General features: G+C 41.0%; 3 protein-coding genes and 3 long non-coding RNA genes across 13 annotated transcripts; 3 read left to right on the top strand and 3 right to left on the bottom strand.

The window, feature by feature from the left end:
• Window positions 1-1,086: 1,086 nt before the first annotated feature.
• On the bottom strand, window positions 1,087-11,244 carry SPATA4 (spermatogenesis associated 4). Of its 3 annotated transcripts, none has more exons than XM_083631309.1 (6): window positions 10,189-11,244; window positions 7,497-7,573; window positions 6,882-7,000; window positions 5,135-5,355; window positions 4,411-4,524; window positions 1,087-2,861 (listed from the first exon to the last, which is right to left on the bottom strand). In XM_083631309.1, exons 1-6 carry the CDS (start codon window positions 10,652-10,654, stop codon window positions 2,734-2,736), a joined length of 1,125 nt encoding a protein of 374 aa, XP_083487435.1. In that variant the 5' UTR covers window positions 10,655-11,244; the 3' UTR covers window positions 1,087-2,733. The 3 variants fall into 3 exon arrangements, with proteins under 3 accessions (XP_083487435.1, XP_083487436.1, XP_083487437.1); XM_083631310.1 differs by having other exon boundaries at window positions 7,497-7,626; window positions 10,189-10,414; XM_083631311.1 differs by having other exon boundaries at window positions 10,193-10,386.
• Window positions 7,613-18,145, top strand: LOC310770523. 3 transcript variants are annotated; one of them, XR_014552217.1, is made up of 5 exons: window positions 7,613-9,747; window positions 11,494-11,606; window positions 11,712-11,855; window positions 13,384-13,498; window positions 17,090-18,145. It is a non-coding gene; the product is annotated as an uncharacterized lncRNA (long non-coding RNA). The 3 variants fall into 3 exon arrangements; XR_014552216.1 differs by lacking the exon at window positions 11,712-11,855; XR_014552218.1 differs by lacking the exons at window positions 11,494-11,606; window positions 11,712-11,855 and having other exon boundaries at window positions 17,090-18,144.
• ASB5 (ankyrin repeat and SOCS box containing 5) lies at window positions 12,569-45,840 on the bottom strand. Of its 4 annotated transcripts, XM_083631330.1 has the most exons (10): window positions 45,509-45,840; window positions 45,183-45,409; window positions 42,280-42,507; window positions 40,406-40,699; window positions 22,675-22,754; window positions 21,383-21,490; window positions 18,394-18,544; window positions 18,162-18,296; window positions 14,561-14,752; window positions 12,569-13,496 (listed from the first exon to the last, which is right to left on the bottom strand). In XM_083631330.1, exons 4-10 carry the CDS (start codon window positions 40,599-40,601, stop codon window positions 13,369-13,371), a joined length of 990 nt encoding a protein of 329 aa, XP_083487456.1. In that variant the 5' UTR covers window positions 40,602-40,699; window positions 42,280-42,507; window positions 45,183-45,409; window positions 45,509-45,840; the 3' UTR covers window positions 12,569-13,368. The 4 variants fall into 4 exon arrangements, with proteins under 4 accessions (XP_083487456.1, XP_083487459.1, XP_083487457.1 ...); XM_083631333.1 differs by lacking the exons at window positions 40,406-40,699; window positions 42,280-42,507; window positions 45,183-45,409; window positions 45,509-45,840 and adding an exon at window positions 34,244-34,442; XM_083631331.1 differs by lacking the exons at window positions 40,406-40,699; window positions 42,280-42,507; window positions 45,183-45,409; window positions 45,509-45,840 and adding an exon at window positions 31,656-32,106.
• Window positions 18,617-41,063, top strand: LOC310770524. The gene is made up of 3 exons (XR_014552219.1): window positions 18,617-18,710; window positions 37,907-37,989; window positions 40,992-41,063. It is a non-coding gene; the product is annotated as an uncharacterized lncRNA (long non-coding RNA).
• Window positions 45,841-46,117: 277 nt separating the features above from the next.
• SPCS3 (signal peptidase complex subunit 3) lies at window positions 46,118-53,507 on the top strand (the record flags this gene model as incomplete). The annotated part of the gene is made up of 5 exons (XM_083631411.1): window positions 46,118-46,260; window positions 48,388-48,463; window positions 50,176-50,250; window positions 52,370-52,485; window positions 53,361-53,507. 5 exons carry the CDS (start codon window positions 46,118-46,120, stop codon window positions 53,491-53,493), a joined length of 543 nt encoding a protein of 180 aa, XP_083487537.1. The 3' UTR covers window positions 53,494-53,507.
• A 4,191-nt stretch (window positions 53,508-57,698) lies between these two features.
• On the bottom strand, window positions 57,699-74,807 carry LOC310770543. The gene is made up of 3 exons (XR_014552253.1): window positions 74,676-74,807; window positions 61,952-62,031; window positions 57,699-57,843 (listed from the first exon to the last, which is right to left on the bottom strand). It is a non-coding gene; the product is annotated as an uncharacterized lncRNA (long non-coding RNA).
• Window positions 74,808-101,901: the final 27,094 nt, after the last annotated feature.

Here is a 101,901-nt window from a genome sequence, read left to right as displayed (position 1 = left end):
ATTCCTGGTTCAGATATTGTGGACATAGTTAAGTGTGTCCTATGTGATTCAGATGTCTGGAGGTTGTGGCACTGGGAAGGTAGAAAGACATTTGATGAGGACAGGAGTTTTACGAAAAAGGGGTGGATTGGGGATGGGAAAGATTTCATTTACTCTGGACCAAATTGACTAAGAATATGAATTCTTTTGTTAAGGAATCACAATGCCTCAGCAGTACAGCACATGCTTTGCATGCAGAAGGTACCAGGCCCAATCTCCAGGTAGGGCTGGGAGAGATACTGTCTGAAATCCTGGAGAGCTGCAGCAGCCAGTCACTGTAGACAATATTGAGTCAGTGGTCTTAACTTTGTATAAGGCAGCTTCCTGTGTTAATAAAACAAGAGTTTTATCTGAAGGCAGGGAGTGAACGAGAGTACTTGAATTTTTCACTTGTTCCTACCAGGGAAGGGTACACTTTTCTACTAGGACCCAGGCTGCAACCCCAGTATCGTGAGGTGAACAAAGTGATGAATAAAATGTTGGCCAAGCTTGAATAAATTTATGGAACTAGATTTCCCTCTGTAGCTATTCTCCAGATTTTATGAAATTTTCTGAAGCCAATCAGTAACAATGTTAGAGCAGAACAAGCAGTGAGATGCTGTCCCAAAGCCCTGCTCTGGAACAGGAAGTATGTATTTCTGCAGTTAAACTAGAACTTTAAGAGTGTAAGAAATAAAAACTTGTGCTTGCTTGTGTGGCAGTTTCAAAAACTATCAGTCCCAAAATTTGTCTAGGCAAGGAAGATGGACAAAGCATCATAAAGAACTCAAGGCCAATGGAAGCCCGCGTTGGTGGTAGGATGTATAGGTCTAGAATATATGATAGTGAATGTCCAGTGCACAGACAATAATTCCATGTCTGGCTATAAATACAGATCAAGCAGCCAGAACTGTAAGAAGGTTAAAAAGAGAAGCTAAGCTAAATGAAAGAGCCAATCCTTCAGTTCAAAACAGACAAGAACTTTCTATAGCCTGGTTTGGGTAATATACCAACTAGGGAAGTAAATAAACACAACAAAGATGGAAATGATTTCAATATAGAGACCGGTCACTTCTAGATAATCTATTTATTACATATTCATCCTTATTTGTTCACAAGGTTAGACATTGTGTCACACAAACATTATTGTACACTGTCTAGTGCATTTCCCCATCGCTAAAGTCTGATTTTGGGGGCAAAGTTGGTCTGTTGTACAAGACCTCCCAACCAGCTTTAATTGTGCAACCTAAATTTGTAACCTAAATTTATTGGTTTGTGATGGAACCCTGCCTTAAGCTAGTGACTACCTGATTAAGAAAAACTGTCAGATGCATATGGTCATGTCATTAACACTACTATATTCAGTATGTTGTTTACAAAAAAATAGCTATAGCAGAACTCCTATCTTTCATGTTTGTTGAAATGTCTGAGCTTGTAGACTAAAGATATAACAGGTAATTCATGATTTTGCAATGAAAGAGGCCAGAAAAACCAAAGCTGTAAAGTGTGTGGGCACACACAGCTAACTCAACTGCTTGTTACCCCTCACCATCCGGCCAGCCAGCTCAGAATAAACTCCAGTTTGTCAATGTCCTAAAAATGTGGAACCAAAGACTAAAAAAAAAAATCATCTTATTCACGTCAAGCTATAAAAGAATAGGTAGTATTTTGTCAAAACAATAGTTAAATTTTACTTTTTTTCTACTTCTGTCCTGTCCCAGCACTGAAGTTAGGAGCACCAACAGGTAGCAAAATGCATTATATCTTCTTAATAATACATGCATATGAGATACATTTAGTTATCACTGTGTTGGACTGAATGGCCCTTCTGCAAATAGAGGCTTTTGGCAGAAGGGTTTGCGATCCAACAGAAGTTCTCACTGAAAAATGCAGGGAGGCTATTTCAACCAGTTTCCCCTTTCTGCTATAGGTCCCCATGCAACCTCTCATATTATTCAACAGAGTCTCTCAAACTCCTTAAAGAACCTTTTCAGCGGGCTGTAAGGGTGAGACAAACTCAGCAAAAAAGCAGTCTCTACGCCCTCACAGAGGGGTATCCCATGAAAAGGGTTTCTGCTCACAGAAATTCAGTATCCATATCAATAAACAGAAAATGTTTTCATTACTGCAGTCAGAAAGACCACACAGAAGGAAACTTTTACATTAGAACAAAGTATAGGTGTTCTAAGGAGACACACCAAAGTTAGAGTGCAAAAAATATGTTAAGTACTTAAAATGCTATTGGGAGAAATTCCTTACAGTTAGCGAGGTTGGCTGATTTTAACATTTAATTATGTATGACATTACTTTCTACCAAGCTTTGCTCAAACGCTTGCTCAGGATTATAGATTTCACCAAAATAAAACATTTTAGATTGTTTTATTTTTAATGCTAGGAAAAATGTTTGAAAATATAAACCCAGCTTGCCCTAATAATCATGTTTTATTAAACTTGCACCATTACCTATGAATACAAGGGTAGATACACCAGCATTAGAAGAAGTCACTTTTGAGAGTCCAATAAAGTGTAAAAAGCATTGATAATCTGCTTTTCATGTAGCTTATATCTGTGCACCTACCAGCTTCCAAGTTTGTATTTACCTCAGCACAAATGCTTTATTGAGCATAGTAGTAAGGCACATGTTCTCCAATATGGTAGCAAAGACTTCATAAGACTTCTGTTGTGTTAAAAAAGAGCTCTCTCAAACTTCTCTAGTTACAATTCTTTAAGATGGTTTAAGGTGCCAGAATTTAATTCATATCTAAAGGGCATCTCAGCTTGTTTCACTTGGACGGTTTTGAAATGAACACCCGTTTTGCCTCTGATTTCTGTGGATGCTACACCTAAGCAGAAAAAAAGGTCAGTACTTTTACATCCCAACAAATGCAGTTACAAAACAAAGCACTTTTTAAGTGGCATCTTTTAAGAATCCTTTATAAAGGCTCTCCTCCCTGGAAGAGAGGGGAGTGGTTGTGGGCGGGAGCCCGAGCTCCGCCTCCCCCACTCACCTGGCTGGCGCCCACCCCCATCGGCAGGCACCCAACCAGGTGCCTCCGAGGGGGCGTGGACAGCATCCTAAATGCTGCGGCGCCAGCCCCTCCTCGGCCTCATTCTCCTTCGTCCCGTCGCGAGTCACCCACCCTCCACTCCCTTTGAGCTCAGGGTCTTAAATTTTCCTTGGCCTTGCTATGGACCTTAGGTTGGTCGCCCTGGTTGTCCGGGGGGCCTGGTAGGAATTTTTCCATTTGGCATTAGGCTTTTTGGTTTTTTCGCCTACCTCGTAGCAATCGTCACAACTTTCGTGGTATTGGTGGGTAGGTTAGGCATTGGAAAAAATGTGTCGTGGTGTTGAAGGGCTAGGTGTGGCCATTGCCTATGCCTTCAGTTTTTGGGTATTCCGTTAAAGGAATCTGGCGGTCGTGTATTCTGTCCGATGCCTGCTTGGCGGGAGGCCATGGCACGACCCTCGGTGACATCAGGGGAGAGCCTATAGTTGGATGAGCATCAACAGGCTCCACCTACTGGTGAATAAACTCCCTTGTTTTAGACATCCAATGCCTAAGCCAATACCTTTTCACTGCTGTAATCAATAAAGTTGTGGCCTTTTCTTGCCCATTAACCTTATATCTCGTGTCCTTGTGTATTCATTTCACATTGCGGGCATCGGGTCCTCGAACCACAAGGCAGGCTTTATCAATCTAAGCTATTCTAAATCTGCTACTGGATCATCTCTGAACTTCACAAAGCTGGCACGATCACAGTTTATTTTTAATTAAATTGACATTGTTTATTAAACTAAGTTATTTTGCACTTCTTTTATCTCATCACGGTATGAAGATTTTGAGTAATTAATAGACACATTTATCTAAATTTCAACAACAGATTAAGACAGCCAATTAAGTATTTTAATTGGTTGAAAACTTCAGATCAGGGAATCCAATCTGGTGCCCTCTAGTTGTTGGACTCCAACTCTCATCAGCTCCAGCCAAAAGGGCGAGAGGTAGGGATGACTGGAGCTATATTCCAGCAATATCTGGAGGGCACCATATTGTGATCACCTTCTTGGATTTATATTTAATAGTGTATATTTGCAGGAAATAGATTTAGAATAGATTTATAACATGAAGCTTAATTTAAAAGAAACCAATAGCCTTCTCCACAATGAAGTTACATTAAAGAGGGAGGGTTATACATTTGAGCAACATAGACATTTGTTTAAACATGCAATCTGGTGTTAAGTTACATTTACTCAAAAGTCCCAATGATTTATTCTCAATTAAATGTTCATAAGATTGCCTTCATGAAAAAAGTAATGTACATTTAAATTTGATCAATGGTAATGACATTCAAGTAGTAAGTGTGAGACTTTCAAAAGAGAAAAATAATGCTTACTTGGCACAGGAATAGATTTCTCCTTCTGAATCTTCACTGTACTCACGGAAGGAACTATCATGGAAGGACGACGAATGGCACGCTCCCCCAGCGTTTTTTTAATACCAAACCGTTCTTAAAAACAAAGCAATTTGTTGTGCAAGTACCGTGATTTACACATCACATTTTCAAGATCATTGTCTTTTCAACACGACTTAATACTGATGAAAGGTAAAACCATCCTTCATTAAGGATAAAGAACTACCACCAGAAGATTAATCTGTGTGTGCCACATCAGAATGTGTGGAATAATTTGACGGGGGAAAAGCTTCTATCCCTCAGTGTGGCAAGAAGTGTAGCTACACACTGGCAATATTTCGTATCCCACCTTTCCACTGAACAGTGCTCAAGGCAGCTAACAGAAAACAATGAAAAAACAATCCATTGAAGCAATCTAATACAATGCAATAATTATAAAGTAATAAAAAGGAAAGAAAATTTGCAGAAAGCAACCCAAGGGATGCAAAGAAATAATCAGGTAGCCAAAATTAAATACTCCCTCAATAAAAAGATCATTACAAGGCAGAAAAAATAAATCATAGATGGATCTAGAGTTCCTTAGCCTTCCACAGAGGAAGCCCTCTCTTGATGTACCCTGAATAAAGGCAAAACTTGCAGTTCATTATTCTTGCATGTAATACAGAGAAGACATTCAAGAAACATTTTGTCCTCCCAAGCTACTCACCTGGAACTTGCTCCCTCTCAAGCTGCCGTCGCTGCATATGCATATTGATAATGGCATTTACTTTTTGTCTGTTTTTTTGAATATTGGGCTCCACCATTATTTCTGTTAGCTTAATGTTGGTCTTAATAGCCCTTGAAGCAGTTGATCTCGCAACCATTGGTAATTTATCTTGATAATTACTGTCTGTAAAGTCAATCTCTTCATCCTGAATATGTTTTATCCTAATGGGAGAAATTATAATTATTTAGGTATTTGTGTTTGGAATGAAAAAAAAGTTTTGTGACCTCTGTGACAGTTTGAGGCCCTGTGCTGTTACAATGTTGCAAGCCTATGTAGCAGTAGTTTTTGGTGACAAATTCTGATGCAAGAGAAAGAGACTATCACTTTAAGGTTTTGTTAGACAGGCCTGGATCACGTGCATTCAGTCTGATAGGTTTGTGGAATTTCAGGCTCTGATTGACAGGAGGTACCAGTTCAGTGGGGAGTTAACTGTCAGTGAGAGAGACAATTGGGATTTTGGACAGTTGTTGGATTGGGAGAGATAAAGGGGTTTTTGAGGAAAGATGGGACGCGGGTGGTGCTGTGGGTTAAACCACAGAGCCTAGGACTTGCTGATCAGAAGGTCAGCGGTTCAAATCCCCACAATGGGGTGAGCTTCCGTTGCTCAGTCCCTGCTCCTGCCAACCTAGCAGTTTGAAAGCACCTCAGAGTGCAAGTAGATAAATAGGTACCGCTCCGGCGGGAAGGTAAACGGCGTTTCCGTGCGCTGCTCTGGTTCGCCAGAAGCGGCTTAGTCATGCTGGCCACATGACCCGGAAGTTGTACGCCGGCTCCCTCGGCCAATAAAGCGAGATGAGCGGCGCAACCCCAGAGTCGGCCACAACTGGACCTAATGGTCAGGGGTTTCTTTACCTTTGCCTATGAAGAATAAGACCAGAGAATAGCAGAGGGGGAAATTGAAGCCTTTATATTAAAACCCAGTGTGTGTAATTAATACTTCTTTGGTGGAGATCAGGGAAAGGAAGTGGTGCCTGAGTTCATCTAAGAGGCCACCCTGTGTAATGTCTTGTAAAGATATACTACAGTATATTATACATATGGATTAATGAGCTCACCTCCCTCCATTAAGGAGCTCCTGAGGAGGAGAAAAGAAAAAAAGGCAAATGTGCAAGAGGCCTGTAAAAGGCATTTATGTTACAAAATGACCAAATTGATATACCAATTTATGTTTATGACATGAGTTATTTTTTCATCGTCAGGTATCTAATGATATTAAAATAAGCTATATTCCATTGATCATTGCTGGTATTCCGTTATCTTATACGGAATCTGTTTATAGCTTTATTTTATTTATAGGCAGGTACCAGGGCTTTCATATATTTTTAGCCTTACTTCTAAAACACAGCATGTGCACTTTGAGGAATAAGGTATTTTAAATGCATTTTATTATTACAATTATATTATGCATCAAACCACCAACTAGAATTGCATTATATGTAGTTGTAAATGCTATTGAGGGCAATTGCCCCTTTTAATTTCCCCCTTTAGTAAGGAGGAATAAAGATTTTTGGGGGGAATTTATGTTCCACTAATTCTGGAAAAAGTCTAAGAAAGACTAGTGCTATTTAATAGCTGTTTGATAGAAATAATAAGTTTGTTGATACCAAACCAGATAGTACAGGTATCATCAATCTTTAGGCATCAACTTGCAACATTCAAATATAATGTTGTTACAAATATAACTCACCGCCTGTTTGTCAGCATTGTATAAATGTCTTGTAGAAATATTTCTGCAGCTCCTGGTTTACAATGAATTGTTCCATCAATTAGCTCTCGGATGGGATGCAGATTTCTTTTTGCAAAGAACTTTAATAAAGGAGGAAGAATTTGTTTCAGATACATTAATTCATTTGAAATCTGCTCTTCCTGAAGGACATGAAAACTGTTTTTTATTCTTATCTGAAATACAATGTAGACTCCAAAATTTTAGCCTCACAGTTTGTATAACATAGTCATGGCAGGTATAAATATGCAAAGTTTCACTGGGGCCATAACAAATAAAGAAACATACATCAAAAGTATTTTCTATTTTAAAACCAGCACAAGTAGTTGTGCATTTGAAATACCATTATCATTACATCTTAATATACATGTATGTACATAAGCATGATGCATACCAAAATAATTGCAGATTAGGTTGCAATCCTATATCAGTTTACCTGGGAGTAAACCCCACTGAACTGAATGAGACTTGCATCTTAGACATGTATAGCACTGCACTATAAAAATGTGTGAGACAATAAAGAAGTTCTCATCCTTTTCTCTTTAACATATATTTGAAATTCACTACTACATTAAATACCTTTCCAAGCTGTGACCAGTTGCTGAGTTTCACAGGTAGGGACGTGCCATTTTCAAAAGAACGCATTTGAATGTCTTCTGGGTAATACCAAGAGAATATCTCAGCGATGAGATAGCCATTTGAAAAATCCCTATTCAAAATGTATAAATAAATAAAAGTTCACTATTAGTTACATGCCTTAATTAAGAAGTGCCATTCCCTGGATGGGAAGCCTCTGTTTCATTACCAAATCAATTTTGGAGCTTTCAACCATTACAGTACTTTCTTGTGGAAAGAAAAAATCCCTACCCACTCCCCTTCTCATATCCACAAGTCAACAAAACAGCTGTAAGTTCCTCTGCCAGCTGTACAGGTTACATAAATAAAGAAGAAGGGAGAGGGAAGTCTTCCTGGAAACCAGAGAGAGGTTCTGCTGTAAGGAGTAAACAGCATTAAACAGAAATCAAGAGAATATATTCCTAAACTATCAATAGGTGAAGATACTGAATAAACATGTATTTCTGCAACATAGGAATTTTTTTAAAAAAACAAACAAACTTCTGTTGCTTATGGCCAATGGAATGCCCAATAATAACCAAAAGAATCATATGTGACTTCACAACACTGAAATGCAGGCACAAGAATGTATAATACACAAGAATACAGTGTATACACATTGTTCGCTTGTTAGTATACTAGGGGCTCTACTCACCAATCCTTCCCCCCTTCCGCACATTAACCCCTAGAGCTTCCCTTTTCAACCCCACATATCTACTAAGCTAGCTTTTCACCTTCGCAACCCCATGTCTGAAGTCACCACTATTTGGTCTGTAGGCCCACTTTGTGCCTGTTTTCACCGTCACTTTTATGCCCATGCTCTCTCCTTTTCTACAACCCCTCTTGCGCACAAAACATCGCCCTCTCACTTTAGCAACCGCTTTTGTACCCCCATTTTCACTGTCACCTTTTTCCTACTCTTATCTTTAAGATGAATTTAATCCTAAGAGCAAGCCTGTCAATTAGCTCACTCAGAAAAAGCTTAGTTCAGCTGATGGATGGGCATTTATTAATAAAGCACCTTCCAAATTACTGCACTGAATCTGGAACTTATTGAAGACAACACATGGAATGAAATACATTGTGGGAAGATACTATTGGAATATTTGAAGGCTCTTCGTCCTTTATCGTTCTTACGTGAGACAGAAGACGAATGGAAAAGTGGAAAGTTTAGAACAGACATTCCCCCCCCCCTTTCAGTTTGTCTTCTTGGTGTACTAAAACAATAGAAGTTTGTATAAAGAAGAGGTGTTGGGACACTGAGGTGTTTTTTAAAACAGTTTTAACAAGGAGAAATAGCAGATGGGTACAACACAGAAGTTAACACCCAAAATTAACAGAGCCCTTCCTAAGTCCTTGCTGTACTCAAACCTTATTTTAACTGCCATGCTCCTTTCACCCAGTGTAACCCCTGCTAACACTATTCCAGAGCTTTTTAGACATGCATCATTTTGCTACACAGTAATTCAGTTTTACTAGCAAATAGGCAGTTAAACTAACCCCTTTCCAGCATTGGAAGGAATGCAGGGAACGTATGTGTGTGAAACACCTACACACTGCAGCCGACACACTTGTGTCGTGACAAGTTAGGAAAGCTCTGCTCAACTCAAATCTATCATTGTTTAAAATTGTCTCTTTCCCTGTTTTCTTCCACCTCTGCTTTATTTAAGCCTCTGTGTTAAGGCCAGTTTTCCCGTGTCACCCCACCCTTGCTTTACTCAAACTTCTGTAAGTTTAAAACTGCCACTCTCCTCCCTTTCACATCTCTCCCTTCTCACTGTAACCAAACTACTCCCTCTTCCATTCCTCAGCTGCCTCATGAGAGCTCTCAAATATTCCACAGTACAGTACTTTACTCAAACCTCTTATCATTGTTTAAAACTGCCAGTTCCCCCCTCCCCTCCGCCTTTCAGTGTTTCTCCCTTCTCACTGTCATGCCATGCTCACTACTCTTGTGCAACCTGACTTCACTTTTGCTTGCTGCCTTTATGCAAATCCAGGATTGTGATGCAGCCACTACAAATCCTCCCGTGGGGGCTGCCACCATGAAAGCCTTTCTTCCTAGGGAAAGAAAGGTATCTTGTGGACCATAATTCTGGACTAAACTTCGCAAGCCCACAAGTTTAATTTTTAAGGAAACCTATTCTCAACGGATAAAGGGGAGACTGGTGCTATCTTACCAGGCGTTGCCAGCAGTGATGACAACAGAACACAGGTGCTTTCCCCCCCCCTCCCTAAAAGGGCCTCTCTCTCTAGCTCACCGGTTCGCCCAGCCTTCGGTCTGAAAACATTTGATGTACACATAGCAAAAACCCCTCCTTCCCCAATGACGGCCTTTGCCACCCGACCCCTCCCCTCCCCCAGAGCCTCCCGTGTTTTCTAGCAAGCGCCCTCACGGCCGGTCTGGCCTTAAGGGGGATTCGTGTGAACAACGGGCTTCAGTTCAAGCTCCCTCAGAGCTCCGTGGGAGATTTGCAGTCGCTTCTCGCGGGAGGGGAGGCGCCCACACGGGCAAGAGAGACACAGCCGAGGGAGCCAAAAGCAAACCAGGCCCCTCCTTCCCGCTGACCCCGAGGCGCGTCTTCAGCCTCCGAGGCGCCCAGGTACGGCGGGAAGTGTCATGGCGGCCAACGTGTGGGAAGGGGGGCGGCCTCACCTACGGAAATGCGTAGGCGAGAAGCTGAGGTCGAGGCTCTGCAGCCAGCGCAGCACCGTCCGAGGCAGTCCCGCGCGCCTCGGGCTGGTGGAGTAGGACATGAGGAGCGGCAGCTTCCCTTCGCGAGCGCCTTCGAGCACCATAACGGCAGTTGCCACGGCAACCGTCGCCGCCGCTCTGGCCGGTTGTTTTTAAAAAGGAGCACTGCCGCTGCGCATGCGTCGGAACGCCTGGGCGCCGTGCTGTTTGTTGCTAGGAAACGCGCGTTCTGCGTCAGAGAAGGGGGGGTTGTTTTGAAATCAACCAAATACACATACACACAAAAACAAAACAAAACCGCAGTACACAAACAACACGCACATACAACCCAACGTTGGTGGTGAAAGACTTGGGATTCTGCTTTTAGAGAAGCTGTTATTCTACCAGAAGCTGTTACTCCAGTTCCTATAAGCCCAGTAGCCAACATGGCCTGTGGAATCAGAGACTTTACATATACCAGCAAGTTTTGGGCAATTTTTTTTTTGTATGCAGCCCTTCATCTGAACAGTGTAGTTCACAACATAAACATACAAAATGCAAACACTAACACATTGCGCCACTGAGGGCTAGTCTGTAATTTTAATATATGTGTTTATGTAAATTCAAATCTCCTTTGACTGGAGTTTGTGCTGATTTGGTGGGAGGGGGGGCAGGCCTCCACAAGTAACAGAAAAAAGACAAACAAGCACCACGAACTAATAAACGTTTAAATTATGAGTGATAACCTATTCAGGATTTCCTGATAGACATAGTTGCCTTGGTCCCAGGAAAGGGAAATTTTCTGTGCCAGATTTGCTGGTAAATGATCCCAAAATTTCCATGAAACTTAGTTCCAAGTGAGTTAAACTCATGGATTGCTGACTATGAACACACCAGAAACCTAAGGATGCTTGTTTATTTGCTTTGGCATTTGGTTGGTTGAAAATCCTGGTAACTTCCTAGTCCGTGTGCATACTTTTAAGATTGTATTGTATGTCCTAGCACATGGTGTTTTTGACACTTGACAACAGCTTACATGCAAATCCTCGTAAGTATAACATTTATTACTTTCATAATAATAAAACCTCTAAAGAATATGCTAGTTCCACATTCAGATTGCTAGCATCTGTCCCCAGTGGATGCTATCTGTCAAGATTTTATGTCAATTTTACCACCATTGAGTTCCCCTCCCTCCTGATTTCTGCCTTACTGCCCCTTGTGTCTGAGATAACTCCTGGTACAGTACCAATTTACTATCTTCCCCTCAAAATATCTCCTCAAAACCAGCTTCTTCAACTCTGAATAAATGATTGTGGGGATCCCCCTTAATTCTGGCTGACGGAGGCTTTGTATCTTTGCCTGAGCATGTGAAAATGAGCTGTAGCAGCCAATTAGAGAAGGTATCTCTAGTAAAATGTACTCAATAGCAGTTTCTAAAATGTCATGTTAGTATTAAAAACAAAATTTGTATATTTATTTATTTATTTATTTTTATTAATTAATAGGAAGGGGGAAAACAGGTTTCCATGGTCTGTGTCATCTGACTGACATTTAGGAAGGCATTCAGAGTTTGTTTTGGCTTTTCCCCAAGTCTTTGTTGCAGAGAAAGAGTCCTCTTATCTTGCAATGCCTGAATATTGAACTGTGGCGTTTGTATTGTTTCCAAATTACCTCACCAGCTTAATATATCTGACGGCTATGGGGCTATCTGTTTAGCCCATTTTAGTGTTGGCTAAGTTCTAAAATCTTCCTGGATGTTTTAACTGTGTATTGACAAATGTACTTTTTTCTGACTGACGGTCGAATAAAAGGATGATGATGATAATATATCTGATGGCAAGATTATTATGTAGAATTTTGTTTTTTTACACTGGATGATAAACAACAGAGGGAGTTTATCACCCTTACTCATTAAGAGTAGCATAAAAATTATAGTACCTGCACACCCATTTTTAAATGGTAAATATACAAGCAAAAAAAATGTGAGTTCTACTTTCATCCCACACTCACGTTCTGATTGCTTAGCAACAGATTGGGCTTTAAAAATAAGTGCCTAGTCTCATGTTTGCAAAATAATATTATTATTTTTTACAGTTAAATAATGAATGCCATCGTTAGGTATAAGTCCTTCACTGCCCCTCAACAACACCCTATGTGTCTGTGAGAGAGGGAGAATTTACACAAAATGAGTTTTAAATACCAGTCAATGTGATGAAACTTGTGCTGGAGTAGAAAGATTTGTATATTAAATAGTTCATGGTACAGTGCCTCATGTAACCAACAGAAAAGAAAGGGAACTTAATTCATAGTAGGTGTTCCTTATGAAGTGCTTAAGCAGGGACAGCAGAAAAAAAGACACCTGTTTTATTGTCTTTCAATATGTATATATATTTATAGAGTGCATCTAACACCCCATTGTTCTAGATACACACAGAACAAGACACCTTGAACCAGAATATAACAAAACCAAATAATAATTCATCTGTGCCAGTGAACAAAAGATCTTAAACACATGTACAGGTCTTGAGCATTGCACAACACTCACTTACACAACATTCTGTGAGTGTTTTTGGATTACAGTACACCTTCATTGCCACTCCAGCCTCCAGTCCACTGAAAAGGCTGTTGCTCCTGACAACTGCAGCTCCCATCTTCTTCTCTAGCTTCATCCCCCCTCCTCCAATGAATGAAGAGTACAGCAGATTCTGAGAGAGCAACAGCATTTAAATGGACAAACTCCCTTAGCAATAATACACAGGGGGCTGGGAAATACTGTAACTGACAAAATAGCTGGATGACCCTGGAATCCCTGCATATTCCTGCACATCCGCTGTGTGAGGAACAGTTCCCACAAAAGCCCCTAAAGAAAGGTAGTATTAAATGAAGTGGCTGATCAGTGAACACTACATTAAAGTGTACAGCAAATTTCAAGAGTATTAGCAAATTCTATTTTATTTAATTATATTAGCCCCTCTCCATCAGGTTGCTCAAGGAATCCCAAATATCACTGGATTATAATGTAGCTTCAGTTGTGAGATATATATTAGTAAGTAAATGTTGGTTTATGCCCTCCCTTCCCCATCTCAACAGTTTTTCACATGAAACATATAGTAAAATACTTGGCTGCTTTTTTTTTCAAGTTTTGAAAAATTAGTCACTACTTTATCTATACTGCAGGAACTCTTTCAACATGGTTGGCAACTGGAGCTGCGGTATAAGATGCAACCTGGCTTTTCCTATGTAGTTTCGGATACGTAGCCGACACAGTTGGCAAAGAGAACATGGAGTAGCTGTAAGTAGATAAAAAGAAAAAGAAATTGTGGCAATTCACTACTTCAATAATTTGCAATGTGTTAATTATATTACAACCTACAATGGAAGCCTTTGGGAACCTGGTACCCTCCAGATATTTTAACTTAAATTTCTCAACAGCCCCAGGCTGGGGATGATGGGAGCTGCAATCCAAAAATCTGGAGGTCACCAGGTTGACAAAAGTTGTTCTATGGTATGCCCAAACTCACAGTTGACTAGCATAACATTAAAAAACATAAATATTTCATGTGTTACTACAAACCACGAGGGCACTGTTACTTGCTAGTAGACCCTAAGATAACTTCCCCTCTAAAAGCTGAGCCATTTTGCTTCTCTCCCGACTTGTTGAGACAATATGTCTGCGCTCTCTCTCTCTGTCATCTCTACTTCCTGCATAAATAAAGCCTTTGAACTCCAGAAACGGTAAGTGATCTTTCCAATCTAATTCCCCAAGCTCCTAACATATCTTACTTACAGAGGAGGTATTGAGGGTCTTTTGTTAAAACTGTATAAAAGAAGCTATGGTCAGCAGCCAAGTGCACCTCTCTAACCCCCGCAGCAGTTCTCAGTATATCAGCAGCTACTTGACTCAGAATAGGAGAGAACTTCAATTTGGTTCACATTTAAAGGCAAACCTTTCACAGGTGCCATAGGAGGTACTGGTGGGCACCTCCCACTTGCGGGTGCTACATTGGCAATGCCTGTCTTACATATGTGAAGATGTTTTATTATGGATGCAATTATTCAGGAGGAGCTTATCACTTTCCTCCTCATCCTTGATTAGAATGGAAATGCCCCCCCCCCAATGCAGGTATACCTTTTCAATGGCTGTGGGGGTGGGATTTCTGTTCTAATCATGTTTTCCAAAATGGGGGATATCACTGTCCCTTCAAATTTATGGCAATTAGTTTTATTCGGTTGTTGCTGTCATTTGCTCTGGTACTCACTGTTTCCAGAAATTATACATAGCTCTCCCCTAAAAGTGCCAAATCCAAATTTTCAAGTCATGGTTACTACTCTGCTATAAACATATCCCCTTTACCTTCTTGTAGAAGCAATACTGTTTCCACCAGACTCCGTGGAGTAGCTACATCTACAGGTCGTTCAAATTCTGTATTTTTGGCATTTATGTCTGCCCCAAACTCAAGAAGTACATTTGCTATTTCAGCACTAGACTGCTTTGCAGCTGCATGTAGTGGAGTTTCCAAAAACTTTCCTTTCTGTACATTAGCACCTATAGATTTAGAACAGGAAAAATAGGAATATATATTAATTAATGAGGAATTTATATTAATTAAATCAAAGCCAAATCACAAGGTCTAAATTATTGTTCTCAAAAATTAGATTCTTATTCTAAACACTGGAACCAAATACTTTATATAAAAGTATTGCTAAGGCTGTCAACAATGTTCTTAATTTTGTTGTATATTCCCTATATCTGTTAAGGATAATGGATTGTAGTATATACTTAGCTAGGGATGAGTAAAACCCTCCAGAAATTATTTGGGAGTAATCATGAAGATTAATGACTGGCAAAAGGTGCTCCAAGTAAGTAGCATAGCAGATATATTTTGTGCTAACTGTGGTTTTGGAATTGTCTTCAAGTTTAGATCCTTGTATAACACATGACAGTAATCCAATACTGGCACAAATAATTCTGGATTATTTTGGACAGGCCATAGCTGGTGCACCAGCTTTAGCTGTCTAAAGCAGGCATAGGCAACCTCGGCCCTCCAGATGTTTTGGGACTACAATTCCCATCATCCCTGACCACTGGTCCTGTTAGCTAGGGATCATGGGAGTTGTAGTCCCAAAACATCTGGGGGGGCCGAGGTTGCTTATGCCTTGTCTAAAGGTGCTTTGTGCCACCAAGGCTATTTACATTTGCATAGAAAGCACCAGATCTAATAGCATTCTCATATTTTGAAACTAATGCTTCAGAAGGGAGTATGAGCCTACCCAGAACAAGCCAAACACCCTCACCAAGTCTTTGTCCTATCAGGACTGAATTTCAGTTTATTGGCAGTCATCCAATCCATTACCATTCCCAGGCACCCTTTCACATGAAATCAGATTATATCAGAAGTTGGCAGGGATATCAACTGCTTGAGACAATAGGCTATGGAATTAAAATGCTATTTTATTTGTGTTAAGAGAAAATTATTTCCAAGGCTCAGTAAACAATAACATTACTCTAAACAGTGCTTAGTCCTCATTTTTTTATAGTCTCTTCCGGTTTTATGCCCCAAATTGAAGACAAGTTGGCAATGACCTGGGAGTGGGCTACAAGAATAATTAAGAGTCTGGAAGACAAGGTGAGAAAGGGGATACCACAGGCTTACTTTCAGCTATGTGATGTGGATGCTGATGTTGTCATCCTCACATTATAAAAGATCAGTGTGACTTCTGAGATTTGTTGAAGATGTAACTCAATCTTTAAATGAATGCAAAGCTGAATTGTCATCATTTGAAATATCCTATATAGTTCATATAATGCAGGCTAGTTATGGATATTGTCTATTCCTATTCCTAGAGAATTTTAAATTAATTGGCTCTAGATTAACATCTTCATCTTAAAACCAGGTTGGTTAAAAGAAATACAATGTAAGTACGGTAAGTGAGAAGAAGGCGTAAATGACACTTAATGTAATTATTGTGGGTGCTTCATAATTTTGGCTAAACAAATTTTTACTAATCGTCTTGGTTCAGTTGGAATTCTATACATGACCCAAAATTATATGTATAATTTGACTCTGCTCTAGACCATAAGCGTATCCTTGTGATGGACAAGGAAAGGCCCTGTCTGTGTATGAGTCAACAATAATTCCAGCACATGCTAGTCATAAGCAAGAGGTTGCGCCATGACCCAATTAATTCCAGAATCCAGGATCTAATCTAATGCAACATACCCTTAATTCAGCAAAAAAACAAACAAAACCCACTGAGAATAAATGATTATCAGCTGGAAAGCATAACATGTCCTAATTAAATTAGCTAATCCTTTTGCCCATCTGGAGAAATCCAAGTCCATTCTCTTTTTTGCAAGGTGGAGGCACATTGTTAACAAACTGAGATCATTGCAGCCAGAATATTCCATTTACATATCTTAGGAATGTCAACGCTCACCCCCCCCCCTTTTGTCAACAGGAAATGTAGCCTTGAATGGATGTCCTAAGAATTGTTCACTCATGTATTTTGCTACTAAACGGTAGTCAACAAGTCCAGGCCCTATGTGAAAACCTCCTTTTGCATTCAGGGTTTGGCAGTAATAATATTTCTCCCCCCCCATAACTGGGTGCACATGGCATCCCCCAACTTGTTCATTTTATTGGGAGGCTGCTCCACATCAATATTTTCTAAAATGCACTACTCCTGTCCTGGTATGTGGAAGTGTGCTGTTTCTTTCATTCATTTAGGCTTTAACTAGGTTGTGTCCTTACCTCTACCTGCTCCATGCTTCCTTGTCTCCAATCCATGTTTGTTAGTTTGTTTTTGGAATTAGTCAGGACCCTTTACAGAGAGGTACCAGCCACTATCTTACTAAAGGGGAATGTTTTGCTATCTTTAACAGGGTTCCTTCTTGTCATAACAAGAATTCCAGAAGCTGGAGCATTACCATCTTATTCCTTTCTCACTGGGACAGGCAACAACAACAATCTCAACCTTAGCACTCTTCTCTGTGACTTGTATTTCCTCCAGTCTATCTCCAACCTGGCTCTCATGAGACAAAAAAACTGCTATTTTACATATGCAGTTGTACCTTGGTTTTCAAACAGCTTAGTTCTCGAACGTTTTGGCTCCCGAACGCCGCAAACCCGGAAGTGACTGTTCCTCTTTGCAAACTATTTTTGGAAGCTGAATGTCTGACGGGGCTACTGCGGCTTCTGATTGGCTGCAAGAGCTTTCTGCAGCCAATCAGAAGGCACAATTTAGTTTTCGAACGTTTTGTAATTCAAACAGATTTCCAGAATGGATTCCGTTTGAGTTCCAAGGTATGATTGTAACCTTTTCTAATCCCTGGGACTTTCTCTTTCCGCATAGCAAGGCTGTGTCTTTAAACACTGTTAGATGAATCTCTATTCCTTTCCTTCTGTCTCTGTAACATCAATTAAGTAAATGTTCCAGGCAACATATGGCTGGGCTCACATGTTTATGCATTATTAACCTATTATTTTCTGTACTTTTCTGTAGTGGCATTTCAAGTCACAAAGCTGCTTTTGCTGCTATTTATTTGTTTTACATTGGCATGTTGTCATCTTTAAACCTTTACTCATTTTAAAATAAACCGTGGTGTGCCTATTGTTGGCTCCTCAGAGCGAGCAGACTAGGATGGTCCATACTAAATCCCTCAAATTTTACAAGGTTATAAAAGTCAATGTAATTCTGTCTATGCACACACAGTCATCTCCAATAATATCTCAAGATAGATGACCTCAAGATTATCCTTTTAGGAAAATGCATGTGTTAGGATATGTGTACATTTGAATGTTTACACTTGCACCCTAGCAGATAAGTTAGCAAAACAAGGTGGTCAGATCAAATGTACTAGTTCATTCATAGCAATACAATACACTATGCATTACAATGAAACTCTGGTCCAGTTTAAGAAGCAAAGTAAAAATATATTAATTAACCTTATGTACCTGAATGCAGAAGCTTGTGTACACATTGTTTCTGCTGTGAAATGCAAGCCACATATAGAGGTGTTCCCAGGTGAGGAATATCTTGGTCAACATCTATGCCCCGAGAGATCAGCAGTTCTAGACAGTCACTATGACCTAGTGAAAAGAGAGTGCAATTCATCTCTCAAACTAAGAATTGGATTTATAATGCCTGATGTAGTTTTTGATTCATTCAGCTAGTCTCTTTTCTTACCTCTGCTAGCTGCTTCGTGAGTTGGAGAAGGGAGGCATGTCTCCCACTGAGCTTTGGCACCATACTCCAGTAGAAGCTCTACACAAGATGCACTTCCTCTTGAACATGCATTGAATAAGGGTGTCACTCCATCAATTGTTGTAGCATTCACCTAAAGTATTGGATATTGCTATGAGTAGAACTAAAATACTTGTTTACATATTATATTTCTGCTTTGGGAATATAGGTTGTCTCCCCCCGTCCTCCCCCTCTCAGTCGATGAAAAATCAGGAGAATGAAAGAGCTGGCAACATGCAGATGATAAGAAAGGAACAGAGGTAGGAAACTTGTATACCACCTTTGTTATGTACTGAGTTGAATAGGATCCAAACTGCAGCAGTCTGATTGGTCCTAGAACAATAGGATCCAAAAGGCAGCAGTCTGATTGGTCCTAGAACAATAGGATTCAGAATGCAGCAGTCTGATTGGTCCTAGAACAATGCAGCAGTATGATTGGTTGGCAGGAACCACCCAATCATGCTCCAGATAGAAGTGAATCCACAACCTGATTGGCTTACAGTAGAATTCCGGAATTAGCCAATCATGTGCAGCCCATTGTGTAAATAATGTATATAAAGCAGATACTTTGAGGGGACATTCATTCATTCCTCCTCACCACTATGAGCTGAATAAAGAGCATGAAAACACTTTGCGACTCTGAGTATATTTCAACCTTGTAACGATGTTTAGTAAAATTTGCCATTGAAAGCATTGAATGCCACCTGAGAGTCTTTCAGCCACAATTTATTTATTTTTTTTGTGGTCTTGTGTTAAATTTGTTTTATTTATTTATTATAAGATTCCCTGCTTGCCTTTCCCCATAAGATCCCAGGGTTACAACGATACAGTGGTACCTCAGGTTACATACGCTTCAGGTTACACACTCCACTAAGCCAGAAATAGGGCTTCAGGTTAAGAACTTTGCTTCAGGATAAGAACAGAAATTGTGCTCCAGCGGCGCAGCGACAGCAGGAGGCCCCATTAGCTAAAGTGGTGCTTCAGGTTAAGAACAGTTTCAGGTTAAGTACGGACCTCCAGAACGAATTAAGTACTTAACCCGAGGTACCACTGTATGGGCATTTTTATTTTTTATTTTTTATATAAATTTTTATTAATTTTCCAACATATATTAAGACACAATACAACTGACAATACATAAACAAACAAACATATAAACATGTATAATTTCATAACCTCTTTTTCTTAAACCTTATTTCAACGACTTCCCCATACCTCCCTTTTCTGCATCCCTGTTTTAAACTTTTCCAGCAACCCCTAGTTTCAATTACTTATAATTCACTTTCTTTAATCCTTTTTCTCTTACCCAATTATTTGTCACTGCAATTCTGTTTTACATTACCCATGACATTTTAGCACTCATTAATTTTACAACAGTTCTTAAGATAAACTTTAAATTTCTTCCAATCTTCTTCCACCGTCTCTTTTCCTTGGTCGCGGATTCTGCCAGTCATCTCGGCCAGTCCCATATAGTCTATCACCTTCGTCTGCCACTCTTCCAGCGTGGGTAGTTCTTGTGTCTTCCAATACTTTGCTAAAAGAACTCTTGCTGCTGTTGTAGCATACATAAAGAACGTCCTATCTTTCCTTGACACCAGTTGGCCTACCATGCCCAGGAGAAAGGCCTCTGGTTTCTTATGAAAGGTACACTTAAGGACCTTCTTAATTTCATTATAGATCATTTCCCAGAAGGCCTTGATCCTTGGGCACGTCCACCAAAGGTGGTAGAAAGTACCTTCAGTTTCATTACATTTCCAGCATTTATTATTGGGCGTATGATAGATTTTTGCAAGCTTGACTGGGGTCATGTACCACCTATAAATCATTTTCATAATGTTCTCTCTTAAGGCATTACATGCCGTAAACTTTATACCGGTAGTCCATAACTGTTCCCAGTCAGCAAACATAATGTCATGACCAATGTCTTGTGCCCATTTAATCATAGCTGATTTAACCATCTCATCCTGTGTATTCCATTTCAACAGCAAGTTATACATTCTTGACAAATTCTTAGTATTGGGTTCCAACAATTCTGTTTCTAATTTTGATCTCTCCACCTGGAAGCCAATTTTCCTGTCCTGTTTGAAAACTTCATTTATCTGGTAATAATGAAGCCAGTCTCTTACTTTAGACTTCAATTTCTCATAGCTCTGCAATTTCACTTTTCCCTCCTCTTGTTCTATAATTTCCCAGTATTTTGGCCATTTAGATTCCATATTAAGTTTTTTCACTTCCTTAGCTTCCATTGGTGACAACCACCTAGGGGTTTTGTTTTCCAACAAATCTTTATACCGAATCCAAACATTATATAGTGCTTTCCTAACAATATGGTTTTTGAAACCTTGGTGAATTTTAACCTTGTCATACCATATATATGCATGCCAGCCAAACCTATTATTGAACCCTTCCAGATCCAAAATGTCTGTGTTTTCAAGAAGCAGCCAATTTTTCAGCCAGCAAAAAGCCGCTGAGTCATAATACAATTTTAAGTCCGGCAGGGCAAACCCCCCTCTTTCTTTTGCATCAGTTAATATCTTAAATATTATTCTGGGGTTTTTGCCCTGCCAGACAAATCTAGATATATCTTTCTGCCACCTCTTGAAACAATCCATTTTATCCACAATCTGCAATGTTTGAAACAAAAACAACATTCTCGGCAAAACATTCATCTTAATAACAGCAATTCGGCCTAACAAGGAAAGTCTCAAATTTGACCATATTTCTAAATCTTTCTTAACTTCTGTCCAACATTTCTCATAATTGTCTTTAAATAAGTTCACATTCTTAGATGTCAAATTAATCCCCAGGTATTTCACTTTCTTTGCTCAGCCACAATTTATAGTACATTGATATCAGTGCAAGGTCTACAGCAGGCTATTCTTATGTTCTTACATACAGAAGAAAATTATTTTATTTAGAAAGTAATACTTGCATTTGCTCCTGCTTCAAGAAGAATTCTTGCACATCCTACATGATCTCCTAGGCATGCTTCATGTAGTGGAGTCACTTGATCAATGGTCAGAGCATTTACATTGTATCCCTAAACAGGAAAAGAACTAACAGCTGTAAGCCAGTTTGTCCAAGTGACAGAATATTATACGCAAAATATACTTTACTTAGCCAGCATAAGGTCTAAAATCAAAGGGTGAAATCTAATTGGTGCCCCCTCGTGCTCACAGAAGGGTTTTTGACCCAGCAGACACTTCCATTAGTAATTTTTACCACCTCCCACCCAGCTCTGGGGTTCAACAGCTCCTAATTTTGGGTGGATTCTGGGGTCTGCAAATATTGCCTCCCCTCTCCTTCCATTCGTAAAGCCCACCCAAAATATTTTTAAAGTTTTTAAATTGTTAATCCAAACAAATGTTTTAGAGAAAACAGTGTTATAAACTGACTGGAGTAGTTACAGTAACTTTCCTGGCTTGGGATGACTTGGGAAGCTGCAAGCTATGAAGTTTAAAAAGTTCCCTCACTACTTTATACAGAGAGAAGGAAAGGAGGGGAAAAGATACTGTTCATTTTTTACATTTTCTAGAATGCCTCTCCCTGATATATAGCTATAAAATGCTACAGTTAGGGCTGGTACTAGCTCCAAACCTGATTCCTAGGGCCTCTCCACCTAGTTTTTCATATTAGAAGATGCAGTTGTAAATACAGGAAGTTTTGATTTCCCAGGTCCTAATTTATACATTAAGGCATGCCTTCTTAGCTCATACAAGCTATTGGCAAGCCTCTTTTTCTGGCATATACCCCTACATGCGTAATCATGAAGGTGATTGTGGAATACAACCTAAATCCCACACAGATTAATCATTCATTTCAGTGGATATATTCTGAGTAGGACTAGCGGTAAATACCACCTGATATAGTTGGCACTCCATGTGGATTGATGGCATTAGGATCTATGTATATAAAAAGGGAAGGATTATTTCCACCTGCAATCTCAGCAGCTGGGAGATGTGGTTTATGCCTTGTTATACTTTGACCCATATGCTCATGCTAAATTAATTCTACTGGTGGAAGAAGTGGGTTGATAGTGGGATTTATACATTAGAGCAGTTAATAAGATTGGATGGAGATTTTTTGTCATTTACAATTTTGCTGTTTAGCTATCTCTTACCTGCTAGTGCTGAATGTCAGTAATTTTCATATTAAAACACTGGATTGTAACAAAGAGTGGGGGAGGGGAAACGTACTGTGATTGAAATACTTTAACATTTTTACCTGTGCAATTAAAGTTTTCAGAGAAAGGAGGCGTCCCTGACTTGCTGCATCATGCAGTGGTGAGCGATCTGCCCAAGAACCTGTGAATAATAAATACCACCATATAGTTTAAATAAAAAAATGGATATGTTTTAATTCATATAAAATAATAAACTGATGATCAATTTTACGTTTAGACTACCCCAATCCTACATAATTCCTATTTAAATATAAACCCCATACCTCAGTTTAAATATTAAATTAATTATTTTGTAAATGTAGAAAAAGATGATAAAGTAAAAAATAAATAAATGACACAATCCCACCTGAAAATAGGGAACAGGATCTGGCCACTTCCTTCACCACCAACCCACAGGCCACTTTGATCATGATGCTGGGTGACCCAGCTTCAAAAGGAAAGAAATGGGAGTGCACTCCCAGAATGCAAAAGAAGATCCCTTCCAAAAGGCGCTTGCAGTCAGCACAACTCCTGTTGGGATCAGCTGCACTTGGGACTTCTGGGGTTTGCAAACCCATTTTTGGCAGAGTTCTCAAGTGAGATATCCTGAGTGGAAGCAATCCTAGGGGTTTGCAATTGGTGCCAAATGTAAAAGGCACCAGATGCAAGCTTCACTTGCAAAGGAAGCTAAATCTAATTTCCCCCATCCCTAGCACACAGTTAATTGAGAACAAGTCTTATTGAGATTAATGGGACTTTATTGAGTGTTATCACATTAGAATGGAAATGCAAGTTGACTAGTCAGAAGGTGGCTTGAAATATCTATATTCCAGTGTTGCTTCCAGATGGAGAACTCTTTGCTCTGCCTTGCAGAAATAGTGCTTTGTTTTGCACTACTAGGATGCTGCAGAAAGTAAGCAATTTCAACAGCAAAATGTAGGGTCCACCTTAATATAGGACCCAAATATGGTATTCCTATGATGATAACAAAAAAGTTGCCAAAAGTTAACATGAGAACTCTGGTGACCCCCCATTGCATTGAACAGGTCTCTTCTGAGGTACATGGGTGTCCTGGTACAATTTATGAAAGTTATCCTAAATCCACCTTTAGTTTATGCTAGAAAAGCAATCAGCACTTTAAAAATCCTAATCAATATGTATATCCAACAATCACAAAGCAAGAAGAAAATGTTGCACTTCTTGCAACAAATTATTAGCGGCTGCTGTTTACAACCACACTGACGCATCCTCACTGCAGAGAATTCCTCTCTCTCTTGTGCCAATTTGTTTTACTGCCAAACTGAGCTGCCGCCCTAAGACTTTGTTAAGAGCTGCTGCACTGGTAGCAAGCATATAAAGTACCTTATTAACATCTCTCTAGCATTTTGAACTTTGGATAAGGAAAAGATCCCAGATGCTAACTTCACAGATTTTTTAAAAAATCTGAATCCAGCATTGCAGCTCCAGTTCTACAAATCATATTTATCCTTATCTATGCTGCATCTACTATCTAATCCTGTGCCTCTTTTTACATGTGTTCACTTGTGCTATGCAGAAAAATGCCTGCACATTTCATTGCCGCAGTGACACGATTTTATTTTTCCCATGGTGCTGGAAAATAACCCAAGTCCTGCTTTGCACCAAGCATTCAGGGTATCTCTGCCCACTACTGTTCACATTAGGGTGTACATTACAACATTCCATGGGTGAAAATGGAAACACACTTCTGTACATGTTAACTTCCCTATTTCTGTTTAAGAGGGTGTTTTGTCTTAAACTGGATCTAGTTCTTAAAGAACAGTGGAAGGAAATCAGTGGCCCCCCAAAGGTTATTGGAGTGCCTACTTCCAAAATTTCCAGACAGCGTGATCAGTGATTAGGGTTGACGTCCTGCAACATGTTGAGAGCCACTGGTTCCCCATCCCTGTTATTATCTGTTCGGGTGGTTTGAAAGGAAGTAGTCCACTGGAGTTTTGCATCTCTGTGTATACATATGTATAAATGCACTAGTCAAGAAGCATCTCCCTCCCTCCAAGACAGCTAACTTCTAAAGATTATTATGGAAATGATAATGAAACCTGAAGTGCTCTTGAGCACACTAATAACATTTTTAAAAGCCACTCTCAAAGGGAAAAATAGGGTCATTGGGTTTCCTTCCTGGCTAAGTTGGAGTGTATGAAACTCAGCAACTTGTCTTGGCTGTTAGTGACTTTTTGTGATTGGTTCTACTGCAGACAGACTTGTAGATTGTAATAAGACTACTGGTATACACTACGTATATTTATTTTAGAGAATTGTTGCATGTTTTTTCAGTGATCTTCTGTTCTCATAGCTTTCCCATTTTTTGTAATGGAGATGGGATTGGGTACCCAGCTGTCTAAAAAATATACCTTTTAGAAAGGCAGTTGCAAAAATACTCTTTATTCAAAAACAATCTCCCTATGATTCTTTTCTCTCTGACTGAAGTGCAAACTACTTCAAGTTATATTTAGACTCTGCATTCCAAGCCAGCTGGTATCTAATTTACTGGAGTATACAGTTGTGTAATACTGCAGAGATAAGGCTAAGAATTATAACGAACAGTCAAGTACAAAGAATGATTTAGAAATGTATACAGTACCTAAATCTCCATCTCCCCATGGCATTTCCAGCCAATCGCAATTATAAATCCGGCTCATGTTAAACAAGGAAATAAAACTCTTCCTTTTGCTGCTGCCTATTAATACACTTCAGCCATTTTAGAAGGAGCTCTGCACTCATTATAATATGAACTTTCACCTGTAAAGCCTCTGCAGTAAACAGATATCCAAAGCCCTGAGTTTAGGAATAAGCCAGCTTTCGTTGCTCCATAGAAACACAGTACATGAAATAATTCATAGTTTAAATATAATAATGCATAGTTTAAATAAAGTATAATTGTTGTTTCATTTTATAATAGATAATGTGATGTAGAATTGGGTCTGGATTCAAATCAAAACATCCACTATAAATTGGTCAGGTGGTTTTCAGGAAGACCATTTCTTAGCTTCAGCTCAATAGGAAGAATTGTATTCTGCCTCACAGGATTGTTGTGGGAGCAAATGTCATAAAAGCTGCAAGTCATTTTACAAGTTAAACGTGTAATAAAAAAATATCATTTTCATTATGAATATGGATTGTTTCCAGTGGGTCTGAATCAAAAATCAAATGAAGCTTTGTCTAATAAATTATGCCAAACATAGTCTATATGAGCTGTTTCCTGTCATATACATAGATATTTATATATAATAAAAAGTTTATCTACATGACCCCTATATTTAAAGTTATAAGACAATTAGTTTTATGCACACATTTGGCAAAAGCAGGTATTGTGGAAGACCTAATACTATAGGGTTATATGGTTCTCTTTCATTAGCCATGCTAGAAGGGAAGCCCAACATGTAAGATCAGCTTTTATTTATTTTATTTATTTCATATTTATATGAAATTTATATAGTTTGATTGTAAAAAAATCTCAAAGTGGTTTACAAAAAAACAACAATGAAAAAAATCAATAAGAAGAATTAACAACAATAAATCAATACTTTAGAAAGGTTAAAGTAACAATAAACTAAAAACAGATTAAAACCTGCAACAACTTTCTAAATAACTCGGTTGGCTCAACCAAACAAAAATATTTTTAGAGTGCCCTTCTCGAAGGCGCCTGCCTGATTTCAATAGGCATGGAGTTCCAAAGTGTAGGTGCTGCCACACTAAAAGACTGAGTTCTTACAAATGTGAAAATCGGTATTATGTGGCACTTGTAACAGTGCCAGTTCTGCTGATCGAAGCAGTCGAGTAGGTGTATATGGGATCTTGTTGATAGAGACATTCCATCTCCAATTACACTGATACAAGATGGGATTTTGTAGGCATGGCCTGTTTATCCCCATGCTGCAGTTGTCCTCAGAAATGTGGGTGAATGATTGGCGGCCCAGCAGGAACTGTGTGAGGATGTTGATGCTTCCTTAAGGAAAGGGTGAGAGGGCTGCTAAGCTTAATGGACCCAGAAGTGATGGGTAAGGAATTTGTAAGGGAAGGCTATGGGGACAACAATACCTAAGATTTGAGAGAAACAGAAATAATTTTTCCTCGTTAGCAAGCATTTGCCCATATGCAGCAGGGAGAGCAGGGGCTGTATTAATTCAGTGGTAGAGTCCTTGCTTTGTGGACAGAAAGTCTCAAATTCAGTCCCTGGCATTTTCAAGCAGGACTGGGAAGGACTCCAGTCTGATACCCTGGAGAGCTACTGCCTTTGAGTGTATGTAGTAGACTATCTAGAACTAGATGGAAGACTGCAAGGCTGTTTCCTGTTCCCATACACCTTTCTCCCATTCAGGAGCCATGTTAAAGTTATTGCACAATGCTCATTATAATCTCAGCATGTGAAATTCTAATCAAAATGTCCAAAATTAAAGATATACCACATGTTTATGAATATCTCCTCTCAATTTCCTTTTCACCATGACAACAGACATGATCTAGCAAAGAGAAGTACTTTTAAAACCAATTTATTTCTGTTGGAGAGAGACAAGCACATGCTTGCCTTTTCCAACAAAATCAGTAGGAATTGGCGTCGTATATATCTGATACAGAGCTTTAAAAAGTACCCTAATTAGTTTGAAGGCGAAAGGAGCTTGAGAGATCTAGAAAATGTAAAATATATTGTACAAGATAATATAGTGCATAAAAGTGTACAGGTCTATTCAGAAGCCAGGCCTAATGGGACTTATTTCTAGAAACTGCAGCATAAATGTGCATTGCAAGTAATCAGATAAATAGCACCATTACTATTTTAATATTTATTATGTATGATTATAATAGATAATTGGTTCTATGAATATCCTAATGCTCACATGCCAATCTTTCCACTGACACATGCCAATCCATTTAGGTTTTTTGGATCTGCCACCTTAACCATGAGCAATAAAGCCAAGCTCCACAGGATGTGACAGATCTGTAGTCATATCTCCCATTGTTTCTATTCTTAACTTAAATTACTGGCTGAGGGCTCGAATTTGAATTTGAGCAATGGTACTGAAGGAGTGATGCTTAAACTTTCTGCACAGTTTTCTCAACCTAAATTGCACCCCATTGAGTGGCTATTAGTTTTGTTGCAAAAGAAAAATGCAGGGACCTCTATCTGCCACCCTGTGAAGTTTTGGGAGATGTTTTTGATCAGGAAATCCAGACTAGGAGGATGATTGAATCCTGTTTTCTCAACGCTGCTGCTCCAGGACATCAGCTAGTGTTTAAAGATTTGTTGGGAGATATGATGGCCATGAATCTCTGTCTCATGTATTTTGACCCACTGAAGTGGGCTGGTTAATGGATTTATACAGAAACAAACTTGTAATCTGTCTCCAATCAAATTCAAAGCTATAATAATGTTTTCTAAAGATTCAAATTCTACCCTTTAACAAAATGGCAGTTATATTAATAGCAAATGATATCTGCAACGCTCCTTGTTTAAACTGACAAGTTTTAAGTGACATACCTGTATCATTCCTCTTCCTCTGACTAGAAGTATTAGCTTGATCTACTCCGTGAAGCACTGAAAAGCTAAGTATGTTCAATTGAGATTTATTTACATTGGAGGGATTAAAGCATGTGTTTAAGTGAACAGTTTAAGTCGATGGTGCTTAAAAGTAATTTGTGTCATATAACCATATAAATGCTGTATGTTAGTACAGTCCCATGGACTGCAAGAAGATCAAACCTCTCCATTCTGAAGGAAATCAGCCCTGAGTGCTCACTGGAAGGACAGATCCTGAAGCTGAGGCTCCAATACTTTGGCCACCTCATGAGAAGAGAAGACTCCCTGGAAAAGACCCTGAGGTTGGGAAAGATGGAGGGCACAAGGAGAAGGGGACGGCAGAAGACGAGATGGTTGGACAGTGTTCCCGAAGCTACCAGCATGAGTTTGTCCAAACTGCGGGAGGCAGTGGAAGGCAGAAGTGCCTGGCGTGCTCTGGTCCATGGGGTCACGAAGAGTCGGACACGACTAAATGACTAAACAACAACAACGTTAGTACAAACAGGTATAGAGGTTGGATCGACTTAAAAGGGCGTGGACTACTGAAAAGAGACCAAATTTTCAGCAAGAACGATGTTCATCTGTGCCTGCTGATACAACAGACTCACGGGGAAAGTGAATGGCATGGGAGGGTTAGGGGGAGGGGAAAAATATCACGAGAGAAAGGGTTAAATTGCCCCTTCTACAGTACTGCAGGGACGCGGGTGGCGCTGTGGTCTAAACCACTGAGCACTGGTGGAGGAAGAGGAGTGCGGGGGGCACCCCGCCCCTGGCAGCGTGATCCCGGCAGGGTGCCATCGTGGCTGCCCCCCCACCCGTGCTGGGCGCCACGCCCCCGCAGGCAGTGCACCCAGCCCCCAGGACATGTGCCACGCCCCTACAGGCAGTGTGCCCTGCCCCCAGGATGCGCTCCAGCCCCGCCCCGCCTGCTCTCCGACCCCCCGGTGCTGGAGCATGAAGCTCCACCACTTCCACTGAGCCTCTTGGGCTTGCCGATCAGAAGGTTGGCGGTTTGAATCCCCGGGACAGGGTGAGCTCCTGTTGCTCGGTCCCAGCTCCCGCCAACCTAGCAGTTCGAAAGCATGCCAAAAAAGAGGGGTGCAAGTAGATAAATAGGTACCGCTCCGGCGGGAAGGTAAACGGCGTTTCCGTGCACTGCTCTGGTTTCAGTGTTCCATTGCGTCAGAAGCGGCTTAGTCATGCTGGCCACATGACCCAGAAAAACTATCTGCGGACAAACGCTGGCTCCCTCGGCCTGCGACTGGACTTAACTGTCAGGGGTCCTTTACCTTTTTCTTACAGTACTGCTGTTTAGGTCTATTTCCTACTCCTCCTACATAATTTCTTTCAAAAGGAGTCTAACACCAAGGTATTCCGACAGCATTCATATGTCACATGCTCTGATCCCACAGTCTATGTGGTTTGGATCAGGATTTTGTTCTGTGCACACAACTCCCTCCCCCTCTAACACATCCAGCCTAATGTAGCACATTCTAGCTTGTCAAAACAGATTCTTATTGATGTATGAACCAGCAAACTAGAGGTGATTCCTCCAAACGAAGATTGTCAATTGTATTTTGCAAACTTGGCTTGGTGAGGAAATGGGAATGAAGCAGGCATGTTCTTCTTCCCAGTGCTCCAGACAACAACTGGAGGGTTGAAGTATGTGGTATCTGAAAGCAGCCACAGTGCATTACATACCAAAGGGTCTGCTCTGAGTGTGACTAACATTGGATTTTGCCTGGTGCCTTAAAATGATTATCTTAATATGAGTTTCAGATTATTAAACTCCAGAATGCAAAATGTTATTGAATCTGACCTTTTGAATCTGGTAATGCATAAACTACAAGAATTAGGCTTGTTTGTTTATTTTAAGCCTATATTATCTTACATAGATATCCTCTTATAGATAATATATCCCATCTGTTGGAAAAGGCTTGGCACTCACTGGATGTTTGTAGAGCACTAAAGGCGTATATTGCTAGGATAAAATACATAAACACCCTGTTTATATCTACGCAAGGGGAAAGTCTCATCCACTTTGCCTAGATGGATCAGAGTGTGTATCAATATGATACTTAAATTACCCCATCCAGTTAATTTAACATCCCATTCTACCACGTCTGCAGCAACCACAGCCGCCTTTTCTACAAATTGCTCCATTGTTAGAAAAATGTAGGGCAGCTACCTGGGCTTCTCCTAACACGTTCACGAGGCATTGCAAAATGGACTTATTTGCCTCTGTGGAGGCTGCCTTTGGCAGTTTTCCAACAGGCGTTTATGCCTTAATTTGCTGCAGTTGAGACCTGCTCCAATTGGGAAAGCTGCGGTATGTCCCAGCCTAGTGGCCTCATGATAAATAGTATGACTGGGACTTCCCTTTACCTGTGGATAGTAGTGCCACAAGTCGTGGGGGCATTGCAATGTTAGAGGATGGAAAGCTACCACTGGTGGTAAAAAGCAGAATGCACCCACTGGATCCAAAGACCCATAGATCCCTGACGTGCCTGATCCTAGGCTGGTGAATGGGGAAATTGTGAAGTTACCTGCTCCCCACATTCCACCATGGTTTGCACAATCTGATGGGGCTTCGGATGTGGTGATAGATCTGTCACAACATTCCTCCCTTCCCCTCAGACTCCAGGTAGGATTGTTCTGCCCAAGACTAGTAACACCTGGAGGCAGGGAAAATGGCATGGAGGAAATGGGTAAAAACCTTCTCCTATGTGCCACAATCCAAATCTGAATCAGAGCCTCCATGACAGCTGGTTTTTTTAAAGGGGGGGATTCCAAGCCCAGAATTCTGGGTTGTGGTTAGTTAGTATCACATCTAGTTTGACCCTAAGCTGGAACCAAGTCTCGAATAAATGAATCTATATGTTTCAATAATGATTCCAAAGTGGAACCCAATCCAGAAATAAACTGATACTCAGGTGGAGGGGACCCAGGTTTATTGATTTTTGGTAGCATATAAATGACAGGAACTTATAACAAATTTCACAGCTGCTTTCATAGTTATTGTAAACTTATTTTGTATGCATCACAGTGCTTCTGAATGCAGGCACACACAGACAGATTATATAATATTAACTAATATCTGCAGTATTTGCATGTCACATGTAGTTCTTACAAAGTATCCTGCCTTGTTTACCTCCCCATGTATATTTACAATTTACATATAAGGTCGCTCCAGCCCTTCAGATCTGTAAACAGTCCCTGGTACTTAGCAACACTGGCATTTGGTTTGCTGTATATTGAATGTGACTTCAACATCTGCAAAAGCATACCTGAGACAAAACATGCTGTAGCTAATTTCACACTAAAAGAAAACTAGATTAAAGCTGTGTCTATCTTTCTATTATCATACAATAACATTGAAATATTTAATTTAGGAAAACAGTCACGATATAAAATTGATGTTGCAAAAATGGTTCACATTAGAAAATTCTGGAGCCTCCATCGGCTTGTTGAAATGATTGTTGTACTGACCTTGACTGGTGAGAATACCCCAGCTAGCTTTTCGTTTCGCAGAACACTCCCCTATGCATTCTAGGCTTCTCTTTGAGAGATTCTGTTTAGTGCAGCTCCTCTGAACCGCAGTGTTTGTGGACATGATTTTAACGTTCTCTTCCCTCCTGCCAAAGCCTGCGTGTCATTAATGCAGATGCTCTTCCCTCTGGAATGTCCACAAAGTGCTAACTGCTCTCGGCCCTCCTTGTCATTTTCTCACAAGCTGTCTGGTTGTACTTGCAGTAAAATAGCTACTACACCATCCTGCAATATTTACTAGCCGGACGGGCAGCTAGAGTGAGGGAAGGAAAGGATTGCATTGGCATGTTCTATTTATAAAACAAGAAAGAATCAGCTTAGCTGCAGCCTGGGTCTGTTTACACGAGTTAAAATGGAAGAGGGTGTTTGATTCCTCCCCCTCGCTTACACTTGTCCTAGAAAGACAGACTTCCCTTGTTATGTTGGTTCTCCATTTGTAAAGGGGGCGGGGAGGGCACAGTAGGGATCTGTCACCCAGAAATGTTTTGAAAGCAAGCATAATAACAATTGTAAAGCATTTTGCAAATTAATTTATAAAGCAATTTTTGGCCATTTTGCAATGGGCAGAGTATTTTCAAGTTTCTACTGCAAAACTGAAATATTAATATTGTAATGGGCAAGGTTCTTGAGCAGGTGATTGTAACCAGATCTAGGTGCTTTTGGAAGAAACAGATTTTCTAGATCCTTCAATCGGGGTTTCAGCCTGGTTTCGGCACAGAAACTGCTTTGGTCACCCTATATGATAATCACTGCTGGGAGAGAGACAGGGGAAATGTGTCCCTATTAATTTTTCTCGACCTCTCAGTGGCTTTTCATACCATTGACCATGTTATCCTTGTGGAGTTGCTGTCTGAGTTAGGGGTGAGTACCATCGCTTTGCGGTGGTTCTGGTCCTACTTGGATGGTTGTTTCCAGAGAGTGATGCTTGGGGAGTGCTCCTCAGCTCTGTGGAGCCTTCAATGTGGGGTTCCTTGGGGTTCAGTTTTATCCCCTATGCTCTTCAACATCTACATGAAACCGCTAAGTAAGCTTATCTCATGTGTTGGAGTACATTGTCAGCAATATGCTGACACGTAGTTCTATTTCTCCTTTCCATCTGCAGGTGTAGCAGTGGATGTGCTAGACCTTTTCTTGCCTTGGTAATGGACTGGATGAAAGCCAACAAACTGAAGTTCAATTCACATAACACTGAGGCACTGTTAGTGGGCAGTTCCCTAGACTGGATGGAAAGGAGGTTGCGTGCTCTAGAGGGGGTTACACTCCCTCTGAAGGAGTGAAGCTTAGGGGTACTCCTGGATCCTTTGCTGTCTTTCGAGGTTCAGGTGGCCTCAGTGGCACAGAGCTTAAGAAGGTGGCCCAGTTGTGACCCTATCTGAACTGGGGCAGCCTAACTTCTGTCATCTATGCTCTGGTAACCTCTAAGTTATAACGCATATACGTGGAGCTACCTCTGAAGATTCTTCAGAAACTTCAGCTGGTGCAGAATTTGGTGGTCAGGTTGCTGATTAATATTTTGGCCTTTTAAACGTGTTGGGGAGCGTTATTGGTTTGCTTTTATTTTTGTTTTATTATGTATTTCGTGTTCTTTTTTGGGGTTGTGAGCCACCCTGTGATCTTCAGATGAAGGGCAGTATACACATTTAATAAATAATATTAATAACAACATTGTGAGATATAATAATGTTGATGATTTTATTATTTATACTCTGCCCATCTGGCTGGGTTTCCCCAGCCACAATTTATGGGGGAAAGGACTAAGCATTAGTAACAGTTGTAAAGAGCTATTAAACTACCTTCTCGTGCGTTGACCCAAACAGGAGCATAAACTGTAAATGTTAGTAAACCAGAGCAAATACTCTTTTGGCATGGCACTAAATAACCCCCTTGTAGTGCTAGAAGAAAATCTTCATGAACAAGCAAACAGAAGAGACTAATCTGGGATAAAGTTACAACACAGATTAACCAGAGTAATGATCTTATTACAGTAGTGGTATCCCCAGTAAAAGAAGCTTACTTATCTTGTGGTCCTGTTTAACTAACTTAAGCTTTTCTAGGTGCCAATGCATTTATGATTCCGGCCATAAATGTTAGCAAATCTAGTGTTGTCTAAAGGATGGATTAATGTGGGGAGTGGGACGCTTGCACCTGGGGGCCAAATCACATATCTTGAACCTTTACATCAGGCATAGGCAAACTTGGCCCTCCAGATGTTTTGGGGACTACAACACCCATCATCCCTGACCACTGGTCCTTTTCGCTAGGGATGATGGGAGTTGTAGTCCCAAAACATCTGGCGGACCAAGTTTGCCTATGCCTGCTTTACATCTTCTCCCCTTTCTAGCCCCTCTCACAGCCCCCCTTTTCTCTGGCCTCATTCTCCTTGCTGCTTTTTTCAACCAGATTTTCTTTTAATGGCGTATTTTTTTCATTCATTTTAAATTCTGCATACGTGTGCAGGAACATCCTTATTCTGGGAGACAGAAAAACTGGAAGTATTTGATGAGAAAGGCATTCAAAAGTCCACTTACCTTTTCTGGTGGGTGGCATTTCAGCCAGGCATCGGGCTCTGCAGTGATCCGGCTGGGGGCAGAGATCGGCCCCCTCATTGTCACTGCCCAGCTATGACGCCAGCGCTGGGTGGGGCTCTGCCCGGGGCAGCCCCGCTGACGAATCAGTGCTAGCTGTAGGCGTGACCACAGGAAATTTAAACCGCGGCACAGCCAGGGGCCATTCAAGTCATAGGACTCCCCCTATTGGTGCTTTACCCTTAGCTGGTCTCCCGGCAGATGGGCAGGAGTCAATATATAGTCTGGCTTCACCCATTGCCTAAGGCCAAACCGCTCACATCTATAACTGATAAAGTTGTGGCCTATTCAAACCCATAAACCAAAATCCACTTGTCTGTGTGTTTATTTATCCACTAGGGAACTGCGGGTCATGGGGCCTTGGCACGCAATCACTGATATGGCTCATGCCATACTTTAGACCACTCTCCTTCCCTGTTGTGAGTGGTGGTGACTGACAGGTTGATTGTTTTACTACTCATTCGCTCTGGATTTTATTGGGGAGGGGGAGGATAAAAATGATGGACAGTAAAGGCCAGAAGGAACAACTGGGCTAGCCCATTCAGCTTCACTGAACCAGTCAACCTCTTGCCACATGCCTGCTCTCTGTCTTAGTTGGATGGTTTAGCAGATCCAGCCCCAATCTTAGCACACAGATCCTCAGACCTCCTACATGAATGAAAGGAGCCATCTCACACAACTACTGCTGAACAAAGCAGCAACAGCTACCAGATACAGACTATGGGGAAGGGTGTGTGTGTGTGTGTGTGTGTGTGTGTGTACACATGTACATGTGAAAGAGAGATTATGGTCTGTCTGTGAGACAGAATGGATGAATGAGCATATATGAAAGGGAGGATGCAAACCTGCATGGGAAAAAGAAGGAAAGAGATCTGCTTTGCATAGATTTTGAGTTCTTTGCCATAATCTGAAAAAAGACCAGAAAGTATCTCAGCTTCTGTGTTTTCTAGAAGGCAATTAATTAATTTTTAATAATTTGTTGCATGCAAGTGCACTGTGGGTGAGGTTTAATGTGAACATTAGATTCATCTGCTTGAGTTATAAATGGAATTTTAGTTTTTCCTTTGTGACACCGTTGGAATCTGGATTGTGTAGGAATGATATGTGATGATGGCTTGATATCATGGATGAATGTATTGTTTGGTGGCAGGGAACAAGTAAACACATGGAACAGGTCTATACCTAGATTACACAGTGTTTTCACTTGTCTTCTGCCCATGAGTACAGGGCTCTACCCCAGCTACTGTCCTTTGAGACTGCCAGCAGGAATGTGACTTGCATATTGCCAAAAAGAGGAAATATATCACCTGAAAAAGGACAATAGTAAATATTTGCTTGTGTTTTTCATATGCTAATTTGTATTTAAAGATGCAGATTCAGAATTACTTAATATAATTTAAAAAGAAATACAATTCATCTCACTATAATGAGAAAGACTGACTAGGTGGCCTATCTGTTCAGTCTGCTGTCCAGGTGCTAATTGTTGATAGGGAACTTCAGGGTTCCTGCTTTCCCTTATGGTTATTTACTGTTAAACTGGTCTTGGACCAGAAAACCCTTCAAAGAGAGGACTGCCCTCTGTAAAGTATGGCGCATGGCTGCTTTACCTGTCAGGCTTTGCCCCTAGGACCCTCCCAGGTACTAAAACGTTGTCTTTCAGGAATTGGTGGCCCTAGACACTACACAGTGAGAAGGCCTTGACCCTCTATGCAGCATATGCAATAGAATCCATGCCTACAAAAATGCCCAGTGAGTCAGAGTAAGGAAGGGAGAAAGCAGCCCTGTATGAATACTATATTAGGGATGCACATATTAAGAAAGAGATTTTATGGCTTTATCCATGAGTTCAAGATCTTGACAAGGGAAAGTCCACTTCAAATGGGGAAAGTGATAACCCCAATCATCTATATGAATGCAACTAACTCATTATACCTGAACAAATCTCTTTTTTAAAAGATATTTTATTGAAATATTCAGTTATACATTTTTCACCATTAAATACCCACCATTATAATAATACATTCATTGACTTCTGTTCTTCTCTTTCCATGGTTCTTTTCTTTTCTTTTCATGGTTAATTTCCCCATTATTACGCATATTCTATTACAACCATTACAACCATTTAATCCCATCCCCCTTTTCATATTACCTCATCTTTTTATACTGTTGAATTTACCTTAATCCTGCTAGCGTTTTCACTTGTTTACAATTATTTCCCAAATATTCTACCAAGATTTTCCATTCCTCTTTGTAGACTCGATCTTCTTGTTCTCTTATTCTGCTGGTTAAGTATGCTAACCCTGCTTATTCCATCATTTTAAGTTGCCATTCCTCCTTCTTAGGGACCTCTCCCACCCTCCATTTTTGGGCTAACAAAATCTGCTGTAGTTGCATACATAATTTTTTTCCTCCTGACTTCTGGGAACCTCCATCTGCACCATTCCTAAAAGGAATGCTTCTGGGTTTGGGGGGATGTTATTTTAAACCATTTTTTCATCTCATTATACTATCTCAACAAATCTCTGCATATTAATCATTTGGTGGACATGTTTTTTAAGAAAAAAGCTCATGTAAAACCACAGTGCTCAACTGCTGACTACACAGCTTAAGAAAAATAAAATGCTAAATCCTGCTGTTTTTATGTGTTGGGTACTATGTGCCATATTCCTTTCATGACCACTAGAGCTCTATTATACCTAGAAAGCTAGGATGTTCCTATATAGTTTTTATTAATAGAACTATGATCTATCTGGAATGTGAGCTGAGAAAACATCTTGTACTATTTTTCCTCGCCCAACAACTGTTGTTGAGTGACATTATCAGTTGCAATTGTTAAACAGGGTAGTAGGAAAACATTACTTATCATTCCTGACTGTATGAATGCCATCAACCTCTTCAGATAACACATCAAGAAATATGAGCTTCTATGGAATTTCCAGAGCTTATGGGGACAATTCATAGGTATGACTAATAAAGGAGATGAGTGATGTAGGTTGCAACCCTGTGTACCTGGGTATAAGTCTTATTAAACTCAATGAGGTTTACCTTACTTCTGAGGAAATCAACCTTGGCTTAGGAAGGGGGGGGGTCCCTGCCATTAACCCACAATTTCTAGTGTGGGTTTATGTCACAGTAATTATACGTTACTCAGAAGTAACCCCTGCTAAATTCCATGGGGATGGCTCCTTTGATACATTCACATAATGTTGTGGAGAGTCATCAGCCACTGTATTATGGGAGTTCTATCTCCACTCTGCACAAAAGGTATATATTTTGACATGCAGTAGTACATGGCCATTTTGAGCACGTTCAAAGCACATATGACCATGCACATGCGCACCGCTGCGAACTCGGAAGTGGCAGGAAAAGTGTGCGTAATAGGGTAGGCTTAAACACGCTCTGCCACCACGCATGATGATCTGGAATACAACCCCTGTGCAAACCAGGGATTGCCTATATATGCAGACACCCAACTTCCAGCCTAGGGAGCCATTCCAGGAGAATGCCCAGTGCAGAGGTTCCCCATGCATGTACTAGAAAGAGGAAAATAACATAACACTTTTCTCCCTACCACGCAAATCATAATATCTATAATCTTAATTGCAGCTGGAATGTTGTTTGGAAGAACTGCACTTAGATCCTTGCAACAATTCAATCAACTTAGCCTCTTTTGTGTCCAAAGCAATGTTGTAAGTATTGCCTAAAATAAGGATGATTCATTCTGTTGAGGGTGTATTTTGAACCACAAGGGAGACAGAAACCTTCAGAATAACCTGGGGGAAAATTCCTTCCTGATTTGATAATGCTGTTGGGAATGTATCTAACTTCTAGCCATTCATTTCTATCAAAGGAAATACTCTTAGCACTTTAACACATACCCATCCCATCTAATTTCCTAATGCTAGTTGTTGCTATATTTTATGTCTAGAATCTCTTCCAGTCGCTCCAAGCGAGTGTTTTTGGAATGATTCCCATGAAGACATGCATTAGAATTAGCCATTGTGTCAGCCATTCCCATAGGCTGGCACTGGAAAACGCTTTTCCATAAAACTAAACTTGGATGACCAGCTTCCATACAGTATGTACTCTTAATAGGATGCATTTCAGAAGCACTCCATTGGAAGCAAACATGTGGCAATGTCACCTCACAGAAAGAGAAAATACTCAATAACAGGGAAATGAAGTATAATATATCTCATTAAATAGTATCCCATCTGCATTCAGCTCAGTTTTAAAACAGTATGAGGCTTATGTTCTGGGTTGTTGTTTTTCTGATATCTTACTTATTTGATAATTACACTGTTTTATGATATACGACACCTTAAAATCTGTTACGATGAAGGGTGGTATAAAAATATTTTAAATAAATAAATGGGAAACTTTCTTCAAATCTCTAGCTGTCATTTCCTGTTAAGAGCATTTTTAAACATTTGATATTTAAATTGACTTATATTTACCTTAGTTTATATTGCAAACCTATTTTTAGTAGAACTACATTGCATTTAAATACATTGCATTAACAATATTTACACATGGAACAAATACAAGAGAGGCTCATGGATGTATTAGTGTCATGGATGGAGACATTCTGCACCCCTGCATATAGTCATGAGGAAATACACCACATTGAAAATTAACTTCTTTCTTTAAACATAGTATTTGGGATCATGATAGCTGGGACAACAACCGGTGAGTTGGCATTAAACCATTCCCAATTGATAATTAAACATCACAAGCAGTTTGTAGGGAGGAGGCAGTTGCAGGCACTGGCAGAGGAAGAGGGGTGTGGGGGGAGCGCACCGCCCCCAGCAGCGTGATCCCGGTGGGGTGCCATAGTGGCTGCCCCCCCCCGCCTGCGCTGGGCGCCATGCCCCCAAAGGCGGTGTGCCACACCCCCAGGACGCATGCCATGCCCCTGGGATGCGCACCAGCCCCGCCCCACCTGCTCTCCGCCCCCTGGTGCCAGAGCATGAAGCTCCGCCACTGGTTGCAGGATTGTGTTAATAATTTGCTGGGTCAAGGGATGCCAAATGATTACTTCAGGCCTTGCCGCCAGATAAGAATCCTTCCTGGACTTGGACAATCCTTGGCACCAGCAACACCTCCGGCTCCTGCAATATCATGGGCAGAACTCGAAATCTTTAAACCTGGCTGCACCAAAGAATCAAGTGATCATAAATCTCATAATGTAAAATCCCGTACCCATTTGTTTAGAACTGATGGCCTCCTTTGACACACATACTTCTGGGATTTTGAGTATAAAGAACTCAAAGCTGACTAACAACACACAAAAGCTGCAGTGCAGCCTCTGCTTACTCATATAGACCACAATTGCATATTACTTAGGAGTGAATTGCTGAATGCCGAGGCCTAAGAAAAGCGAGCTCTTTATATGCTTAGCTTGTGACATATATATACTTTTTTGAACACATTTACAAAAAATATCGCATCTTCATAATATAAATGCTTGAAATTTTATAAACCAGATGAAAAATGGATTCTACTACTATCTTCAAAAATATTAAGAATCAGGTTCCACTCTATATTATAGTTTTGCATTAAAAGTTGGATAGTGTTATGGCACAAATAAGCTTGGTAAACAAGGAGCTGTAGTTACCCTATGCAAGCATTATGAATGTCAGCCAATACTTTATAGGCATTTTCCTTCCTCCATTTGATAAAAAGAGAACCATAGCAAACGAAGATTAATTTCACAATTTTAATTTACTAATTTACTAATTTACCATTTTACTCATGTTAGATTGAATCTGCTTTAAAAGTAATCATAAGACAACCTATAGCTCAGTTTGTAGAACATGAAACTTTTAATCTCAGGGTAATGGGTTTCAAGCCCCATGTTGAGCGACAGATTCCTGCATTGCAGGGGGCTGGACTAGATGACTCTCATGGCCCCTTCCAACTTTACAATTCTGATTCTATGAAATACTATTCAATGTGAAAATAAAGTGGGAAAATCTGGTCAGTAACAGGTTGCCTAAAGATTATGGAAAATTACAATTAGTTTGCTTAAAAGAAAATACTTTTTATAAGTTAGCAGTTCAATAACAAGAAATGACAAAGGTGATAAAGGAAACAAAAGCGTACCTTGTTCTTGAGGAAGTCCATAAAACTCAGCAGCTATTCTTGCTGCCTCTTTACGGTTCCCTTTTACAATATAGAAATGGCTGAGTATTGCGAGGCTGATTTTCACAAAAAGCTTAAAGCAGAAAAGTGAAAGTATCGTAAAGTAGACATTGGATAGTTGTTGGGCAAAAGGACGATTTTCCTCTACGACAGTCATTGCTGCACAAGAGGCTTTGTCAGTGTTTAGATACAGCTCCGAAATATGTCAGTAAGATAGTATGGCTCCAGCCAGACACTCCTAGGGAACAGCTGGTGCTGAGGAAAGAAAATATCAGCTGGTCATGATGCTTGCAGCTCAAAATATGGGGATTATTTATACTGTACATAGCACTGAGTTCACTTGAGCTCCTGCTAGTGTGATGGTATTTCAGCTGGAGAAGAACACATATAAACAGTTTCAAACACTTTGAATATGACACTCCATACTAAAACAGTAGCTTCGTTCCACAGCTCACATATCTATTGTGCATAATCACATCAGTTTTGCATCTGAAGAATAGTTGTCAAACGGTATGATTTACAACTTGTTCCTTGTTTTACTCCACAGTTTTAATCACCTGCTGTCAATCTAAAAGAAGATTGTCACCCTCCCTCAAAACGTGATAAACACACATACACAGTTTTGTTGGATCTTTTATTATAGCAATGTTCTTACATTTTCTCAACATATTTATTTTAAAAGGATGAGTTCTGTTTAATTAGAATGAAATCGAAAGGCAAGCCAGGAAAAAGGGCTTGGTGTGTTAACTAGGCTATGCCTAAGACAGATCCCTGAAAGGGAAGGAAGCTGATGCAATTTTGGAGACATTTGTCTATGCCTGTTATAATGAATGTTGTTTAACAATTTGGATGTATGTTTAAACACCAGTGGCTTTGCTTGAAATACCATTTAAGATGAGCTTGTGCAACTAAGGCTGTGTTTCAGATTTCTACTAATGGACACATTCTCAAATACTAATATGGTCTTGAAAGCAGAGGTGTCACCAAGTTCTTTGACACAAACGCATGATACAAATTTGTATATGCAGATGTGTGTGTGTGTGTGTGTGTATGTGTGTGTATATATATGTGTGTGTGTGTGTGTGTGTGTGTGTGTGTGTGTGTGTGTGCAAATTTAAGCAGACTTTCAAAGAGAAAGCTGCCCTGCAGGGAAATTGATTGTGTGTTTGTTTTTTGTTTTTTAAAGGGGATTGAGAAACTAAGGCGTGATGCAAAAGACTAGACTCTCTCCTCCACCAGGTCACCCCTGCTTAAAAGAAACATAGTCTTGTTTGCCTGATAGCTATTCCAACTTTCTAGGGTTTGAAGCTTTGGGGTTTAGACAGGATGGCCCTGGCAAGTATCTCCTTTGTTAGGGATATTACAGATAAATGGCCTAGGAAGTAACTGGAGAATCATTTGGATTCTGTGCAAGAAATAGCCAGCTTGTGAAGACAAACTATGGTTTGGGGGGAAACAGGGATACTGTACCCAATTTCTTGGACTCTGAATTAACAGCATTTTGTGGTGCTGGGTGTATCCTTAAAGATCTGATGTGGAAACAGTGAATTCTGATTGTCTGTTGGAATGTTTAAGCTGTACCTCCACCTACCTTCAACCTGTATATTTGTGTAAAAAAACACAAAAAATCCCACCCTCAAACATAAAATGCCAATAACCCTGCAGTGGCCTTCTAAATCTTGGTAAGTGCTGTGCTCCTACATCTCAGTGCTTGGAGAAGTGGAGTGTGCAACACTAATGTGAGCCTGTCCTCTTCAGTAGTGTGCGCAGAAGTAGTGTTGCTTGTTTAAAAGCTTTAGGAAATATAAATAATATTCCGTGTTTGAGTAATCTACAACCATTGACCCCTTTCATATCTCTTTCTCCAGGAATTGCAGCTAGGGTGAGCCACTTCAGAGCCGCAGAGGTGGGTGGCAACTTCAGTGCCTTTGTGATATCGCCAGCCAGTACACCAATCCATCTCTTATCTGACAGCTGTTTGCAGAATTCCATCCCAAAGCAGTAGCTGTGACAGGCATGCCGCTGCTGCCAGATCAAAAGGGGAAGTAACCAACAGAGCTTACCTACATATGGTGAAGCAAAAGGCACTCTGAGATATGCAAGGTCACAGGGAGAACAAACGCAGGCTAATTATGCTACCCATTCTCAAAACATCCCACCTGGCCTGTTTACAACACTTGAGATTAACAGTGAGAAGTCAGGGAGAACGAAACGGGGAAACAATCGTGCATGGAAAGGCTCTAGGCAGAAGGAAAAAACTGCCACATGAACTAGTCACGAGGTTAGAAATGTCTGGCAGCACAAAACAAACACAAAGCCCAGCACAGCTGCTGCTTGGTAACATGATTGGCAGTGCATGAGCAGGAAAAGGAGTGCATGAGCGGGAAAACGTTCTCCAAGACAGGGTCAGGGAAGAGCCAGCCTCCAGTGAAAGAGTCGCTACAGACTAAACGGCAGGTAAAAAGACCAGGGGGCTGTTGGAGATCCAACTTTTGGAGAGAGATCCAACTTTTGAGCTTATGAGGAAAGGCCACTAAATAATGGAGGAGAGGAGGCCTAACTTGTCTTGGCTTCTGATGGCCCTAGGGAGGAGACAGGCAGCATGATGACCTCAGGGGCAGTGGGCTCTCTACTTTTGCTCACTCAGGTAGGCCTCTCAAGGTGCACAGGTGGGTGGATGGTGCCATCAGGGTCTATGAGACAGTTGGCTAAGAATAAGGGGAGCATCAATGAAGCTTACGAAGATGTTTCCTAGCAGGGCTGGCCTATCAGAAAAGTGGGAGGAGTTATGTGGGATGCAAGATAGTAGACCAAAAGCTGGTTGGGCCATGCAGGCGTCAGGTGAATGGCTTCAGTGCCATTCAAAACCCTATACTTTTTCCTAGGGTATCCTGGATTCAAACTAGGGATGTCTTGTATGTGAAACGTAAAAAAAAGCCCTGTTGCAACAAACCATGCTCCTCCTACAGACCCTGTGTTTCTCCCTGATGCTTGTCTGATGCTGCTGGAGCTGAATGGCAAAGAAACTGATCTGTGATGTTTCAGCATGGGTTTGAGTCTTGGGTCCTTCCTCTCTTTTGCCCCTGGCTTTCCTTTTTTGTTAGCTTAGCAAAAGAAATGTTAAAAATGAAGACCAATTCTAACAGTTCATAATAAATCATGGCAAGTTAATAAATAAAATATTACTACAAAAAGAACACAAATAGTCCTAATTAAGAAACCAAGCCCACATAAATAAAATAGTAATAATAGGTGGTAAATAATCATTAAAGTTGTCAAGAAAAAAACACCAAATCCATAAACAATTACTTAAGGAAGTAAAACACATATTATTTAAGAAATTATACACAGCTCAGGATCATCGTAATTTGTGGAAGCTCTATGATCACATATTCTCTTAAACAGAAAGGTGAACATCTCATCTTCCACTATTTACTATTTCAAAAATTATTGCATACTACCTATTCAGATCTCTGCCTCTTTTGCCTGCCATGTTGTACCCATAAAATCCAGGGGATTTTGCTATCCTTGATGTAACTTCTCTTAAATGGGAGCTATTTCCCCTGCCTCTGCTTTTTGCATAAATAATCCTTACTGGTTGCTAATGATATAGATGAGCCATTTCCCTGTATCTTTAGGAACCACATATTGCAGATTAGTTAGTAAAAATATTCTAGGATCTATGGTAATTGAATTCAGTGGACTGAATTCAGTAACTTCACCTCTTTGAAAAGTTCCTCCTCCAAACCAAATTACTTTGAAACTCTTAATTAAAACAAAACCCAAACCCGCTTGATTTGCAGCATGGGGAGTTGGTGTTTATAGCAAACAGATTTTGCACGGGCTTATTAAACTAGTTCCTGCTTTTCTTAGATCCTAGCCAGGATGTCAAAATATACTGAATTAAAACACACACTCCCCACGTGAGAGCTTTCAGGCACCCATAAGCCTTGTCACTTGAACAGCTTGTTAAGGGGCAAGGCACTGCATTGCATTTCCGTGTGTAGAAGCTTGACTTCCCTCCATACAGATCAGTTCATAGGTGGATTCTAAAAGCTGCTTTTTTAGCAGACAGCCGTAAGGCGGCACTCGCTGCCTGCGGCGACTAGCAGCGGGTTATATAGAACAGGAGACAACCATAAGGGAGTTTAGACTGTTCCTTTGCCTGCAGACCGGATTTCCTGGCTATTTTTGACGCCTTGACTATTTACCTTCAGAGTGGTAACAAGGCAGTTGCTCATAAGGCAGCAACAAGGGAGATGTTCCGGTTTTTTTCGGTGCAGTGATTTGGGAACAACGCGCGTCCTCCTCTAGAAGGAAGGACTAAGTTTAAGTTTCTCCAACGTCAAGTCTTCTTTGGGTTATTTTATTTTAAAGGGTTTTTTAAATGCCCTACAAAAGTCCATTGCTCATTGCCCCCCTCCCTGAAGATGGGGTAGCTGAGAGCTATAGTGAGAGTTTACTATAGTCCGTTCTCACGGTGCTGATTTGGACTCTCTTTATCACCTTGCCACAATTCATTCAACTTCGGAGTAGCTGCAAGTGAGTGGATTGTACCTGAAAGTGATTATATCATAATCCTGAGCAAACCTCACGATCTCCACAGTGCAGGCGGTGACTGAAGTTAATAATGACTTAAAATAACTCTCTAACAAAGGTTTGTTTAAAAAACCGATCCAGTCTTTTTTTAACAAAAACAAAACAAAACACAGTCTTTATTAGCGAAATGAAACCTCACCAGCAAAGGTTTCCATCGCGGTACTACACAGATGAGGCATGTCATCAAGATGCAGGCAGAACGATTACAGTACAAACCAGGATATGTAGATAAGCTTATGTCGCTAATATGCATATAACTAGGACTTGCGATCTCTAAACGCACAAGCCCTATTGAGCTGACTTCTGGGTAGACATTCACCTTGCATGGCAAATGCCACGAAAGAGGCGCCCCAATACCACCCCCCACTCGGGCTCATAGCTGTCAACTTTTCCCTTTTCTTGCGAAGAATCCTATTTGGAATAAGGGAATTTCCCTTAAAAAAAGGTAAACGTTGACAGCCATGCTCGGGCTGCAGCGGAGGCGAAGGTAGCCGCTTTCCTGCCCTTCCGCCCCCAAATGCCGCTGCTGCTGCTGCCGCCGCCGCTATTCTCCGTTCACTCGCCCACGGACACGCCGTGAAGCTCCGACTCTTCTATAGGGATCCCCATTCCATGCCAGAAGGTGGTTCCCTTACTATCACTCTAACCTTTTTTATCTCTTTTTTTCTTGCGGCGGGCGGGCGGGCGGAAGCGACTCTTCGGGGCCGATGAGACTTCCGGGCAGGCCGAGCTAGGGCGGAGGGAGGCGGGCAGGGAGGCAGGGACGCTGGCTGGGCTCCTCCTCGCGCGGGCGACTGGGCGGGCTCGGCTTTTCGGCGGCCGTTTCGGGCCTCCTTTCCCTTTCAGCCACGCAGCGCGGCGGTAGCGGCAGCGGCAGCGGCAGCAGCTCCCCCCCCTCCTCCCGCGTCCGCTTCCCCGCCACCCGAGGCTCGCTCGCTGGTCCTGCCTGCGCGCTTGAGACGGCGGAGGCGGGTGGCGCGACCGGCAGGCAGGCAGGCAGGCAGGCGAAGAGGGCCGGAGCGAGCGTGCGTGTTTGTGTGTGTGTGGTGAAGGCCGGAGCGGCCGGCGGGGGAGATGAACACCGTCCTGACCCGCGCCAACTCTCTCTTCGCCTTCTCGCTGAGCGTGATGGCGGCGCTGACCTTCGGCTGCTTCATCACCACCGCCTTCAAAGAGCGCACGGTGCCCGTCAGCATCGCCGTCTCGCGGGTCATGCTGTGAGTGAGGGACGAGGGGAGGGTTGGGGTCCTCTCTTCTTCTTCCTCCTCCTCCTCCTCCTCCTCCTCCTGGGGGCTGAGCCTCTTCGAAGTCTTTCGAGTAGTGGGCGGAAAAGGTTCTCCTTCTCACCCCTTTCTCAGCAAGGATGTGGGGCGAGGAGATTGGGGTGCAGAAGGAGGCGAAGCCTGACTTGCTTCAAAGTATTCTCCCTTCACCCCCCCCAAAAAAAAATCCTCCACCCCCCCTTGTGGAGCATCTCTCATGTGCAAAACGTTAGTTTTGCAACGAGCCATCTCCCTTCGCTCCATTAATATTCACCTGTGGTCCTCGAAGTGATTTGGGGCGGGGGCATAACTTATCAGGATGTCTTTGTGTGCGCCCATGGCAGTGGCTGATGTGTTACCCCACCTCCCTGCAATTATTATTATTTCCCCACCACATCAGTCCCATGCCTGCTGCAAATAAGTCGCACAATGGAATGTTCGTGTTAAATGGGGTTGTCTTTGAAGAGGGATAAAAGTGTGTATTATTGATCCTGCAATAATCGCCCGTTGTTCTCTGTGTTATCACCTAAGTTTGGATTCCCTTCTCTCTTTGTCGATTATGGGTCTCAGAACAGTAGACCTTTCCTTCCTGTTCTCTCATTTCCCCTTTGTGCGAGCCAATGAGCGAGCACCACGAACTCTCTGGTGCTGTAGTGTCCGCCCTCTGGCAGGCTCCCTCCAGGGTGTACATAGAAAGGCAACTCGGCTATTGGGTTTAGCACACGTCAGTGGCTGTTGCCCTGGCAGCATATTGCCAAGCATATGTCTGTTTCCATGCAGTTGGGGTGGGGGGGCAGTGTTGTTTTACAGCAAATTCCCGTGCTGTTCTGACAAACACAAGTCCTACTCTCAGCATTGCTGACTGGTGTTGCTCTGAATGGTTTCATAGACTGCCGTGCATCGTTTGTGGTGCTTGCATACTGATTTTATGTTCCTTGGTGCATTTGGAGCGAAGTAGGAACATTTCAGCTGAATGTGTTAAATTATGGGCTTCAAACATCATACTCTATGCTATTAAAATGTGCTAAATGTGACTGCTCTTCATGAATAAAAGCATGGCAGTGCATGGAGAATTAGATTTGTTCTGGTGTTCTCTCGTATTGTGCCTCTTGGCAAGAACATTAACATTAGTTGCCAAATGTCATCATCACATAATGGCTATGATAACTATAACTTGTAAGGTAAAGGAAATTAAATTATGTAGCCTATACATTATTGAAATCACAGGTGACATTCACTTGGCTCACTTTTGCCTAAATTTCTTGCCCAACTCTTAAGTTTCCTTCTGCTGCCCTGCATAATGTTGCACGCCACCCCAATGTCCGAGCAGTGTGAGTGTTCCAGGCTCTTACCTAGGGTTTGGTTTCCTCATTCCTAGGGACAGTAGAGAGTGACTGATGTCTTTAGGATGTATGGTTTATCTACACACACACACACACACCCTATGATGGAGGGACTCACAGCATTAACATCCCAGAAGGTCTTGCTTCTCCCATATTCACAGCCTTGGATTCCAGCAGAAATCAGGCTTGACTCTCACTCTCTGACTTCTGCTTGCTTCTAGCACAGCTCTCACTCTCTCACTATGGCTTTTGTCTTCTCACTACCAGCCAGGTGAGGGAAGGGGGTCCTCCTATTTGGTCTCTGGCACAAAGTAACTTCCTTATAACAAATAAGCTGGCCTTGCTACTTCAACAGTGGAATCCTCCAAACACAACCCTGTAAACATTTGTGTAGCCATAATACTTTATTTATGACTTACAGAACATTTGCATTCTCTAATGAAATATTTGTTTAAAACTTTTAATTTTTCCAAATTTTGGAGAATGTTTAGATATGCATGTTTAAAATATCCAAGTTAAGTTATTGGCTTGGATTCTAAGATAAGTCAACTTCAGGAAGTATATTTAAACTGTAATTATTGTTCATTCTACATTCTGTTACAAGGGACCAGCCTCAGCACTGCCTACGTTTCCCATTTTTTCCCCACTGAATAAGAGTATCCTTTCTCTGAAGAAACTAATATTATCTTGTGCCAGCTGCAAAGAAGTTTGAATAATGTGTTTTTTTGTGTGTTTTTAGGAAAAATGTAGAAGACTTCACTGGACCTGGAGAAAGAAGTGACCTTGGAATCATTACTTTTGACATTACTGCAGATATCCTTCATAAAAATTTGTAGAGCTTCAGAATAAATCCTGTTTTTAAGTACTGATTACTAAGGGTGAGAAAACAAAAAATCTATACATCTTTGAAGCTACTTCTAACAAAAGCTGGGAATGGAGAATACATTATACAAATATTAAAGGCTAGAATTTCTGGTTTATATTTGAGTGTTTTCTCAACTACAGCATTGTTATTAATGTCATAATGATACCTGATTCTTTAGCGTGGTGCTGATGTAACACACCTGATTACTTAACCATGGTTGAGTGGGCTACCAGCTTGCACACTTCTCTTATCTCAGTGGTAAATTCCCCTTCCTTCCCTTTTAGCGCTATGGTGTTGCATTACTGAAGGTTGCCAAGTATTTGCAAACCAATTTATAAATCTGGTGTTAAATGATGGTTAAAGCTAACCATGGGTAATCTGAACACAAATGTTTACATTAAAAAACGAAACAAAAACAGAAGGGGACCATGCCACAAAGTTATTCATGGAAAACAATACCACATTTTGTTAACCCTTATTTTCTTGCCCATTATTTTTGCTTTGCTTTCTCTCTGTCACAACTCTCCCTGTTCTCTCTCCTCACCAAATTGTGTGTCCCCCCTCTTCCTCTCTTTTCACCCATATCCTTTCCCTCCAGTCTTGCTTTTTGCTCTGCTGCTGGTCCTACCCCCTCTCATTGCCTAGTATGGCTGCCTGGTTGAAACAGGACAGGCAAACTGGCACAAACTCAGCCATGCAGCCCTGAGTCCAGGAAGCAGCTGAGTGCCCACCCTTGCTATTTTCAGGCACCTGCAATCTGCAGGTGTTTCCATAAAGAGTGAAAACAGTGGACACGTGTTTCAGTTAGAAGTTTCCCCAGGGAACTGCAATTTGCACACAGACCCTACGTTATGCAGGCCTGCCCTAAGTGTTTTCATTATCCCAGTGGGATTTCTTGTCTTGAAACTGCATACTCAGTGTCATATTAGAAACTCCCTTCAGCTTCATCTGTAGTTTGCTATGTAGAATAAGAAACTGCTGTTTGGGTTACACAAGTCTGAAAACTGAACTAGTTGTACTAGTCATTGGATACTGGCCTAGAACTCTAGTAAATAAGAGACTTCGGCTCTGCTTCTTCAAAATCCCAAATTCCTCAGTCCTATAACTGGAATAAACAGGACTGGCATGCATATACAGTATTCTATTACCTGTTTAATACCAATATCTGATAGTATTGCTTTTATTGATTGTAAGCAGCATCTGAGGTAATGTGGAATAAAAATGTTTTAAAATAAGCAAAAATGGTTTATTTGAAACAATATGAATAATCCATTTCCTTTTGAAGATTTTTTTTTTAATAAAATAAGAATTGGGACACATGGCAGAATGCAGGGGAGTTAAATAGATTTGGACATGTTGAGTGATCACCCCTTCCTTTCTGCCTCTTATTCCCCCAACAACCCTTCAACACAAAGATAAGAACCTGTAGCAGTTTTCTTTTTTTACAAAAGTAAAGCTGCTGGTCTTAATCTACAAAAATTAAAATGTCATGAATCCTCAGTTAATATGTTGTTTCTCACAGAGAAAAGCCTTAAGTTGAGAAATGCCTTCTGAAGAGAACATTTCTGCTTTAAAATGCTTGGATAGTTGATCTGCACTGAATGAGTGTTTTTGAAAATATTCAAAATTTGAAACAGTATATGTTCCTTAACGTTCACACATCTGCACAGTATATTTGACTGGAATGTGAAACAATTATTTCTGTATTTATCAGCAGAATATTCAACAAAGAACAATGTAAGTATACATTTTAAAGTGGTTAAATGAAAATGCATACTAATTATATAGTTATTTCTGTCGACTCACGAAGGGGGAGCAGGAAAAAACTTAAACACGTAGCAGAGTCCCCCCGCCCCCCAAAAAATAGACCAGAGGCAATTGTACTTCATTCAGCAGATCTTTTACTGCTACTGAGGCACGTGAGCATAATGATCACAAATCCAATACATTCAGGATTGGCACAGTTCATAAAAATCCAGTAGCAGCACTTAGAATAAAACTTGCAATACTTATAATAAGACTAAACCTTAACACTACAGTGGTACCTCGATTTTCGAACATCTCGGAAGTTGAACGTTTCAGTTTTTGAACGCTGAAAACCCGGAAGTAACTGCTTCGGTTTTCAAACACGCCTTGGAAATTGAACAGGAAACGCGGCTTCCATTTTGAGTTTTCTGTAAGTAAATGCTTCCGGAAGTAAATGCTTCAGGTTTCAGAAGTCAAATGGTCTTCCGGAATGGATTAAGTTTGAAAACCGAGGTACCACTGTGTAGCATACACAAACAAAACACTAGAACAAAGAGAGATAGAAAGAAAAAGTGAGTGAGAGCTAGGCTCCTTCTGGCCTGACTATCATAGTCAGCTTGACCTTGACAGAAAGGACAACAAAACCAGTTTAAACCAGCTGTACTCAGCTTCCCAGCAGAAATAACCCAAACAAATCTAATGTTTGGCAAAAGTTGGAAAGTTTTTCTATATTCTGAAAGTTTGCAGGTAATTGATATCTCCAGCTTAGATGCAGATCTGAAATCTGTTTCGCAAAGTTGTCTTTGTAGAAAGGGGAACACTTTGGTTTTCAAACGTTTAGTGTTGTAAAGTTCCCAGCACCTTCTAATGTCTGCTTCTACGAATGTACTCATGGCTGTTTTATCCTGATACAACAACTGTGCCACTGATGTTTTAGAATATTTAAGTGGGCACTACATTGAAATTGGTATGTTACCACTCTTTAATTCCTCAGTCCTTGCCTAAAAAACTTCGAAAACATGCCTGTGTATTCATGATAGTGCTAGTTAAACATGGATGGAATAGTGATGCTCTGGCTTCTTGGATCATTGCACAATCTATAATTATCTGCTGCTTGTTATATTCGTCTGATTGTTTCATCAGTCTCTGGCCTGGTTCACGCATCATGCAAAACCATAGAAAACCAGCTACGGCCTAATGTGAATGAGGAGCTTGCTAGTGCACTCTACTGAAAAATTCTCACTTTGCTTCTCCCCTGTTATTGCTGCTGCAATGCCTCTAGGAAACAAGTCAGATTTTGACTTGTCATGATGGGCAAATCTGTGTTTGCAGTTTCTCTCCAAACAAACCATGAGCAGTACTCAAGCTCCTTGGCTTATTGCTTGTGGTGGAAGGGTGATCCATGAGCCCAGATTCATGTTATAACAAGGTGAATTGTCTTGTTTCCCAGCAGCGCAGCATGAGTGGTAGAAGAGGAGCAGAGCAAAACTTTTCAGCGCACAAGTGCAAATGTATATTTACATTAAAGCATAGTTTGTTTCCATCTGTGGTTTAATGTGGTGTGATAACAGGGTCTCTGTAAACTGAAAGAAGGCAAACAGTGAAACATTGCCACAAATATTTTGTGATTCTTGCTAGAGAGATCCACCAAGTCCTCTGCAGAAAACATGTAAATAGGCTGGAAATACTGGTTTATTCCAATTTCCATTTATTTTAGTAACACCTTATGTGAGATTGGCATTTTGGGGAAGTGGGCTGCAGTTCTCAATCTCTCTGGTGCACAGTCATAGCTCTGAATTACTAGTCAGCTATGTACACATACAAATCTTGATAACAGTAACAAAGTCTGTTTTATTACATGTTAATTTTTCCAAAAGCAGTTCATTAACTGTTTACTTCTTTTTATCGTAATGCTACAATGTTTTTTCAGGAAGGATTTTTTTTGCCGATGCTTTACTATGTAGTTTACTTTTGAGCCTATAACGCTTACAATATCACTGAAAGAAAGCCCTCAAGCTCTGGGTGAATGGCTATCTCCATATTCAGCTTCCTTGAGAAATTTTTGCCATTTTCTATTCCTTTTAGTGATTAATGGCAACTTTAATTGCAGGCTTTGAACCAGGTTGTCCTCTGGGACAAAATTATTTTAAGAGGGGATAACCCAAAGCTGCTGTTGAAAGACATGAAATCAAAATACTTCTTCTTTGATGATGGAAATGGTCTCAAGTGAGTAAATTCCCTTCCTGTATTCATTTTGATTATGTATTTGTGATATGTATGCAGTGATGTAGCTGAGAGAACTCGTCAGCAGAGAGAATGTTTACTTTCAGGAATGCGCTCACATTGTCATCTACGTTCTTTTAGTGGAATAACATAAACATTTTCTTATCACAGGCTTTCTATCAATATAACACATTTGCAAACAGCCATAGTTCACATAACTTACTGTGTGCAAAATCCGAGTTCCCCTTGTGTCTTTTGCAGCCACATTTAATGTTGTGGTTGTGCCAGCTGGAAGCTGTCAAAACTTTGGAGTAGTCGCCTCATTACCTGCAAGCACAATCTAACCTACAGCAGCTAAGCAGATGAAACGAATTAGCACAATGGGTGAGACAATGAGCAGGGTGGGGATGGGGAGCAAGATGCACAGGGAACAGTTATATTAGGAGAGGGTTTATATATAAGAAATGATGGAAGTAAAGCAGCAACCAGAAAGAGGGTTTACAAGGGCTCACAGAGTTTCTACTTTTTATAGTGCTTCTGTTTCTGGATTTAGGGTTCAATACATTAGTTTTCTCAAGTCCTATTGAGATCTGCAGCACTTCCAATGCTTAACAGTAATCTCTTTGAGGACACTTTCTGCAGATTAGCACATCTAGAGTTTGGTATGTTTTTAAGATGCAAAGTATCATAAATGTCATTGTCATAGTTTCTTGGTGAGAAAAATTGGTCCCTTGCATGTGGCCAATGGATTGTATGATAAATAAGATTAACGAATTCTTAATGCTGGCATACGTGGTCCTGCATGCTGCAGCATTTATTGCAATGTACACTGCTTAGAGTATTCAAATGATTCTACTAATACTGTGTTCAAATTGCAGGGGCAACAGAAACATCACATTGACTCTTTCATGGAATGTCGTACCAAATGCTGGCATCCTACCTCTTGTGACAGGAGCAGGACACATATCTGTTCCATTCCCAGATACTTATAAAACGGCAAAAAGCTATTAAATTATTATGCTGAACCTTGAGTAACATATTTTTATACTTGTACATTATAAATTTTATCGCTTTTTCGTCTCCCGCCCACCTCAATTCAAAGGTACTGTACTGAGTTTCTTTAGGTTTAGCTGAGATGGAAGGAAAATAATTTGTCCGGTTTGTTTTCAACTTTCAATTCAAAAAAATGAACTTGAAATCTCAAGGAAAGGTGAATAGTTGTTTTAAATTTTGGGCAAAAAGTTATTGTTCTGGTTATCAGGACAGGTAATACCTTTCTTACAAATAAAACTTTTTGAAACCGGAAACAGTTCATTTGGTTTGAATGTATTGAGAGTTCATGTTTCCCTCTGGTCTTTCACATTTCCCTATAGGTAGGAGATGTTTGTCTTGAGATTTCAGATCCAAAGCTATGACGAAATTAAAAGACCTTAATAAAAGGTTCTCAGACAATATGTTCATTGCAAAATGTAAGCATATAATACAAAGTCCGTGAAACAATAGAATAAGCCAGATATCAAAATAGAAGCATTTAAACACACAAAAGTCAAGAAATTGCAAGTACCTCTCAATCATTACTGTAGGCCTGCAAAGATAGGTCCATCTTCAGCTGATGTATAAGAAGTAATTTCAGTATTCCAGCACTAGTTTTCAAGTAAAGAAAGATGATTATGAGAACTCAAAAGGAACTTAAGGAAAATATCTGAGGTTACCAGCTGCTGCTTACCGTATTTTTCGCCCTATAGGACGCACTTTCCCCCCTCCAAAAGTGAAGGGGAAATGTGTGTGCGTCCTATGGGGCGAATGCAGGCTTCAGGAAGCTATCCGCAAGCCTGGGGAGCCCAGCGGGAGTTCCCGCCGGGCTCCCTAGGCTTGCGGATAGCAGCCTGTTCTGGGGTCGGGGGAAGCTCGGGCTTCCCCCGCCCCAACCCTGCGCCTGGGGGGTGTTTCTTTATTTCCCCCCTCCAAAAAAAACTAGATGCGCCCTATGGGCCGGTGCGCCCTATGGGGCGAAAAATATGGTATATTGGCTTGTTGATTAAAAATTAATGTGACATTTCAGAAAACACTTCACAGTGTCTAGAAATAAAACGTTGAAGTATGTTATTTGGTTTATCTGGAATTATAGCAAACAGCTTACTGGTTTCAAATGAACACAACTTTCCTTTACCCATGGAGTCTTCTCGTGGAAGTAAACAAGCTTTTGGTGCTTTTACCATCCTTATTGATAAATACCACATACTAGAATGTTAAAGGTTTACCTTTAATTAAGATGGATCATGCATTACTGTGCATGAGAGTACCTGGAAAGGTAAAAAGGCCTGACATTAGCACCACTATATATTTTAACTATATGGTTTCATATATGGTGTTATTTCCTCAGCAGTCAGACCATTCCATCTGCGGTACGTGAGCTTACGTGGAATGGCAATGAAGCTTGGGTTGGTATGGTTTTAGCAACCACATGGTAGTTCCTTAAGCTTGAATTGTTTTATTATCTCTGGGCCGCATCTGTAATCCTTCTAAGCAAAGTTACAATTGTGAGAACCATCTTCTACACCCCCCAAAATGCCAGAACAAAACTACTAGAATCAATAGTCAGGACAGAAGTTTCTCAATGATTGATCGAGGTAGAAGACAAGGCATCAGAGTTCCATAAAAATATTCTTCTAGCCTGTTCCTCTGTGTTTCTCTTCACTTTTTTGGACTTTCTAATTTTCTTCTTTAGCATAGTAAAATGAGGAGACCCTTTTATTAATATTAAATAGTGATTGTAGTGATTTGGTTGATAATCTGTTCACGGTAATACTGAGTGTACCATCTTAGAACAGTGCTAGTGGGTCATGGTAGTTCTTCATTGATATCAATTATAGATGCATGTACTTTCATTCTGATCATACCGCTTTAGGGAATTTTCCTGTAGTGCTGAAAATAGTAATTGTTCTCTGACCCTCTTGCCCACAACATGTGCTCTTTGCATAATGATAGAATTGCCATTACACTACTTACCCCAGCAATTTGGTCAAAGACAGCTCAACCTATTTTGTAGGAAACGTAAGTCTGGCTCTCAAGTTTTCGATGGCACAGGTACACTAATCTGTAGGCAGCATATCTTTACAAAAAACAGTTGAGAGTATCAGCGTTTGGGACTTCTGTATTTTTGTGTCTCTAGTGGGTGTGTAGCCTGTGGCCCTTGGGCTCTTTGTCTGGGAGGGGGCGCCTTGGGGGGAGAAAAGGATGGTGAGATGAGCTGAAACAGATGGAGCAATGGGAGGAGGAAGAAGAAAATTCTGCAAGCAATCAGTTCAAACTTCTGGCAAGAGTGACCTATCCCCTGCTCTGGAGCCCAAGCTGTCTCCACACTATCCTGAGTTCAGGTAAGTGTTTTGAGAAAAAAATGAGCCCCTGGCAAGAAACTGTTTTATAAAGCAGTTATTCATACAAGTCAATCTGATAAATCAGGAATGGCAGCTTTTGCAAAAAAACAAAACAAAACAAAACCTGCCCAGTAGTAGCCCATAATGATTCTGGAATAGATCATTAATGGCACAAGACTAGCTGAAGTGAAAAAAGAACAGGTAGAGCATTATTCAGTGGAAGGCCCAAAAGTCATGGTTATTTTTTCAGGGATCCATTTTCTAGTATTCTAAAAACTGCAAAAAAAAACCCAACAACAACTATTTGACAAGCAAAACTGCAAAGAAAAATTGGTTGCTCCACCAAGTATATCTATACAAATTGTTTATTGTCATATAAAATGAAAGAATCATCTTGGTCACTCTTAACTTGCATACAAAGCTGTCTTGTATCAAGTCGGGTCAATGTTCTCTTTAGATCAGTATCGTCTGCACCACATTAGAGCTGGTGCTCTTCAGATTTTTGGATGCTCTCCAGCCAAATGATCAGGGATGGTAGGAACTATAGTTTAAAGCACCTGGAGGACACTTGGTAAGAGAAGGCTAGCCTACATTTACTGGCAGTGGTTCTCCATCATTTCAGGCCAGTAGACTTTCTAGGCTTATCTGGAGATACTGGGAATTGAATGTGGGGCTCTTTGTACAGTGGTACCTCAGGTTACAGGCGCTTCAGATTACAGACTCCGCTAACCCAGAAATAGTACCTCGGGTTAAGAACTTTGCTTCAGGATGAGAACAGAAATCGTGTGGTGGTGGCACAGTGGCAGCGGGGGCCCCCATTAGCTAAAGTGGTACCTCAGGTTAAGAATAGTTTCAGGTTAAGAACAGACCTCCAGAACGAATAAAGTCCTTAACCCGAGGTACCACTGTATATGTAAAGTATGCCATTTTGCTAGCAACTTAACACAAATGTTTCAGTCATTTGTAAATTCCATGACAGATCTGGATCACTTCCAGAAGCAGAGTCACATCACCAGGAATTGTGGAGAGTATGCTTTAACATAAGGGGGTGTCTAGTATACCTATATAATTTCAAAATCTTTCTCTGCTACTTTAATTTTCCATTTCACTTTTAGTTTGTGTACCACCTTTCTGTATTAGTTTACAAGCTGAAGCAAGATCGCACACCTTATAACAATCAGGTCCAATGCAAAAAACTTACAATAAAAACAACTTTAAAATAAACAACATATCAAATAAAGTAATATTCAATAATCCATTAGAATATAATAAAGGTAAAGGGACCCCTGACCATTAGGCCCAGTCGTGGCCGACTCTGGGGTTGCGACGCTCATCTCGCTTTACTGGCCGAGGGAGCCAGTGTACAGCTTCCAGGTCATGTGGCCAGCATGACTAAGCTGCTTCTGGCGAACCAGAGCAGCGCACGGAAACGCCGTTTACCTTCCCACCGGAGCGGTACCTATTTATCTACTTGCACTTTGACGAGCTTTCGAACTGCTAGGTGGGCAAGACCAGGGACCGAGCAACAGGAGCTCACCCCGTCGCGGGGATTCGAACTGCCGACCTTCTGATCGGTAAGTCCTAGGCTCTGTGGTTTAACCCACAGCACCACCTGCGTCCAGAATATAATAGAATATAATAGTACACAATAAAATTAAATATTAGCAAATAACAAACAGAAATTCATTCTTAACCATTTAAATAAATAGTTTCTAAACTATAATCAATAAAAATAACAGTAGGTCACAGTGCATAAAATAACACAATACAAACTGAGAAGCAAAGACACACAACTGATAATTATTTTTTTTAAAAAAAGTATCCCTGAACTCCCTTTCTTCCCAGCTGTTTCTGCTGTTCCTAACGGCATGGTCTGGGAAAGACTCCTAGGGCTGGAGGGAGGGGCAAGGCAGGTGAAAAAAGCCATTGCCTGATGGCCAGCACAAAGTCTCCCCTCAAACATCTTTTATGAAGACTTCTACGGCTAGAGGAAATATGGAAGAAATAAAAAATGCAGGTTGGTCCATTAGATTAACTTGGGAGGGGGGTGGGTGGGACAACAGTAGTGTAATATTAAGATCACCTTAAAAAATTGCAAAGTAGTGAAGAAGCTTTTGAGTTCACCAGAATTTTCTTGAAGCTAAATATGAAGCAATATGAAGGGGGTACGGTCAGGTTGAGAAGATTTTGTTGCATGCGGTGAGAAATCCCTATTACCATTTATAATGGCATAAAAATTGAGCAGAGATGTTATATAGACATAGGAGCCTTTTGTCAATGGGATGGTGTCCTAGAACTTGAGAAAGAAAACCTACAACCTAATACTGAACTTTGCCTACGGGAGAAAAAGTAAGCAATACCCAGTTGGCTGCCTATTGGTGCTTTGCCTTGTACACTACCTAATAATAATCTTCAACTTTGCAAATGTTAGAACTACCCTCTTATTCTTTTTCTTTGCTCTCTGGCTTAGAAAGGATCAGTGTGTTCTGACAACTGTTAAAAAAACATCCCAATAAGCCATGGGGTTACATTTTTGAAAGAAGTGCAGCAGTGGCTCATTTCTCCCCATTAGTCTTTGTAGCAACTGAAGACCATCTTTGCACTTACTACAGACCTACCTGACCCCTACTCTAATGCTATTATAAACTGCAAATTGGCTCTTTTATGAGGCCAAGCAATCTCCCCATCACCACTACCACCTGCCTGTTTGTGCTTAATATCCACTGTGCTTAAGGAAGCACCATGTTTGTGGCGCTCAACTCCTTCCTTTAGACATCTGGTGGTAGTCTAGGATACTAGACTAGGTGGGCTATTGGCCTGACCCTGCATGGCTCTCCTTATGTTACCATCCTGCCTGAAGAGGAGTGAAAGCTTGCTCACTACTCTGACATTTTACTTGTTCCAAATATAGGAGTTAAGTTTAAAAAAATAAATAAAATGCATGTACATATACTGCTATTCAGCTTTAGGTGGCACTATTGCCTTATATTAAATGAGGCAAGTTGGCGGTGGTTGACTTATTTGGATTGTAAACCTCACCTGGCACATTCCCTTTCATCATGATTACAATGCATACATTTCAAAGGCTAAAGTGAAATGGTGTAAATCTGTGAGTATAGTTAAAAGCGTTTTATAGTCACACGGGCACCGAGTTTGTTCACAGTTGTGTTTGTTTTATGCTCACCTCTTTCCAATGAGTTTATGGCCTGTACTTGAACGAGCATTTATTTTCTTTACATGTGTATTCTAATTTGCACAGTTCTGGATGCTCACATATATCAGATCCATGTGATAGAATCCTGCACTAAAAAAAGACGTTATAATGAAATGGCGTAGAACTTGGTTCGGATTTATGGCTGTCAGACTCTTTCCTTTTGAAAAGCAGCTGGATCCACTAGCTCATTGTCCTGCTAGCCGCACTCTGCAGTCCATAAACTGGCTTAGATTTTGCCCCCAACTGTACAATCACTTGGAGTTAATGATAATTTTGCATGAGGCAATACAGCAGTCAACAAAAACTGCACCTGCCCCCTCCCACCATTAATGCCTATCTACCAGATCCCACACCCATGGTCACACAGCTATCCTGGTTCAGGGAGAGGCTGTGCAGCAGACAGGGAAATGAAACACAGGTCTCTCTAGATCAGTATAGTCTGCACTACACAACACCTGGTGCTCCTCAGGTTTTGGGCTGCTCTTATGTTGAGTCAGGCAATTGGACCATTTAGGTTTGTTTGTCTGCAGTGGCAGCAGTAGTCCAGAGTTTCAGACTGGAAAGTGGGTTCTGGGACATTTTGCCTGCTACATCCCTCATGGCAAATAAGGACTATGGAGGTTGCGTATTGTCTCCCACCATCTCTTTCTTATATGTTTCAACTTGAAAAACCAGCTGGTGAATAAGTGTCCCACTAGGGCAGGGGAGGATGTTGTGAGCAGACAAAGGTGAATTTGGAACCTGGCACAGATGATCAGTTCCTGGTCTGAGCAGAAACCATACATACATTTATCTCAATGATAAAAGCATAGGAATCAACATTTCAGAGTCTGGGGGCAAATCAATAAGGGCTGTACTAATTCATTTTCAACACTTTTGCATTTTTGTTGCATAGCACTGTTTAAGTCAGTTGTAAAATTATATTAAAACAAATTATTTGTATAACTCTCACTTCTTTATCCGTGGGCACTGCTGTTTCCATCTCCCATCATTGGCAGGAAAGATCACATGGATCAACTGTCCACATAACTGGGGAGAGTTTTTTTTAAAAGAATTCCATCTTAATTTCTGATATAGGTGAATGGAGAATCCTCAAACACTTCAAATCAACTAAAAGTGTGAAGAAATTTAAGTATTGCATTAAAAAATTGTTTGCTTAGTTTCCATAGCAGATTCCACTAGGTGTCAGCCCACGCCTCTTCAAAAGCTGTGTTACGTAGGTGCCCATTTTTATATTTGATTCCAGAAGACTTCATTTTAAGACCAAAGTGTAAAAATGCATTTACTTAAAAGCCCTACTGCGTTCAGTGGGATGTACTACTTAGTAAGAATCCAGTCTATCCTTTAATGTTTATAATCTCTAGTGCCTTGGAGGAGATAGCCACATATATGTATTTAGTGGGAAACGTGCCACAGTTCACTGTGCCCTTCCAACCATCTAATTAATGGCACTTTCATCCTCTGTAAATAACCACTCCCAGTATCCACCTTTGGTACTCACATGCTTTAGGAAGCATCAGCAGCTACATGCATGTCAGAGTTCTGACTGGGATCAGAGACAGAAGTTCAGGATATGCAATAGGAATAACCCTGAAGACTTAGGGAACATTCAAATTTTATTGGATTTTACTGGCAGTTGCACAGTTATTAACTCATTTTTATTGATGGCTTTTTGGGGGTACATTTCTAGCTTTGAGGATAATTTGATTAAAATTATACCTGTATTGCTAAATACATTGTTTAGATTTATAGTTCTCATCTCTCGGCAAGACAGACCAATGGTTTGATTTAGTGAAGGTAGCGCAGTATTTTAGGGAGGAGCCATAAGCTCAATGGCAGAGCTCATCTTTTACATTATAATTCCTGAAAATTTTATCAGCCCAATTTAAACAGGCTGCAAAGGATCCCTGCTGAACCTCTAGGGAGCTACTGATATTTGGAGTGGAAAGGACTGCCCTAGATGACTCAGTGGTCTTCCTTTGCATAAGCCATCTCCATGTGTTTCTATAAACTAAAGTGAAAACCAACACCTAACCTATTTTAATTTTTTAAAAAGTGCACTGCAGTGTGAGATAATTGCAATCCATTACTCAGAATATACAACCAACATCTTTTTAAGCCCTGATCTTTCCATCAGTGTGTTTCATTCATGTGAGCAAGGGAAACGGGGCAGGATAGGAAGCTGAGGAAAAACCAGAGAAAACAATAGCAGTGAGTCATATTTCAAGCTTATTTTGTAGATTCCCATTATAGCAGACCTTTTAATGTAAAGCAAAATCTGCCAGAATATTGAAGGGAAGCCAGAATTATTTTTAATTAGGTCTGTATCGCCCAGAACAAATTCTTCCTTTAGAAAGGGGCAAACCAGAGTTCCTGCCTTTATGCTGTACACTTGAGTTATTATAGTGATAAAACTTATTTCCCTGTACACTGGAGTCATTGAATGGCTCCTTTTTTCCTGAAGAGTCGTGATGTACTTCTTGCAGCCTTGCCATATAGTTTCCTAGGCTCCTCTGTTCTCTCCAACTTCAGCGGAAGCTTAGATTTGTCAAGAGGCTCTTAGTCCCACACAGTACAGTTTTCTGATGTACCCCGCCCTCTGAGGACTAGTTTTTTCCAGGACCTAACCATTATAATGCAGAGGTCTTCAACTGAGAGCCACTACATCCACACCATGCATTTAAGCTTTTCCCATAGTATCCTGGGAACTGTAGCTTGTTACAGTAAGTGCCCTGAGAGTTGTTAGGAGACCTTTAATAAACCAGTTTTCAGGATTCTTTGGGGGAAGCCATGACTTACAAAGTGGTATGAATGTTTTAAATGTATGGTGTGGTTTCTGATGCTGGATATCTACCAAGGTTTCTACTACAGTACAAACCACTGTTGGAAATCACAGCCAGTGATGCTTGAGGAATTCAGTCTTTGCACATTTCTAGTTTGAATTGACTTGATCTGCACCTCCCAGATGAATGAAAGGATAGAAGACGCATATCTTGAAAGTGAGCAGGTTTTAAACTATGTATTTTAATGCAAATTTATATGATTTTTTAAAAATCACATTTAATATGAAAGCCCGATGGATTGTGGGTGAATGTATGCAAAAGTGGCTTAGACTTAACACATCCCTATTACTTCCATAAGAACATTAATGAGTTTAATGTACCCTCTGAACTGTAGAATCACCAGGTCAAATCTGTTTCAGTTAGGCACCTTGTCCCAAATTTTATCAAACTGCTTGTCCAGTGCTCAGATTGGCTTTGGCTTTAGATTTTCTGTATTTATTCCTGATAAAGCAACAGTATGCCATAACAATGGCATGTTACACTGGCAGATTGTATTCTCTAGCTGGTTTGTATATAATCAGACAAACACAGATTCTTGTTTGCTAAAAAGTTTTCTTCAGAATATAAAATAATTCTGAAGTTGAGTCTTTATTTTTACCATTAGAATGAAAATGATGAGGAAACTAATTTGGCTCTGTACTGAAAAAGGAAAACGTATGTTCTGAAGAATTCACGTCTAATAAAAGTAATCTTATTTTGCTCTGCCTTCTCCCTTCATGTGGCTGTTGTTAAGATGGCTTTACAAAAGGCTTTTATCCTCCCTCAGTTTAAATTGCTGTGGATAAAGGAGGGTCCCTGTTGCTCAGTTATGTCCGCTATCGATCAACCTGGTTTCTTCAGCAATGGGGACACTCCCCTCTTGCGCAAACATTTGTGTGCTGCTTTGAAGCTCTCCCAATAGTTGCCAAAAGGGAGTGCTTCTTAGAGTTGTGAATTTTAGCAAAATACTTCCTCTTTCAGATATGGCAAGTGCATTGCTTTTTTGTGGAAAATGCAATAGATTGCAATATTAGATGTATTAATATTTCAGTGAAATGCTACTCAGAATCTTTTTGGACTTCTTTGGCCGTTGCAGCGATACATTTGATTGATTGCTTAAATTTAAAACTGTGTAAAGTTCATTTTGGAATATATAGCATATTTGTGCACAGAAACAATTTGGTGATATACAGTATAGTCATGGCTAATATCAAAACATGATGATGTATCATTATAAACAACTTTCCCCCCATTTTTTGTCTTTTATTGGAATGTAACATGAAAATGTGTACTATTGGCTTTGTATTCCTAGCTATAGCAGATGCCCTATTAACCACCATAATCTACATATATTGTTCTGTTTTTTAAAATCTAGTAATGATACACAAATGCTATGGATTAATGGAACCATGTGAAGTGGGTTCAGTGATTCCCTAAGGGTAATATCTCCATAAATGATGCTTTAGCCTGATAGAGTAATGGCTGCTTGTTCTCTCAAACCACAGTTGGATTCTTGAAATATTTGTTCAGTTTAGGGATCCTAGTAACTTTGAATTATGAGTTCCTGGGTCTCCAAAGGTTTAGTTTTCATCATCATAATTCATGTGATGGTTTTCACACGGAAAAGAATTAAGCATAAATTCTTATATGGTTATGAGTGTTTGCTTGCATGTGCATATATCATAAATCTTTTCATGTCATCACTTACAAGGTGAAGGACTTTGGCAGCACTTAGACCACAGAAAGCCTCCATTCAAAATGGTTCCTTGTCCTTTCCAATATTTGCTCAGCATTGTGTAACCAGTCGTTTCCCACATTTTTCATACTCAAGGACTTTGTTTCTTCTACGTATACCTACACTGAGAATGCTCCAAAGGTACTGCATAAAGAACCAAGCCTTTTAAAAAACACACACCATGCTCCTCTGTACTGCCAAGTGAGACCTGTCTGCTTGCCCCTCTTTACCCAGGGACAATACATTGTTATGACATGGGGTGTGTGGCTTGAGTATCAATGGTTACAAGGGAGCAGGTTGTATGGCAGCCACTTCAGGTCAGGGCCAACATCCCTGGCTTTTTAGGCCAAAGGAAAGTGTGGGCATAGGAAGGCTAAATTGTATGTGAGCATGATGTATGAGGTTATAGAACATGCATGCTGCTTACATGACACAGAAGGATTTTACATTTTCATGCTTTACAGTGCATGAGTGAATTGCAAGTGGCTCAACTCTTAAACTGAAGGTTCCTTGATATATGTGTGTGAGTGTATGTTTATAATGGGTGAAATCTGGATACCAGCATCTGGTTTTAACTGGTCTAGTAATCTCATTGGTATTAGTGTATATGATTTAGTAACATAAATCGCCCCCACCAATGCCTGAGATGCTGATAACTGCCAACATGCAATAAATATGATAATGCTCAGAAGTCTTTAGGGACATAAATGTCAAAGATATTTGGAGGCGGGAAGACTATGTGAGACTTTGTGTCCATGTGGCTTCCCCCCTCCTTTTTTTTGAATAAGTCTTCTGACTATAAATGGAACAAAAATGTTTAGTCTCTTAATCTAGAGATTTGTCTCCTTGTGAAAATGTCAGCAATGCCAGAACATCTGATAATACTTACTTAAAATCTGATTTAGAATTATAGTTATTAATACATTTAAGTAAGCGTTGGAAAATATTCAGAGTTCTGAGGGGCTTTTTATATAGGGTATAAGATCATCTGTGTAAAATAAGTATATATAGATCTGTCTCACAACATATTCATACTGTGGTGTCGAAGCCGAAGCCAGTAACTGAAAGAAGTCGGAATAATAATAATAATAATAAGGCAAAATTCTATTAACTGATAATGTAATATGCTGTAAGATGGAGGGCACAAGGAGAAGGGGATGGCAGAGGACGAGATGGTTGGACAGTGTTCTTGAAGCGACAAACATGAGTCTGACCAAGCTGCGGGAGGCAGTGGAAGACAGGGGTGCCTGGCGTGCTCTGGTCCATGGGGTCACGAAGAGTCGGACACGACTAAACGACTAAACAACAATACGCTGTAATGCGTGATTTCTGAAACTATATTATTTAGTTGATGGAAACATGTGGAAAACCTCTTAGAAATTTGTACAAAAAGTGTCTAATTATCAGATTATGTACTGTTCAAAGCAGTCTGTGAACTCATGCAGACTTGAGGGTTCTTAAGACCGAAGTCACTTAGTTCCTCAGTACTTGCCAGCAGTGGCGTAGCGTGGGGGGTGCAGGGGGGCCCGGCCGCACCGGGCGCAACATCTGGGGTTAGGGCAAATCCACGGGTTAGGGGGCGCAAATCCACGGGTTAGGGGGCGCAAATTACTTGCCTTGCCCCGGGTGCTGACAACCCACGCTACGCCACTGCTTGCCAGCAGAGACCACTTCATCTCTTCATGTATACTCCTAAAACAAATGTTCTGTTATTCATCTGTAATCTTTAACCTGGTCAGTCTCTAGACAATGTGACCTAAGGACTGGCTTCCCTGCTCTTTTAGTAGAATGTGTTGATTTGTATTTTCATGTTCCAAATTTAAGTAGTTGAACTAGGCATTAAGATTAGCTTTGTCACTTTGGGGCATCTTAATCACCCACATGATGTGTCACGACTAAACTAGCCCATCTACTTTACATGTTCCTCTTTCCAAAGTGTAGAAAATTAGACTTGCATGAAATACCACAAGTACCGAGCGCACACATAGGAACTTACCTATGTCCAGAGATTTCCCCAAGATTTTGCTTTGGAGGATGAGAGATGCTTGTGATTGTGCCTTTTCACCATGAGCACTGAGATAATGCAATTTCCTCTCAGAGAAGGGAGGGTTTCTTTTTTTGGCAATTTGACATTGATGGTTCTTTTTTTGGAGGGTCTTTGAGAACCTCTAGTAATGTCTCTCTTTCTGCTTCTCTTTTGCTTTCCCCGCCAGATTATTTAACTAATTATTCTCATGGTTATTGTGGGGTGGTGGTGTTCTTTTTATGTGTACTATTATCGTTTCCAAGCTGCCTCATAGAGTCAACGATATAGATCATTTCAGAGCAAAAGGTGGGATGTGTATTTTGTGCTATACAAAGAAACAAATATATACATATTCTTACATTTGCATGCTGTGGAAACCCAAGTTTGATTTAAATATTAAATCTAAATATTAAGTGAACCCCCATACTCTGTGATTTGCTCTTGTTGCAACACCACAAGTAGTAACTTGCACTGCTGCAAGTAACTGAATGCCTTGGGAGTGTGTCCCAGGAAAAATGGATCCCTTCCTTTATGAAAGCTAATTGCTGGTACATGCTTGTGCAGGACTGCTGTACCATAGAACGGAAGGGAAAGTAACCCCTTCCTGCAGTGTGAGGGAGGCATAAAAGCAGATGGTGCTTGGTGCTAGTACCAGAGCAGGGTATAACGTGGTGGTAGGGCCATTTCTCAAGAAGCAGGTTCCTAAAATAAGATAGTTAATCAAACTAATAATTTAAGGCTGCAACCCTATACCTGCTTTCCTGCGGTGTTACAGCATGAATGTTTGGAGCCACTCCTGTGCTTGCTATCAGCAGCCTCTTACGCTTGGGGAAAGCTCCGTTTTCCTTCCCTGATGCCCCAGCCTGCTTGGTCCCTCCCCAGGATCGCCAGCCAGCAACTCTTTGAGCTCCTTGCACCCCTCATCCTGATCTGACCAGCCCCTCCAGGTCATCTCCTCAGGGCTCATGACAGAGAGCTTCACAACCTTTGCAATCCAACACCTAGTTAGGCTCGGGCATAAGAAGGACACCTCCTCTAGAGTAAATTTAAATTGTTTTATTAAGGGAATTTTTATATACCTAAGTGGAAATGGAAACCTATATTGGGCATCTAAGTGCTAGGCAGTAATTTCCACAGATTTAAGAGCCACAGATTTAAGAGCGTCAAGCTTAATTTTCTACCCCCACCAATTTACTTCCACTCCTCCTCTCTTCAACCAATTCCCAACTATCTCTCTCTCTCTTTTTGATGATTGACCCCCAACTGAATGTTGCCCCTCCAACTGACTGGAGCCTCCAGCTAATCAGACTGAAATCTGCCAGATCCAAGCTACTAAATCTTAAAGCAACCCCGCTCTGCCACAAGTGGTCACTTAGCAACCACTTCTAAAACAGGCTTGTAACATCCGGCCAATATAAGGCCTCCTGACACTCAGGGAGGTCACAGAATATATCTTCCTTCACAGCAATGAACCTAAGCAGACACCTATACAACTTTCTCCACAACCTGAATTAACTTTTTGCCTATAATGATGTTAATGGCAAAGAATCTCTGTCAACACTCTTCTTGTAGGGAAGCCAAGGCATCTCTCTCCCCTGGCTAGAAATTGAGATTCCACTTTGGAGCATGCTCAGTTGGACACTTTGGAGAGAAATTTCCAGGCTATTAAACAGCCTCTTAGAGAAAATGGTCCCTGAAGAGAGTCGAAGGTCCATGCTTATGTCAGGGATTTAGAAAACCTGACTCCACCTATTTACAGGTATGTTTTAGGGTTAGTGTCCTACCTTAGGGAACCTGTCAGAAACTGTTTTTGTTTTAAGGAGAAGTTACAATTTCTACCTTCATGGGCTTCAGGCCTCTTTCTGTCAGCAAGTGCCTTTGGATGATTGATTATTTAATTTCTAAAACACTTAGTATGTTTACAATATCTCAAAGCAGTGTACAAAAAACTGAGCCAACAACAAACAACTTAAAATATAGCAAAAAATACAGTTACATATAAAAATAGTACCAAAATGTTACATATAAGAATTTTACATAAATACAAAGTTACTAACACCCCCCCCAACATCAATTCATTTTCCTTCAGACACACCCTCCCCTCTCAGCCTCCAGGTTCTCATTCAGGGTCCGAAAAGCTCTCATCTCATCCCCAAGAGTCTCACAACAAGAGGAGTTCCTGGAAACAGCAAACATCACCCTAGTCTCTCATTCTAGACTTGCTTTTTATGGCCCAAGGTGGAGGGTACTTCCTTAGGCTGCCCACAGCTGTGTCTCATTCAGCTACACTCTCCACACCCAGTTCCATGCAAAGTAGGCTTGTTGAGTTTCCCAGGGCACCCAAAAGATGGGAAGGGGGTTCCCTTACACTCACAGCTCTTTCTTTCTTTCTTTCTTTCTTTTTGAAGAAATAATTTTTATTGAAGATTTTCCTCGTTTACAAAAGCACATGCATTCAGGTTGCATTTTCTACAGATCAGTTACATTTGTCATGAGGCATTGGTGTTATATGCAATATAGGGTGGATGGAGTGGAAAAGTTTGTGTTCTTTTACTTAGCGTATTTTTTTGCGTCAGCGTCCCTTGGGTGGGTTCTCTATTCGCTTGTTATGTTTCCTTGGTGGTGAGAAAGGCTGCGGTGGCCTAGGGTGTGGTTGATTATCTTGGTTGGCTGCAGTGGGATTTGTTTGTGCATCCGTGAGGGGAGGGAGTTGTTGGGTTAAGTTCGCCGCATTGAATCATATGCTGTCGGTGGGTTTGTGCTGTTGGGCTGTGATATGATAAATGGAAGCCATACTGGAGTGAAGGCATCCTCTTCGATTTGTCCCCATGTCACGTTTCAGTCTATTGGTTAGCTTTTCTAGTAAGGCTGTTTCCAATACTACTTGATACCAGTGTTCCATGTTTATTCCTGACAGGTCCCTCCAGTGTCTGGCTATGATGTTTCTGGCTGCTGAGAGTAGGTGGGTTATGAGCTCTTTATAGTGTGAGTGGGCATTGTGATCAGTTGGGCCAGTTCTGGGGTGACTTCTAGTACCTGTTTAGTTATTTTGCTTATTTCTTGTATGACTACTGACCAAAGAGCTGGGTTTGGGGGCATTCCCTTTTCTCTGGCTTTTGATAAGTTCTGCTAACAGTTCTATTTGCTACTGCTTTCAGTGCTTATGGAAGGGTTGTTAATTGTTGCTTGATGTTGTTTCTGTTATCTTTAAAATATGTTATAAAGGTGTTCTAAATGATATTAGTGGCAAAGTCGGATATAAATATTTTGTAAAAAATCAAAATGGGGTGGTATCGAGGATTTCTACATGATGCAAGCTTTGAGCATACTTACTAAAACATATGTTTGACTTTTTACACTTTCACTGATTGTAAAGATGGAAACATTAGCATCTGCTTTGTTTCTGAGATGACCTTAGTCTTTTAGTGCAGAGGTGTGGGAACCTGTTTAAATATCACCAGGAAACATTTAGAAGACTATTGTGTGCACAAAGTTTTCCTGACACAGCATGGGGCTTTCAGATGAGAGCTCCACAAACAAGAAGTAACTATCGGTCAGTTTGGGTTTTGTTGATAAAAGAAAATGTGCATGTCCCACAGCCAATATTTAGAAGACAAAGGCAGCATAAAGGGATAGGATGTTCTGTTCATAGGATAATTTTGGATCCTTTTAACAGTTCTTACAATGTTTTTATTCTTTTGGGTTGGGGAAAGTTTTTGTTGTTGTAATTTTGATTGTTAATGCTACAAATAGTTTTTGCAATGCCAGAATCTTTGGCCCAACATGGGGCTCAAACCCACGACCCTGAGGTTAAGAGTCTCATGCTCTACCAATGGAACTATTGATGCATGGGTACTTTTCAAGTTTGGAAGCTGCATTTTCTTCTGCTAGGTCTATTACTCTGCAGATATTTATTTCTGTATCCAAAAACATCCAGTTCATTCTAACAAAAACTGATGCATGCTTGGTCTCCTCTTAGATTGAAAGAAAGATATTTGACATTGTAGAAGTCTGTTTATAGGAAAAATTGTGACTGTATAAAGCGTCGGAGGAAGTAGCTTGGGCGCCTGGGGCGACGCGCCCAGCGGTGGGGTGAGCCGCCCATAGTAGCAGGGCGCACCACAGAACCTCTGGAGCATGCCTGCCTCCTCCCACTCGGATGCCCTACAGCTGGGGGAGAGGCAGCAGGTGGACCGTTTGGGCAGCACGGAGCGTGTGTGCGCCCAAGCCACCACTTCTCTCCCAGGAGAGACACATGGCTTGGGTGCGCTGCAGGACCCGCGGTGAGTGCCGCCCGGCATTTTGTCACCCCCCTCAGTGGTGACACCTGGGGCAGCTTGCACCCACTGCACCCCCTTCCTCCACCCCGACTATATTCCACAGGGGAAATGGGTTTGTTCTATTTTTTAATTATTAAAATTGTTATTTTTTAAAAAAAATCACTTGAAAATATGTATTTTGATCATTTATATTGAAATATTGTGCAGTATTTATATTGAAATATTGTGCAGTATAACACACACACAAACACACACATATATATGAACAAAGGGTTGAGGCACTTCAAGTTTTCTCATTCCCCCAAATTGTGGATATTGTAAGTGATGGCACCTGCCTTAATACCATGTAAATGATATGTTTTGCAGTCTTATGTAGACTTCTATACCCATGCTTTTCTTTACTTGCCTTCTACTGTAGGTTGGGCTCAACCACAGCACTGAAGCTGGAGTCTTTAGTATGTCAAAATTTAATGAGATATATGTGTTTACATTCTAAACCCATAATTATGACTGCCAGCCACTTGCATAGCCTTTCTTAAGCTGCAGAGTGCATTCTTGTACATATTTTAACCAAGAGTAAAACAAGCAATTTATCCCAAGCATTGTCAGAGCGTTAGACAATTCTAACTAATTTTAAATGAACCCAATTTTTGCAAAGGCGAGTCCTTTACATTTTATTCAGAAATGGTGGACTTCTCAAAAGTGTTGTGTGTGCCATTTTATGATGAAAGACGGCTTGCCTGTTGGTCTCCAGCCTTGTATCCCTTCTCTACTCTCCCTAAATTGTACATAATTGGAACTATTTATTTATTCCATACCCTCCAACATTTCTCCGATGGAAACAGGGACATCCCATTACATAATGATAATTTTACTATTTATACCTCACACATCTTACTTGGTTGCCCCAGCCACTCTGGGCAGCTTCTAACATATATAAAAACATAATAAAACATTAAACATTTAAAAGAACTTCCCTATACAGGATTGCCTTCAGACAGCTTGGGGGGGGGGGCAGATAGCTCCATACCCTCCAACATTTCTCCAATGAAAATAGGGACATTCTAAGGAAAAGTGGGACATTCCGGGATCAAATCAGAAACCAGGACAGCTTCTCTAAATCAGGGATATCCCTGGAAAATAGGGACACTTGGAGGGTCTGTTATTCCATTCTCTCTCAATGAAACCATATAGGAAAATCAGTGAGCTTTAGCTTTCCTCCAGCACTGGAAGAGAAATGAGGGTGGAAGACCAGGGAAGTATGAGTGCATGGAAGTTAAGTTCTAGGCAAGCAAATATAGGAGACTGAAATGTGTTTAATGTTGACATGGTGGAGAGGTTAAAGCAAGTGCCTTAACTTAAAATGTCCATGCATTTTTGGTGCATGAGTAGATTTGTAATTGCCTTAAGTGTTCTCTTAAACCAGAGGATTTTTTTTAAAAAAACACTAGAATAGGATTATAATGACTGACAGCTATTAATCTTCATAATGTTGTTCCAGAGTATTTTTTTTTTTTAGCGTAAACTCAAAAGCACAATTCTTCTTGCTTTGTTATTATGCAGTGTTGAACCAACACTAGGGTATTCTTTGCACACACTTGTAAAGTTGATTATTAATATTGATCTCTTGCTTTTAAAAATGTCTGCACTTAATCTGCTCATAACGCGTACGGACAAGCTAAAACTGGCTTATTTAAAGAGCAGTAGAGTAGCCTTCAGATTAGCATGATTTTTTTTTTGTTTCCTAGGGACCAAGTGCTAAGTCTATTAGACATTTCCTGCTATTCTTTTGAATTGTAAATACTATTCTTGTGCCTTGAAAAGGCTAGTGTGGAGAGAAATCCATGAAATTTCCCATCTATTATGGACAGAGATTTGAGAAGCAAGAAATGATTTTTAAAAATTCAGCTAAATTAAGTTCACTACATTTAAATTGTGGTTCCGAGCTCTGGGGTTTATGTATTTGGGATTCCCCAAGCATTGCTTTTGACTTTTTGCCACAGTTGTTTTAAATAAAACGAACGTACAGATAATTTCATAAATATAAGTATATTTATGAATTGTATTTGTACCAGTTCATACTCTGAAATAACAATGATAAGCATTTGGCCTTGTGGGTATGTTCTGCTTTAAAATGTTCCTCCAGTAGGCAAGTGCAGATGTTTTCATTCTAAGGTTCAACTGTTTGTTTAGTTCATGGAAAAAAGTATGTTCTTAAAATGCAGAGAGACTGAAACACAGTGTACACTGTGAGACTTCTGATGTTTACGGCAGGAAGCAGCTGATTGAAAAAGACAAGAAATCACACAACCTAATGAATGTTAGCGTTGCATAAGGTACTGAAAATGAAAGACCACCCATGCAGAAGACAAGTGTGGTTAACTTTTCCTTCTGTTTCTGCACTAATTTGAATGGCAGTATCTCTCCAGAACTCAGTCACTGCTGTTTATACCTATATTTAAATGTTTTAAATGCCTGACACACTTTTTATGACCTTAGTTTTTAGGATGCTTCCAGTTGGAGCTTAATATTGCGAATGGGTCATTTGGATATTGGATGTTGGGAACAGTAAAAAAATAAAATAAAAATACTTACCAGATGTTCCTCAGAAAGGGTAAATCTGAATTAAATGGTGGTGGTGGGGATTTGGGCTTGCATTTTGATACCAACTATGTCATGTGAAAAATGTGAATGTATATGGAACATAGATCGAGCAAGAAATCCTGCCTAGGTATTTATTGAGGGTGGGGAACAATGATGACCTGATCTGATTCATTTCTACTGAGGCTAGGGATTACTTTTTTAGATTACAGTGGTACCTCTGATTGTGAACAGGATCCGTTCCGGAGCCCCGTTCGCAACCTGAAAGGAACGCAACCCATGTCTGTGCACGCACAGGTTGCGATTCGCTGCTTCTGCACATGTGCATGTCATTTTGCACGTCTGCGTGAGTGGCAAAACCTGGAAGTAACCCTTTCCGGTACTTCTCGGTCACCGTGGGACACAACCTGAAAAGACGTAACCTGAACCGAATGTAACAAGAGGTATGACTGTAGTATGTTCTTACTATAGTGGACCACTGAGGCTATTCTTATCATCTCCATATCAGCAAGGGCTGCAACAATTTTCAGATATGGGTGAGCTAATGATGCTTGGAAAACTTTTCATTTGGCTTAATTATAGCATGTTGTTTTGAAGAGAGGGAGCCCTCCCTTTGAATCTGAAGGCAACTCCCTAAACTGAGAGAGGAGGGGAGGATATTGTTCTTTGATAGAGGAAAAGGTGATCATATGGGAGGCAGCTGCCAGTGGACGCGGGGATGCCAGGCAGGGTGGTTGTTTTTATTTCCTGTGGTTTTCAGTGCTCTGCAGAAATGCAGGAACCATTAAAGGGCTGGGGCTCTGCCAAGTGATCTAGATGAGACAGGTACTCACCTAGAGAGAGAACAAAACATTGGCAACGCAAATAGACAGAAGGGAGTCAATCCTTATTCAACTTCCGCATATCCAGCCGGCCCTGTCTACCTACCCCAACTTCCCCTGAAGCTTCTACTGGGGTTTCTCCCTTTTTCCACTCTTCCACCCACCTATTTCCCCTCAGCCACCCTGTCCATTTGTGACATCACAGGAAGTTTGTAGCCAGCGGCAACTGCTAGGAATGCATCTGTACAGCCTCCCATCCTGGTACTGGAAAGGGGAATGTCATGAACATTACTTAGACGTATTTAGAAATACATTGATTTAGAAGTAGAAGATGGCTTGCTTAAGCTTTGCTGTCCTCTTCACTGCTGCTTTCGGGGAAAGCCTCATTGGCTTCTGACATCCATGAAAAGCAAACACAATGAGGGGAATGACCCTCATTCAACAGTATCATCCAGCCATCTCCATTGACCAGCCTGTCAACCTCCGCTGGCTTCCACCCATGAATATCCAGTGGTTCATTCACCCAGAGCCTGAAGGGCAGCTTACACCACTATCTGAACATGCAATTCCCAGGCATACCGTGTCTGGTGAGTGACCTATGTCTACTCTCCATTCATACTTACCCCAGCATCAATCCACAAATCATCATCATCATCATTTTTTAATTTGTATACAGTCTATCTTACAATCCTAAGGGCTGTTTACAAGCTAAAGAAACAAAAAATGTACGTCTTAGAACAATCTAATGCAATACAAAAATGTGATAATAAAATTTTAAAATAGGCAACCTACATCAAAAAAGTAATATTCAACAATCATTGGAATAGTATTAAATAATAATAACATATAAAAATTAAACAGAAATCCACTCAACAGTTACAATAGATAATTTCTAAACTATAATCAATAAAACAAAGGCAAGCCACAGTACGTAAAATAATACAATACAACTTGAGAAGCAGAGACTAGAGGGTGGGGCAAGGCAGGTGGAAGGAGGCCTTGCCTGATGGAGTCTCTCCCGTCAGTTCTTCTTCCAGGACCTGCTCCCTTATGAGGACTCAGAGGGTCAGAGGGTGGGTCAAGGCAGGTGGAAAGAGGCCACACAACTTTTGTCAACAGCCTTCTGAAGGTGAATTTCAATCAGCTTACCTGCACAAACTTCAGCCTCCTTCAGACCTGCAGCACCCCGGGCTTCCACATGCTAATAACAGCTTCCGCCCACCAATACCTGCTAACTTCTGCCAGGTCCACCACTAGCTTCCAACCATGGATACCTGCCGCTTTCAAGCCATGGACCTGCTCAGCAGGTACACTTGCCTTCTCGTTGCTCCACAGCATCTCATTGACAGATGATGGCCTCCTTCCATTTTCCACTTCGCCTCCATGTGGAAGGAGACCACCAAGTATTGAATAACACAGCTGTTGTCCACTGTGCCCTCTTCAAGCTTTTGCCTTAGCTTTCCCCTTGGGCTGCTTTTGTATATCCACTGAGCTGCCATGTGCTTATGTGACGTCACACGACATCCAGAGCCAATAACAGCAGCAGGAGAGGCATCATCACCACTTCCTCAGGCCTCACAATGGTGGGTGGAGCTCAGCAGCCATTTCCCCTTTGCTTGTTTATTATGTACAGCTCACTCGTTATCTGTAATGACACCAGAGAAAGGCATGCCATAAATCCATAGTGGGAGGTTATTTTTCATCCTGATGGCTGCTTTCCCTTGGGTCAGATTTTCCATTATGGGAGCCAACTCCTAAGGGCCCTCAAAAATATTGATTAGTTGATTAGTTGCATCAGGTGTGCTTGAGACAACACCTGTTTTGTGCTGTTGTGAGGGATTCTATTCAGGGGGTTGAATAATAGACCGGGGAAGCTAGTATAAGCTGCAATTTCAGCTGATTTTGGGGGAACCACTTGAAGCATCTGCTGTGTTGAGCTATATCAGTTGCTTTTATTTGATTTGCTCATTGCCAACAGATAAAAGTATGTAAATTTTGATAATAAACCTGATTTGCAATGGGGGACAGCTCTTCTATTTGAGCCCCATTTCCTTGGTTACTAGAGGAGCCAGTAGGTTGAAGTGGATGAAATATTGGGAAGGCCTTGGTTCAAATCCCTACTTGGGCAATCTGTCGCGAATTCCTCGCGGCGCTTTCAGCAGAAACGCTCAGAGTCCCAGGTTTCTTTTCAGTGCAGTCTTTTTCATGTGAGCTATATACAAGTATTTACAAAAACAGTCCATACAGAGTACCTGCTCCTTAAGGCAAATGAATACTCTCCACCACAGCATCACCACACCACAGCACAACCACCACACAACCATCACAGTTACTGTTGAACAGGCTTTCCTTTTTAGAACAGGTGATAGCCAATCACATTAATCACACTCCTGCTGAGTCACTCTGACCCAGCACTTCACAGAGTATTGCATCATCCTGTTGAAGCCTGCAGACTTACTCAGTATCCTGCGAATCCCAACACAATCACCAGGCTAATTTACCAGGTGACTTTCATGAGAATAAAATGGGACAGCAACAGATATATAATCCCGAACTCCTTAAAGGAAGGATAGAATGAAAATGCAGAAATGCTGTTTTTAAAATAGGATTTTGCAAATCTGAATAATGTAACCAGGCTTCTTAAAGTGTTTGTGAGGCTGAGTTTGTATGACAAGCTACACCTGCTGACATTCTCTTTTTGTGCAGCTATTACGTTATTGACCATTTTGGCCAAGAACCTTGAAGGCTCCAGTTTTTATATTCTGGTCAGGCAAGCATTAAACAAGTCTTACTCTTTTCAGGCCTTATGCCTGCAATTCACCACAGTCAAGGCAGATTCTGTGCGAAGGGTATGAAATGTAGCCTTAGGAGTTTTTAATTTGGTTCAGAGTCCTACAGTATTAATGTTAAGTGGACAAATTCAAGCTGTCTCTCTAGTGCTTTGCTCTCTTACTATTAAATGAGCAAATAAAGAAATTTATTAGAAACTAGTTCTGAAATGTATAATCCCATAAAAGGTAAAGGTACCCCCGACCATTAGGTCCAGTCGGGGACGACTCTGGGGTTGTGGCGCTCATCTCGCTCTATAGGCCAAGGGTGCCGGCATTTGTCCGTAAACAGCTTCCGGGTCATGTGGCCAGCATGACTAAGCTGCTTCTGGCGAACCAGAGCAGCGCACGGAAATGCCATTTTACCTTCCCGCCGGAGCAGTACCTATTTATCTACTTACACTTGACGTGCTTTCAAACTGCAAGGTGGGCAGGAGCAGGGAACGAACAACAAGAGCTCACCCCATCGTGGGGATTCGAACTGCCGACCTTCTGATCGGCAAGCCCTAGGCTCTGTTGTTTAGACCACAGCGCCACCCAGGTCCTTGTATAATCCCATATAGTACAGTAAATCACCAACAGGCATAGCCCACCATCTTTTCAGCGCTATATGACAGTGCTTGAGGTTCAGACGTATAAAGACTGAAGACAGTCAAGTCAACAACATCCTGTAGTCATAGACCCCCCCCCACACCCTGAATGTCTGTGGACACACATGGGCCAGTTTCTATCAGTTTTCATTCCCCTCCATCCTCTTCATTTTTCAACACTCTTACAAACAAGTACTAGAAATATGGCCAAGCACATGGAGGTTTACTAATCAGCAAGTAGGTGGTAATAGTGCAAAGACATTTTACAGTGTGCAAGGTGTATTCCCAATGGAATTTTTTCTCTTCTTTGTGATGCTGTTTAAAATCAAGCCTTCTCCAACTAGTCCCTCATTGGTGTAACTTCCTCACATATCAGTGTTTTGTATCTGAGAAACAAGCGTCAACAGGAGATAAGACACCTAAATGGAAACACATCTAAATCAAGATTTTGACAAGATTTTAACGTTAGTTGCACCTCCAGCTATAGGAAGGCCCCCAAAGTCTGCAGGTACAGCTGTGTTTTCCTTTCTCCAAAAACCCAGTTCTTCTCTTCTTTGACTCACAATGGGTGTGCTTTGTTCTTTAAGATAAATGTTGCCTAGTTTACAGAATAAAACTTTTTTTTTGGAGACTAGCTGTGAGGCCTGACATTATACTGCCAAGAACCCCATCTTCAAAAGCTCTCGTCCTGCTAGCTATGGTGAAGTGATGCATCTCCTTATAGTTCTCTGCTGGAGAGGAGGCTAGAAAAGGGTTATAATCTGAATGGACAGATGACGGTCTTGCACCTGATGGAATCACTGGGTATATTGTTATTAGTTTTTTGCTAGAATCAGGAAGCAGTCCAACATATGCTCTTCAATCTCTCTCATGCCAAGTAAGGTGGTCTTTAAGTAATGACCCCTATCCCGCACACTCTTGAAGTCTCCCCCTCTCTGGGTCAGTGATTTACGAGCATTGCACTTTGCAAAAAGGAACTTTTAAAGGCAAAACAATGTTTCATGGAGACTTAGAATAAAGCATAGAAATACAATAAAAATAAATAAGTTACTATGACCAGCAACTAGTTTCCCAGATTCAGATTCTAGTATGACAGCAGCAGCTGTTACTGGACTGGGAGAACTTGACAGCAGTAGTCCAAGCCTAGGTGATGTCAGGGCAGGTCTACTGCAGTGCTTTCTATGTGGGGCTTAGCTTGCATTTGGTTCAGAAACTACCATTGGTGAAGAATGCTGCAGCACCATTGCCAGCTGGAGTGAGACCCTGTCAGTGTTATTATACCTCTGCTCAGACATCTGCATGGGCTGCTGATTTGTTACTGGGCCAAATTCAATGTGTTACTATTAGTATATAAAACCTTTCACAGCTCGAAGCCCGTCTACTGCCTTATCCTCATTTTTCCATTCAACCACTTCAGTCTGTGGAACTGGCACAAGTGCCATGCAACAACTTTTATGCACTTGAAAGGGATGTAGATTTTTAACTACTGATTTTATTAACCTTAGGAATTTTTTATATATCAATTTGTTTTTTAAAAAATTCTGACTATTATAGTAATTTTAAATTTTATGTAAACCATGGAGAGGTTTCAACAATGAAGCAAGTATGCAAACTTATTAAATAAGAAAATAAAAAAGAAGAAGCCATGATTGTCTGAAAGATTGATTTTATGCATGGGTTAAACCAGGCTTCCTCAACCTCAGCCCTCCAGATGTTTTTGGCCTACAACTCCCATGATCGCTAGCTAGCAGGACCAGTGGTCAGGGATGATGGGAATTGTAGTCTCAAAACAACTGGAGGGCCGAGGTTGAGGAAGCCTGGGTTAAACCCATAGCTGTCAACTTTTCCCTTTTCTTGCGAGGAATCCTATTCGGAATAAGGGAATTTCCCTTAAAAAAAGGGAACAGTTGACAGCTGTGATTAAACCATGCATCTTTTACGTCTTTTTTAGAGCTAAGTTGTATCTCATGGGTACAGTGTCATATTTTCCTTCTTCTAAACCTATATTTTTTCCTTGTAGAACCATGTTTTCATGATCTTTATCAGCTAGACTGGTAAAGAAGAAGCGATTTATATGTGTTGTATGTGCGAAATAACATTGTGCCATCAGATGGCGATGTGGAGTCTCGTTTTTCTCTACCTGTTTTCCCTGTTTAAATTTACAACGCTTTAAACTGAAACACTTCTTTGATGTGTCTAGATCCAGCCTAAGCATTGATAATAGAGTTTTACATTTGGAAATGCCAGAACCCCTGCTTCTATTGATTCATACAATATTCTAGATGGTACTCTTGCTATTTTCCCTTTTTATACAAAAAACAACATAGCATTTTAGTAGATAAAGCACTTGCAGTGAAATATTGTGTGAGAGAAATACAGATTCTTGGGAATAAGTTAATTTTAAATTCTGGTATTTTACCCAGCTTTGAGGTTTAAAATCCAGTCCATTTTGTTGAACCTTTTTTATTTCTTGTAGAAGTTAAATTATGATTAAACTGTATTAATTAATCCAAGTTAGGTGTTAATCAAACTATTGTACTGCCCCCCTCCTCCCCACCATGGGACAGGTCAGGTCTACGCTGAATTTTCTTTGGTCTTCTCCATATTAAACCCTATCCATTTGGACTTGGTTAAATTTACCCTATAGCCTAGTATTTGTCCATACCCCCAACCCTCAACAGCCTTGTCATTCTCAAAATGGTGCTTACTCAGAAACAGTACTACATCATCTGCATATAGGTTAATCATCAATGATTCTTTTCCTACCTGTATGCCCATTATCTTTTGTTCTGCCCATATTGGAAACCCTTTTGTGAACAACAGTGGAGACAATGGGCAACATTGCCATTCCGGTTGCCAGTATTGAAGCTATGGTTTTTCTGATATATTAACTTTACCCATGCCATTTTTCTTCTGTTCTAAATTAAGGGCTTTTTATTATAATTACATATGTTATGTTTAAAACTGAATATTTTCACTATCTGCCTCTATAATATATAAACCCTTTACCTGCAATTATATTTTTAAGAGTGAACAAAAGAATACTGGGCACTATGCCAAACCCATAATGTGTGTGTGGAGGACACCCCAAGAATCAAGGGTTCCCTGAAGGTTCAAATGGATGACCTATAATTAACTAGCCTGGCTTGGGAGGCTGATAAAGATGCGGATGTGTGTCTTGTGAAGTTTTCTTTATATAAATAAATTGCATTTATTTACAAATGAGAATAAGGCAACTCCTCAATGGTGATGGCTGACATAGCTCTAGGGTTATACATCATGTTTTAGCTGAGCAAATGTTAGATTCTTGTTCCATGGAACGTACAATCCTAAACTATTCATATTTAGTAAATGCAAGTGGATCTACAACAATAGAATGCCATGCAGGGTGCCCTTGTTCCAGGAGGTAGCCAGCCATGCCGTCTTGCAGGATACTCCATTTCACCTCCCTGTTTTTGGCATTGCGGACACTAGCTGCTTTATTGGACTGTTTGGGGCTGTTTACTGCTTAGGATGGTCTCCCCCGACCCTGCTAAGGTCCCCCCCCCATATTTCTGTGACGCTTGGGACGTCCCTTAATCTGCTGATATCTCCCTCTTGGGCACGCATAGTACCTTATTGATTGCATAATGATCCATACTTGGCGAAGGAGATTTCTATTAGAACATAGGATTGCTTACCAGAAGTTATTATGTGTTACCTCACATTCAGCTACAGGCAATGTTAGCAGACCGTGCTTTCAGTAGTACAGCAGGGGAAACAAATGGAGATTTTCCATGTCTAACTTTTTGCCAAAGAGGAATCTGTTTAGAAAAGAAGGTTTTAGAATTATCACAGAGTCCAGAAGATATAGAATGGGATAGTAATTGAAGAGACAACTTTATTAAATAATACTTCAGGGATACATGGTACTCTGTGTGTGTTGGTTTATGATGAATTATATAGGCTTAGCCATTTGAGAATGAGCGAAAATAAATTCTGGTGCTCTGGAACTGAGTGATTTACATGATGTCCCTGTAGCTTTTTAATGTTTGGATTTGGATAATAATCTAGGTGTTTCATTTAATGATTTGACAGCATGTAGCACTAGCTGGAAAAAGAAGTTTTTCAAGTTGCACATGGCACATCAACTCTGTGTTAATAAAACTGCAGTCTGAGATACTGAATCTTTTTGTCTTTCTTTTTATATGTCCAGTATTAATTGATAGAACACTGCCTTTGTGCAATTCAGATGAGTGTGTGAGAGTTTAAAACATATCAGTTGTTGTACCCTTTCAAACACCAAGCAAAGTACATTTCTTCATCTTAAAGAGTACCACCTATGCCTCTCCAATATTTTACCTTGTTTTTAATCCATTTTTGATGAATGTTTTCCACATAAAATACAATAAAAGCCAAGCTAATCTAAAAAGAGACAATAAAGGACTTCCGGGTTAGCGCGAACGGCTAATGGCGGATTCCCTCCGAGCTCCGGAGGGAATCGGCTCTACAGGAGTTGGGTCTTGCCGCTGCGGCGACGCAGGGACCCTTAGAAATCACAGGCGCGGAAGCCTGTGAACCTGGTGACTCGGCGGGCACCATTTGCGCCCCCCGACCTGCGAAGGAGCCTTTTTAAAGGCTGGGGGACGGGGTGAGCGGTGCGGTGCTGAGAGTCGACTGCTTCTCCTGTGGAGTGAAGCCGCGAGCCATGGTCGGAGGGCGCTGACTTCTTCTTGTGAACAATCGGACTCTAAAAGTAACAACCCGTGAGTAGTACGGAAATTGGACTTTTTAAGGAAATTTTCTTTGGAATTTGGAACGATCGGGGAAGGTGCAAACAGGAAGTCCGCCTCCCCACCTTGTAAAAAATCTAAAGCAAGGGCTAGTTAACTAAGGTCGAGAGAATTTCCTCTTCTCTAGTGGACAAAAGATATTAATTTCATGATTTGGCGATACAAGTATAAGTAATTGTACTGGAGGATAAGAGTTAATTTTGAGAGTTGAAGTGCCACCCCCCCCCCGGACCCGGGAGCGATTCGCGAGAGAGCCTGTTGAGGAGATATAGAGGAGTTTGACAGCTGTCAAAATTAGCTGTCAAAAAGGAAAAAGAGAACTTTATTTCTGCTGTCTCTGCTGGATACATTTGCTGCAACCTGGTTATATTTTGTTGAAAATAAGTAAGAACTGATACAAATTAACCTGACTTTTGGATTTTAACTGGAAAGAATACTAAGTTACCAAAATCCCTCTAGAGGGGGATTTGGGACACTACAAGAATGGCTGGAAGAGGGAAAATTCAGGCTGGGCTGGACAGAGTATTTGTTCTCCTGGGAAAGTTACAAGGCCAAATTGATGTTTTGGCTACAAATGTAACAACTTTGATCTTAACAGTAAATAACATTATGGAATTTGATAAGGACTTGACTCAGGAAGCCCATGCAGCTGGACAAAAAGAGAACTTTGAGAATCTTGAAAGTGTGGAGAAAGAGACATATGTTGTTTCTGAGGAGAAGGAAGGAGGAGCTGTAATTTTGCAAATGACAAAGGAGAGCCAGAGGCCTGATATCATGCTCACAAAGGAAAACAAGAAATCAAACCAGAGGCCTGACAGGATGACTACAAAGGAAAATAAGTATTGGATGATGAAATTCTGGTTTAAATTGGTGACTGAAGAATGGAGAGATCTCCTTATGTGGAGACCTGAAGACCTATGGATTACAAATCTGATTAAAGTGGAAGCTGGAGTTTTTGTGACAATTGGACTTTTGGACCCTGCTTTTAAGTATGGAGGTCTGGCTGGAAGAAATATGGACTTTATTGGGACAGAGCTCCTCCGAGATTTGGAGTTTAATATTAAGGACTATCAAAAAAACCGGCAGAGAGGAACTGAGAGAGAATTAAGAGCCTCGGACGTGAGATCTCCAGGCTGATAGAAGATTAAGACTGATGGATATTTGTTGGGGATCGAAACCGGGAAAGGGGGTAGTGGGGTTTGAGAATCCAAAGGGTGTATAATTATGATCTGTTTTATTTTTTTTTGTTTGGTTATTAATATGAAAATTGGGAAATTCGTGGAATGGAATTTGGGTCGACTTTAGAAAAGTTTCTGTATTGAGGTACAAATATTGATGTCTATAAGTCAAAATTGGTTTTTTTTTAAAAAAATGAATTAAATATAAAAAGGTTAAAAATTGGGGATAGGAACTTGTTGAACAAACAATTTGATTTGGAATACAAGAAGGGGAGGTGTGGGGAAGTCAGGGAAATATGGTAATGAAAATATGGAATTGTAAATTTCATGTGTTTTTAATTTTTTTCTTCTTTGTTTCTTTTTTTTATTTTTTTGTATTGAATCTGAAAAATCTTAATAAATATTTCATAAAAAATAAAATAAAAAGAGACAATAAAAACGAGAGAAAAGAAAAAATAAGAAAATAATAAAAGAAAAAGAAAAGCCCTCTATCACAATTTTATCATACCCCTTTCTCCACGGACACAAAAGTGTGAACCCTCTCAGCTCTCACCTGGGAGCTTCCTCCTCTTCCTCCAGCCCTCCCACAGTGGAAATCATCTCCACCCTGCCTCTCATGCAGGGCCCTTCTTTTCCTGTCTATCACTTTCCTGTGTGTATCTTCGTTTTTCCAAAACAGGGAACTTCAAAAATTAACAGAAGGAAAGCATAAATTGTCTGTTCAATATTTTAGAAGATGCAAGATAATACCCAACATACACTGAGAGGCGCTTCCAGGGCCCTCTTAAGAATATGCGGTGCCGGGGTGCAAAGAGCTACCTGGCACCCCTCCCCAGGTTGCCTAGAGTTGTCAACCCTTTTTTAGGACGGGCTGGTGAGATGTGCACAGCAGAGCTGGCCTAGCTGGCCGCCTCAATAGCAACAGAGGAGCCTGAGGTGGCGGTGGCAGCAGCTGAGCAAGAGGGGGCAAGCAGAGCCCAGCACAACAAAAGTCAAGCCTGAGGTGGCGGCAGCGGAAGCAACTGAGTGAAGCTGGGTGCCTTGTGTGAGCAGTGTGCACTGGGTGGGCCTCTCGATGGCCTGCCAATCCCAGGCACGCAGGAGGGTGGAGCCAGCTGGCTGCCTCAGCGCCTCGCTCACCCGCAGCAGAAGAGCTGCGGTGCTCCGACGGGCTCTGCTCTGCTCAGCAGCGACTGTCAGCTGTTCCCAATCCCCGGACTTCAAATCTCGCCCCGGGTCTCAGCCTGGCGCCCCTGAGAGCCCAGCGCCCAGGTGTCCCGCACCCCTAGCGCCTATGGGTAAGATGGCCCTGGGTGCTTCATTATGTTTAAAAGAAGCAGCAGCAGAGAACCACAATTAGCTTGTGTTTCCTGTCCCAAACTTGTAGGGCCTTATCTGAAGGAAAATATGAGCAGATGCTATTTGCAGAGATGTGCATTCTGTCTCCGCATTGGGACAGCACATGTGTCTCCCTTTCCATAGGGCACTGAAGTGTGGGGAAAGGAATCTCTGAAGTCATTGCCACACAATATCTGCCCATCAGATCAGTAAAATTTACTGTGCTTGCTTAGACAAACTTTAAGATTTGGACCTTCCAGAGTTAACACAGTAAAGGTGCAGAAAGTGTTAAAGTGTGTTTGAGTGTCGACCATCTGGTAACTTGTGAGAAACCATCTTCACCAAAACACCTGATTAAGCAGCTATTAATTAACTATGTGCAATTATCCCAAGGGAAGTTTAGGTTATCTCAGCACGATTCAATTTATAGAGACATGGGAATAAAGCTGTTGTTAGAACTTAGAGGAGCGAGCATCTGACCACAGGTTAACTCCTTATAAAAATGCAAATGAGATTACATAACATGTGACCAAGAAGTCATGTTGTTCAAACACAGGCTAATTGTGACAATGAATTAACAGATTCTGGCTTGCTGGCAAAGTGATATATCTTAGCCTATTTTCCCTTTAAAGAATGCATCTGATATTTTCTAATTCTTATTTTTCTTCTTGTTGTCAGAAAGAAAAAGTACTAAAATGTATAATATGGAGCACATCGAAGAGTCATAAAATGTATATTGATGGTTTAAATTATTCTTCCAGAGTAACTGCTTTACAGCATTTCAGTTGGAATTGATTTTGACCTTTATAGCACCAACCCCCAGATAACCACCAGTTTTTGATACGTTTTATAACATTGAGAATTTAAGACATCCCTGTAAATTTTTGTCCAACCATGGAACTTGAATTGTATGTGCATAGTCCTCATTATGGCTTATGTCTGAGATTTTTTCTCAAGCAATCAAGCCTTTCAAATAGGATAGTGGCTCCACTTCTTTTCAGAGAGAAAAATAAACCCTAGAGAGCTAGTGAAGTATAAACTGGTTTTAATCTGTAAATGCTATTGTACCATGGAGCAATATAGAGGACAGTAGGGTTTCAGTTTCATTTGTGTTGTCAAATTGATGGATTAGCAAATATTATTCATGGGTTGCATGCCAAATGACATCTTTTGAATTTGGTTCCAAGGAAAACAGCAGGAATCCCAACTGATGAAAGCCCTGAAGGAGTTGTTAATTCTGGCTATTTAATAGAAGTAATGGGTGACTGGAAAAGTGAAGCATATCAAAATATGCAAGCCATTCCATTCAAGGTAGTTTGTCCATTAGATGAAGTGAGATGCAGGAAGTGCATGACATGTCTAAAAAACTGTTGGGAGATTTCATTGCACTTGACATCACCCCAGCAACGCTTCCATAGTCCAACCCTTTGAAAGACTGCTGCGTACAACAGAAAGTGAACATGTGTGGCAGTTTACAGCACAGGCAAAGGAGATGAAAACCATATTGTTTAAACCTTCTGTTTGTAGTTTGATAATACAAATGAGTTCTTGGTAATTGCTGTTATAGCCCTTTGGGTCATATGATTTTCACAAACAGAGGGCCCGGCACATCTGTTTGCATACTAATAGGTGCAGTTTCCTTTACCATTACGATGTGCTTCTGTCTGTAATAATTAGAATAAGTATTCAGTCTGAGGCCTGTCCAGATTTCAAATAATAAGAAACCTCTTGCCTCTGTGATTGGCTTAGGATGCATGGATTCCCGTGTGTGTGTGTGTGTGTGTGTGTGTGTGTGTGTGTGTAAAAGCAACTATGTATAGTGGGTTAGATTGGGACCATGACATGAGGGGGAGGGAATTTAACCCTTTCTTTGTGCTAGAAAAAAATTGCTTCCTCCTTATTACATTAATGGAGATTCTGCTAGATCAGAAGCCATTCCACGAGAGGAGTGCAGCACTGGATATCATCCGTTATTTCTGTTTGAATCTTGGCTTAATGCTGAAGCTTCTAATTCTTTCATGCAAATATCTTTGCTTTCTACAGTGCAATCTTATCCCAGGTTCCCAGGTGTGCATAGTGCAGACCTATTTGATTTTCATGTTGTCCCACCTATCAGTTTGCAGTGCAGAGATGTCAGGGACTGGCTGGGCTCTGAAGTGGAGTGGAGGGGACCAGGAAGTGTCCCAGAAGAGGGGACCAGTGATGTATGGGGTGTAGCACCACCCACAAGGCAGGAACCAGGGCAGGGGCAGGAGGAAGAGACAGGGCAATCTGAGAAGGAGAAAGGCACACAGGATGTGGTGGAAGAAGAAGAGGCTGTTCTGGTGACAGATGGGCTGGTAGACACCCCCCTTTTGCCCCCACTGTCTCACAGAACCAGGCGCAGATCTGAGGGATGGCTGCCTGGCAGCTAGTAGAATTTGTGCATGTACTTCTTTTGTTGATAAAGGCTTAACTATCAGACATGTGCCTTTCTTAGCTGGGTCAGGAGAAGATGTGACGCTAATCTGTGACCCTCCAGATGCTGCTGAACTACAGCTCCCATAATCTAACCACTGGTCATTTTGGCTAATGGGAGTTGTAGTTCAACAATATTTGGAAGTGCATTGGGTACAGCTGTCACTGAGTTAATGATAAAACACATTTAGTTTAGGTTGTCCCAGTAGTTTGTGCATGTTTTAGATCCTGAGTTTATAAGGGGGAAAGCACTGGTGTTGTTTGAGAAGAATGTCATATGCACTGCACAAATTAAACAGGAATGCAAACAGCTACCAACACAAAGTCAAGTCTGATGTGGACAAGCCCCTAGAGATATACATGCATTTGTAAATAAACAAAACTTTACCAGAACAAAACTGCAAATTGAGGAGCAAATACTCAGCCTTTTGTTGATTATCCTATTATGGCTCTACTTCTAACTATTGTGTCAGTCCATCTGTAGAAAACTGTGAGTCCTCTAGACAGGAACTATAACATGTTTTATATGGTGCCTAGCATGTAGCACTAACTAAATGGTAAGTTGCAATAATAATGTGCAGAATCCAAGTGTATTAATTGTGTGAATAATGTTAGTTACTTCAGATGGAAAGTAGCCCAATCTCAAAATTTTTATTACTTTAAACTTGTGAGGTATGTTGACCAGCAGGGAACTAGCAAGCAAATACTTTGCATCTCTTTCAAAACACCAGATGTTGTACTGATACGATGAAAAAAAAGAGGATGGGATATTGTTCATTAGCTTATTGCTATGCCTGGAGGATGCTTGGGAAAATCTGTTGTTTCCTCAGCCGTGTAGTGCTGGCTGCTTTGTGTCTCCTCTCTCTCTCTCTGTTTTGACTATGATCACGGCAGAGAAATTAAATAGGGAATATTGTTGAATATCTTGTTTTATAAGGATATGTAACATTTGCATTACTTCTGGCACACGTATTTGCCTTGGGATGTGAGAGTGATAATCTCTGCCTATTGAGGTCATGTATGAAATTAATCTTGTCTATAAAGATTCGTATAGCTGTAGCATAGGCTTTCTTGGGGGAAATGAAACAGCCTAGAAATAATATTGTATCATGATTCAGGTCAAGTCTAGCTATTGGGCTTTGCAAAAGGACTCTGGATACTACTGCATGATAGCATTCGTCACCTTTCCATTAACTGGTAACCATTTTTGTCCATGTTTAGGGACTGGAGTGACTAACATTGTAGTTTTTCCAAGCCTTGATTTCCATGAAGGATTACCGTACTTGCCCTGTTCCCAAATATTTTACTGGCTGGGTGCTGTGTGTGTGTGTGTGTGTGTGTGTGTGTGTGTGTGTGTTTAATAAAACCACCAGAGATGTACAAAAGAATGGTCTTCAACATTTATAATGCTGTTGCAATATAACGATATTATATTTGTTTTTCCCTCAATAAGCCATCTATATGTGACGGCTCACCTCTCACAGAAGGGAAGAATTTAACTCAGACACTTGTCACTTAGGGACTCTTCATGTGTTATGCTGAACACAGATAGAGGAGGTAGCAGGGTTGAGCCAATATGCATATTTCACATGATTTATGAAAGAGCCTGCTGACTTACAAACTATGTGTGTAGGTTTCATCTATGTGACTGGGAAGCCTGCCAAAATTTGGGCAGAGCCAACATACAACAAGTAGGATCTTTCGAAAAATTATACCAAACTTGTATAGGGGTAGGGGAAGGGCCAGTGTGCGCTATCATACTCCCCTCTCTTTCTGTGATTAGTGTCATGTGTGAAGGGTTTACTTTTGGCTCATTCATTCTAGAACGGTGGTTCCCACTTAATGATTTTTCTGCCTCTTGTAGCAATTGTAATGTACTGTGCTGTATGCATTTTAATTGCATCTGTATATCTTCCTTTATCTATTTGTAATTAACAACAACAACAACAGCAACAGCAACAACAATTCTGGGCGTCTTCCAGCAATATATATATATATATATAATGTCAGACATAAAAAATTTCCCTTCAGATGTTTTCTAAAAGTTGTGTAATTCTTTACCTCCTTGGCATCTGATGGTAGGCCGTTCCACAGGGAGGGCGCCACTGCCGAGAAGACCCTCTGCCTATTTGCTTCCCCTCATTCTGTCTTTCTGGCTCCTAATCCTCTCCACTCCTCTCAGATCATTTCCTCTTGCTCTGTCACATTGTTTATTTTCTCCACTCCATTCAAGTGGCTCCCCTCCCCCCCCAGCACTTATGGTCCATCCTGCTTACTTCCTGGGTGAATTGCTGGGTTTTTAGGATGATGCAGCCACTGCATCCAGCTTTCATGAGAAGAGGGAATCAGGGGTTTTTTGGGGGGATTTTTCATTAGGGTCTATTTTCCTTTCCTTTAAGCACTTCCCCAGAGATTGCTGTGCCATGCTAATAAAGCTGATAGGCTAAAGGGCAGGAGCTCTGACTAGAATACAGATTGAGTGGCATCATAACTGCACCAATACTCAAAGGTTATTCGCTTCAGCAGGGATGGCTAGCCTGTGACCCTTCAGCTCCCATCAGCCCAAGCCAGCGTGGCCAATGAACAGGGATGATGAAAGGTGTAGTCCTGCAACTTCTGGAAGGTCACAGCTTGGCTTAGCTGCTCCTGTGGAACATCATGCAAGGGACATAGTGAGCACCTGTAGCAAGAACTTTTTGCATTTCAAAGGAGGAAATGTACATAGAACATAAATGTATGCATTTAAGAAACTCTCTCTCTCTCTCTCTCTCTCTCTCACACACACACACACACACACCCCCACCCATCCACCCACCCACACACCCCTCTATCTCTATCTCTATCTCTTCAGAGGACCTTGCTTTATTTCCATCAGACTGGAGCTGTTCCATGAATATGCAGGCCATGTATATAAGGCATGCACTGCATACCAATCTCTTGCCTGAAGAATAAACACTCTTTAAAATAAGAGGGTTAGGAAAGATGTAAAGAACCCCGTGGCCTTTTGAAACATAAGCTTTCCCTCTTAAGGGCATACAGAGCATGAAGTGTGCTTTCCTGTTCCCTTGACAACTTGAAATTAATTTTCTTTCTTAAAGTTTCTTTTGCATTTCCCATACCAGCCGGTGTCCTGGAGAAAAGTGTTGCCAGGACTACATTTTTCATGGTGTGGTGAATGAGGGACAGGATAACTTTTTGGCAGGTGCTTATTGCTTCTTTTCTATTCTTTCTCTTGAGCATACAAGGTGGTTTGCAATACATTTAAAACAATACAAAGTGAAACCTAAAGCTAAAAACAAAATTAAAGCACAAACACACACACTGCACACAAATGCAGGTAACACTATAAAAAAATATAAAAGCAAACTTCAGGAAGAATCAATTCTGAGCTAAGAAGGAGCAGGAGGCAGAGGACCACTTAAACGGCTTTCACCCTGTATATCTGAAAGAGCGTTTCCACCCCCATCGTTCAGCCCAGACACTGAGGTCCAGCGCCAAGGGCCTTCTGGCGGTTCCCTCTCTGTGAGAAGTGAAGTTGCAGGGAACTAGGCAGAGGGCCTTCTCGGTAGTGGCGCCCGCCCTGTAGAACGCCCTTCCATCAGATGTCAAGGAAATAAACAACTATCTGACTTTTAGAAGACATCTGAAAGCAGCCTTTTTGGGGGAAGCTTTTAATATTCAATGTTTTGGTGTGTTCCTCTATACTTTGTTGGAAGCCACCCAGAGTCAGTCAGATGGGTGAGGTACAAAGGAATCATCATCATCATCATCATCATCATCATCATCATCATCATCATCATCTCTATCTCTTCCCACATTCTCTGCTTGAAGTTGCCTCTCAGTCTCTTTCCCAACAAGATTACAAACGTGTTTGCCCTTGTAGCTAGGCTTCACCATTGGTGCAGGTACATTCACCGTTCATTCTAAATCACCTCTAACACACTTGTGTAGTTATGGCTAGCAACGCAATATTTGTAATGGTGGACAAACTTTATTGGGAAGCTAGTCTAACATCAGTGGCATTATCACCAAGGAACCCAGGATTCAATGAATACTTTGGAAACTTTTGCCATGGCGAAAGACAATCACTGCCCTCTTCCAAGTGTGACTAGCCATCACCATTCCTTAAGTATTAGAGAACCTAGACAGGACACAGGTCTAGTACACCTGTAATTCTGCCTTTATATGGGCTGTCCTTGATGCCCTAAAGCAGGGCTAGCCAATGTAGTAACCTCCAAATGTTGTTAGACTACAACTCCCATCAGGCACAGCCAGCATGACCTGTAGTCAGGGATGATGTGAATTGCAATCCAGTGACATCTGGAGGGCACCATGTTTGCTACCACTGCTAGAAGCACATTTCCTTATTCCAATGGACACAAAAACAGAAGCTCACAGGATACACCTTCATAAATGATTCTAGTTCTTTTGATCCTTAGATCATTTTGCTGACAGTCTAACAAATTGTGCTTACTCTTTTTTTAAAAAAATGATGGGTTAGCCCTGGGAGTAACACTGACCTTGTGATTCCTCGTGCATGTTGATCCTACAGTGCTTCATGGTGCAAAGGGTTTTTTGGCTGTCTTCGTTGTGATAATAATAATAATTAAATAATTTATTATTTATACCCCGCCCATCTGGCTGGGTTTCCCTAGCTACTCTGGGCGGCTTCCAACAAAATATTAAAATACAGTGATGACAACTACACATTAAACGGCCATGTTCTGTATGCTGATAGTATTGGGAGTTGGTCTGGTTTTGCTCTATTGCCTTGGTGACTGGATAGAATAACTATTTCATCACATAGCAATTCCATTTAGGAAGCCTTTGGGTGTTTTATTTCATTTTGGGAAAAGCCTAGTTTGGCTAACAGCAACATGAAAACAGCCTGCTGGATCAGGCCAATGGCCCATCTAGTCCAGCATCCTCTTCTCACAGTGTCTAACCAGATTCCTGTGAGAAACCAGGCGGGCAGAACCTGAGCGCAAGAGCACTCTCCCCTCCCAGCAACTGGTATCTGGAAGCCTTTGCTGCTTCAGCTGTGGAGGTGGAGCATAGCCATCATGGCTAATGGCCATTGATGGTCCCTTCCTCCATGAATTTGTGCTTGTGTTGTCTAGTTGCTGCTAGGTTGTGAGCCTGATGGCAGGATTTCTCACCGCCCTTAATGATGTGTGCTGTTTGGGGAGACTGTGAAAGCAGGATACAAATACTGAGAACAAATAAATTTGTGTACTGAAATTGTCTTCCATAATGATGCAACAACTCTGCAATTTTGACATCATGACTTGTTACACTCTGCTAACTTTGTCAGAGCTCTCCCCTCTCTTAAGAACTTTGCTGTAAGATTTTTTTTCTCCAAAAGAATGCTTAACAAGAGCAAAACTAATCTTACCTTACCATTCTAGATCATGTTTGTTGCTTTAGACTTAATATAGACAGCAAATATTGGGTGGTTTTATATAGCAAGAAGAACTGTTTTTGATTAATGTGAATATAGTTCAATTTGGTAATTATACATCTAGAGCTACTATCTTCCCTCCCCCTTTCATCCCTGTGCCACTAACTGTGACTAAGAGGGAGTATTTCTCCTTCACAATAAGAGGAAATCTCATTTGTTAAACTTTTAATGTTATCTCTCTGAGCACTACTTAAAGATAAACGACAATACCAAACACTGACTTAATGGGAAAAAGAAGTTTGTATTTAACATGAGAAAATACAATAAAGTGAAGATGATTTAAACTGTATTGCTTTTACATTTCCCATCACTTTAACAAAATGTTGAAGAAATATTATTTTCATTGCTAAATTAAATATATTCTTAGGGAATGTTCATGAGCATTTCGTCTTTTTGTTTTGTTTTTAACCAGTACTAAAACTGATTCAAAAAGGTGTGGAAACCATGATGTAGGCATTCTGAATGGAATTCTGAATCCATAGATTCAGGGGATAGGGTTTTTTGCACAGTTTGGGGCCTAGTCTGAATTTTGCCCCAAAACAGTAGTTTATGGGATGTCTCCTACAGGCTGCACATGCGGCTCTACATCTGTAACTAGTGTGACTAAATGACATTATTGTGTATTGGCCTCTAGAAACCTCTGTGAATGTTTATGGTCTGCATGCTGCAAGAGCTGAGACTTCTATAGGACCTCTGTTGGGTGTCCCTTTTGTGAAGTTAGTTTAATGGTGGGGAGCTGGCAGAGGCTCATTTAGTACTGGCCAGAGATGGTTACTACTACCACACATGATCAAAAACACCCAAGCTTCTGTGGTTTATTAGAACTAAAACATGTTCAGGAGCATTCAGGGCCTTGCCCTGGCTATAGCCAAGACAGTGGTGACTGAGCCTTCCCTGATGCCCCACTCCTGAGTAGCTCCATATATTTGGCAAGGGGAGCGGGAGAACAAGGGGAGCAGGAGAACTACTTGCTCCAGTGAGTGCTGAAAATGGAATGAACAGCAGCAAGAATACAGGATCACGGTGCCCACTCAGGAGCCCCAGGTCACAGAATCATTGTAGGAAAGTTAGGAAAGGACCATGAGGGTTATCAAGTTCAACTTCCTGCAATGCAGGAATCTTTTGTCCAGTGTGGGCTCGAATCCATGACCCTGAGGTTGAGTCTTATGCTGTACGGACTGAACTATTACAACCTTGAGAACATTCCAGAAACAGAGCTGTCCCAAAATTAATATAAGAGGTTATTTAATATCCTTAGAGCAATTGCAGTCAGGATCCTCCTTTTAAAAAAAACACAGAGAGAAACCCAGCAATTACTTGAATTATTGTTTCGTAGATGTTCACATTCCATCCTGCCCCCAGCTAAGCAGTGACTGAGTAGCAGAGAGAGGTTGATATGCGGCCTGCTCTGCATTCTTTAAGCTTGCCTGCTGCCTTCAGGTATAGTGGAGGACCCTGGATCCAATGTGGATCCAATGTGGAAGTAAGATTCACCTGTCAGTCTGTACATGGAATGGGGGAATGGATGGACAGGACCACCTTTCCTTTCCTTCAGGTAGTAAAATATCTTGTACTCTGTATGACTCATCTGTGCCAATGGCTATCTAGGTTTCTGCACAGTGGTCTTTCCCAGGCCTACCTAGAGATGCCAAGAATTGAGCCTGCCTGCAAAGCATGTACTCTACCACTGAGCTATGGTGTCATGGGCCAGGAGTCAGCTTTGCCTGCTGAACAGCAGCCTGATGGGAGAGAAGGTGGAGTGATTTCACCTGCAGCTAATCAGCAGAGGAGAAGGCACTGATGAGAACCAGCTGGTGTCAGCCTTCTTAAGCAGAACTTCCAGCAGCAGTCAGATGCTGCTAACAACGCTTGTAGTTCTTGGCCTTACCTTGCTGCTTCCTTCTCTTCTTGACCCCTGCCCAGTATCATCGGATTCACTGGCCCCAGGACTGTCTGACCACACAGATTGCTGTTTGCCCAGCCCTCAGACTGGTCCTGACTTTGGATGCTGACTCTGCATTTCAGGCAAGTTCACCTCAGAGACTCTTCTCTTTGATTGGCCTCCCACTCCACTGAGCTCTACACATTGTAGCTCAGCAATAAGACTAGGACATACTGCTGTATTATATATAGAAAGTTGCCTCACACCAGGCCAGATAATTTGTCCATCAAGCCCAGCATCAGGTGTGCCAACTCTAAGGGACTGGGGTGTCTTCAGCCCCTGAAAATATGTTGTAATGGGGCTGGGTACCCTCAGTATTGAGGGAATGGGACATGCAGTACAGTATCAGTGGCCAGCTTCTCCAGAGAGCTTGGCCTCTTCTAGATGATGTGACATCACATGCGCGTGATGCACGCCAGATCCCCTCAATCATGGGGGCAACCTGGTGCCTCTGCTCAGCATTGTCTACTCTGACTATTTAATGGGAGATGCAGAGGATTGAACCTACCACTGAGCTATAGGCTCTACTGGGCCATAACCAGTGGATTTTTATCTGGAAACAAAATCTGTACTGTTTTGAAAGACCTTTTAAAATGCATGTATTTTGCATGAGTTTTTGCGTTTCTAAAGAACTATGCAGATCACGTCTGTTTTTACTGATGTGCAATCAAAGTAACTTTTTTTTAAAAAAAATATCTATAGGATTGATGAAATCAGTGTTTGGCCCTTAATAGCCCATTCACGGAGGTTCGTTTTTCTTGCAAGCTACCATACAGCACCTTCAAGTTACAAAGGAAATAATTTCTTAAGATAGTTTCTTTAAAAAATACTCTGTATTTTCTGGCTCATAGCTAAATCAGTAATGAAGAGGCAAGCAGGAAACACAATGAAAATAATACAAGGAAACCTTTTCATCAACACCCATCCCCAAAGCTACATCTCACAGGTCATTGTTTGACTTTTCCAGGACTCCTTGCAACACAGCCTATGTGAGAATTGCTGATCAAAGACCAGGCAACTAATAGTTTTCTCATATTGACATAAGTATGCTAAGTACTGCCAAGCAAGCAAGCAAGCATCAATTAAAATCTAATTTTCTTTTTTTCAGGAACTGCATGTTTATGTAGCAAACTCCCTATCTCATTCTTGCACTCATCACATGCTCTCTCTCTTATTCATATGATTGAAAAGGCACCAGATTAATTCATCCAACACATACAGTTTTTGCAGCATAGCCATCCAATTTGAAATTGTGACTCTATTGAATCAATTTTTTAAAATAACCTTATGCTTGAAATCATGTTGTGCTTTAACTGTCAGGTCCTCTGGAATAATGGTTGTTAAATGGATAGTATTTTATTAGGGCAGTGATATTTTGCAGAGGTCCTGATTTTGTTTCAAAAGCCTGAAGTGAACACACCCTAACCGTTCGTTTTAAAATGTTTATAATGTGTCTTCTCATGTGAAAGGAAATATGGAAAGGATTCTAATTAACCTTAAGGAGTGTAAATCATATTGCACTTTTATTTGTTTAGGTAGGCAATTACGTGATAGGGAGGAGGCAGGATATCCTATTCATCATACACTTTTCCTAGATGATGGGCCCTGCGCAACATTTCTTGCTTGCAATACTCCCATTAGACTCAAATGAGTTTTTAACTATAATAAGGAGTGCTGACTAGGATCCTCTAAAAGACAAATGGACAAAAGGCAGTTGGACCCAGCAAAGCACTTTTTAATGAACGGTGGCATACTCAGGACCACATATTTCAAATTTAACGTTAAAGTGAAATGTTCCCCACCCCATTCCACAATCCCATGCTTGGGGTGTGACATCAGGGTATTTCAGGGATTTTCAGAATAGCAAAGCATGGGGCAAAATTTTCTGCCAGTGCTGCAACACCCTCTGGGCTCCCAGCCACTTTTTTTAAAAAAATGTCATGATTCCCTAAAGTGAGGCACTGTCCTTGCACAAGCTGGTTTTAAAACAATGCTCTATAATGGGATATCATTATTCTGAAACTAGTCAAAATGAGAATGGTGCCTCCTGCCTTCATGGTAAGGGAATAATGGGGAGGATGATGGGTTCTTGTTCACTTGGAGATCTCCAGGTGAAAGAGACCTTAAGCTGTTTTTGGACTACAACCCCCCCCCTTTCTATTATTCTACGGGCGCAGCCTTATCCACGCTTACCTGGAAATAAGCTCAGCTGAAATCAGTAGTACCTGATGCTGAGTGAACATGCATAGGATTGCAGTGTAAGCCAGTTAAAGAAAATTACTGTGGAATCTTGTAAATGTGTCCAAAACATTTTCACACAATATTTTGAATTTCAGTCAAGACTTTACTGTGAGCTAACTTAACCACAGCCTTTTCAAAATAGCTCAAGTAGCTTTTGTGCATATTTAGGCAGTTTGACAAAAGGGATATGGGTGGCGCTGTGGGTTAAACCACAGCGCCTAGGATTTGCTGATCAGAAGGTCGGCGGTTCGAATCCCCGCGACGGGGTGAGCTCCCGTTGCCTGGTCCCTGCTCCTGTCAACCTAGCAGTTCGAAAGCACGTCATAGTGCAAGTAGATAAATAGGTAACGCTCCAGCAGGAAGGTAAACGGCGTTTCTGTGCGCTGCTCTGGTTTGCCAGAAGTGGCTTAGTCATGCTGGCCACCTGACCCGGAAGCTGTACGCCGGCTCCCTCGGCCAATAAAGCGAGATGAGCGTCGCAACCCCAGAGTCTGTCACGACTGGACCTAACGGTCAGGGGTCCCTTTACTCTTTACCTTAGGCAGTTCGACAGAATCAGTTATCAAATTATTTGTATGTGGCTTATATTTAAAGATGAGGTCTTGAATGTGCAGACATCCAAATTGGGGTTTGTGTGCTAAGTCCTATAAGGAATCTTGTCCCTCCTCCAGAGAGATGGTGAACATTCCTACATTCTGATGGCATGGAAGGGTAAATGACAACAAGAAGAATAACAACAATAATATGAGGCTAGGAAGTAGTAATATAACTGAGTAAATGTCCGACTTTAAAGACAATAAATATTTAAAGTATCGTGCTTAAATACAAATCCATTTCTAGCTCAGACACAAAGGCTTTAGGAGGCATGGAACTATTCTGCATTTATTTCTTCTACACCAATCCATAATTGTAACCTTAAATTAAGCTTCCACAAAACTGGATTTCATGGTTCTACAAAACCTTCACATGTTGTATTCCACAACATCTGGAGGGCACCACGTTGACTAGTAGTGACTTACTGAAACAGTTTGCTTTTGGCATGACGATAGAGTAGGCAGTGAATCAAAGCTAAATAAACAAAAGCGAAACCTCCTGTATAATCAAAGGGACTAATAGTAGTGTATTCCTGTACACATCTATTCAGAAGTCAGCCCCATTCTGTGCCATCAGACTTAGTCCTAGGTAAGTGTGTACAGAATTGCTGTCTAAGTACATTTTTACCATGCATAACTGCAAAGCATGCATACAATACGCATTGGATAGCTTGCAAGGGACAGGCATCAAATGAGAAATAACAATGTATCTTACTGTGCTATTTCAGTGTTAAAATATATCATAAAATTTAAGGGACTGACAGTCTTCCAGGAAACTGACATGGCTTCAAAATTTGTTTGGCAGTTTTCAAGCTTGGGAGTTTTCAAGTGTGCTGCATTGTAGTGGCATCTTTTAGCAAAACCTTCATTTTAAAAATAATCTTATAGGCTTAATTTACTTTTATGTGCCCTGACCCCTGATTACTGCTTTATGGTTAATTTATTTGCGTCTGTGTTTTCACGGGAATAAAATATGTATTTGCGTGTGTGTGCACGACCCTTCAACTTCCCCAAAATAAAACTTCAATGACCTCAAGAACTGTAAATAAAACTTCTAAAACATAGCTAGATTTTACAGTGCAGGAGTATTTTTATAAGGACTCAGCTTTTCCACATAAATTATATTTCAGTTTGTTCACAAAAATAACAGTTTTGATTGCCAGACTTTAAATACTCTCTAGAGCAGGGCGGTCCAACTTTTCATACCAAGTGGGCTGCAAGAGCACTTTGACATGGGACCCGCGGACCACACACGGCCTTGTCATGCGTGTGAAGGGGGGCAGGCAGGAGGCCAAAATTTGATGCCCCCACAAGCCCTTGTGTTGCCTTCCCAAAGCTTGCTAAGTGAGGCACCAGGCTTTGGGAAGGAAACATGAGGCTCTGGCAGGGTCCTAGAGCCCTCCCACCTCCTCCTCAAAGCTGGGCTTTGGGAAGAAGACAGGAGGAATCTAGGATGTTGTCAGAGCCCTCACGCCTCCTTCCCAAAGCCCAGTGCCTCGCTCACCCAACTTTGGGAAGGCAGCACAAGGGTGGGGTGGGGGAGGGGGAATCAAAGGTTGCTGAGGGCTTCCAAAAAAGGCTTTGAGGCCTGCATGTTGGATTTCCATGCGCTAGAGCCTAAGGAAATGCTCGAAACCAGCCAACTTCTGACAAAAATCTAGTTAACTACTGATTGCCCTGCTCTCATCATTTTTGCTTTCTTCATTTCTCCCTAGTCATTATGAAAAGGACTATATAGTAATAATGGCATAACACTAAGCTTCTTCATGGAACATGTCTTTGTATACCGAGCCGTGGACGGGGTGGAGTGGGGTGAAAACACCACTAGCTGGCTTCAATATGTTCAGCCGAAAAGCAACTGCAGATTCTGCCTTCTACACAGATGTTGGTTCTGTTTGTGTTGTGCTCACCTCTGTAAAAGGCAGTGTCCCCAATTGCTCTTTGGCTGAACACATGGTGGCATCCCATTCCTCATACTCCCAGGCATGTTGTTATCTTACGGATGGGGGAGAAATTAGATTTTGTTCACATTTAAAATTGAGCACAGCTAATTCACACTTTTCAAAACAAGATGGAAACTAAGAAGTATGCATCCTTTGAAATTTCACACTTCTCTGAAATTTGAAACTATTATTCATTATATTTTTTAGATGCTTTTTCTTGTCACGGGCGACTCAGAGTGTCTTGACGAAAACAAAACAAAACAAACAAACAACTGCCCCTGCCAAATAATTAAATGAAAACCAAGGCAGGGGTAAATACGTTTTAAACATCCCTTTCAATATGGCTTTGAAATGTGGCATGTACTATACAGGGGCAGCGCACATGGTTTCACTGCTTGAAGCAAAATGGGAAGTGCAGACCTGCCCTACTGCTCTGCCTCTGGGCCCCTCACCTCAGCTGGCACTGCCACTGCACTACTCAGCTCTGCCAGCAATGCTGCTGTGCCCCCTCTGCCACCAGCACTGGTGCCAATTTCCTTTTGATTGACTCCAGCAAAACTCACAACATCTTGTGAGATCTGGGCATCCCGAATAGATTTAACAAAAATGACCTAAAATTTAACCTCAGTTTTTATGTTTTCAGTAATGTCTCCCTACCCAGGTTAGGTACTCCTAGACTACTGGTATAGTGGGCCCACTGTATTCGCATACATCTCCCATGCTTGGGCCCTCTGAAGGGCTCTCACATGTGGTTTATATGTGTGAAGACAGGAAGGCAACCCCTTTTTCCTTTTTGCATGTAGGGCAGCCAGTTTCACCCACCTATGAACTGGCCTCCAAACAACTTGAATTGCTTCCTATAGTCAGTGGATCCAACTTTGAATACTTAGAGCTCTAAAGGGAAGGCAGTTCCTCCTTCACACTATCCAAGAGATCTTTATCTTTGCTATGACGATATCCAAGGTTATTAAAACCAACTGCCCTGAGCAAGTATAATGGGCAGTAAGGATGTTATTGTTTCCTTGACCTTGACTCATAGTATTTTATCCTACGTCAACACATTTTTAGTGCAGTGTTTCACTTGAAAAAATACAGAGGCAGTAAAGAGTACTAGATCTTACTAAAGGCATCTTATTGTACTAGCCAATGAAGTGAAAAACGTCACATTCCCATTTCTTACAAAGAATTCCTGTGGAATTGCTAAACAGAAGGCTTGTCCACATACACCTTTCTTCTGCTTTTTCCAGGCACTGTCTGCAATTTTAAGCTCCATGTCCAAGTCCGCCCCCCCTTTTTGTTGTTGCTCCGGAGCTTTCCCTGTGAAAACCCCCTCTTTAAAGCTCAATCGCAGCAAATGTCAATCGGTGAAAAATCTGAATTGATGACTGCACCAATCCAGCTTTAAAGAGTGGGTTTCTGTGGAGAAAGCTTGGGGCAAAAAGAAGAGGAAGAAGAAGAAGCTTGGACACAGAGAGTTAAAGCATGGACTTCTGTCTGGAAAGAATGGGGGGAAATAGTATGGTGCAATTTAGGGCCAACTAGACATGATGTTAAAATGTGTGAAAGCAATTAGCATGCACATTTTAAAAAATGTAAATAGCATATGAGGAGTAGCCTGAGCACCCTCAGGACCTTGTGAGGAGGGGGCAATAGGACGTTTCTCCCATGCAAATTGCCTTTCCTCCATGCTTGGGTCCCAATATGAATCAAGGCCAGTGCCAGCTATTTCTGAAAGAAAAATGGCGGACTCAGAGACAAACCATGTGATTAACTTCATGTGTAGCTTGGCGCTCAGTTTAGTTTCTGAAACAATCTTAGAGCATTTTCACTCTAAAGTCAAATTATGAAGTTTGTATTCTTCCTGTTTGTTTTTTTAAGGCAGGTTTATGGTTGCTAGAAAAAGAAGCACCTATTTCTGGATGTATATTTTACAAGAAATGGAGAAGACATAAATTTAGAGAGCAAAGGACAGTATTGCAACACACTAGGTGGTGCTGTAATCCTAATTGGAGTCCTGTGAATGAAAATGTAGTATTTTAATAAAAAAATTGGAAACACACCTGTTTAGTTTGCATTATATCATTACAAAATATTAGCTTCCCTTTAACTCAGTTTATTGGCAGTAATACTAAGCATATACCGAGTTCCTTTGAGCACCCAGAAAGTATGACAATAGGTTTCTGGGACATGCACTGAGATAATTCTTTGAAGTTCTAGACTAGAGGATTTACATAAAACAGTAGCTGGCCACACACAACATAGAAAGAGTGCTGGGTAATAAAATTATAAGGATGGTAAAGAGAGATGCCACAAAAATGGTGTAGAATATTTGGAGAAAATTCTACAATGTGGTCTTTTTCTACTTGGGGTGAGAAAAAGAAAACTCAGAAGTTTTCTCAGAAAAAATCATCTGAGAAATTTTGGCTCACTCTGAAAGAAAGATACTAGAATTCTGACTCAGTTAATGAAGTTAATTAGTTAGACTCAGGCTGGACTAAATAAGTTCTAAAACATAATTATATCTTGAAATTCACAACTGCAAAGATGTGATGATAAGTTACATGGCTTTTAAAAAGATTAGACAAATTTATGAAGGGTATGTCTATCAATAGTAATTAGCCATGCTGGCTAAATGGAGTCTCCAAGATATATTTCTCCAAGATACATTTCTCAGTACCAGATGCTGGACACAATCAACAGGATATGATCACCACCTTCATGACCTGCTTGTGACCTTGAAGAAGCATCTGGCTTGCTGCTGTTGGAAACTCAATGCTAGAATGGATAGACCTTAGTTCAATCCAGACAGTTATCTTTTTTAAATTACCTGGAATATTTATGCTCTTTACTACGCTATATATGTTACAAGCTATAACCCAACAAGGCCAAAATATTCCACTAAAAGGTTATCTCACGTTTTCTGGTAATCATGTCTACAATAATAAATTGCACTGGTCTTCCAGCATAGCAGCAGATGCTAAACAGAGATCTTTTTCAACAGTGTGTGAGAGTTCTAGATGGATACAATGCCAATTGCCTGGAGAAAATTGAAAAAGCAGTGAGGTGCCAATGCGGATTTTTATTGTCTTCTCCGTTTTGACGCAGAGAGGGATAATTTGATTGGTCAAACATTTTGGAAACTCATATGAAAAGTGGCAATCTTCTGTAGTCTCTCTTTTTCTGAACAGATTCTTCAATCA

Source organism: Podarcis filfolensis (assembly GCF_964270895.1).
Source record: "Podarcis filfolensis genome assembly, chromosome: 9".
Lineage (NCBI taxonomy): Eukaryota > Metazoa > Chordata > Lepidosauria > Squamata > Lacertidae > Podarcis > Podarcis filfolensis.
Note: the sequence above shows the minus strand (reverse complement) of the source record. Positions and strands in the feature narration are given on the sequence as shown.

Bases quoted from the DNA above. Each gene is read 5' to 3' on its own strand.
- SPATA4 (XM_083631309.1), bottom strand. From the start codon at position 10,654: ATGTTGGCTACTGGGCTTATAGGAACTGGAGTAACAGCTTCTGGTAGA. The intron at 7,001-7,496 runs GTATTTAATGTA...CCTTTATTAAAG, and splicing joins ACTGGTCACAGCTTGGAAAG to TTCTTTGCAAAAAGAAATCT. The intron at 5,356-6,881 runs GTGAGTTATATT...TTCTCCCATTAG, and splicing joins ACAATGCTGACAAACAGGCG to GATAAAACATATTCAGGATG.
- ASB5 (XM_083631330.1), bottom strand. From the start codon at position 40,601: ATGACTGTCGTAGAGGAAAATCGTCCTTTTGCCCAACAACTATCCAAT. The intron at 18,297-18,393 runs GTAAGAAAAGAG...TCTTTTCACTAG, and splicing joins TCACGAAGCAGCTAGCAGAG to GTCATAGTGACTGTCTAGAA. The intron at 13,497-14,560 runs GTAAAGGGGATA...ATCTACTTACAG, and splicing joins AGTATTGCTTCTACAAGAAG to CTACTCCATGTTCTCTTTGC.